The sequence below is a fragment of the Vigna unguiculata genome, chromosome 9 (genome assembly GCF_037176805.1).
Source record: "Vigna unguiculata cultivar grain cowpea cultivar isolate G323 ecotype 2 chromosome 9, ASM3717680v1, whole genome shotgun sequence".
Lineage (NCBI taxonomy): Eukaryota > Viridiplantae > Streptophyta > Magnoliopsida > Fabales > Fabaceae > Vigna > Vigna unguiculata.
In genome coordinates, this window is record NC_140800.1 from 41,832,803 (window position 1) to 41,961,506 (window position 128,704).

The window sequence follows — 128,704 nt, forward strand, 5'->3', positions numbered from 1 at the left end:
TAAATTTATCTGTAAATTCATTTGATTAAAAAAGTTGTTGCCGTGTAAATTATAGTAATATAATCCAGTGTTATATATGACATTATACATACTTTAACATGTATGTAAATAAGGATAAAATCTTGACTTTGGTTGTGTGTTTTTTATCAGCTATTTAATATATCTCATTTTTAAAACTAAGTTTTAGATGATTAGGAACTGCAGGGTCTTTTTGGGCCAGGGTTAATGGGTTGGTTTAAGTCATTTGGGTCATGGAATGGGGCTTAGAGCTACTAGAACTATTTGAGCCCTGGTATGTGTAATTGCTAATTGTACCTTATATTAACAGAAGAAAACTAAAATATCTTCTTTCTCCATTGCACTCCCTGAGAGGAAGAATAAGAAGAAAGAGAACTTGTTCTGAAAATCTCATTATGAAGCTATTATTTATATTTGAAATATGCATTTTATATTATGTAGAAAAATTTGTCTATAAAACTCATCCGAGAAGAAAAAGCTAGAAAAAAAAAATGAAACATATTTGTGGAAACAATAGTTGGATTTGTGCCTCTTACTATAGTTCTCCTTCAGCCCATTATACAAACCAATTGTTTTTGCCTTCAAACAAGATCTATATTAATTAAAAGTAATATTAAATTAAAGTAAATTTTACTTTAAAAATAAATTTTATTAAAATTAGACGTAACCTCACTTCACAATTCAACGAATTTATAAACTTAAGTTAAAGAAGAAAAAGGTTACTAAAATAAATAAGTATCTGATTTCTTTTCTCTATTTTTCATTAATATGAAATAAGTATATAATGTTTGATGGGATGAAAAAAGTTGGAGCATAAAATTATATTAACGATAGATAATTATAATTAAAATAAATACGAACTGATGTGCGTGAGAAAAAAATGCATTATAATCAGAATTTCAATGTATAATGATAGCAATTGGTTATTTATCCAAACTTGCATACTAAATTAAACTTTCCACTCTGCAGATTGAAAAATCATTTTAACAATCTCTTATATAAGTTATATGTTATTTTTAATCAAAGCATATGCATAATTATATAATATACAAATATAAATGAGTATTTTTAATTAACAGAGGGAAAAAAGATCGAAAAAATTCAATGCTTACTGGGCCCAGTCATTGTGGCTTTCAGCTCGGCCCTAACTAAGCGCCTCTCAAACGTGTGAAATAAAATTGTATTTGTATAATAACTAGAATCAAATTATTTTTCTTATACTTTCTCAAAAAATTAATTTGATATAATATAAAAATATTATTTAATTTGACTTAAATCTGGAAGCAATAACAAAGCTGATTGGATTTCCCACAAGTTAAAATAAGTCATCTTAATTAAAATATAAATAAATTGTTATAGTTTAGAATAAAGTAAGTTTACTTTAAATTTCAATATAAACCACACAATGATTTCAATTTGAAAAAATATATAAAAATTCTTATAAAACAATATCATCACTGTGAGTTGCATTTGAAAATCACCATGCATTTTTAAAATAATAACATTAAGTAGGTTTGACATAGTTGAAAATTGGTAATATTTAAGTTGATTAGATATAAAGATAAATGAAACTGTAACATCCAAACCCTGACAAACACATAAAGTCACATGGCAATAGGAAAATTGCTCAGGACTTTCTTCCAAGTCCTTAGAACTTCCTCAATTATCGCTACGTACCACTCCTAATTTCAAAAACTCCCTATTATATTACCTTAAGTCCATTTTATTAGAACCTCCCTAATCATAGCTTTGTTGAATCTCTCTCATGGTTTCTGTTACCTAAATCTACTTAGGATATTTGAATAGACCGTTTCCAAGGCCATTTCAAACCCTTTTTCATTAATTTGCTTTTTAGGTGCCAAGAAAGTAGCTGCTTAATTTTGTAATTATTTTATAACTCCATAGCCTTTTTATAGATAGATTGTGACAAGTTTCATATTTATTTGTAATTGTGAGAATTTAATAATAAGTTTTATATCTTAAATTCTTAACGATCTTTATCATGTATTTATATTAAAATATATTTAGTGTCAATAATTTATTTTCTATGATTATATTGGGTATGATTATAGATTGTGATTCTGTACGATTATATGACATTAGTCTTTATATATATAAAATTTTTGACACAATTTTTATCTCAAAATCTTAAGACAATAGTTTTATAAGTTTTTATTCCTATATAGTGTTTAACTTTGTCTTTTCTATCCAATATAAAACTTTGATTCACATTTAGACTATTCTCAACATAAATACGTGTAAAAGATTGAGAGAGTTTATTATTGTAAAAACCATAATATAGAAAACATGAACCATAAAAACACAACATTAATAGGTAAAAACAAGATTATGAGGAGAGAAATGTTATTTAATGTAGAACCCAACACAATGGTTTTAGCAGTTTTGTACAGAAGCAGAAGCATGTGCTTCATCTTGACTAACTTCTGTGGGGACAAAAACAACATCTCTGGCGCATTTAAGTGTCTTGGGATAGGGTGGATAAATAACTACATCAAAATGTCAACAACCACTTTCTTAAATCTACTTCTAATGGATCATAGATTCTCTCCTTAGTTTTTATTTATGTCACGAGAATAGAAGACACACAAAAATTCAACAGTTAAAACTCTCTCTTAGGTAAGCTCCATTAATTTTTTGTTTAGCATAACCATTTGTCACGATGCGTGCTACTATTTGGAAAAAAAAATCCAAATTAAAAGAGAATTTGGTCTTGTCGTTTTCTAAAATTCTAAAATCAGTGTTGTTTCTTCTAAGAGCATGATAGAGAAAGAGATTAGAACAAATTTTGTGTGTGATACATGTTGGAGATGTTGAAGTTTTAATAAGATTAAGATTGGTTGGTAAAACGTTTGGTATAACTAGCACTCTATTATATGAGCAGATACACGTTCCTGGTGGAGAAAAAATTGGAGCATCCACATGGAAATTCCATATGACTTTTCCATTAATAGTTCTCAAATTTGGATCATGAAAAACTCAATCTACGACTTTCGATAAAAGTTGCGAACTTGTTAGAAAAATAAAATAAAATACATTTTTACAATTACATTTAAAAATAATATAATTTCTAACCATTTGGTAGTGAAAAAAATACAGAAAAAAGTGTTGAACATAAAATGCGACGAGAGGGAAATGAGTCACATCATGTCTTAATTCACTCTCACGGTTCACTCCCTTTTGTTAATTTGTTTGCTTGCTTTCCAACGAAACCGCGTCAAAAAATCACGATTCAGAAGCATTTATTATGCTTATTTTTCAGCACTGCAACAACTTGAAAAAAATTGGCAAATTTCATCTCCAGCTAATTTATGTTAATAAATGGAAAATTGTTTCAATGAGTAAATAGGTGATTAGGTATAAAATAGTTGTCAATTTCGTCTTCACTATATAGAAAAAGATGTAGACCATGAAAACTAGATATTTGCTTTAGATACAAGAAAATAATTTCGTCTGCAACAAGGTATATGCACTTGTCAACAAATTGCACTCAAAGTTAATCATAAAACATGTGCATGAATATATCTTTTTAAGGTCGTGCTAAAGTAAGTATTATTGTGTTATGACACCACAAACAACATGAATCATTCTAATTATTTAAAATTAACTATATTAAAATAAAACAATAAAGCATGAAAAATATGGGGGAATTGCATCAAAATTTACTATGAATTAAAAAAATTATAACAAGATAATTATAATATACTCTTTGAAAATATGAACAGATGAAATTGAAAGTGTTGTTCGACCAAAAAAAGTAACCTCGAAATCTACATCATTTATACATGATCAACGAGTTTTTCTGAATTTGAATTTTCTGTTAATTTTTTTTTCTATTTTTTTATTGTGTTTTCATAACACTCATTACCATTAATTTTAATGATGGTAATTTTAATGTTTTAAAATATATTAAAAAAATATTTAAAATATTAATATAATATATTTTTAATGTTCAGAATAAAAAATCAGTAAAATGGACGGTACAAAAGTAATCTTCCCTAAATATATCAGAAATTTTTTTTAAACTTAAGTGTTGACTCTACTCGATACAATTCAACGAGTTGTTTCTTAGTATTTAGGAAAACTTAAATCAAACCATGAATCACCCTAAAAACTCGATTCACAATTAAAGAACCAGTATCAATACATTAAAAAAATTATCTTAAATTTCTCAAATTATTTTTATTTCATATTTAGTTCCTATTATTATATTATTTTTCAAAATGATTTCTAAAATATTTAATATTTCTCTTTTAATTTGTTAGCTTGTACGCACATAATAAATGATATTTTTTTTATTATAAAGTGACATATGTTATCAAAATACTATATGTAATAAAAATGTTTTTTTAATGCATATCATTTCTCAACATTTAAGATTGTACGATACACATTTCAATCTAAAATGCAAAATAAGGATAAACATGAAGACTAGAACCAAAACTTAAATTGATTAAATATTCAATCTAAAGAATTTTTTTTTATATATAAAATATTCAAAACAAAATTACTCACTTAGTAAAACCTTCAAAGGTGAGACTTTATTTATTAAAACCTTTGAAACCTGAAACTTTTGTTTTTTAAGATTATAAAGGTGAGTCCGTGAGTTATTTTAATTCTTCTATTCATTGAATGTAGGATGGAAAATATTCCATATCTATAATGGAGTTGATTAAATGATTAACTTTTATAATAGTCTGTTATACTTTTCTTTATAGGCTATAGTTTAGGTTATATAGCATACGCACGCATAAAAAAATGTTTCATGTTAACCTTTTCTTTTGGTGAGAAAACTCATCTGCGTCACACCATGCCTGAATTCACCAAATGCTGTGTGCTCCCAATGAAAGACAAAAACCTCATCTGCAACGATGTTGATTGTGGGAAAAAACCTACACTGTCTTTCAATGTTGGAAGAGATTGATATCATATCTGAAAAGTTGCAGGAAAAAAAAAAAAAAAACCGTGGCAGAAACGTTCTGAAGGATGGCATGTTCATTGAGCACCATGACTCTAGCAAAACGACAGACATATGAAAGAAACGACAATTAACACAGAGGAATATGGTATATGTGCATGTATGTGTGTTTATAAGGTTAGGACCGAGAACAGAGAAAAGACACAATTGTTGAATTTATTACTAGTTCAAAAGAGAAACTCCCATGTTCTGGTCTTTACCCTAATAAGCCACGTATCTGAACCTTGTTATTTTATAGCTTAAATTGGATGGATTATATATTATATGTGTTGGCTTGCATGTGAAGCATTGTGGTTTTGTGAGGAGAAAAAGAGTTCATACATGATGAGTGTCAGAAACCTGTTAAGTTGTGTGCAACAAACCATGGGAGGTTTAGACTATTTGATGAAACAAACACAGAGAGACATTTATACTTAGAATATATATACAAATATTTAATAAAACATGCTCTCATCACCCATGTTACGTTTAGGGACCCATTTAACGCGTATGCTTGGGTCGGTCCAAACTAGTTTTTATATATTTCACTTTCTTGACCTTTTGTGCAAATCAATTTCACCATAGCTGTAAACCAAAAATAAAAGATAGAGACATGATGGATGGAGATATTTTTACAAAGCTCCTAATCTTGTGTTTTTGTTTTGTCTTGACCACTATTGTTTTTTCATTTCCTTTAGCTTAGAAAGAAACAAAAAGCAGAACTTTACCATTGTTTTATTCAGATAATAATAATAACAAGGTGTTTTTCCGTTAGTAGTTTAGCGCATGGAACATTTTAGTTCATTGAACCATGCAGTTTTTTGTTTGTAAAACACATAAAAAAGAATTTCTCCTCTATCTCACGAGACATATACAAAACCAATGTTGTTGAGGATTCCTTTTACACTCAGGTCTTTGTGACATGATCAATAGTAAGGAAATTTCATCGAGTCATTTGATATGTTAATGTTAGGGTAATTATTATTTTCCAAGAATTTATCTTAAACCGATGTGTCCCAGCTTGAAATCGACCCGATTATAAAATATGCAAAGACAGTATCATATCATACTGATTCAGGAATGGGTATGCAGTGGTAAACAGTGTTTATCCATGTTTGCACTGTAGCACTGTGGATCAGAGCAACAAATAATTGCAACACATGATCGATTGATCATTATCTTGGTCGCCAAATTGTCGAGACCAAGTTCTAAAATCTGATAAAATTGAATAAGGCAATTGGTTCTTTATCTATATTTTAGAAGGATATTGTTCAGAGATCTAGTGGTTCAAACCTTACAAACCGGTCATTATCTACAAATTGCTCCCTGCAGATCAGTTTTCACATGAGCAGAATCTCAGGACAGTGATCTCCAACATTAGATTTTCCGGACATCAAACAGGATTATAAACCATACATTAACAAATATATATATAATATGAAACAACAGTACGCATGTTAGAGTGAACAACATGTGAATGGTTTTATGAAACACTAATTCAATAATCATGACTAGCAAATTGCAATACAGCAAAGTTATAGCTGATAGGTAAAGAAAAAGAAAGTTAGACCTCAAAATCCCCTTGTGGGACCCCTCTTTGCTTAAATTGGTGCAAATTGTTTGGAGAAAGTGCCACACATATAGAACAAGCCCAACTACAAAAACCCAACCTTTCTTCCTTCTCCTCCCCCCATTTGGTACCACAATTCTCTCACAACATTTTCACTAACTCTTTCCTAAGAAAATTCATTTTTTTTCCCTAACATGGCTAGATCACAACAGCGATACCGAGGTGTCCGACAAAGGCATTGGGGCTCTTGGGTCTCTGAAATTCGACACCCCATATTGTAAGTGTCCCTTTTGTTTTCCCTCCCGTGCACCAAGAACTACTCTCTTGGACCATGATGAATAATCAACGTTCAGTGTCTGTTAAAAAGTGTTTATATTTAGCATCTGACAGTAGTATCTCGAACATGTTTGATTTAAACTTGTTTCCTATGTACAGGAAAACTAGGATATGGCTCGGAACGTTTGAAACTGCTGAGGATGCAGCCCGAGCCTACGATGAAGCAGCAAGGCTAATGTGTGGCACAAGGGCAAGAACAAATTTCCCTTACAACCCAAATGCATCTCAGTCATCATCCTCGAAGCTTCTATCAGCAACTTTAACTGCAAAACTGCATAGGTGCTACATGGCTTCTTTGCAAATCACAAGGCCATCATCACTACCCGAGCCTCAGAGAGTGGCTTCACCAAATGCCATCACCTCTACAAGTAACGAAACTAAAACAATGTTGCCACAGAAGAGAGCACAGGAGGAGCAAGAAGTGGAGGAGAATTGGGTTCTGAAGAAGGTTAAGGTGGAAAGGACTCAGCAGTTCAAGCCTCTTGAAGAGGACCACATCGAACAAATGATAGAGGAGTTGCTGCATTATGGCACTATTGAGCTTTGCTCTGTGATTCCCCACCACAGACTCTTTTAAGCATTCTGCAGGCTTTTTTTATCATTGTTAGTTCACATTCTTATTCTGCTAATTTAACTAATTCCCTTGAACAATTTCAGTTTCTGTTCTTACCATTATTATTATTATTATTATTATTATTATTATTATTATTATTATTATTATTATTATTATCAAGTGGTTTAGGTTGTAGACTAGACTAGAACATATCTTCCAAGTGACTCTTTGGACAATGCTGTATGTATAGCCGGCCAATCATGTTGAAATTGTGTCTTTGTTTTTGTTTCAGTCTCAATTTGCATTTAGTTGCTGAAGCAGTATCTTGTCTGAAATGTAAGAGGGTTTGGCAAAACAGCATGACTTTTTAGACAACTTGCTTGACCAATCCTTTATTTCAAACATTGCAGTTTTATGCACTGTCATTGCTCTTAATTCTGACACAAGTATTTGAAAATCAAATGTTCCTATGAATTTAATTCAAATAAAATAAACTATTAGCAATAAAAATAGCAGATTTCACCCTCCACTGTCTCTTTCATAATCTCTTTCGTGTTTATGAAGTCCGTGTTAGAGAAATAGGAATCACTCTTTGACTGTTAACTTGCCTGAACATACTTATCGAAAACTAATAAAGAAATACTTTTAAACTATTTAAAGTGAAAATGAATAGATTTATCATATCAGACATTTTATGTTTGTATCACATAATAATAGATCATTTACCCAATTAAAGTAGTGAAACAAATAGTTTTTATCCGTGAAACTTGTTTTATTAGGATTTTATTGTGTAATGGGTAGGTTAAATTTATCTGTGGAACTCATGAGATTGAACGTGTTTAAATGAACAGGTTAAAATTTATTAAAATAAATAAATAAAATTGCGTACAAGCCATAAACCACTCTTTTAAGTGCTTGGCATTTTTCTTTTAATTTTCAATTGTGCATTGTAAGCCATTTTTGTGGTTTAATTTGACATAATCGAATTAAATATTGACTGAAGCAACCTCGTAATTGACTGAAAATATATGCATTTGTACTACCCTCAAGGGTTAGTTTTAGTTGACCATTTTGAAAGGTAACGTAAGTCTTTTATTTGTACTATTAAAGAGTTGAGGCTATTTTTGATTAATTTTTATCCATTATCGTAAATTATGAACTAAATAATCCATTATAACAAATTTATTACTTTATACAAATCCATTTAGCAAAGGGAGACAACATTGAGAAGCCAAGCACAAGATATTGAATTTTTTTTTCCGATGTTATGTGCGTGAAACAACGTAGTTTTGACCTGCTGTGGGAAATATATGATGCTGTTGCAGTGTTGGATGGAATTTGGAAAATAAAAAACATCTTTTTACTTTGTTGGCCTGTGTTGCTTTTAGAAAGAATGGACACTGAATAAAATTTAGTGGATGTTCTAATGATTTGTGCAAGGCCCCATTTGTGTCTGAAAGTGCTTTCAAGGTTCATTTTTGAAGCTCCTTTAATCTTGTTATTATTTGCAGAAACTCATTGCATCTTCATGAAGAATTTCATAGTCATTTGAAGTTTGGCATATCAATAATTACTTATTCATTCCAATTTGCCAATGCAACACGTCAATAATATAACTGGGTTCTAAAATTACCATGTTTCATAGAGATTGAAATGTAAAAGCAGAGCACTCTGTTTCCTGATAAAATTGTTTACACAGAGAAATAGAAGAATATAAAGTTTTCCCCTTTTGGTTAAAAGCTTAAAAAAGTCTTGGGAAAATTAATGAACATGTCTGTGTTCCAGTTGTTGTTGTTGTTGTGCTGCAGTTAAAGGAATTCAGTGTCCTAACAAGACTCTTTGAAAGTGATCAAACTCAGGGATGAAAATGATAGTGATACCAAAGTCACTGAATCAATTTAGTGATCCTGAAAATTTGTACATTGGTGAGGGATTTTACATATTTATGTATTTCCTTTTGGGAATACATCTTTTTCATGTCACATCTCCTGCAACTGCTTTTAGCAGCATAAGATTTGTTAGATATCCTCATGTTAGCTAAAGCTTAATCAACTTTAGTTTAGCAGAACACAATAATTAGATAATGTCACTAATGAAAGTCTAATCTTTGCAATAATCATGTTTTAATGTTATTGCTCAAAAAGTTGTTTTGAGTGGTAGAATTTGAGAGTATTTTTTATGATCTTTCGGGTTAATGGAGGTTTTTCTTCATTTATGCATATAACTGATAATTTTCACTGTTATGGATGTTAATTTATTCTAGCATAACTGGTGTAGTCTGTTTCAAGCACTTAGTTTAAATTCTATATTTATTCCTCAGAATTCCTACATTAAGGTTTCAGATGTTGAAGATGACTTGAAGATGAATATATGGGAGGTTTGTGAATTTTAGTGTCCTATATCTATCACTGAAACTTCATGATTGTTCCCCTGTTTTGGCATTGATTTTGTTCCCCACAACCATCAAATAACAAAGTTGTTTTAGCCTCATTATTTTGTTTTACTTTTGAATCAATAAAGTTGGTTTAATCACGTGCTATATCTTAGTGAGTTTTTCATTATTAACAATTTGAATCTTGTGACACAGAGAGGCACTTTAAGATTCATGCGACCCTCCACTCCACATTCCTCATCTTATCCGTACACATGCAATTCCAACAATACTAAACTGGGGTCATATTTATTCTTCATCAGATAAAAATAGGAAGAAACAAATGGTAAAATGCTTTACCTTTATGGCATAGCACCATCCGAAAACTCATGCCGGTGAGTCGAGTCATAATCGTGATATTTTGACTATTACATTTTTAAATAGAAAGAATTATATTTTGACTAATCCAACACAACTTTTATGCAGATACAGCTAACTATATTTGCATACATTAGTTAGTCTTGATTTCATGAATATATAGAATTCACCACCATGTTGGTCAGTATTTTGGCTTGAAACTCATGGGAAGAAGACTAGAGATTGAAGTTCGAGGGAATTATGAATGTCTGTCCACAAGAAGCATACTCATTATGAATAAAAAATCTGGTATTGCCCTTTTATCCCATTTCCTTTTGCCCCCACTTGACAATGCTGATATCATCTGCAATGACAATATCAAAGTTAAACCTAGTGGGACTTAATCAGTTTTTTTTTTTTTTTTTCTGGTGGCACAAACCTAGTTAGATTTTTTTTCTTTCTGGATTCATAGTTAAAATTAATACAGTACTTCTTGATGATTCAATTGAGCCGGAAACAATGGAAACAATGTCATGGTAGGCATTCCATAGAGTGGGAAATAGTGTGCTTGATGAAAGAAAGTTAGGTGAAGGAGTCAAAGGTGTGATTTTCCTGAGAAAAAAAGCGGTCAAGATGAATCATGGCATATATACAGAATCTGTGTTAGAAAATGTTGTGTGAGATAATCATACAAGATTATTTTGATTTTGTAAGTGGTGTATTATTTATTTTGTTGGTGCCTTGGATCAAGTGAATGATGCATAAATCCAAAAGGGATAGACGTTTTGTCAGAAACCAAAGAAAAAAAAGGAAAAGGTTGGTTGCCTACTCTGCTAAAAAGCCATAGTACTTTCCACAAACAGTTTCAGAGCATGGCAAGTTTTTCTTCACTTTGCTGAGTGAAAGATGATGTTTTAGGATTAGCAATAGATGTCAAAAATTTCTGATACATGTCTTTCCCTTTCCTTTCACAAGGTCAGATGCATGTGCAATGCACACACACACTCTGATCCACATGCTCCTTAAACCACCCTCTCACCAAACACACAACTTCATTTGGGTCCATTCACATGCATGGATTACTTTTACAATATTTTTGAGAAATAGGTGAAAGAGAAGTGTTTTATGAAGAAATATTGCAAAAGTATGGAATATTTCATGATTTAAAAAATGATAACTTGCCATCCATAATGTAAAAGTATTAATTATTATCTATTATTACTTAACAATGTAGAGCTCTGAATAGTGGAATATAATTAAAGACACATACAATGATGTGAATGTGAGTTTGAGTAAACCCTAAACAAACTTTTGAGCTACCCATGTAAAATAATACCTATTCTAACTGCGTAGGGTGATGACAGTGACACATGTTCAACATCATTTTGAAATAACCATTGGACTATTATTATTTTTCTTTTTTGCTTAATTATTGGAATACTATTTAGTGACTGTAGTTAACGAGTACTTGAGTAAAATCTATGAGTTGTTATAGCTATAGATAGATAAAATCATAGTCATTCATTATATGTTAGGTGTGGCAGTGAAATACTTCATATAAATTATTCTTCAAGTCTTTCAATTATTTTTCAAATTTTAATTAGATCTTTGCATTTATTTTTAAATTGGATTTTTTCGTTCTTAAGTTGTTGTAACAAAAAAAATTCAATTCGGAGTTAATTATGTTGGTTTGTAACAAGATTCCTGTATTAAGATGGAACATCGAGACAGCTATAAAAAAAATTATTTGTTAAATAGATCTGCATAAGATAAAAGTGTCGTTTATTAAACCTAATTAAGAACCTGGAAGTGATGGTAGTTAGTGCAAACGTTACAATAGAAGACTCAGAAACTAAATAAATTTATGTGATTTTCTTTAGTGGCGGTTTGACGGAAGAATCCAGTTAAAAATTCAAATCAAGTTTAAGAACATAATTAAAAATAATTCAAGAATCTAATTAAATAATCTAGGATCATAACATTTGAAAAAAAAAAAGAAGTAAGATGATAGTTTGACAAATAATTATGCTGTAACTTATATGGGCTTAAGATTTTGGGCCCAAATCATTATGCTGCTCGGCCCTGACAAGGAAAAACTAACTCACCCAGTTAATTGGCCTGAATCAGGGAAATCCCTTAGTTATATAGCCATTTGTAATTTTTCTTCTGCATGGGATTTCCTTAAAAGAGTTAAAATATATTTTTAAATTATAGATACTCATCAAATTTATATACAACATTTGTTTAAAATAAACTATGTACTTTCTGTTGCAAAAAAAAAGTAATTTTTAAAATCAAACAAACTATTATATAATCGGTTATATCTCATAGTGTTATTTCTCTTATATTATATCGGTTTTAATTTAACCGAAATAAAATATATTTTCAGTATTAAAATTTAATCATCTTGTTCTATTTAATATTTATTGTGATTAAACTGATCTAATATTTTAATTTTATATCTCTATTTCGAAGCATTAGACGCATAGTTGGTCCTACCTCTTAATGTGTGGGATTTTGGGTTGCAAAAATTCAAGAAAGAAAGTTGGAACATTTATTAGTGTCATTTAATAATCTCTTTAACTGATTTTTTTTTTTTTTTACTTTCTAGAGAAACCAGATTTAGAACGTAATTAAATTGATGTTTTAATTTAGTTTTTTTAAATAAAAAAAAAAGATAGTGAAAACCCGATAAGGCCCTTGGTCTTGTTCTGAATCCTTCCACCAGTATGCATGCATGAGGTATGCAATTATTTAATATCTTTTACACGTGAATTAGAGGAGCGTATAGACCCGGTTCGATATTTCACACGCGTGGTCAATTAATTAGGTCAAACAAAATACTCTCTTCAATACCATCTTTATTTTATCAACTATTCCAATCACTCATGCGTTTACTTTGACTATTGGTCTTCCTTTATACTTCCTCCTTTTCTTATTATTTATCAATTTTATTTTTTACTTCACATCATCTTCCTCTCCCTGTTCTTTTCTTGAAACCAAATCTTTTTAATAATAATCAAAATTATACTAAACATAATTAAAGTATTAAATAACATCAAATTTTAAGATGTCATTGTAGATTATGTTTAACATTCATTGACCAGTATATTTCAAGGATTTTTCTAGTAGAGGACTTATTAATTGCTCTGATAGTGATCGAAGTTTTGAATGTGTAAGTGGATTTTGTTTATGCACTATATATGTAGAGAGAGACATATTAGAATTGAAAAAAAAAACGACTTGTATGAAAGGTTTCAAATTTTTAGAAAACTTTTCAATTTCAAATTGGAAGGCCATATTATATAGTAACGATTCAGTTGAACATTCATGTGTTTTTCAGTTTTTCAACTATACTCGTGCATGAATTAAGACTAGGAAATTTATTTTCAGAAATTTGTAACCTAGATTGTTTACACAGTCTAAACGATGGCTTTGTTTTTAGACGTGGGATTGAGATTTAACTTCTGTGCTCGAGGATTTTAATCGTGATTTTGGGGGCATCATTAAACATGAGTTTACATACATACATAGAAGTATGATTTTGTCCATTTTGAAATAGGTATACTCTACTTGAACAGTGTTCATTTCATGAAAATCAGTTTTTAGATAAATCTAAATTACTTAACTTCAATGCTTTTTAGAAAAAAAATATTTTGAAAAAAATTAATATTATCCAAAATAAAAGCCCACACACGCATTATACAAACTATATATCATGTATACCATTAGTAGTGACAGATTCTGACCATAATTTTGTAGGGAGTCAAAATAATATATTTAAAATTTATATATTTAACATTACTATCACTAACTCAATAAAAATAAATACATAATTTAGTATAACTATAACTATAAAAGAAAGTACACATATCTTGTTCATCATTTTTTCATATTTTTAACCATATCAAATAATGCAATCATAACTAAATTTTTCTGATTTTTTTTTTTCAATATAAATAACTATATTATTTGCAAAATATTCATTTTCCATTTTACTAATGTGCACATATCGATCGAAGAGTCATGTATTTTATTTCATTGTTATGTGATGAGCAACAATATTGTCTTGTTTTGATCTTTATTTTTCTTTTATCAATTTTAAAAAAATGAATTTATTCTTTTGTTTTTCATTAATATACGTATTTAAAAAAGACTGGAAAATAATTTATCATAATCTAATAAAAAATTGAAAGACATAATTACTAAAAATTATTATGATAATCAAGCTCACTTCAAAATTGTCTATCAAATATCACATAATAAATTATTTACTCTTCTATATTCATAAAAAATAATATACAAAATGTCATGAGATAAAAAAAAATAGTGCAAAATATTAAACAAGTATTTCATTATCAGGTGAGACAAGAGAAAATTGTTTTTTTTTCCTTTAAGAATGGAAGAAAAGAGGTAAGAATTAGAGATGAGTACAACATATGAAAAACTCGAGGATGAGAAAATAAAATAAAAATTATCTTAATATTTTTTTGTTGTTATTATATTTGATTTTATGTTTTACTATTTATTAACATTAAATATAGTACTTTATAAAAAAAATAAAAAATACCTAATTTAATTTTTTTTAATTTTTTAATATACTACTACTTAATTTAAAAAATACATATAGTTTTAAAAAATATAAAAAATATACATAATTTTAAAATTTTGAAATACATAATTTTGAAAAAAATTAAAAAAAAAATTGAAAAAATTGGGAGGGGGCCGTGCCCCGCCAATCCCTTCAAAGCTCCGTCCCTTAATTTGAGTGATTTTAAGTTATATATTTTGTTTTTGTTTTCTATTTCATAAATTTCTCTTAATGCATTAATGAATTATCTTAATTATTTTTTACTCTTTTTTTTTAATTTCAAGTTAAAATATTTAAAAAAAATCCTGATTAAAATTATACTCAAGTCTAATTTATAAAGGTACATCTGTTTTTAGTTTTTGTAAATAGAGTAATGCTGGCTTTCAATTCCTAAAAAATACTCATAACTCGGGTTTCCTTTTTTTTTCGATCTTTATTTTTCGTTTGATTAAATTTGTTTTTTTTAATATATATATATATATATATATATATATATATGTATATATATATATATATATATATATATATATTATCTATAATTTTTAAGTAAAAAGTAAATTATAGAAGAAAATTTTGAGCATTTTTCTCTTAACATATGATTGTCATAAAAGAAGTTGGTTTTGAGTAAGTAATTTGTTTTAATAGTCACAGATCATTAACCTTTGAAATAATATAAACCTTTACAAGATAAAACTAAAAATGTAAGAAGTTGTTTTGAATAAATAATTTCTCTTAATAGTCACATATTGGTTATTAACCTTTGAAACATCATAAACATTTACAAAATAAAACAAAAAACGTTAAAGTAGAAGAAACAATATTCTTGAAAATAATATTAATAACAGATTATTTTATTGTTTATGACAAATTATACTCTTATCTTATTGTAATAGAAAGTCATTCTTTTAGCTAGTAAAATATAATATGTATTATATATGAAGGTAATTTTGTTGTTTTAAATAAAAAAAAAAAGTTATTTTTACATCTCATCTTTTTTCCTTTCACAAATTTTAACATCCCTAAATAATAAAAAAGAGTAAATTAAATTATTTAATTAAAATATAAATTAGATAATTGATTATAAAATTAATAAAATTAGTTGTAAGGTAATGATAAAAAATTAACCGGATATCAATTTATCAGTGCTATGTGGAATCTTATTCACACACACACACACATATATATATATATATATATAAAACATAAGCATTGAACAAGAAACACTTAAAACACAAGCAAACTATACACTTATAATTGACAAAACATAATAAATATGCAATATGCGTTTATAATTTATAATTATACAAACTTATTTCACCAGGTTTGTTGCCAACATTGCTTCCAAACACATACCACGTCACCACATTAACATCTGGTGCCAATACTGCTATTTAGCTATTATTAATTATTAAAGGAGATTTTTTTTGTCATGGCATTTGTTTTCTTATGTCTTAAATAATTTTTATATTTTCTACATTAAATAAATCAATAACATAATTGAAAAAATGTATTATTATTTTATAATTTGAAAACTAACATAAAAATATATATTATATTAAAATGGATAATTAAAACAAAAAATGGGAGCCAAATTGCGGCTAAACCTAACGTTGTTAGTAAGAAATGAACCAGCTGTCTCAGAAGACAGCCTTAATGAGCATGTCGTGGCTAATGAAGAATGTTTTGTATCTAGTGTGCGCTCATCTAAGTTCAAAGTAATATATTTTATTCCAATGATACCTAATATTTGTTGAGACCAATATCTTAAATTTTATATCACATTACCATACTGATAAATATGTTTTAGAAAACCTAACTTTTAAACTTATGATTTTAATTATAATTTTTTGTTATTGAAAATACCTTAAACATTCATACACTTTTTCATTTTGTTTGGACACAAATTGTGCTAGCAAAAGGATAAGTCATGGATCCATCCTGTCGCACAAAGGATAAGCATCAATTATAATATCTTTCAATTGATTTTGACTTTTTTTTGAAAATAATAAAAATAATAATATGTTTTTACTTATTATAATTTAGAACCAACATGTTTATACAATATGTAGACATTTGTTACTTTTGAGTTTTAAATCACAATGTTCTTGTTGATGAGAGGACAAGACAGTGAAAAGTGAATAAAGATTTGTGTTATCATGTAAGTTTGAAAGGAACCTGAAATATGGTGAAAAGAAATAGATAAAAGAATATATATATATATATATATATATATATATATATATATATATATATATATATATATATATATATATATATATACTAACACAATGTTATCGAAACTAAAATTATATTTATTAAAAATAAAGTGAAATATATCAGAACAGATGAAAAAATAATTATTGATAAATAAAGAAGAAGAAAAAAAACAGAAATAGTCGAATTTATAAAAAATTGTAAAAGTAACTATTAATTTTTAAAAATTTAATAAATTATTATATTTAAAAGGTAAAATTGGTATTTTGAAATATGGACACGAAAAAGAAATCCCTTTTATATATTGTTATATATATATATATATATATATATATATATATATTGGACTTTAAAAACAAATTAAAATATTTTAAAACATCCTATCTACATATTATAATACATTTAATAAGTTTCATATCATTTAAAAATTGAGATCAAACACAATTTATATATGGGTTAAATATATTTTTGGTTATTTAACTTTTAATGAATTTTGGAATTAGTCTATTTCGAAACTTTGGATCAATTTAGTCTTTCATCTTTCGAAATACGTAAATTTAATTTTTTTAATCAAATTTTGTTAAGTTTATTTGACATTTCAAGCACGTTTCATAATAATATTTGATTTAATATTAAAGTAAAATTGTATTAAACAGTATAAATAACTTAATACAATTCTGAAATCTGAAATACGTAAGAAATATTAAATAAATTTAAGAAAATTTGATTAAAAAAATAAATTTAAATATTTAAAAAAATAAAAGATTAAATTAATTCAAAATTTTAAAATGAAATAATTTCAAAATTAAGTGAGGACGTAACCGTGATCATGTTGCGACGAAGATTTGGTAAGCATTTAGATGGGCTAGACATTTATGAGACGCGGATTTGAAAATAGAAAGTAGCAGCATTGACGTACACCTGTGTTTGTTCCACCACTGATTGAGGAACTGAGTCACATTTAATATAGAAGATGCCTTTCTTCTTCCTATATCTACCTGTACACTCACGTTCACACAATCCCTGAGAACCACACTTTGCTTCCAAATTTCTCACTCTAGTCATCAAATACATTCACAATTTAAATCACTCTAACTTTACTTTTCTCTAAACATATATAGATTTAGAAAAATTGAAACTGTTAAAAGTGCCAAAGTTTTATACTGTAACAATCTCGATAATCATTCAATAATAGTCAAACTGAATATTCTGCCTTGTTCCAAAATAACTTCAAGATGACTTGCAAACACTTCTCATTAAATGCATTGAAAGAGCTTCCTTCTAATTGGTTTAAGTGTTTCATGCTTTTGTGTAAGTGATACAAAATAAAATATCAACCAACTTATATTCAGGGAAGGAGTAAAAGGTAAATTACTTTTGAAATTAAAATAGAACTCTTTATTTCTTCTAAATCAACAGTACAAAAAACCATTCAATACTTGCACAGTAACTTACGACCAAACTATGAATTACTGTAGTCAAAATTTTCAAAGAAAGGTTGAAATTTTGTAGCACATCCTCGTAATTGAAAATGTACATGAGCAGGTACATGCATACATACGGGTACATAACTTTAGGTATACTTCTATTTTGTCATTAAAAAATCAAGGATGAATTTCCCTCAACAGGGTCATGCAACACGAACTTGGGTTTTGTATTTTAGTTTCGAGAAAAATGTGGGAAATAGAATTTTGTTGGTCCAATCCAAATTGCTATTTCCAAAGACGATAGAGAAGAAGAGGAAGAAGAAACTGGTAGGGTTGAGTCAAGTTAAGCCCCTCTCTCTTTTTATTAATTCTATCACTATATCATCATCATCATCACCATCTTCAACATACATGCAACCAAACCAATGCATAAATAAAACCATCCTCTTTCCTCTTCTGCCATCACCCAAACCTCAAAAGAACCAAAATCAACCAAACTATCACAAATCCCAATAACAAACAATGTCATCGTCCCCTTTTCCCTCCTGCTTCCGCCCCTCCCCCACCACCGATCTTCCCCCTCCTCCGCCGCCCCCGCCGCCGCACTCCGCAATCTCAAACGTCACAATCTACCACACAGACACGGGTCCCGTGTCCCTCACGTGGTCACGCTCCGTAGTGGGTCGCTCGCTCCACATTCAACTCCACCGCCAATCTTTCGATTCCATCTCCTATCAGCTCCACATACGACCCTTCGTCTTCTGGAAAAAGCACGGCGTGAAGAAGATAGCCCCTGACACAGTCCTCTTCTGGAACCTTGCCAAAGCCAAATTCGGGTCGAACCCGGAACCCGTTTCGGGTTTCTACGTTGCCCTTGTGGTTAACAGCCACATGAGCCTCCTCCTTGGCGACGCCGCCAGAGACGCGTATTCGAAGTCCCGGGCCCACCAACCGGCCACGCCGCAACTGCTCCTCCTCAAGAAAGAGCACGTCTTCGCCGACCGCGTCTACTCCACGCGCGCAACGTTCGGCGGCCGGGCGCGTGAGATTCAGATCGATTGCGGTTTCAGGGACCACTCCAAACTCTCGTTCAGCGTGGACGGAGAGAAGGTGCTGCAGATTAAGCGCCTGAAGTGGAAGTTTCGCGGCAATGAGCGCGTGGTAGTCGACGGCGTGCACGTGCAAATCTCGTGGGACCTTTACAACTGGCTCTTCGACAAGAACAACGCCGACGCGCACGCCATTTTCATGTTCAAGTTCGAGGACGAGGAGGAGGAAGCGGTGGCTGATAGGAACTTGACGGGATTGTGGAATTTGGGGGTTTGTGAATGGGGCAAGACCTGGTCTTCTTCCTCGGTTTCTTCTTCTGGTGGGTCCTTCGGCGCAAGCTCCTCTGTTTTGGAATGGTCGAGTGTGGAGGAGAATGAATTGGTCGTTCCCGTTGGGTTTTCTTTGCTCGTTTACGCTTGGAAACGCTGAAGAACTGAAATTGGTACTGTTGGAATTTTGGATTGCATTTTCTTCTGTTACTAACTGAATTAGAATTCAGATTACATCATTCATGTCTGATATTTCCCCCACTAACCCATTTGTTTCGTGGACATACATACTTAAATACATACATAAAGCTTGAATAAGCTCAATTAGAATGTATAAGCACGTCAGAATCTGTCAACAGATTCCAATTTCATGATGGACCTCACCAATGAAGTAGATTCAGCATCTCTGTTGTGAATTGGGGATTCTTTTGTTTTTTCTTTCTGGTTTTATGTGGAACTTGTTGCCATGTAATGTAAATTCTTTCTGTAACTCACCAGCCCAGAATCAAATTGATTCAGTCCGGCTCCATTGAACGAATTGCTTTCAGATTGTTGTCAATTCAAAACCCTCTCAATCCCAGAAATTTAGCTAATTCAACAATTAGTCCAGTTCGTAATTTTTGATTCAGTGTAAATCCAAAAAATTTGGTTTTGATTCTTTAATCTGTGAGACTAAATTGGTTTCTTTTCTGTTTCACACGTTAGCCACAATGTATTGAATCAAACAATTTGGTCTTAGGATTGATTAAAGGTAGTTTTCCCATGTGGGTGTGGTTAGTAGCAGCTGTGTTTTGATTGGAATTGTAGTAGTCGTGGTGTGCATTCCAAGTGTTAGACCAAATGACATGTGAGGTAGGACCTGTTCTTTTTTGGTTTTTGATGCATTCGCTAACATGGCAGGTGAGGTTGTAGGTGGTGTGGTAGTAGTAGTAGCCCTTGTGTGACCGAGACAAACCATCAAGTTGGTTGACCTAGTCCACCCAGAATCAATTATTCCATTCAATTGAATGGTTAAACATTTGTTGAAAACTCAACCTAATCCAACGCCCCTTTGCTTTTAACTTTCCCACCAGAAAAGAGTTTCACCCAAGAAATGAAAAAGCACTTAAATTCAGAAACAGAACCCTGTAGATTGGAAACTACAGAAGAATTGCGTTGGAAGAATCAGTTGACAGTTGCGTTGGCTAACGGGCGTGTCCTTCGTGGTGTGGACCACATGAATTTGTTTTTGGGATGATGATTCTTGTTCTGTTAGTCTTGTGAACACGAAACAAAACAAAACAAATGGTTGTCTGCCAGCGATTTTGGTTGAAACTGAACCTTTTTACTTGGTCAATAATCACCAGTTTATATGAATTTCATTTGGCTACGTGGTCTATTTATTAATTAAAACAAGAAATTAAACTTTTTTTAATTGGACAATCAAATTGGGAGCATGTCGACCAATCTCTTGTGTACATGTAACCTATTTTTTCAACTTTACTGCATAACTCTGCTGTCTAGAAAGTCTGCATTTTTTTTTTCTGACATAGCGTTCTCTTTCAAAAGCAAACCATCTGAATTGAAGTACAATAAGATATTAGAGATAGATATCTCTTTCAATAACAATTGAAATCATGCTTCACCACATAGGGAGACGTTAGCCCCTTTCACTTGTTTACAATCTCTTATCTTTTTATAATATTTTATATTTCACATGTAATTACATGTTTCAATTTGATTAATATTCTATGGTTCAGTGTACTTCTAATCTACCAGGGTTAAAGTGGGTTTGTTCTCATTACAAAATTTTTAATTAACTCATTAAAATAATACCTTTAGTATGAGTTGAAGGTCAAAGTTGAAAAAGTTTGGATTAAAGGTACAGTTGAGTGACCGGAAATTATATCAGTTGGTTTGTGTTAAAATTTGAATTGAGTTAGTGTGTGTAAAAAATTGTACTGAGTTGGTTAAGGCTAAGAGTTAAAACGAGTTGCATAAGACTAAAGTTTGAGATAAGTCAACTTAGATAGAAGGTCAAGTGAAATTGGTTCAAGATGAAGAGTTGAGACGAGTTGATTTAAGAAAAAAAGGTTGAAACAAGTCAACACCAATTGAAGGTTGAGATGGATTGACACGAGACTAAAGTCGAAATGAGTTGTTTTAACCAAAGGTTGAGAGGAATTGATTTAGGTCGAAGGTTGAGCTCAGCCGAAAAAATCAAATGTTGAGTCAAGCCAACTGCAATCGATAAAATCGAATGTTGAGCTAAACTGACCACAACTAAAAAATCGAATTGAGTTAATCAAAACTAAAAAGTCAAGTTGAATTATCTCAAACCTAATCCAACCTTATCAATCTTCATTTGAGACCGATTTAATGTATCAACTAATAAATTGACGATAACTTATAAAACTTTTATTATTATTTGGCTGTGTGAGCTTTTTGTTACATAAATATTTTAGTCCTATAAACTCTTTTAATTTTCGCCCATGTAAACAAGTACTAAAAGCTATATTAACTGGGAAAAATTGATTATGTCTAGAATTATGTTATATTTTTAACTTTTAGCAATAACTTTTTATAAACTATATTTACAAATTTGAATTGGTTAGTATAGCCCAGATAACTGATTGTGCACGTCATATATGTATGTGTATAATAATAATAATAATAATAATAATAATAATAATATATAATATATAATATATAATATATAACAGTTGTCTGGAAAACAGATAATATGGATATGGATATGAATGGATCATTTAATCATACATATGTAAGCCAACAGTGTTGCTATCCAGACAAGGTACCTTTGTAAGTGTCAAGAGATTGAAATTGATGCATATGCACTGTCTTCGGGTATACCAAAAATTGAGAATTTATTATTGTTTGATTATTTTCCATTCATTACTTAATTCTGTTTCCAAGCATTTGTTAGAAAAAAAGAAAAAAAAACTACAGCGGAAATATTTCATAATTTTCTTAAAAATGTATTAAGAATTCAAATAGCAAGTTTTAAGGTACAACTCAGCAAAAATATTACTCAAATTTTGATGATAAATTTAACTCTGATGCTCTCAGGAAACACTTACATCTGTACTTGATGTGCAATCCCTTTTTAGTACATTAATATAACTAAAATCATCAAATTGAACATTATTATAATACTACGTTTCTATTCATCAATCATGAGACTGCTTAAGAAAATGTATTTCTTTACCAAAAAGTATTTATAATGCATAAAATTATAATAAAAATGTTCATTATGAAAAAAAGTTAATTTATGTTTGTCTATATTATAATTTAAGAATGTTACAACTCTAATAAATATATGATAATCATCCTTATGATGGTTGATATTTTGAAACAAAGATAATTGTAATACTTGTATCATAGATAGACATGTGCATGATGCGTTAATCCATTATCATGATTTCACAACGTATCAAGCAAAAGTTAATTATTTGTTTGTCTATAAACTCAATCACTCAAAAAATCTTCTTCTTTTTTCTCGTTGTGACAAAACTAAAGCTATTATCGATTTTTTTTTCTTTCTAAATGTGTATATTTTTCTGAAAATATATTACAAATGTTCAGTAAATTTCAAGATAACCATTATAAAAGTTAATAAGTTGTAATACATTTTTATTCATAATTAAATGACAATATAAAAAGGCTCATGTACTATCAATTAATTTTTTTTATCATGCCAAACAACTTAAAAATCAATGTTGTTATGAACTTTAAAATATTTATTCATAGGAAATAATATAAGTAGTTTAATGTTTTATCTAAACTGATTGATTTAGATTATTTTTTTCATAATTTATGTTCCTAAACTATAATTTTTATCATAAGTTTAATGTGATTTTTCATGTTTTATATTATTTTAATTTTAATCTTTTTAATAAATTTTTATGTAATGTCAAATAATCGATAAATTTTAAGATGTTACGATAGTTGGAATGTCAAAATTCACATAAATGTCTAACATAACCTTCCTTGTTTAAAACTTTAACATATTTATTATAAAAAAAAAAACTAATTTATATACAAGTGATTTAATTTGTGATTAATTTATACTATATAAAACATTGTAAACGTTTGTAGAATGTATACCATATAAATATAGTTCATTCGACATGATTTACCTATAATTCAAAGTGGTATTAAGATGCAATTAGTGAACACAAATTAATATCACTTGTGCGCCAATATTAACATTATTGAAAAAATGATTATCCTTGGTTGAGAGTAAAATAGTTGTCTTCAATAAAATCTAAAATAGTTTAAAGGATTTGCTTTATGAGTTGTAAAGTTTGAAACGTCAACTAGTTAATCTTGTGGAAAGTAGTTAAAGAGTAACACCACAGCTTTTATATTGTTGTTTGCCACCAAATGCAAATAGTTGATACTTTTCACTTGCGCTCAAGTTTAGAAATTAGGAAATAAGGAACGCACCATATATAAAGTCAAAATATGAGCCATTTCATTTGGATTTTCAACCATAAAGTTTCATACCTAGTCATCAATTTCATGTTTTAGTACACCCTCTTTATTTACTAATATTTCTCGTAAGTTCTGCGTAATATAAAAAAAGATAATGATATTTTGATCCACTTCTTTAACTCATTCTTAATCTACCACTTCAATCATCCTTAGATTATCACATTACACAACTAAAAAAGAAAAAAAAAAACAAAATAGATAGTATAAAAGTATTTGGAATAGCACGTTAAAAGTAAATAAAAAAGTAGATTAAAATATCATTATCCTTTAAAAAAAGTGTGATACAAGATCCTTTTTAAGTTATCATAGCAAAGGTAATTTTTTTAATCATGTTATTCGGCATTTCTCTTTTTTTTGTTAGTGTGATGCAAAATTAAACTACTTGTTTGTTAAAAACAATATATTTAGTATTTATTTATATTTATGCATTGTTTTTAGGATAACAAGTATTATTTGAACTTGTGTCGATTTTAATGAAAAATATTAACTTGTCATCTAAAATATTTTTTTATTAATTAATCTAATATATTTAAATTTACTAATACATTTCATCATTTTACTATCTTTATAACTATTTGACATTTACTAAATACTACTTGATACTTTTATTGAATATTTTTATAATTATATATGTTTTTTTTTATTTGACATTTTAAAAAAATAAAAAAATATGATTTTTTTACATGAAATTTAATAATATCATATTTTTCTGCATTTTTCATTTATTTTTTGCAAAAGTTATTTAAAACAGTAAATATATCCGTTGTCGGACGATGAAGACGTGGATGACACAAAAATTTAAATGCCATCGCTAATTGTCTGTTTAAGGATATAATTAACTTTGACTTGCTTTACACTTATCCAACACGTAATACTTTGATTTTAATATTGTGATATGTGAATGTCAACAAGTACATGCAGCACGAAATGGAAGAAAGTCTCAAGTGCGAGATAAGATCTTACTGGCCTAAAAACTCGTATATTTTCAAGATTTTTTTTTTATATATATATATAACAAGTTATAAGAGAAAAAAAGAAAAATTATACAATAAAATTTGTGTAAATTAATTTTAATTAAGTCTTTATAAAAAGAGATAATTATTTTTTATGAGAATATTAGGTGTGCGCTAATGTTTTTCTTAAAGCCAAAAGTGTTGTCTTAAGGTTATTAATGGCATAAAATGAAAAGTCAACATAACAAGTAACCAAAAACTGGAATTATGTGTTTCATATTCCCTAGTGTGTGAGAATATGGAGAATAAAGTTACATGAAACTTAACCACGTAAAAAACAAAACAAAAAAACACGGTTTTTCTTCGTATAAATGGTCACGTGGGGCTATATCCCCGAACTAACTCTAACTGAATAATATCTCATAGGAAAAATCAAAGACAAAAACATGTGAAGCTCAACAATAACTGTATAGCAGACGCTTAAATAACAAGTGATCAAAATGTTTTCGGTCACGGGATAAGGATCTTATTATGCATTCAAACACGTACAACACACGCTCTTTCTAACTTATAATTAAAAGGTTCATCATGAACCTTTTCATTTTATTATTTTATATTCTTGTCGGGTTGGATATAATTAATATTTCTTTCTGATTTTTCTCATTTTTTTTTCTTTCCTTTACGTTCCGAAAACTATGTTCAAAATGTAAAATAAAAACAAACTAGGTAAATATGTTGAGAAGACAGAACAAGAGGAAATGAGCATGAAGATTCTTCTTTTACATTAGAGAATCAAGAATGCAAAAACCCTCCTTTGAATAATTTCCAAAAGGGGAAGATTGCTTTCCAGAAAAAGAAAATCCGGAATTGTTTATTGTGTTTCGAAAAATAATTTCCAAAAGTGATAGGGTGCTGGAAGAAATATGGTGGGGTGCTGGAAGTATAGAGATTAAAACATCACAGTACATGAATATGCAAAGCCCAAACCTTTGGGCCCACTTGTGAGATTACCGTATGAATGTTTTCTGTAAGCACAACTCTAATGTATTGTTGCAATCAAATTTCAGTGTAAAAGTTTATCGGGTGTTAAAATGTCATGATCTTATTATATTGAGAAATGATATTTGGATATCTCATTCACTTGATAATCCAATTTTAGGATAAAATGATCATCAAAAACATAAAGTTTTATATCTGTAAAGGAAAAGAGACGATGAAAGGTAAAATAATGAATTTAAAGTGAGAGTAAAAATTTATTAAGTGCCAAAATATTATGGTGAATATTTTATTTGAGAATGAAACTCCATTTCCATCCTCTAAATTTAGAAGTAGTGATAATTTATTTGTGGTCTGAATTTCGGATAAACCATTTTTTAGTACGATTAAGAATTAAAAATGTATGATAAGATTAAACAAAGCTATATATATACACATTATATAATTCTATCTAAAACTGATTTTGAAACGAAGCAATCCTTGAAATAATTTATGTTCTGATATTTTTATCTTAAAAGCAAGTTCAGTGTAAAACTCTCTAAATTTACCGAGCAGAAGCTGTTTTCTTTATCAGTAAAAAAATCAAGATTTGAAAGAAAAATGAATATTACCAAACAATACTTAAACATGTGGCATCTTTATAAAAATTACATTTGATCACATGTAATAAAGTATAGCAAACATGAGAATATTGATTACATGGGACAAAAATGCATTACAACATACAGATACAGATAACTGAGAAATTGCTGAACTTTTGACAAAGATATGTTAACGAAGGATATCTGAGAAAAGTGAAGAAACTACGAGTCACAAAAATTCTTTCAGATTTTGGTTTTCCTTTAATATGCTTTGTTTGCAAAACCGGACTAAGCCAATGGAATAATGATTTGTGGAAGTTATCAAAAAATGCAGAAACAGAAGAACTTTCCATTCACTAAGAATGAAACGATTCTACAACGAACAGAGACAAAACAAAGCAACCATTCAGCTATTTGGAACATCGATATACATCAGAACAGAAAGATTGAGCAAATAAACAACTTTCTTCCTTGCTCATCTTGGGTGAAAGGTTTACTACTTCACTGTTAAGGTTGAGGCTGGAGCAGCATTAAGCAAAGATGTAGATCCTGGAAGACAATGTCTTTGGCTACTACTTTTAATTGCCGAACGTCGAGACAATGAAGGATTTGAAGAACCCTCGTACCTGCAAGATTGACTTCTTATTTTCCTCTTTTCTCCCTCCTGAACTCTCTCTGATGTAGGTTGTTGAACCTTTGTGTCATTTAGGCCAGGGGGAAGAACACAGTTGCAAAGAAGACCTACACATAAAGGATTAGGAATGCTTAATACTAGTTTTACTAACTCTAATTTTGATTACAATAAACTGCTTCTCGATTTTCTCCCAAGAAAACATAGAAGTAGTTTTCACATCTAACCAAAGCTTCTACTAAGAACTCCGATTCTAATTAGAAGACAACAAACACCAAGAGCAAGTGAACAAGTTCTGTCCTTTTTTTCCTAAAGAATATCACTCTAAACTAAACAAAAAAAACCAACACCAATAGCTAAAAGCCGAACACAACATTCAACTATGATAACGTCAACGTAGGTGCCATAGGAGTTTTCACTGGCGACATGTGAGAAATCAACAGATACAAACTACAAAAGATAATAAGTTAATAAAGCAGAAGAATAGGATGAATCCACTATTCCTTACCGAGTCTAGCAAGGCGATTGACCCATCGAGGGATCGACTTTCCCGTTAACTTGAGGCAAACATCGTTGCAGAAGTGGTTGCAGTTTTTGGAGATGAGATGATAGGTGTTGCCAGAGTACTCCTGAGACAGTTTCTCCATGAACGCGCGAACATCTTTCTCACCCAGATCTGTTGTTCCGATGAAAATCGACTTTCTGAAAGTGAACCCGGGACAGTGTTTCGGTTGCACTTCGAAAATCCCCGTTGTGTCATGCTCATGCGCACCAAAACCGTACTCAACCCCGTGAACTAAATGTAAAAGAATACTTTATTATCAACTAACAAAGAAAAAACAGGTACTGTTGCACACCCAAATAACAGAATAATGAGCAATGATAGTTCACAAACAAACCATAACGTTGTACCAAAAACCCGAATGTTCAGTTCAGTCCGAGAAAGGGTGTAAATTGAAGAGTACCATGATTCGGGTTTGGTGAAATGAAAGAAAAAAAATAAAAAAAGATGAGAGAAAAGAGAGGGAATCGGTTAAAGGGTTACCTTGAACCCCAGAATGGTAGACACCAAGGCCAAGCCAATAGGCATAGCCATTGATTGGGGTGAGATCATAGACGTTGAGGTGAACCGGGACGGTGCCGGGCTTGTTCTTGCGTGGCCCTGACACAAGCTTACGCAGCATTGTTGTGTGTGTTGTTGATTGTTTGTATGTTAGTGAAATGGGTGTCTGAAATAACAGTGAAATGAAAAGAAAGCGTTTTTGAGAGTGGAAGATAGAGAGAATAATTTGTGACTGATCCTTTTAGTTAGGAAGAAGAAAAGTAAAGAAAGGGAAGAAGAACAGAAAGAAGAAGAAGATAAAGAATCTCTATGAGTGCGGCTCTGGCATCTATCGGCGGCCGAAAGTTCTTTTTGCTTCACCCACCTTTCACTTTTTTTTATTTCTAATAATAATAATATTGTAGTAATTATGATCGTCCTACCTAGTGCTTATATTATTATGTCTCTCTACGTGCTGGTGTAGGTTGAGTAGGATTGAACGCGTTGAATTCTTGATAATAAAAGAATATGTTAAATTAGGTTTTTGTTTTTTCAAATTTTATTGAACAAACATTTATCGGGCGGTAATTTGTAAAAAAAAAATTATATGTTATTAGTTCTTAAAATTAGGGATTATCAATGAATGATCACCTAAAATTAAATGAACTAATTTGGGTTACTATAGCAAATGAACCAATAGATATTGTTAAAACTTATTTTGACGAAATTTTTTATATTAATTAAATATGAATAATATTTAATTTTTTAATTGGATATGTATATATTGTCTTTAACTCTATACTCCATCCCAATACTTATCCTTATCTTCATCCATTTAATATATTAAAGTAATGATAGTTTATTAGGTAATGTTTTCAAAAATAAATCAGAACAGAATAAAATATCAATTAATATATTAATTAGTGAATAAATAATTTCTCAAAATTGAATACTTCAATATAAGATAATAAGAAATCTGTTTAGTTTTAAAAAGCAATATCTTAAAATATACTAACAAAATTCTCTGAAGAGAGAAAAATTCTGACCTTACACAGATATATTTCTGGAAATAAGATAAGGAATGAATTATTTAGATAAATATAAATAAAAAAACAGCACATTACAAAATTTTAAGTGCATGTTTAATTTAGCACTCTATTCAAAGTCCAAAGAACTTACTCTTAGGAGTTTCCATTTTCCAGATATGAACAAATACAGAGCTCAAAACATCGGACCAAACACATATATAATGTTAATTTGTTTGAGGAAAGCAAAACATCAATTTGACCGAGTTTAACATTCACCCCTCACTTTTTCAAAGTGTTTCTTCAACAAGTAATAATTACCTGACAAAGTGTATGTAAAGCCTGCTGAGTAAAATACAAGCACTTTTCTTATTTCATTACATGGATTTAATTTAATTTAATTTAATCCTTACGTATATCTATATTTTTAGTATAATATATAAAATTACCATGGATTATAGTTCACTAATGGAATATAGTATCATTTTACATATTAAAAGAAAAACTCTGTCTTTATTTTCATTCCTACCAAATGGAAACGAAATATGTTTTAAGTAATTATTTTTGTGGTCGAAGAAAATAAGTCTGTGGTTTTTAAAATTGACTGTGTTGCTTGTACTGTGTGTTGGGGTTTTGCAGGGAGTGGTGGCGCATGCGGCAATATTTGTAAGAAAGTTGAGGAAAAATTGAAAAGACAATGAACTTGTTCCCTTATTCTTATACAAATCCTTTTGAATTGTGTTCAAAATCATTTCCCAAGTAACTTCTTTATTCCATTTTTCTAATCCCTATATGCATCTCTTCACTCCACTCTTCTTTCTTAACCTCGGAAACACCAAATCGCACATTTCGATGTTAAATGGTACACTTAGGATTACGACGCTCCACTACACATACTCATGCCAGACCTATTCCAAATACATTTTTTATAAGTTTTATTATATTGTATTTTATATCTTTTAACTTTTACCTCAATACAAAAGTTTTGGAAAATTAATTAAAGATACAGAGTCTTCAAATTTATGTTATGTCACTGTATATTAATACAAAGATTTTATAATAATAAATTATTAGTTACATTTTGGGGATCATAATCTAAATTGAAGTCTTTCATAATTACTAAGTTAATGATGGAAAGCACACTATCTCCTGTCATATAATGGAGCACTGACATGAGATATTGAAGTATTCAGCTTTGTTGGTAGGGTGGAATTATCATTACCATAGGTCACACGCCATTAACCCACCGATATTTAATGATACTATCATTTTTAATATATAGTTTTTTAATTTCACTTGCCACTTCTTTAATAATTATTTACAATTATTTTGAGTAGAGTATCAAAATTATTGGTAACTCGTCTCTTCATAGTCTGTCAAAAATAGATTGATCCGTTACAATAAAATGGATTGGAGATCGCAACCTGTATTTATTTCAGGACAAATCGACGGATTGACCTATTATTTTCTTTTTACTTTTAAATTTTTTTCTTTTAACTTTTTAAAATTTTTGGTTTATATATATATATATATATATATATATATTTGTTTATATAGTATATAATTTTTTTAATTAGTTTTAATTTTTAAACATACAAAAAAAAAAAAAAGTTGGCGGGTGAAGACGAGTTTGGCTTTGGGTCGCCAGTATGACGAGTTAGACGAGTTGGACCGTCTTTAGTCCGTCAGTTTGACAGGCTAGATAAACTAAACCACGATAAGTTAGCGGATTGAAAACTCTAACCCAGCCTACTTTTTATTTTACAGGCTGACGAACAGGCCCGACAGGTCTGACCCGTTTTGACATATCTAAATTTAAAGCATTTATCATAAAGTTGATGTTAAGTGAAAAAAAAAAATCTCAGTAAAAATGTCGATACACGTTGATAAAAAATATACTATGTTTATTCTTTTAGAATTTTATGACTAAATTATACTAATAGTTCCTCCTATGCTATGTTTTATTTAATTCTCGTATTTGTGTTTATAAAAATCATTTAACTGATTTTTATTTTTAAAATATATAAAATTGTCATTTTAGCAATCTAACTTCCTTTTTTTCTCTTTATATATATATAGTATTTGATTTCACATTAAAACAAAAATGTATTAAACAGTATAAATAACTCAAATACAATTTTGAAATACGTATGAAATATCAAATAAACCTAATAAATTTTGATTAAAAAAACTAAATCCATATACTTCGAAATATGAATGACTAAATTGATCCAAAATTTTGAAATTTACTAATTCTAAAATTCACTAAAAAATTATAGGACCAAAACATATTTAACTCTAAATTTAATGACAACCTTTTTCACATTTTCAACAAATCTTAACTAATCTGATTAAATAAATGTAGGTTATTAGCCCCTTTTATCCGAATGTAGATAGAAACAAAAATAATAATAAAAACAACTTCATTACCCAAAACTTCTAATATATATAATCAAAAGCTTCTAACTACACAAGAGGCATGTTTATATTGTAACATTCCTATATTTTAATTTGATTCAATCATATAAAATATACAACTTCCTTAAATTCAAAAAAGGAAAAAATAGACAATTAGTTGGAGGAGAAATACTAACTTACTTAAATCAAAGATTTTTACATACTTTCAATTATCTCTTAAGCAGTCCAGTGTGATCATAATCATCGTAAAGTATTAGTCCATAATTTTAAATAGAGTATAAAGAATTTAAATTTTAGAAATATTTAAATTAAAAAAATACATAATTTTAAATGTAACAATAAATTAAAAACAAACTTTTTAATTATTCACTTAACTTATACTCTATTATCTATCTTAAATAAACTAAACCTTACAACTTTAACAAATTCAAATGTATCGATTTCGAATATTTTTACTAATTATATTAATATTTCACTTTTATTAATTTATATTATTAGTTTGAAAGATATATGAATGAGATGGTAATACATCTAGAAATTTTTTAAAGTAGCTTAAAAAAATAGACTGTTTGTTAAAATGCTGAATTAGGCAAGGTTTTTTTTTCTTAGTGTTATAAAAAAGTTGCTTTTTATAAAACTGATTTAAATCATATTCTTACATTCTTTATTCGTATATTGATGAAGTGCATGCTTAGTTTCATAAAAAAAACCAAAGCAAAATATGTTAGTTTGGCTTTAAAATTAAGATATTTGATAAATAAAATAAATTTCAACGAAAAAATCAAGTGGAGTTTGAAGTTGGTTTTAATTCATCCACAATTGATACTAAACTTTTAGGCGATATATTTTACTTACTTTATTCTCACACTTAAATCCTCATATCTCATTTATATTGCACTTTATATTTAGTTTTTATACCTTTAAATTCAAATACCTCTTTTTTTATGTATGGCTTGTGGATTTTATTTAAACAGTATTAATATTTTACACATATTTTTTTCTTATTTTATTCCTTAACATTAATTTTCTTTTTATATTTGTCTATTTTAAAATATGTATTAATATATATCCACTAGCTACTTACAATGGGAAAAAAACAGCATCGTTCATTGATTTTAACAAAAGTATATTGAAATTTATTATCCATCATAAAGTTGATGCGATTTAGGGTCATCAATGGAATAACAAAAGTAAAATGGTTATTTTTGAAAATTCACGGGGGTGTAAGAAGAAATCGATTGGGTGCAGGAAACAATTGCCATTTAGGTGAATCTGATAAAAAAATGGGGCCTTCTCTCTGCACCTCCAAGAAATCTCCTGTACCCCCAAAATTTACGTTTCTGCCCTTATTTAATAATCTGTGAGAATGGGTGAAAATGGGTACGGACGCAGTAAATTTCATTTACTGCCTGAACGTCCCTGCACCCCCAAAACGCGTTCCTATTTTATATTCTGTCTCTTCTCCATCATTTTCATTCGTGCTTCTTCAGTCCTTCATTCTCTGCAGTGGTCCCTCTCATTCGTGCTTCTTCAATCCTTCATTCTCTGCAGTGGTCCCTCGTGTGTTCGTTCGTTCATTCTGTCTGTGGTGGTTTGTATTGTATGACTTTGATTTATGTTTTTTTAAGTAATCCTGATTTGTTTATTCTGTCTTAGCATTTGATTATTGTTTTGTTTATTCTGTCACTGAGTTGATTATTATTGTGATTGAAGGTTGATAAGTTCTTGTGAGTAACTGTGTTAGCTCCTCCAAGTGGTATTTCCGTCCAGGTTAGGCTTCATACCACCATAAGTTTGTAAATGGAATTTGTCTGAAGGGATGGTTTGGAATTAAAAATGTATGGGAAACGGAATACAGAATCCGTTTCAGAACTGTATGAAACGGATTCTGTATTCCGTTTCATAAACATTATGATTTTCGTGTATGTATCATGGTAAAATTGAATAACTTATTTCGTTGCTCCTTATTTGTATGGATGTTTTGTCCAACACACCAAACACTTGAACATGAAACGGGTTTTGAAAAAAAAATAAAAATTAAACGTGAAACGGATTACACAATCCGTTTCAAAAAAAATTAAAATAAATAAATAAAGAAACGGATTTCAAAATCCGTTTTCTAAAAAAAAAAAAAGTGAAACGGATTACACAATCCGTTTCAAGAAAAAAAATATATATATATATAAAAAGTGAAACGGATTACACAATCCGTTTCAAAAAAAAAAAAAAGAAACGGATTCGTTTTCTAAAAAAAAAAAATGTGAAACGGATTACACAATCCGTTTCAAAAAAAAAAAAAAGGAAAACGGATTCCACAATCTGTTTCCTAAAAAAAAAAAAAAAACGGGAAACGGATTCCACAATCCGTTTCCTAAAAAAAAATTGAAAAATCGGCAATCCGTTTCCTTGAAAAAAATTAAAACACTGCAACCCTTCCTCTCTAACGCACACCACTCATCAACACGTTGCAGATTTAACAAAAGGCTACATGTAAAAACCTACACTGTCTAATATACACATGCATTCATACACTGTCTAATATTAAAAAACAAAAAACGAGTATGACTTACCTGCAAAAATTGAGAAGCCGCGGGAAAGGATCAAAGCTGGTGGCCGACGGTGGGGAGAAGAATGGTGTGTGGAGGAGAAAAGGAGAAAAGGAGAAAAGGATGGCGTGGCGGCGAGAATGGTTTGTGGGAGAAGAAGGAGAATGAGTCGGTGCAGTGGGGCGGGAGAAGGATGCTTTGTGGGGGTGCAGTGGGGGAGAATGATGATTTGTGGGGAGGCTAGGTCAAATATTCCATGGTGCAGTGCAGCGTGCAGAGACAGAGAATCTGCTTTTTATTGGGGTGCGGGTAGAGGGGTTTTGGGGGTGCAGTATGGTGAGGGGTGTGAGGGGTGCAGGGTATTTGGGGGTGCGCGGTCATTGACAAAACACACACAGTAAATTTTTTTTTAACCAGGGGCAACGTTGAAAATAAAATAGGTTTTGGGGATACATGAGACATTATTGGAGGTGCAGGGAGAAGCCCTTAAAAAAATTACTTAAAGTTTTGTTCCTTACCCAAAGAGGAAAACGGATCAAGAACAATCAATGTTATGGGCTGCAAAGCCCATTCATAGCCTGAACTTGTATTGAGTGGGCCAGTCACTACTTTATATCACCAAATTGCTAACTCCACCATCCAACTTCAATCTTCTATCCGGTAAGTTACAGAAGACTTGCTTCCCAGTTCCACCAAGCTTCTTTTAACTTTATTCAGCAATTACTACCAAAGGAATCGATACTTTCTTTCTTTTCTGTCATATTTATCCCATTTTTTATTGAAGAAAAAAAAGTTATAGGACCTTTTACTAAAATAGCTTTGTGTAGTCGTGGTGAGTGGATATATGTATTTTGTAAAAAAAAAGTGTTATATAAATAGAAAATACTGGCAATGAATGGTAGATACTATATACACAGCTCTTGACATTAAAACCTGTTGTATTTATTTACATCAAAGGAAAAATAGTTTCATCAATAGAATAAATGAAAAAAGAAGAAGAGAGTTTTATCAAGAGAAAAAAAAGGCCTATAAGAAGACATTACAATTATAAAACTTAAAAAGAATAATTAATTATTAACAACTATGATCATTTAAGGAGTATAAAATCTATCTTTCCGCTATCAAAATATATTACTCAATCTAAAGACATCACAAAAATTATTGAAAAATATCATTAAAACCATTGATCAAAAGAAACTCACCAAAAAAACATAGAAGTCACATGCAAGTCAAGATTACTCACATACGCAAAAATTAACACTAAATTAAAAAAAATGTAAAAAATCAACTTAATTAATTTAAGAAATTGCTCGAACATGAGTAAAGAATTTGTTACAAGAATCACCATTATGATATTCAAAAATATAATCTTAAGAATAAAAAATCTAGAAAGATTTTAAGAAAAAAGTTTTTTAAAAATTATACGTTTATAAATAATATCGTTTATGAAATTTTTATTTATGTTTAAACTTTTTAATATTAAAATAATCAAGTATTATTATTTCACACATTTTATCAATCATAAAATACTATTTTTTTTCTAGTTCTTACATATTACATATAATTCACTATATTTTAATATTTCATTAAAATTTGCCTATTTCTTCAATATTCAAACATATATAATCATAAATAAATAAATAACAAAGGCTATAAATAAATTTATGTATTTACTCAATTTTTTTATTTTGATTTTTATTAATTTTTCCACTTTATATTTTTTGTTATTCAATCCACTGACAAATGAAACATATTTTTTAAATGATATATATATATATATATATATATATATTTTAAATATAATATTTAATTCAACAATTTAAAATTTTGAAATCCATTTTATAAATTTAATTTTACTCACGTTTAATATATAGAGGATTTTCATTTATCTCTGATCATTTACTTAATCCTGAACTCTCTTCCTCACCTTTGATGTGAGAAATCTTTAAATCTCATTATTTTAAGTTTATGTAACTTAATCTGAAACTCTTAATTAAAGAGTTAAATCCCACTCATTTTTAAACAAAGCTAATGCACCATTCTCATTATTTTCTACATCAATTAAAATTTTCATTTTCATCTTGAATTCTCAACTAGACTTAAATTTCACTCGTTTTCATTTATAAATATAATGTTCAAATTTCAATCCTGTCTGACTATAACTTCGCTTTTATCTGAAATTCCTAAATCTAACCCTCCATTCTCACTATAAATTTAACTTTATCTCAAATAACTATATATATATAACTATATATATATATATATATATATATATATATATATATATATATATATATATATATATATATATATATATATATATATAAGTAAGTGTGATTTGAATGTTACATTTATGTCTTTCTTGTAGTATCAAATTTCTAGATTAACGCACGAATGCTTACAATAAAAAACATCAATGAGTAAAGGAGTCATGTGTTTCTAAAAATAATAAATGTATTATTTATAACATATCTTTATTTTCTTCTATCTGTCTAGAAATGTTCAGTTTGTCAGAATTTTCATTGGAAAAGTTATATTATATCTGACCGATGGAAATTAATATATCAACTGTAAAGATTGTGAAAATTAATAAATCAACCGAAGAAGCCCAAATAAAAAAAGCATAGTGACATTTTGGTACGAGTGGAAGTAATTTATGTCTAACTTGTTATTGTTCGATGTAAATTTTATTTTACCAGATCAAAGGTTCTCTTCCTTATTTTTTATTGTATGGAAACATCGAAAACGCTCTTACAAGTTAAAGTTTGGTTTATGGTGAGAAACGGTGGTGGTTTGAGAATTCATTTATGTATAATTATAGATTTTGCTTCACCGTTGATGTTTGTTTGCTATTTTTTATATTTTTATTTGTCAACGTGATTGTTTATTGGAAAACTCAGTCATAACTTTACATGAATGTTCATTTGTTTTGTTTGTAATAGTAAAAAGGTTTGCGTTTTCTGGAATTTCATAGACATTTAAAATTAAAATCGAACATCGGTCCTCACATTGATTTCCTACCACCAATAAAAAATCTATAATAAAATGAGTATTTCTACACTTGTTTCAGTTTAAGGTGTTGTGTATCTAAGGAATGATTTTTTATAAATTTCAAAAAGAGTTGGTGAACACAAAAGTCAGACGTAAGACAAAGTCACTTGGAGAAAAGATTGAGTTAAACAAGTTCAAGGAGTTTAGATTCTAAGGGTACTGAATACCTTCCTTGAACATGTACAACTCAGTCTTCTTCTCATATGATCAACCTCTATCCTATGTTTGACTTATTTGTTTATGAACTATTCTTCTACTTTTATCAAAATCCTACACTTGATATACATCATGTTAAACTGCAATAAGCTAAAAAAAATGTTCATTTCACGACAACTTCTTTAATTGGTGACAGTTTTTTCTTATGTAGACTTAATAGTGTGTCCGACGTAAATTAATGCATTTAATATTATAAAATAAACGTTGTGTATTACAAAAGATTTGAGCGTTGCTGGAGCCAAGATTTTCACTGTTGCAGTTTCGTTTTGTTGCAAGGATCTTTGTTTTTGTTTGGTTTTATTTGTAATGAAGACTTTCGTTTCATGTATTATCCAAGCACGTTGCACTTAAACTTTTGACGGTTGTTGAGCGTTACTTCTCTCCACCCGAACCATGGGATTTCATTCATCACCATCATTCATTCACATTTATAAACAGGTGGCCTAGTAGTGCTCTTCTAAAACTCAATTTTTCAACATTCTCCTGACTTTTTTTTTTTTCTATTTCTCTTCTTTTGTTAGTCTAGGTTATAATGTTATTATTTAAATAGTATTTTCTTGTCAGTTTGTTGAGATTTTTGAAAAATTCAAAATTTTGTTGTTGTATCCTTAAGAATTTGTACAATATATTACGGATAAATCTATATATATATATAACGAATAAAAACGCTGCCTTTTGTTTATGATTTGTTAATTATAGTAATGTTTACGGTAAAACACTAATAGGTGTGACAAATTTATGTATTGTGTTTTTCTTCTGAAATAAATGTACGCGCTTTGCAATTATGTCAACTAAGACAGACTCTCATAAAAGATATAAAATAACTGACTTTAACTGTTTTGGTATTTGTTATTTCATCTATTTTAGCTCATGTTTTGTTTAGTAATATTGCAAGAAAGAAAAAAGATGGATTTTCATGCCTAGTAATCAATCAAGCAAAATTAAGTAGTAGTAGATTTGGCGGGGTCCATCAAGAAACCAGTGAAAAAGTAGCTGATATTATATCTGTAAGGTTTGTTTGCAATTGTAAGATGGAAATAGGACAATTGAGTTTCTATGAGCTCTAAAAAGAAAATAATAAAATTGTAATACCTTAAACAAGGGTGTACATTTTTTATTCCTTCAAAAAACACACCAAGTTAACATGAAAAAAGTACTTAAAAGATTGATGTCTTGAATATATACTAAACTTATATTTTAGTATAAAAAATATATGCATTATTTTTTTTTAGATAAATGCTATTACATCTTGTTTATAGAAGCTGGACTGCGTTAATTAAAAAAAATGTTTGTAAGCAACTGTTTATTCTGACTGTGAATTGATATGATAATTTTATAATTAGGAAATAAAGAAGTGTAAGAATGAAATAATACTATATATTCTAACCTAATAGATATACACACTGAAAATTAAATTTAAAAGCTTAAATAAAACAGTTGAAAACTTAGAATATTCATTTAAGTTTCTTATATAAACTGATAAGATGCATTATAGTTCTAGTAACCAAGACAATTTATTGGGTGGGTTCAGTGTCACTAGGTTGACTTATTGTTAAATTATTAATTAAATATTAAGACAGTCAAATCTTTGCAAGATTTGAGATTACTTGATGATTGTGACCTTGTAGATTCACTGGCATATAGGACAAGTTTCTTCCAACATACTAAAACTTAAGTAATATATAACAAGTAGAATGCCTTGTTCCATATATGGACAAACACCTACCTAGTAATGGTTCATAATTATGTAATATCTATGTTTGTAATGGTATTCAATTAAGTTCAAACAAAGATGTTTGTTAGTGTAGAAATAATTATAGTGTAAAAATAATTTATTAGCTTGCTTCTGTTGATAGTATTTAGTTTCAAATATCAGAAATAAGAAGAGTGCACTAAATCTTTTGAACAAATATGAAAAAGTTGCAGAAATTTTTTATATATATGCAGTTATACTTAAATATACAATAACTATTTACAATATAATTATTATATTAAATATATAATTCATTATATTATAAATATTTTATTAATATTTATATATACTCATATTACATATAATTCACTGTAATTTTAATATTTCATTAACATTTACTTATTTCTATCATAAAATAAATAAATAAAATCATAATTACATAAAACAACATTGACTACACATAAATATACTTATTTAATTAATTATTTTTATTGATTTAAATAAATTTATTTATTCCACTTCTCTAATTTTTCATTATTCAATCTCGGATAAATGAAACATATCTTTATCGATGATATATATGTATATACACTTTTCCTTCGCTTTTAATCCATGTATACGTGTACTTCTCTTCTTGAATTTCTAAACTAGCGCCACAGACGCTTACGTAGAACATTTTATCGATGAGAGAAAAGGCACACGATTCTAAAAATAATAAATGTACCATTTATAACGCATCTTTATTTTCTTCGATCAGTCCAGAAATGTGTTCAGTTTGTCAGAATTCTCATTCGAGATCGATAAATCAACTGCGAAGACGGTGGGAATTGACTTCTTGCTCACATCAATTCAGATATTTGATTGATTTCAATTTGAGAATGACTTTACCACAGCGGTTTTGATTTTCAAGTTGAAACCAACCGTAGCAGATTCTAGCATACATCTGAGAAGAAACTGCCTATTATTCAAATTAAAACACAGAATTAAACCTACTAACCTCTAACAAACATGAAAGAACTTGATCCTCTCATGAACAAATTTACAACACTACCTTATTGGAAGCTGTTAAACAATAAATTTGACGAAACATTAACCTAGTGATTAAGTACTAACTCCCATGATGCTTAGAGCTTTAGGGACAAGTCAAGGTGCTTCTTCTTCTCTTGACCAGTCTTCAAACCAGTGTTTTCACCAGCCAGATGTTCACTTTTTTCTTCATTACCAGCTGAATTGTTGAGTTCTAATCTGCCACCGTTGTTGTCTCGTGATGTTTTGCGACAACTTTCCACAGTTAACCTCCCTATCGCAGGTTGTTGAGTAATAAGGGGTCGTGGCCAGCCACGAGGATGTCCAAAAGCATTGAATGAGAAATGAGGAGGAGGAGGAGGAACAAGGAGAGGAGGAGGCCTGTGAATCATGCAGTGAGTCCGAATTCCAAATGGTTTGTTACCACAAACCGCATGGAGAGGCAGAGAAGGCACAGTGTGATAGTGAGGAAGGTGAGGAAGGTGATTGTGGAGGAAGGGAATTCCATAAGCTGTTCCTGGGGCGGCCACCATGGATGATACTGCTCTGTGACTTTTCTTCGCTATGGACCTTTCTCTCTTGTGAGCATTTTGGTGTCCACCGAGTGCCTGTGAACTGTAGAACTTCCTCTGACAGTAGTTGCAAGAGAAGACCCTTGGCTCATGAGGGTTTTCCGACGACAAATCCATGTCCAGACAAGTGATGAGATTCAGCGCTGGAGTGCACCCAGAAGCAGAATCATCACCAGGGACATTTAGATCCAGCAAAGTATCTTTTTTTCCCTCTTGAATCACTGCAGCAGAAAGGCGATCACAGAAGGGAGCCTGGTGGCTCCGTGTTTCCATTGTAGGTCACTTTATAAAATTCTAGTATGATGATTCTTGACACCTAGCTTTAAATGGACAAAAGGAGTGTACGCTCAAACCTTATTCCTATTTTTCTTTTTTTCTTTTTCCTTTTATCATTTACTGCCACAGGTAAGTAAGTGTATGAGTTTTATAGTTTTTAAATAGGTGAGCATGAGATTAGTGGGTTAATTAGATTTTGATGATGAATGTAGAGAGTTAATCGAAAAGAAAAGATAGAGAAGAGTAGACAGTATTTTTGACTTTTATTGAAAATCCATGAGTGACAGTGTCACCACCCATGTGGCCTGCTGTATAGACTGAGACTCATGCAAATGTGTATTTGCATTGTACTTTTAGAAGGTGGCCCACACATGCAAAAGGCTTTTTGGTTTGGGTTGAAGTACTAAAGGTAAAAAAGATGGAAATGTGCATGAGATGAGGTGGAGGGTTTGGAGCCTCACCCTTTTGAGCATGTTGTTTTGTGAAGTCTGAGGTCTGTGTCATATGGTGATGTAAAGACACAAAGGGTGGCATCATTGTTGGTGTTGGAGAGCAGCATTAAGGTACAACATTTGTAGTTGGCCCTTGGGTGTAGCAAGGATCAGGAGAAGATTATTATGCCATCACGCGCGGCTTCAAAAGTAAAGCTAATAATGTCACATAGGACACACACCCAAACATTGTCAATGAGACCAAACTCATCACCAAACAAACTTCCCTTCGTACTTGAAAGTCCATCAATCGGGCCAACATGTCCCCACTTCTTGTTAAACTGTCCCTTTGCATCTCTCCTTTCCTTCACTTTGGCTTTTTCTGCTTCCTCGCTTGTTCTGGTTTCTGGATAGACACTTAAAAGGCCCACTCTATGTGTGACGTAACGTATCTGTATGAAATTTTTAAACCAAACAAAATCAGTGCGCTCATCACAACCTCTTGCTTCTTTAAGGAGCCATACATGAAGATATGATTGGAGATTCAAACCCGTAATCATCATTAGCCACTGTTAATCCTTTAAATTTACTTTTTATTCACATATACCTTCGTTGTTCAATACCTACTATCATTTTTATTCACATATAGAGTACACCAATATTATAATTACAGTTAAAATCACGGTTACTTCTTAAGATAGGTTACATCAATGCAACATATAAGCATATATGAAACTTAATATTTCGAATCCTCACATTTTTTTTTAAAGATAAAATCAACAGACCACTGATTCAAAATAAACAAATAGTCTAATCTGGACTTCTTCGTCCTTGTTCCCGTATTCATCCAATAGAATCTAAAAGATAAAGTTAAGAAAATCTGAACTTGATTTACAAAAATGGTGATTTATAAACTAAACCAATAACGAAAGACCTATAATAATAGACAGAAATCTACTCAACTCAGATTTCACAACCAAACAGAAAACTCTATGCGTGTGAACTTCATTAAAAGGTATCAAATCTTTATATTAGAAAAAGAAAAGTAACTCAAAACACAAAACTTACGTGGATCAAGTTAAGTTGTGACTTCTAATAAAAAAAGAGATGAAACAAGTTTCAAAATGTAGAGAATATTAAAAAGTTTTAATAAATAACATTGTTTTGTAAATAAAATTGAAGAGTCAACATTCTAATTCATATATTACAGTAACTTCAAAGCACGGTAATGTAGAATGTGAACAAAAAATATTCGAAGAACTGAATTAGAATCTAAGAGAAAAAATGGAAGAGATTGAATGACAGTGTCAGTTTTTTTCAAAGAAGAAAAAAACATTTAAAAGGAAAAGTGAAAGAAGAAGACGAAGAAGGAATAAGGATAATAAATGGGCCAAGGCCCAAAGGATTTTTATAAATAGCAATGTTTAAATTTGTTTAGCTTGGATAAAAAAATGTATTCGAGAATGAGATGTTGTGGTTTTCGCCATAGAAGTTTGGATTTTGAAAAATGAGTTTTACGAGAATGAGAAGTGATTTTTGAAAGGTGATTATGAAAGTCATAACCCCACTTGAAAGAATGATGATGAATGAGTTTGGGAATAGTAAGTGATGATTATGATTGGAGAAACCATTTCTATGATTCCATTTTGCTATATCGTTAATAAATGCATAGAACCAAATCTCTTTTACAGATTTCTCTGTCTCTCGTCAAAACCAAACTGTTAAAAGCATCCCAAAAAGAATATCACAATGTTCCAATCCATTTCAAAGTACTCCAAAGAAAAAAACTTTAACGCTACTTTCTTTCTCGCTCGACACAAACACACGTAGATGATGACAAAATGTCACGACAAATCAAAACACGGCGTGGTCTTAATGGTCACCTACTCGAGTTATATAGTAAATCCTATAAGATGGTCGTGTTCACAATTTTCACCAATGATATCGTGTGCTTTTTTTTTTTTCTTCTTTTAAAACGTGCTTTTTTCTTACCTAATTTATTCTCTCTTCTCATTCAGGCATGGAAAAGTGATTCCTGAAGAGCCCTGTTTGTTTTGGCAATGGTGTGGATGGATTTTATTAAAGCAAGTTGATAAACAGAAGAGTCAAATTACTTGTGGATAAAGGCAAAAGCCAAAGGTTTTAACTAAACGACAAATCATTATCTCAACTATATCCATCATCATATTTAGTTTTGGTTTAGAATCAAATCATAGTTTGAGGTTCTAATATGTATATAAATGTTTCAAAATATAAATAAATATCTAATTCTGTTTAAAATTATACATTCTATTGCATTGATCAAGTTAAATAATATTAACATTTACTTATATTAAACATATTATAGTTTTCTAATACAACATTGGTGAGGACTCAATAAATAATATATATATATATATATATATATATATATATATATATATATATATATATATATATATATATATATATACACACACACATACATATATAAGTAACATTTCTCTTAATTATTTCATTCACATGCAAACATATTTTTTTAATACTTTATTATTATCTAAAATGGTTTGTATATAAAATATGGCTAAATATTTTTATTTATTATTCTGTTAACATTTATGTATTTACAAATAGAAATTAGTTTTGAAATTATTAAAATAATTACCTCACTATTTTATTTTCTAAATAATTATTTATTCAAATTTAATTATTTTGAAACTAAAATATTTATCTATCTAAAAAGATAAATGGACAATCGTTTTCAATGTGTTTTCACTAATTACGAATTTGTTTGAAAAAATAGGTGCATTAATAAATAAAGGAGGTGTATATAACAATTATCTTATTTAACCATCATTAGTAGTAGGTTTCTAAATATCAAGCATGGGCCTAAACAGATTTCTCCCACCATGAAATTTAACTGATACCGCCGAACGCTGAAAAGGTTTAATTACAATATATTCTTAGAGTGTAGTTTTAATATATTATTAGTTTATATTTTAAACATAACTTTTTAAAACTATTACAACGGATAATGATTTTATTACCATGATAATAGATAAAGAAGATTCTTCACTTCAATTACACATTTCACATTTGTGTTTTATCTTTAATTATATTTTAAAATAAAATAAATTGTCCAAATACTAAAAATGGCTACACATTTATAACTTTAACTTATAACAAATCACCTACAACTTCATATAACTATCCACTATTTTTAAATTTTGTATTTAATCATTATTCGTAATATTTTTCAAATATATGAAAGTTCAATGTAAAAGTCTCTAATTGGATGATGATGTAAAAATAATAATTACACTACCTCAGCACTTTAAATAAATTTAAGCATTAATATACAGTTACATATCTAAGGGTTTACTTTTCATTATTTATTTTTTATTGTTTGTGTTTTCAATCACGCTCTTGGATTTGTAGTGGGCTATGTAATTGGGTTTATTTGGTTGGGTCGTCCCCTTTCCACTGTTCATTGGTTATTATCTGTATTTTCAACAGGTTAATTTCTGATTGGATCTAACTTTATTCATTTATTTTGTGTATTGTTTTTGGGCCTTTTGTCTATAATTTTCTTTGACTTTAAATTTGTTTGGGTTAATGAAATTTGTGAGATCAATAATAACTGTTGTCTGTGTTATTTCCACACTCAATGACTCGGTAAAAATAATATAAACAAAAAATAATCAGAAAACTAAAATAGAAAATAAGAATCATACTAGTCATGATATTTTTTATTTAAAAAAGGGAATAACCATGTTACAGCAAGGTATTGACACCTTCTCTGGCAATACTAACAAAGTGTTTACATAAATGGGTTGATTTTTTCTTTTTAATATGAAAAAGCAAAAAAAAAGTAAGATATTATTATAAAAGTAAAGAGTTAATTATTAAGTGCATAGATAACTTAGGTGATTGTTTATTATGAAAAGTTTTACAATTTTTTTCAGAAAAATTATAATTTTTGTCAAAAAAATTATACAATAAAAAAATTATATTGTATGATTTACTAATATAGTAATTTAAAAAAACAATTCTATTCTATTATGGAAAAATAAAAAATTATTCAAAATAATTGTATTTTAAGTTCTTGATAAATTTAAAATTTTTTTATTGACTATCGATAAATTTTTATGGTTTATTGACTACTCAACAAATTTATTTTTTTCAATTGAGTCTCCGCTATTAACTTTTTATGTTAATTTGGTGTGTGGTTATTAAGTAATTGACATAATTATTATTTTGTCATACCATTTTATTATTTCAAACTTTTATAATTTATGATTTTATAACTTTATTATTTTAACTTAAAGTTGTATAATTATAAAATTATGATACAGAAAAAGTTAACGACAAATACCTAAATGAAAAAGTTAAATTTATTAAGTATTTAATATACAACAAAAATTTATGTAGGACTCAATTAAAAATTTTTACAAATTCAGAACATAATTAAATCTAAAATCAAATACATATTTGGGGATGTTGTAGCTATAAGTAAGGTGGGTATTAATTAATGTTGTTATGGTTTGATTATCGAAGATGAGATCATTTTTGGTTTTGGTTACATGAATTGTGGCACACAAGAGACCAGATTGCATAAACATTAATTTAAGGAAGTTAGTATATGGTGTACATTATTCTCTTCGAATTCATCCAACAACACACAAAAACAAAAAATAAAGAATTTGACATTGGCAAGAGGAAGCCATGTGGCTTTTAAAAGCAAAGAATCCCAAGATTTTGTGGGAACAATGAATATCAAAGTTTTATATATTATATAAGTTAGAGGGTATGATGCAGTGTTAAAACCCTTTTCAATATTAGTGGACAGCCAGTTATGCTTTTTTTCTATTCATTAATTAATTCATAACGATCATCAAGATCTTTCAACATCTCATTAGAGAAGCCAACTAGGACAAAACTTACTTTCATTTCAATTTTTCTTTCTTGTCCACTCTTCTACATGTTTTTGCCAGCTTGTTCCGATCTAAGCTTTTCTTGATCAATATTAATGTGTTTTCTAAGATAATTTATCAGATAAATTCAACAACAATGATATTCAAAATTTGAGTATCGAGATTTATGGATAATGTTTATTCAGTTTGATATTTAGACTCACACTTTTATTTTTAATAATCTTTTTTCTTAAATGTGAGTCTTTTAACATTTGAAATGAGTCGGTCATAATAAGAACTAATGACTCTGGTACCATTGATGAATTTTGAATTTTCACTCTATATAGATTTAGACTCAGTTGAATTTTTAACACATGTCTCATTCATTAAGCCACCCTTAAACAAGATTTCGAAATCGAGTATATTATATTACAAATAATATAATATCAACTTGTTTCTGTAGAACCGGTCGGACACTTTTTCAAACACTTCAACCTTTAAATTACTTGTCTTTCATTCTTCAATGAGGCAGTCTCCTATTCATCCAAATTGCTCAAGGTGTACCTGCATAAAACATTCTCATACTTAAGTCAATATTGGTGTGACTATCGACCGTATTAAATGTTGTAATCGTATAACTCAACTACCTTACACGGGTCTTTTATTTATAATACTCACTATGATCTTTTACTTACCACAACCTAATCACAATCTAATCATACCTTAATGTTGTTATTTAGTTGATCCAAAATCTATTTTCACTAAGCCACATTTAGACTGGTTAAACATGCCAATTTAACAAAAAAAATTTGACAGACCAGATATCTTAATACACTCTAACATCACCAATTAGTTGGTCAAATATTTATGATCGTTTCACCGACAAGTTCATACTATACACAACTTAAGTATGATTAAGAGTTTTCAATGGAAAGATGTAACCAAAGCTTCCAAGCAAATTTAATTTGGATCACTAGCTAAGATAATCTCATCTTGGTTTGTGAATGCCCTCCTACTTCTAAGATTCAATGTTACGTGTTGTTGTGTGTGTTTTTTTATCGGTGGAAAGTAATATATGGTTCTGTTTGTAATTGGGATGGGTTAATTATGAATCTATATGTATCTGTATAAAGCATAGATAAGAAAGGTTTTTTGTGCAGACGAAGGGGCAAAGACAAGGATGGAGAAAGTGGAGTGGGCATTAGCAAAAGATGATTAGTAAACTAGTAATAATTAAATACTAACCTTGTTTGCATTAGGCTATGAATATGATGTTTTATCATTATACCTTTCTTCTCTTTATAACTAGTGATTGTCTACGTGTTTTGGTCCGAGTTATGTCCGTGTTGGCTTTTATGGTGTACTCGCACAAAACTTTGGTGTTTTGCACGTGAATATATGTAATATTAAATTATACCTAAAATACGAAATTGCTCCAATTATGAGTGGAACACATTTTTTTAACATCAATTTCTTCAAATTAAGTTTCTGTATAATTTTATTACATTTTATTTGGACATTTTGCTCTTGTACATGTTTATGAGTTTTTTTCTTTTTCTTTATATTTACATTTCAAATTTTCAAAATATATTCACGAGTTCTTATTCTACCACACTTTTTAAGAAAAATCTTGCATAAGTCAGGTTTTATTTCATTTGTAACAAATTTTCAAACTCTCACATTTTTTTTTTTTTCATTTTGTACTCTTTTTGAGAGAATCATTATATTTTCAAGAGTTCTAAATATCTTTATGTTTTAGATGGGTGAGGGTAAATTGTTTTAAAACAAATGATAATTAATTACTAAATTGTAATTCATGGTCTAAGTAAATAAATAACAGTAGTTATAAACGTACAACTAATAAACAAATAAACGTACAATGATAAAAATATATTAAAATAAATCATGAAATAAAATCTATAATAATACTTTTAAATATATAACAGTAATGAAATAATAAATAATAAAATTTACTCATTTAACATATAAATAGTACTCCACAACAATAAAATCTTTAAAAAAATAATGTAAAATGTAAAATAGGACTTATAAACCTCAGCTTTGAATCACGTAAATTGTTCATTACGCTGAACTCACTTATGCAGACTAAGAATTGCATGCCAATTTCAATCAGACTCATTATCATGTCTATTAAATATGATATTTTATACTTCTCAATTAATTCAGCAACTAACCGTACAAAATATTTTTAATTCAATTGAATTGAATTACAAACTCTATATTACATACTGATTTTTAGATTAAATTGAATTTAAAATTCATTTAATATCATAATCATCTAAAATTTATTAATATTTATTGTTTGTTGGATTTATTTGAATGAAAGAATATCTATAATGTATAATCAATGAGTGAGAGAGTCAAAAGTATAATTTGTATAAATTAATCAAGGGACACATCTACTGATGTAGCTAGTTTATGGAAATTCTGTTATCGATCTTCAGTTAAAAAAGTATATTATTAATATGGTATTGGATAAAAAATCCAGTTTTTTGATTAAAATGTATCTGGTATAGAAAATTTCATTAAAAATACTCGGTTAGATTCTTCCAAAATAAATCATATGTTAAGTGGAGATAATTACATATATTCCAAAAATAAAATAGTTTAGTCGATATATATTAGCTATCTTTTTCACGATAAATAATTCATCCTGGCATAATTTTTATTGCTTTTTTATGTTTTTTTTAGAAATAATGAAGAAGAATTGACTGTGAACTCTCATTCGAATTCGAATTCTTATTTTTGTTTAGAGTTATTCTTATTTTTATGATATATTACAAAAATAAGTTGAAAATTACAAGAAATGAGTAATATTAATATAAATTTATAGTGAAAAGCCAAAAGGTCTGGATCAATTAAAGACAGTTTCTATCCTACCACCGTCCACTGTCCAATGAATGAGAAAATATATTCTGATTGGATTCGGTTCTCTTCCCAGCGCGTGCGGAAGACGCGCATGTTTTTCTCACAAATCTTAAGATTTGGCTTCACTACAAGATTGTGATTAAGACCATTGCAATAATTATATTTAAGGAAAATGAGTACTGTTTATAAAGAACTTCTAAGGGAATCATTCTAAAATTTTAGAGATAAATAAAAAACCTATACAATATATATAAAAAAATAATGTAAGAGAAAACATTAAGATTTGAAGTCAAATTCTTTTAGACTCTTTCAATAAATTTTGATGAGTTGGTATATGAGTTTTGAGTAAAAGCCAATTTAGTAAAATATGATAATTTATGACTTATAGATAATAAATTGATAGAGGCCAAGCTTGTTAAATTGAAAAAGTAAAAAGAGCTAATTAAACTAAAAAAGCTTGAGATTAACATAAAAAAGTGGAGCATGTTTAATAACATAAATTAATGATATATTTAGGTCTACACAAGTTTGGATTGTGAATAGGAACACACAATAATAGTCTCACTATCTCTCTCTCAATCACTTTCTTCTTCCACTGTTGCACGCTGACACCCACATAAGCACAAAAAGACACCAACTTTTTCGCTCCTTCCTTGCATTTATTGTTCTTTTCAATTATTCATTCACATTGTCCTCACAAATTACTATTTATTCCCCACCAAAAAAAAGTCTTTTTTTTTTTTCAATTGTTTTCGCTGTGTCTTCTGTTTCATAGCTTCTTTCTGGGTTTTGGTTTCTGAACCACGACCACAGAAGTGGTATTTGTGAAGTTTGGAAAAGAAAATGACTGTGGAGAAGAGAATGAGTGATTCCGGCGAAGAGTTTCCCGTCGGAATGCGTGTGCTCGCCGTCGATGATGACCCCATCTGCCTCATGGTTTTGGAAAACCTTCTCCGGAAATGTCAATATCATGGTTTGAATCTTCTACTGTTGCTTTTACTTACTCTTATTCATGATTTAGGGTTTTGGTTTGTGCTTTGTTCTTTCTTTTAGATTTTTGTGTTCTGTTTCAGATTCTTTTGTTCATGGTAGCTTAATATGGATATACTTTTACTAATGAAATATTTATAGAGAATACTACAGTGAACTCCAACTTTCTTAATTGTTGCAGACGAAGCTTCTGTTATAGGCTATAGGCTACATTTTTTTTTTATTGCTTGTTATGCCTTGATTTCGATACAGGATCTGATTGTTTCTCTGGATGAGTATTTTGTAGCGTGTTTGGCTTCATATTTGGGACATGATTTTCTAGGTCTTGTGTGTGATTTTAGAAGCTAATAATTGTAGCTTCCCCACCCTAAACTTGATTTTCTGAAGCTAACAGTTATAGGCTTATAGCTTCCGCATCCCGAACGTGATTCTTCCATCTTTAACAAATTTCCAAATATGGACTTGGATGAACATTAATTTTGTAACTGTCTATCCTTTGGATGTGTGTGCAATGTGCCTCTTTACTCGTTCAGAATGATATTTATCTTGGTTATGGATGGGGTTGCAGTAACTACGACAAATCAAGCAATAACAGCGTTGGCGCTTTTGAGAGAACACAAAGACAAGTTTGACCTGGTAATCAGTGATGTGCATATGCCAGACATGGATGGATTTAAGCTGCTTGAGCTAGTGGGACTCGAGATGGACCTTCCTGTCATAAGTGAGTGAGAGGATCTTGTATGCTTATATCTGATCTTGGTACCTAATTATCACCATTTCTTCATTTTGACTATCATTATTTCACCATTTCTGACTTGATTAACAATTATTGATATAGTTATTAATCAAGTTAGAAATTTAATGTGATGTACTTAGATGTCAAATAATGAGTTTTCTAACTTCTTTTCCTTTTGAAAAAGATATTCATCTGTACTATGTTTTGTATAGATAGTCCAGTCCTGCAATAGATTTTTTTAAGTTTCGTAGTTGGTTTTTGATAAATGTGAAAAGGTGATGTGTCAATAATGTTATTTAGGAAGGCTGTTTGAGTTATTTGCGCAGCTTTAATGATTATTTGGTCAACCTTTGGTGTTATAAAATGTTTTATTTCAGTGTTGTCTGCAAATGGTGATACGAAGCTGGTGATGAAAGGGATTTCTCATGGAGCTTGTGATTATCTGCTGAAACCCGTGAGAATGGAGGAGCTCAAGAACATCTGGCAGCATGTAATCAGAAGGAAGAAGTTTGACTCAAAAGAGAAGAACAAAACAAGCAACTTAGACAAACCCACTTCTGATAGTGGCAATGGACATGGATTGTCAGGAGCTGTAAATTCAGATCAAAATGAGAAGCTGACTAAGAAACGGAAGGATCAAGATGAAGATGAAGATGAGGAGCAGGAGAATGATCATGACAATGACGACCCGTCAACCCAGAAGAAACCTCGGGTGGTTTGGTCTGTGGAGCTGCACCGCAAGTTTGTTGCTGCTGTTAATCAGCTAGGCATTGACAGTATGTTCTTCACTCTTTTACAGGATAAAACAGCTGCTATAACTTCTATCAAATTCTTCATGAGCTTGCTTATTCAAATTGTTCTCAATATTTTTGTTATTTTCAAGATGCTTTTTGATATCTGGTTAGATTTTAGCATCATCAATTTAATGGTCAGAACATGTATATGTTCTTAATTATTCTGAAGACTTTCTCAACACTCTTCCTTATTTTAAGTGACACAAGGTCACAATTATTCAAATTTTATGCCATGCAATGTACTTTTCCCTTACTAGTATGAATTTGGGCTTCATGATATTGTTGTTTTGCTGGCAGAGGCTGTACCTAAAAAAATTCTTGATTTGATGAACGTTGAAAAGCTTACAAGGGAGAATGTGGCGAGCCATCTCCAGGCATTTTTCTAGTCCTTTGTGTTTTAATTTACTGTAACATAACTTTTCATTCACTGAATGTTTATTATTTATGAAATGGCTGCAGAAGTATAGGCTTTATCTGAAGAGAATTAGTTGCGTGGCTAACCAACAGGCTAACATGGTAGCGGCCTTAGGGGGTGCAGATCCATCTTATCTGAGAATGAGTTCTGTGAATGGGGTTGGACATTTACAAACATTGAGTGGTTCTGGGCAGCTTCATAACAATGGTTTTAGATCCTTTCCACCTGGTGGGATAATTAATAGGTTGAACACTCCTGCTGGTTTGAATGTGCACGGATTTCCTTCTGGAGTTCTTCAGTTGAGTCAGTCACAAAATTTAAACAACACTAATGATCATCTGAAGTTCCGGTCAGCCATCACTCCTGTTAATCAGAATGGTGTTCAGGGAATGCCATTGTCTGTTCAGAACAATAAGAGTCTCATTTCTGTTCAAAATTTGACCTCTGTTTTTAATGCCAAAACAAATTTTCCCATCTCAAATAAACTCCCAGATCCAAGACCAAAAATAACATCTGTCTCTCGCACTTCAGATGTAGGTATCTCAAACAATGCCTTGATGTTGGAACCATGCCCTCAAGGCACACAAGGGAGTGTAAGGATTGAAACTTTATCTTCTTCAGTGGCCTCTCAACATTCAGAATTTTCTTTGCCTTTGCTGGATCAAGGTAGGTATAATGATAGTTGGACAAGTGCGGTGCAGCCACCTGTGATCCAGACAAACTCTTACCCTCCTAGTGAATGTTTTAAACCGACAAATATACCACCTCCAGATAACATGGCTACTATACCCCTGCAAGGTGGGAATCTGACTGGTTCATCCATCACTTCACTGTCCAGGCAATCCCATGATTCAATGACAGATATGCATTCTGAAGGATTGACTTTAACTAACAGACCTGGGAATATAAGCAGTAATGTGCCATTTCAAGGGTGGGATGACCGTAATCACGATGCTACTCATCATTCAAATAATATGTTTGCATCAATAAACTCACTGACTGCAGTCAATGGTGCTACTGTTCCAACGGGCCATGCAGCAGCAAACTCAGCCACACAGAGAAATTTGGACTTTAACTTTTGTGATCCCTTACAAATGAAGCATGACGGGTTTGTGGAATTAACTGAAGAGATCTCATCCAAACAACATCAGGCGAATATCCTGAACCAGCAGAAGTCTCAACATAGTCATTTCTCTAATAATCTTGGTTCATTGGAAGATTTGGTCAGTTCAATGATGAAACAGGTAATATCATTTATGGTTATACAGAGTTTTTCCAAAAAGGTTTCTGTATTTTTTTTAATCATGTTGATTACACGAAGTGCTCTCATGCTTAACTGCTTTAAAGTTACTATTTAAAAATCTGTCTGTTTCGTAGGTTTCATTTAGATGCAATCACTGCATAATATATGCGAATCTTTTGATTAAGCTGATACCATCCCCACCAATCATAATTTTCACTCCTTTGTCACATACTTTCTGTATGTCATTCTCCTTTGATTATATAATGTTTAAGCACTGTTATACTTGTCCTGCACACTGCAAAGGAGTTGAACAGTTACATTATAAGCATTTGGTGAAATTCTGCTTTTCCCGCATGATAAAATTTATGGGCCATATATTTCGTTGGTGTTCATTGTGGTAAATCTGCCAAATAAGAGCAACTACCTTCATCCTTTTAACTTTCATATTGGCTAAATCCATCTTATTTGTCTATCCTGGATTGGTTAAATAACTTGTCTAGAGAGTATTATATCCGGTTATTTTAGCATTTATGATCTAGTATTCTAGTATTTATTGATTATGCAGCTGTTTTATCTTGTATCTGTCTTCAATATTTCCCTCCCATACTCATTCAGTGCCCATGTTCATGCCATGCAGGAGAAAGACAGGCTGAAGTTATTGGATGAAAACCTCATTTGCGATAATTACCCTGGTGGGTTATCTATGTGATAGAAGATCTTCCAGCACATAGCAACATGTGTCTCCATGTTGATGAGTTTTATAGTTCTCATTGTGTTTAACCACTTTTGTCTTCCTGTAGTTTACTGTAGAGTTTAGCTTCTCCAGGTTACTCTGTACTGAGCAAAGTTCTGTAGGTTCTAAGTGCTTTCTAATTTTATACACATGCATTGTTGTCCCAGTCTGGGTCCAGCATTGCGTTATCAAGTTATTAATCACTTTGTTTGATCTCCGTTGACATGTTGGCCTGCAAATTGGACCTTAATCTTCACTCACAGTCATGCTTGCAGTGAGAAGAGAGACTCGGGCCAGGTGGAACTCAGTAGACAAATGGGTACCCACCTGAACCCTGAGTTTTTCTCACACCTTTCTAGAGTGATCAGGTAATGCAACTTTGTTAAATGTAAGTGATTACGATGATGAATGACAATAAACACGATCCTCCCTTGGAAATGTTGTCTTAACCAAAATTATGCATTTAGTTTTATTTACTGACATTGCAGTATATACAAATCTTGTGACGCATGCACGAGGAAACTTATCTAATATTTGATTCGTTTGAAGTAAGATTATTTCATAAATCGGAATGCATAGTTATAAGCTTTTAGCTGTGAAGTTACTGATATAGTAATAGTTTTGTAATTCATGATGTGTGAATATGCTTAGTACAGTTTGGATTATCAATAACTACATATTTTGATATCTAAAATAGACCATTACTGATAAAGGAATCGAATCTCTTTTTCTGGATAAAGCTAAACAGAAATGCTTTTCTGCGTTGCAGTATTCTCGAGACCCATCACAGACCAAGTTTACGAAACTTTTAATTCACCTTTACGTGAAAAGGTTAAAAAAGTGATGAAAAGGATAAAATTACTTACACCCACGATTTCAATTTTATGCCAACCGTCACGTCAATGCATCTGCAATGAGAATAATTCGGTGAGGCATGGACTGTGGAATAGTTTGGTTTTAATCCATTTTTAGTTTTTGTTAGTGCAAAATAGTTAAATATATTTTTTATAAAAACTTGTCAAGTAAAGAAAATATTATATAAAGACCCTTGTTCTATTTTTTTTATTGTCATTATCACAATTTCCATTCACGTATTCATAAGTAAAGCACAATGTCATTTAAAATTGTACAATAATTTGTTATTATAAAACTACTATAAGTACAACTAAACTAGAAAACAACTCGTCAACAATTACATTTATTAATTGCTAATTAATCAAGATACATAACATCATATTTAAATATAATAAGTGGTTTGAATACCATGATTGGAGTGAGCCCAGGGTTACATTTATATAAAATTAACTTTGAATAATTAAAAATAAGATTTTTTTTTTAATGATACCGTAAAATTGTGCTTATACTTCGACTTATAACTAACCTTTGCTGACATAAACCTGTTAAAATTAAATTTCATAAAATATATAAACTAAGAACACATCTTTCTTTGTTTTAAAATCTTTAACACTATGTAACTATGCCAGTGGAATGACCTTTCTTTTTCCCACAACTGAAATCATAAAGAAATTTGGTTAGCTTTTAGTTCTGCACTTACCCTTGCTTTCTGGGGAAGGCCCTTTATTATACCCCTTATTTGCTTTCGGATAAAACCAATAATCTGAGCAAGGTACACAATCAGCATTTCATTGATGAAGATACAGGACTAAATGACGCAGTGGAATTAATTTTAGCATTAAGGTTTCAGTATAGCCTATGATATGTATGAATGGAAATTAAAAAGTCATCGATAGAAGAAGCAATTTATTAGTAACTAAAAAGGATTTGCAGCCAGTAATAGCAATCACCCTTTCCCTTCTGCGAAAGAAAGTGTGTGGGATAAAAAATATGGGCAGACACTTTGGAATCTGCCAGTTTTGCATCCAAATCCATGGACTCAAAAATTGAAGCCACAAAGTTCTGGCTTCTTTGAGAAGTGACATGCAGAAGCTTTTAGCAGAGAATGGCATCAACATCAACCACATTGGTCCAGCTCATGCACACATGGTTCACCACCCATACAACAGAACACCATCACTCTGGGGCCTACTTTTTCTTTACTTGTTTATGCTCTGCAGTCAAGGAAGAGCTGTGGTGAAATCGGGGAAGAAAAAGAATATTCTTCATTTAATATTTAGTTTGATGAAGACTGTGATGGAAAAATTTAAAATTTAACTGCATGCAAAGCCTTGCTCATTTGTCAATTTTATTTTCGACTCAATTATAAAATCTCCAAAAAATGCGTCGTCCTCTTGTATAGCCGGTCTCAATTCAATTAATCCTCTTCCATACTGAAATAGGCGTTCAGAGAAAAATGGCAACTCATAAATATAAGAATTAAACTTGGTTCAGGGAAATTTCTCAGTTCTTTGCTCACTCTGAAATAGAATGAAGGGTAACGTGCCGTGTAGTATACAATTTGATCATACTCTTCAACTCCTTTAAATATAAATTCGTCTAAACAACAATACGTAGAAAAAGAAGAACAATTTCTAACCGAGTTAGTGGCAAGGGATTTAACCACTACCGCTATATGTTATAGTGACTTTTGTTTATAATTCACTTCATTTCTAATGACTAGATTACACGGTACAATACATATCTTTCTACTTTTGCATTTAACCATCATCCATTACAATGCCCCAGCATCCTATTTCTCTGGGTTATCATTCTACTGAGCATCAGTCATAGTTTCATCCATTATAGTATTACTTTTCTCTTTGTCCGGAAGAGTCTGTATTTCATTCGTATCTTTTACCAGGCTTGAGCAGCTTTCTTTTATAGGTTCAGATTCTATTATCATATCTTTACTCTCATTGTTTGCGGAGTCTTGAGGGGTTGGCAGTGATTTGGCGCCCAAAATCTCGCTCTGCGACATAACCTCTGATTTGTTCTCTGAATTTGACATTGGAATATCCGCAGCAGATTGTTCTTCTGTGGGTGTTAGAATTCTGTTGATGTCTTTGCAAATGGTTTCTAGTGGTGAGAAATTCTTCCCTACATGAAGCTCTGCTGGTTCTCTTGCCAAAGAAGTTTGAACTTGCACATCCATGGGGTTTTCCTCGACTATCTTGCACATCTGCCAACACAGGAAATATTATTGATATAATATAGACCACCACTTCTTTAATTGAATGAAAGCGATCTTCGTGAAGCGCAGGTCACGGTACTTTTACCTCATTGTAAAGACGAACTAACTCCAATCGATTAGGATCACTATCACAAGCAGCCGAAATTTCTTCTGTAGCTGCAGAAAATGGCAGCACTACAAATAAGTGTTCTGGTCTTTCTTTCCCCCTTCTCAGTTGGGTATGCAGATAGCTTTTGTATATGGTAGAAAACATCAAAGGGGAAAAACAGGAAAGGGAAAAAACACAATAAAAAAATAACAGAAATACTGACCACATCGGTAAAACACCTGGAGAGATTATTTCATATTCTGAGGGCATTATTCACATTTGTTTAATATTAAATCTGACAACATATTAGATTTCGGAGCCTCGTGTCATATTTTAATTTTCTAGGAGAACTACTCGAGTAATCGATATTTACCCTCCGTTATCTGATGCAGACTAGGTAAGTGATTGTCTAATATAGACAAAATGTATCCAATGAAAAGAACATAGAATTATACCTATAGTTTCTACTTGCGGTAGCTGATCAATCATTTGGGTGTCAGTTTCCACTAATTTAGGAGCCTTGGGTTCACTTTTAAGTTCGTCATTTGATTTTGGATCGCCCTGCAAATAAAGTTCATTACGAAGAACGTAAGACCACAAGCAAGCCGAGAAAACAATTTCAGATACAATCATGGATTCTGTATTGATTTGTAATGCTGTAAAAGATGTGCCACTGGCAATAATTGAAAACCAAAGCAAACAAAAAGTTCCAACAAGAAAATGAATGATTTAACAGGAATGGGAAAATGAGAAGATACTTCAGCAGCAAATATTAACATCTAAAATGTTTTAAAATACCAGTAACCTTTTCGCCTTGTTGCTAATCACGGAGACAACTCTCTTATTACGGTCTTCCATTATATGTTACTAATAATTTAAAAAATACAAAAAGGAGAGTATATACACAAGGATCACTAACAGTCATCATTAATAATGTAATGTATGCCCAGCTTTTTCAGCCATAACAACGATCAATAATGCCAAGAAAATAAGTTCCCAGGTATCTAAAGTTGGGTACGTATAGAAAGGGCATTCCTCCCCTCGTGAATTTTCTAATGAGTTATTTCTTTCATTATCTTCCATAGCCCATTAAAAAAATTCTGCCATGTTTGTTATGTTTCATCTCTTATCCTAGGTATATAGCTAAATTCTAGCACTCTCAAACTACTAGTTCATTCGATTGGAAGAACCTATGGAAACTTTAATTAAAAAAACAAAGCATCTATGATCAATTTATGATTATTTAAGGCAATTATTTAAGAGAATTTAACACCATGACACTTACAAAGTACTCTTTCTGGTACTCAGCATTAAGCCCTTTTTCCAAAAGAAGAACCCTCTTTTTTATAAACTCAACCTGTCTTCTCTGCATGTCTCTAAAATGATATAATATGGAGGAGTCTTGATATAATTGTGCTTGATTCCTGGCATCACCAGAACCCTGCGCACCATCGGCTGGTATATCACTTCCACCATTTTCTCTAGATTGATTGTTGGGTACTTCGGCATTTGTCAAATTTGCACCATTTTGTGGCTGAGAACCAACTTGTCCTGGAACTGGTAAGTTTATAAAGGGAAGATTCAACTCCTGACAGATGACCTCCTGAATTTTCAGATCCTTGTCATCAACAATAGCTTGCCACCTTCCATAACCATGCCTTAGGTAGAAAGAATTGTTTAAGGAATACATCAGCAAAAAATAACCCATGCAAATTATAAGTAGAAAACTTTGAAATACCAAAGCCTATAACCACAAATCAAGTCAAACATAGCAAAGCAGATAGAAAAATGAACATGAGTTTTTTTTTTATAATTAAACCCACAAATATTTAATGGCTAATATCACAGAAGATAGGAGTATTAAAATATATACTTTAAAACAGAACGCAACAAAACCAAATCATGCTCCTCCTTCCATATCTTCGCTCCCTTCAAACCTGGATAGCGTAATAAGATGTCATCTGAAAACAATGGAGTTTGAGGATGTTGTGACGCAAACTTCACCTGTCATTCCACATCCCCAGAGTAAAAAGACACATCAGCTAGAGGGCATTTAAGTTCAAAAACACAATTAACCCCACCGCAGTCAAAAAATTAAATAAAAAAAATGAATGAACCCTGAAAGAGGGAGATGAGTTTATTGATTCAATGTCTTAGATTATCATTATTATCAGAATCAACAAAAAAGAAAGTGCGACATTATTATAAAAGAAACTATGCTTTTCCCTAAATGAAAGTCTATAACCATTTTTAAATAGGTGAACCACATGGTTCAATCATAAAGTCTACTTAACTTTGTATTGATTAAACTTTATTTTTGTATAAAAAAAACAACCATCTCACTCACAGTGACCCTTTTTATATAGTCACTTGATTAAAATCATAAATATTGAAGCATAAAGTTTCATGCTCATTATATATTTCCAAAAACACTGTACACAATGGTATCGAAGCAAATAGAGAAGTATCTAATAGTTGCACATGCATCCAGATGCTATCCCAAAACTTTAGAGTAATAGTTGAACTCATGAATAGCTTCACATGAGATGACACCAAAAGCATATTTAAAAACAAAAACACCAAAAAGATTTTGGTAAAAATATATTTAGTATGAAACAACTAACCACTCAGACTGCTAATTATGGGTTACCCACTAATCATCCTTTGCTCCTTGCAATCCAATTCAGTGGTTAATTGTCCCTAAACTGAAAATATTTCTTTTACCAAGAGTGCCTTTCTAAAAACTCTTACCGACCTACATATTGCAGAAAGACCTGGGAAATAATAATGAAAGTTCAAATACGAAAGTTCAGTCAAAACTTACCTTGTCCCTTATCAAGAGCAGGACTGCAATCCTTACAAGTACATCTTGGATTCGTAGTCCATCTTTTGGTACACCATCTGCAGGAAAATTATAAGTAAAAAAAGGAAAAATATTGGAAAATGCTAAGATAATAAACAAAGAAAAAGGGGATGGGGTTGATGCAAAAGAAGGAAATATAATGATAGCAATTAAGATCTATCACCTGTGAATGTAGAGGACTCGGTTATATCTTCAGAGATATGAGACAAGAAAAGGGTTCCATAACTGAAATAAAAAAATAATATATATATATATATATATATATATATATATATATATATATATATATATATATATATATATATATATTTATATCAATTCATTCACAAAGACCGACTTTAGGTTATCAATAAATTTTAAAAATCCATGCCATATCCATACCATATATAGATAATTACCACATCAAAAATGGAAGGACACAAGGAAAAAAAGTGAAAAATCTAACAGACCACTACAAGGCAACGAACATATTATCATGCAGGATTTCACAAAGGGATAATACTATTCTTTTTCATAGGCCAAAAGTTTTGGAAGTAACAAAATGCAACCAAAATAAAAAGGAAAGACAAACCAATGCAACGTCTTCACACACACTACCCAAATGAAGAGACAAGCAATCAATAATATATAGGTATGTCAGAAGATTGAACTTAGTAAGTACTAATTCCCATTCTGAACCTAATTTTGCGTCAAAATAGTTAGGAATGCATTAGCACAGCTACAGAGCTGTGACATCAAATCCACCCCTCTTTTGCCAAGTAAAAAAGAAAGTGACCATAAAATAAAAACTTCTGATTGTCTAAAACATCCCAAATATGGCATTAGTACAAAGAAAATTGATGTTATTACTCTTTAATTTCTTCGTAAGTCTTCTGTTTCATGCGGGAAGTAAACTCCTTCCAATCAAAATCACCAACCCCAAACCTGCAATACACACAGAGGGTGAGATAAACTATAGATATGTTCAAGTCATGAGAAACCCTTCTTCAACTCAACATATAAAGACTACATGTAGAGGAAGTAACCTCATCAAAATTTGAACAAATGCAGCCCTCTGATTTTGATTAAAACCAAGGACTCTGAATGCTTTTCCTTCACCTTCCATCAGAGGAAGAGGCTCTGTGCTATCTGCTGTTAATAAATTAAATATTGACATCACAAACAGATAATCTAGGCCCATCATATCAAAACAAAAACTTAAAAAATGACACATACTGCGAGCTTTTTTCTTATAAGGCCTTCTAGCAGTAGTAGTTCCAGTCCCAGTGGAATTTGAATCCCCATCAGTAAGTTCTGCTTCATAATTATCATCTTCACCATCAGAGCTAACATCTTCCAGACCAGCAAGGTCATCCTCCTCCACAGAAACCATCTGGGAAATCAGGGAACAATAGACACTACCTTAACAAAAGCAAGCTTAAAAAAGGATAAGGACAATGTAATACTCGCATCTCATAAGGAGTGTAATTTACTCAAACAATGGCATAAATAGTAGGATTAGATACCAGCTTCCGATTACGCTTCCCTTTTCCCAAGGCATTAAACTCCTCAACTTTATGCTCTTGATACTTGTCTCTTAACAACTCCTCCCAGTAATGTGTTCTCTCCGAACTGTTTACATTCTCTAATGCTCTTTTTTGGGCGGCAGCCTCCTCTGCTGCAGCTTCAGCCTCATCAACATACTCAAAATTTGCAACCTAAATTGTGGAATCCACTCGGTCAATCAAAAAACACAGAACCCAAAGAGAAAAACTGAATGAAAAGAAAAACGGTAATTAAATTTCATGTAGCAATTCGTTGTAACAAAGGCAAGATTGATGTTGACATAGCAAGAAAATGTAATGGAGGCAGAGTGCTCCATCATCTATCAATAACTGCAAGCACTTCTGTCAAAAAATCTCCTAATATCAAAGAAAGAACCCATACTTTAAGAAACCATTAGAATAGCATCACATCAATGGCCGCAAATTCTGGATCTGGCCATAAAATCCTTTCAAAACAAAAAAATTAATAACGAAAAAACTCGGAGGCAGCAGTGAATCTTCCAATCCAGTTCTACTTGCCAAATCAAATATTCTTTTGATTAATTTATAGGAGTCTCTAATTTCATACATTTTTGTTACCATCAAATCAAATGATAAATAACAGTAGAAACCAAGGGCATCTCTCAATTCACTATAAACCAAAGTTAAAAAAACAAAGTTAATAAGCATTTAGAGAACAAACATGTATGTGAAAGATAATGACAGTCAACCTTAAAAGCTTTCAGAAATCCATCTTCTTCCTCATCATCCAAAGTGGCCTCTTCATCTCCAACTTGATCACGATCCAGCAATCTGTTGTTAAGAAAATATACAAGAAATAAATTTCTCAAGCATATTCCTATTTTCACGTTTGAGGAAAAAAATGCTAGTTTACCTATCAATAGCAGCAGCATCATAATGGATTTGGCGGGATTTGCCAGCTTCGTCATTCTCATCTGCAAATAACTCCTTTGATCCATATCTTATAATGTCATCCAATTCTTCCTACGCAAAATGGATAAGCAAAGCTACCATCAAATCCTTTATTATGTTTTAACTTGATATGGATCAAATTTTTGATTTGTTGTTTCATTTGATGCTTAAACTCCTAATGCACGTTAGTCCATAAAATTTTAGGAAATTTCAATCCCTTGAACAAAATGTCATGTATCATGTATGAACTCAATAAATATTGACAAACAAATACAGATTTGCGAGTTGTACATAATCAGTAATTTTCCAAATGAAAATGGGGGTACAAAAAGAGATCAACATTGGACCATGTACAAAGTTGTATACAGTGTTCTCAATTTTAAATATATGAACTTTGTATACAAAAATAAGCTTTTTTATTGAGGATTTTAGTGCATTCAAACATGTATAATTCCTGATATCCACAGGAACTAACTTCGGGTATGCACAGAGAAATGAGTACTTTGATGATGTTCCTTTATCACTTCTTTTATCATCTTTTTCAGGAATATATGCCTTATCCAGTTCTAGTACTTTTCCTTTCCAACAGGAATACTTATATAGGTCCTAAATCACAACCACACTGCATATTACAGGTTTTTTCCGCCATAGGAACCTCAATCAAGAAAAAAATGTAACCAACAATCCTAAAGAAAGCTTTAACCACTCGCATTATAGCTTTGGGCTTGAAGCATGGATGATTCACAAATCCACCTACCTTGAGCTAAAATTCAACTAAATCAAAAGTAGGGTGTCAAGGATCTAATTCATCTTTAGCATAATGTGAGGTAAGGAGCAGAAGGAGATTTGGATAGTAAAGTACTGTAAAAATCTTACAAGTGCGGCAAGGAATGTGGGAAAAGCAGGTAATTGATTATGAGGGGAGGGAGGTACGGTAGGTTGGTAAACGATTCTGTTTATGTGGAATTCTCTTTTCTTTCTGCATGTTCAGTCTTTATCTCTGCTGAGGAGCTTAGAACCCCCCCCCCTCCAGTTTTCTACAATTTCAGAGTTCCTATCTCCTACCTTACTTGATTCAGTTAGAATAAAATGATTTTATGTGCATATTCCAGTACAACTGCATAGAAGTATACAAACAAATTAACACTATTGTGACCAGAAGGTAAAATAAACAAGTGACAGTGGCTACGGATAATGACAACAAGTTCGCATGCATGAATAGGAAAAAATTGATATTTCGGTCTTCAATGCTCAATTATTTGTCAATATCCATTTTCCACATGTTGCCTGCACTTCATAGCAATACTAAAACAAGCAAAGAAAAGCAAGAAGCAACTAACCTAACATAAGTCATGCTGCCTTAATAACGAGACTGCTAACTGTTAACACTTTTACAACACCTAGGTTGATATTTAGTTACCTGGTTGATATTTTGAGCCTTTAGCCTCCCCACAACTAGGTGTTCTAAAACCATTTTCTTCTTGGTCATCTGCATCATCCTCTCTTCAATAGTTCCTCGTGTTATAAGCCTATAAATTAACACCTAGAAAGCCAAAACCATTTTAGCATTTAAAAGCAACAAAAATAATCAACACTATACGCCAATGGAAAAACCTCAAACCTTGTTAGTTTGTCCGAGTCTGTGAGCTCTAGCCATAGCTTGTAAATCAGCATGAGGATTCCAATCACTACATAAGAACGTTTCCAACAATGAAAAATTGGATTTATTACACCAAAATAGAAGATTAATCTTTCAGCATCATACAGATTGTCCGCACACAACAAAAAACAAAGACTATGATGAGGACCCCCTGTTGTTTAACTCAGCCAAGAGGTCGCAGAGCATTCCCCATACTATTGTACATATCCATTATATGGAAGCGGGCAAATGCGTATACTGATTGTGCAGAACATTTTATCCAAGCATTCTGGAGGTGCCCATGAATTGATCTAAAAAATGCCAATTTATGCGCTAGAACTAGTGCAAATTTATTTAAACTAGGGGATGTTGTTTAAGAATGAAAACAAGTGATCATATATACATGATACAGTTTTATAAAGCTTGTCTTCAGAAGCTATTGAATTTGGGCTTTTTTGATGGGGTGTTTTATTACTTTATAATCATCGTAAAGTTTAAACACATCATTTAATTAAAAAGCACATTAAAAGAAATACATAAACACAAATAGGTCTTAAAATAGCCACCAGCTCTATTTAGATCGTTTCTAAAAGAATTACTGGAACAAGCAATGCAAGAATTTTGAACTCCCTTTCAGTATAAATCACACATCCGTATCGAATCATAAAACATCAAATTGCATCTATCCTCGTATCTTTGAACAGGAGAAAGCAGAACATATAAACAAAATTCCTCAGGAAGTGTTCACTAAAAATTATGCTTCTTCTGTTTGGACCTCATTTATAGGTAGTCTCCACAAACTTATCTGATGGCATCTTTCCGAAAACACTAAAAAATATTGAATGAGAAATTAAAGGCAACCCAACCAACATTATATGTCAAATATAGAAAAGCAAGACAACATGATCAAGAGGTTGCTGTCTCAGATGGCAACTAACTTTCAATAACCATATATGAATTCGCCATGCTTACAAGCTGACAAACCCAAAGCACTTCAACCTTTTCACACTCAAGTAAGCTATTACCAGTCTAATAGTGTTAAAAAGTAGAGCTTAAGATTAACTCCATCACAATGCACATGTATAACCAATACAGATGTCATTCCCAAAAACAATGAATAAAATAAACACAAAAAAATAGCAAGAAAGTGAAAGATAATGAGCACATGACACACAATGGATCTCGACAATGAATGGCCAGCCACCAATACAGCTATTTTCATTCACTTTTGCCAGTAGAAAACGTAAACATAATGAAAATAGGAGTAGTGGTTGTGAAAAGTGAAGATATAGTTTATGTTTTAACCAAAAAGTACAAAAACCTCCAGACAATAATTTAAAGAAAACAAAAAGAATCACAGAAATTTAAAGGCTCACCTATCATATATAATAACCGTGTCAGCAGTTGCAAGGTTTATCCCCAATCCCCCAGCTCTAGTAGAAAGAAGAAAGCAAAATCTTGAAGAATTTTTGGCATTAAATCGATCTATCCGAACTTGTCTTTCAGCTCCACCAACCTTGCCATCAATCCTCTCATACTGCCAATTCTAGTTTTATTTTTTTCAAGGAAAAGAAAAACAAGCTGACATTATGCTGAAAGAAATCAACGTTAGAAAAAATTATGTTGATAAGACAATAACCTCTTAATACCTTGTAAGTACAGTAATCTTCAAGCAAGTCCAGCATGTGCTGAAATTGGGAATATATAAGGACTCTATGTCCTTGCTCTTTAAGTTTGACCATCATCTTGTCCAGCAATTGCAGCTTCCCTGACGATTCCAACAGCTGTCTGTCAAGCAGAATCAAAAGGAAAATCAATAAGAACATTAATTAAATCCAAGTATAGTACAAACTATACCAAAATAATGCCTTCCAACATGATAACATAATTTCACTTTGGTTACAAATTATAACAGGCAAAAGCTACTAATTTCAATAGTAAAGAAACAAGATTTAGCCCAAGATAAGCAGAGAACCCAGTATTTCTGATCAATAACCACAATAAAAGTCTAAAACAATGAGATTAGAGCTTACTTGTATGCTTCTTTTGCATCATCAATATCTGGTTCCACTCCTTCTAACATGTAAGGATGACAACAAAGCTTCCGCAATTCCATAACAACATTGATAAGAGAAATCTGATTCAGAAATAGATATAAAAAACAAACACCAATACCATTAAGATGTATTGTCCTTTACTTATGAAGCTAAGATTAGTGATAAACAAAATAGTCAGTTCATCAAAGCATCAATCTTGCCTGAGCACCACCACGACGAGTTAATATCTGATAATTACGGGTCAAAATTGCCTTATAATATTCTTTCTGTTTGCTGCTCAACTCAATACGTAGAATAAGTTCCTTTTTAGGAGGTAATTCCTTCATGACATCTTTCTTCACTCCTGCAGGGACATTAAAAATTTGAACTCAGAACATGGTAATCCACGTTTCTATAAACAACTTATCACCAACTTAGTTATTTATATGACAAGATATCTGAGAGCTCTCTTGAAATTTCCATTAATGCAAAAATTAAAACCACCACATCAAATTTATCGGATTCTACAGTATCCCTCTGCACTTCAATTTAGAGGCCTAGCATTAGACCAAACAATATTAATATCCTTCAGCAATCAAACATCAATCTCTGACTAAAAGTAAATTCAATAGATTAATTGACCAATTTCAATATGTATCATTCCAACAACTGCTATTACTTTAACAACAACCAGTTACTTTTCTTCAGGTTGAGAGATAGATAAACGTCCTATATGAATAAAAAGATCAACAACTTCTACAAGTATCCTACCACTTCACTTTCCAGAATGATTGCAGAGACCAAAAGTTATACAACAACAGGATTACTTCAGATTGCAGATTGAGAAAGGAGGATAAACATCAACTCATTTACTTAATATTGACTGATAAGCTTGATGCAATACAAGCTCCTGAATATTAAACAAAATTCTAGGATGTTCTTTAAGAGAAACTTCTTGACACCAAAGATCTGGTAAATTTGACGTATTACAAAGACGTATCACAAAACATTACTGTTTATTGTTTTAAAGAAACATGTTACAACAACATAAAATTAGTACAAGAAGAAATACATACTTCGCAAGAGATGTGGAGCCAACATTTTATGAAGCCTTGAAATCTGCTCCTCTTGATTGATATCCCTAAACTCTTCCTGGAACTCCTCTAAACTTCCAAACTACCAATATTAAAAAATAAAGTCTGTAAGATACTAAATTTTCATCAGCCGATTCAATAACTTAATTCACGGTTTATCTTATAGAACATTCCTCATACTAACCTTCCCAGCGTCAAGGAAATGCATAAGCATAAAAAGCTCATCCAAGTTGTTCTGAGAGGCATCAGACAAACTAACATTAGTACATTTAGACTTCCAACAGATATGTTACCACACTTCAAATCTATAACGTCCATTAAAAGGTAAAAAGCATACCAGACAAGTAGAGTTCACAACCCAGTAATTAAACAGAAATTAATATATTAAAAAAGATTGCATGACTGTTGCTGTAAACACAGATACAATATATAAACTTAGTAAAGCCTCACAAAAAGCATAGGCAGTATAATCTGACTTTAGGTATTCCTTCAAAAACTGATTGACTTATTTTACAGAGGTTGAGCTCTTATTTGTGGTAAAATATACTTTTCGGTTGACTTATCTACCTGTTGACAAATAAAAGGTGTGATGCAATGTGCCCCAGAAGGTGAGAAAGCTCAATCTACTAGTAAACGAAAAAAAAAAAAAAAGAGCAGAGAACATGAGAGGAGACAATGCTATGAGCACAACCTACTAGTAGAATACTTAATAGAGACAAGGGAACCGTCTCTAGGCCAAGCTAGCTTTGTGAGAGGAGACACGGCACTGGGTAGAGAAAGATGCTGAAGTAACTGTAAACGTGAAGATTAGGGCCAACGATATGTTGCTATTTTTAATTTCTGACTAGAGGAAGTGATGAGACGAATTATTTTCACTTTCGAAACTTGTAAAAAGAAACTGACCCTAGTATCAAGATTTTCAAAATGGGCAGGTACAACCTCAACCAATCTGGTCGGAAGTGGACATGTGTAATTGCATCTGTGCAATTGCAACTACAATGATAATAGAACAATATAACAACATTATCTCTTCAAAATAACGTATCACAACCATTGGTCTATACAAAACATATATTGAAGAGGCAATTTCCATGTTAAGGAAACAAAAATATTACGCTGTTTGATTCTACAATCAAGGAATCTCAAGTTGAATATATTAAAAACCTAAATTTTTTTAAGGGAAATATATGTGTAATTTGAAATTCAACAAGCGTCCAACAATTTCAAAACCCACGTACAGTACAAGGAGCTTAGTATTAGCCAAAAACCGAAACACAATTTTCCAAACAAAATCCAGCCATCAGACACAAAAAACAAGAAAAGAAAAAACATGATTCAATAATCAATAATGGAATGTTAGGGCATAATCCCACAATAAACCATGATGAAAAATTACAATGAACCTGAAGAGGAGTTCCGGTCAAGAGAACACGATGCCTGCTAGAATATTGCTTCAGTGAGGAAAATAATTTAGAATCCTTATTTTTCAGACGGTGACCTTCATCGACTATCTGCATTCGCATATATATGTCAGGTTATCAGTATTGCGAAGAAACTAGAAAGATCACAGTAAGTAACAGGCATGTCAAATAGAATCATACCATGCACTCCCATTTTATAGGTTTGAGTGATGTTGTGTCAAAGTTGATCATCTCATACGATGTCAAAAGAACATCAAACTTAATCCTCTCTTGCTTGTTTTCACTAATTAGCTGACCAGATTTCTTTTTCTTGATCTTCTTTTGTTTCTTTGGAAAGTAAAATTCATACTCTCTTATTACACTACGAGCTTGGGCAGATCCAACATACATTAGCTGCACAAACAAACATAATTAAAAGAGTAACTACCTAAATCACATATTATAGAGAATATACCCGTACACATACCACATTCATATGAGGTGCCCATGTTGCGAATTCACGTTCCCAATTTCGCAGAGTTGAAAGTGGAGCAACCACCAGATGTGGGTAGACACCCTCTTCAAAAAGGGATGCCAGGAAAGCAATACTTTGTATGGTTTTTCCTGCAGGTGAAAAACTCGGTTATCATGGTGCAATCATATACTTCTCCAGAAATTCCAAATCAAGGTCAAAGGGGGTGAGTACAACCAATTAAAGAAGGGAAAGGATCCAAAAGGGTCGGTTGATCAATGCACTTTGATTGAAAGGTTCAGCTATTATGTACCACTAAAAGCCCTCATTGTTATAAACCCAAAGCATAGAAAGAAATGAGAAAACACTTTTAACAACAATAACAGGAAAAAATCTACCCTCCAAGGGTTACCCCTGCTACAACCAAACCACTCTATTTTATTCTTTATTCCTTCACATGTAAACCTTCCAAACTTGATTTTGCGCTGAGGCATGTGCCTAAACTTATTGAGGATTGTAGCATGCCATTGCTTAAAGAACGGTGTAAAATTCCCTCGCCCAGACATTTAATAACCAAAAATTAAAATGGCAAAAATAGACAGGGAAAAAGAAAGAGACTACATACCAAGCCCCATTTCATCAGCAAGTATAACATGAGTCTGCTTGGACCAAGAGAATCGTAAGAAGTTCAAGCCTTCAAGCTGATATGGGTGCAATGTACCTTCATTAAGGTGAAAAAAAAGAAAGAACATGTAATCTAGACCATTGAATTAAGAAAAACATTCCAGAAGGATAAATAACTTAAAATAACATACCACCTGAGAGAAACTCAGGGCTGTGTTCATAATGTTGAAATTCTTTCTGCTGTTTCTTCAATTCAGTATCATCTTTAACACTCTGTTTATGTTTACTAGAAGAAAATTTACTGGATCTAGACCGAAATCTATTGAATCTTTCTATTTCTGGCTGAAATGCAGAAATATCTGACTCAAACTCCCAATAACACTCATCATATGGAAGTTCCTTCCACTTCACAAGGTATTCTCTCTCATCATCATCACCCCTGTACCATTTAAACCACAAGGTCAAGAAAAACATGCAAGCATCAACATTTCTGGAGGCAGAAATACAGTTAAGATTAAGGAAACTATTAAGACACTGGGTTAGCAGTGTCATCATTCTCTCATAAGCTATTATAAAATATGATGATGCCAATTATTTTTTTAGGGGGGTGGGGCAGTAAAATATAAAGAGAAGTGCAAAAGAAAAGGAGGTGGTAGAAAAATACAATTGAACACTTCCTCCAAAAAAGATACCAAAAGAAATCACTTTCAGCTGATACTATATTATTTTCCATTGCTTGACTAGAATAGAATCCCGTATGATTCATCACTAATAAAAGAGGGGAAGAATTAAAGAAACACTGAGAGCAAAACGAAGGTTCAAAATTACTGCTAGAAAATATTAACCTTCAAAATCACACACACATGCACATAATACACACAACCAAAGTCAAGAATGATAATTTGAATCTGCCCTCACATAAGTCAGGCAACACACCTACATCATTAGAATTCCTGTTAAACTTTTTAATTGTCACCAAAAATACCTGCAAGAAAGTATCCGGTCAACTGTAGTCCATTCAGGTCGAATGGCAACAAAGTCATCATCAGAAGTATTGATAGATGCCATTTTCTGATGGAAGTTGTTCACCTTTGTCTTTAGACGAGGATGAGTCTTAAATGCCTTCAAAAACTCTTTCTCCGGCACCCTAAAGAAGAAATAAATAAATATATGCAGCAGGTAAAGAGATAATACACAAAAATAACAAAATGTTAAAAAGAAAACAAAAGGTTAAAAGGTGGCTTCAAAAGAAAAATAACTTGCATAACAATACTGGAAATAAAAAGTTGAAGTCAACACATAAATAGATAGAACAAGAATGAGGAATGAAAGTAACCCATAATAATAAGCATGCAGAAGGTTTACTGGACATATGAAAAATTGTAACACAGTGAAGGATGAGTTCCTACAAATTTACCATGTGCAGTGCAGATATGATAGGCCTTTCCACTTAACAAGGTATTGTTTAACAAAAATTTGTTTTGACCCTAATTTTGTGGCATCATTGTCAGCAGCAGTAGTAGGTCGCATCTCACAATCTAATATCTTGTCAATATCATTAAGTGGGCTAACCTGCAAAACATATATACACACATAGATAAGTATTGCTCTATCAGTAAGAAGAAATCTACTGCAACTGTCACCAAATATAAACACTTACACATTCAGGGCATCTCCAGTTGTCTGGAAGGGGTCCTTTAAGGGGTGGAAGTAAACACCTAGGATGGTAAGCATAAGTGCAAGTTTCACAACTCACAAGATTTTCATTTTCACCGCAGGCTTGACATAAATCCTCTTTCTGTGGAGAAGAAGTGAAAAATAAAAACAGGGGAGGATAATGCATGAAAAACATTTACTTTTGTAAAACAATAAATCCAAATCTGCAATGAAGCAAACTAAATTAAAATGTTAAATACAAAACATTTACAGATAGACGTCAACTGGTATTACTAACATGAATAATAACATACATTCTTAATGTATAATAACATAAACCTTTCACTATTTTATCACTGAATAGCAGAACTTTGTTAGATAATAGAAAAAGAGAAATACAAGAGAAGAGACTGGTAAACTTAATAGATAAACCAAATGAATGAAAAAAAACAAGAAAAGAAACAACAAAACGTATCAAGTAAACAATGGTTGCAAATCTCTCCTAATATCCAACAAAAAGAAGTTTAAATTCTTAAATAGCCACAATCAATTGTTTACAAAGAAGCTAAGAAGACAACTCCCTGTTATTTGTCAGAATGGGTTAAATCTATGTTGAGAAAATAAGCTATATTAGTGTAGTCAGCAGCATCTCTAACATTCTGAAGCAAGAACCTAAAAGGAACGAACCATTTGGCAGGTTGTGGAGCTGCCCCTTCAATGAAGCAAATGCCTCCAAGACTCATAATAGAGTTCAGTTTGATAGAGAGAAATTGTAACTGAATTATTATTCTGATAAGTCAGATACAAGAGGAAAGTTATCTTTATATATAGACAGACCTTAGGGGACAAAGTGTACAGATAACAGTACTACAGAAAAGGGAAAGCCTGTACATGTATCTCTAATTCTACACCTCTATTCAAGTGAGTTGTGCCTTTAGCACCTTACTTAATAACTGAAAATAAAATCGAAAGACTGCCATCTAGCTTGCTAAATGTGATTTAGCTGGTAAAATGGTCAGAATAATACAAAAAGTAGTAATAATAACTAATGGTCATTCTTTGGATCTCTTAGTTACACCCCACGCGGGCTTAGAAGAACTGTAATTTGAACATTTTTAAATCATCAAGAACTTCTCAAATTAGACACAATTCTAATACAAGGTAACAGCACAGACAAGTATATGAGTTGCTTTTGTTACAGTTAACTATTGCCTATCAGTCACCACCCAAAGCATTGAGCAGTGCAGTGAACTATATAGAAAAACAGCTCAAATGAAATCATTAAAGCAAAAAGAAACATACCGCATCAGTTCTCACTATTCTCTCCAACTTTTCCTGTGTTGTCCCGGATTTTCTTGGCAAAAAATCAGCATCGTCATCTGACTCGTCAAGATTATAAATTGGCCTGCGATCTGATCTTACGCGTAGCCTCTCCACCAAACTACTCATGTTCCGCCAAAATAATTGAAATCCTGAAGTAAACAAAAAGAAAGAATTATGGGTAGATTCTATCAACAAAACCTTCGGTCAATTTTTCATAATGAACCAAGAATCAGCTAAGGAGGAAAATTCAATTGAGAAATTTCAAATGAAGTTAGTGCTATCCAAGACCAATTGGCGATCTGGATTTGAGAATCCTTTTAGATTCTTCATTGATAGAATGGTAAGAATTTGGGAAAGAGGGATTTCTGGACAATGGAAAGGAATGGAAAGATCGAAAAGTTGAAAGAAGAAAGAATATTTTGGTTCAACGTGTAGAATAGCAGAGCATTTAATCCAGACAAATATAGAACCAAAATAGATGGTTTTATATGTCTTATCAGTTCTTACTCCAAAATTGAGACCGATTATTCAAATAGGTGGGGTAAATTAATGAGCCCGAATATTATAAAACTAAACAAAAACTTTTCGTAATTATTATTGCTCTTGCCGACGTCCGTCTGATTGGTTACCGATTTGGTGTCTAGCAAGAGCAAAAAGATTCTATCTCTCCTCAGTGTTTTTGTATCCCCCTTATATGTCAGCTCTCAGGACTATAGGCCTAAAAATCCGGTTACGTGGCGAGATGGCTCCGCTTTATGAGGGATAACTTACCGTTATGGCATCTTCACCCGCCACCTCCGCTTTATGGGGGATAACTTACCGTTGTATTACCTCATCTGTTGATTGATATTAATGGGCCTCTAACGCCGTGCTTAATGGGCTTCATGATCGGACGTAGCTCGGGCGCGCCTGGACACTACAATTATTTATGTTCAAAACAAAAAATGACAGTAGGCCAATCAAAGGGGAAAGGAGATGTTTGAATAAACATAATTCCCTTTTTTCAAGGTCTTGTAATTTTAGAGGATAGGAGAACATGAATGTTTTAATATGTTCTATCAACACATTGAAAAGATTAAACTATATATCATTGAGGAAGTAGGTCAACATTTTTTGTTGGCAAATAGGGGTTTCCAAATGCATGTTCAAGAACATATTACTTCTTGGATTGTAATTGAAAAATGGGTTTACAATCAGAACCAAAGGGTCAAAATCCCAGATTCCTCAAGTTGAAGGATAAAAGTATTATCCTTTAACATATTTTCTTGCCCAAAGAATGATTTACCCACATAATGCCAACCAAAGAATGATTTACCCACATAATGCCAACAAAGTTATTGCTTGAAAATATACATAAGCCAAATAAATGTAAATGTCGGCAAATGCCATAAATGCTGCTTCATGACAGATACATCTGAGATAAATTTAAAAGCAATTACCTAAAGCTTGCAGATATAAAATTATTTTAGTCCTTAGACATACAATAAGTGGGTTGGGATTTATTTAAACTAGGGGAAACCTGGATCATTGTTTTCTGTTTCCAGGAGATGTACAAATTATTTTGCACGAGTAGTACTCCAGAAAGCTCCAGAACCCATCCAAAGGAAAGAGAGAGACTCAGGTGGGTTCATGTTTTAATAGTTGAAACATCAACTCCGACACATTGTTTATCAAAGCTTACGATTTAGTACATATTAAGTAAAAAAAAAAAAAAAAACATTCATTGAAAAATTAAATATTAAGTATAGGCACGTTCACAATACCAACAAACAGATTTCTGTAACTATTTATGTTCCTTACTAACACGATTGTGGTTCAATTGCTCTAAAAAAATTGACTGAAGTCACTGAATGAATTTGAAGGAAAACAGTATGAAAAACCATTTGCGATATCTGTTGGAACGAAGAAAGTAAACATATCATTAATTCATCACTTCTATATCTAAATTAGCAACTAGTTCAAGTCACTCCCCGGCGTAGTCAGTCTACATGAGAAGTTTGTTTAAACCAAAAACAACAACGAACATTGCAAATACAACTACAAAACTGTACAAATAAGACAGCATCGTACTAAAAATGTGCGCAAAATTCCGCACACAATTCGCCACTGAAACGAACAAAGTAAAGGAGAAAAACGGCACTATATAGTTAATTCGTGGCGAACATGCAAGGTATTCCCTGCGAACACTTCCGATTTACGAAAGCAAAACAGAAACCCTAGATGGGTCAAAACCCGTCCACCATTTCCGGAAATGGCTACTAGCTGGATTCACAAGATAATCGGTGATTTTCGGAACTTACAGTGACCGAAGTGAAGTGTGAAATGAAAATTGACAGCGAGAAATACCGTAGATTGCGATATTTTCCGGCGATCTGGAAAAAGGAGTTTCGGAATTTCGCGGGAACCGAAACCTGGGAGCGGAGAAAAGAAAAGAAGAGAAAAAACAAAAATGAATAAATGGAAATAAATAAAAATAAAAAAAAAGAGGCGGTGAAGGGAGAACAGGAATGGTAGACTCACCAGGACAGTGACGAGATTTAACAGCCAAGCGGAACCTGTTTATATCGAAAATTTGGAAAAACAACTAAACAAGCTCTGAAATTTTAAGGGTAATTAATATCATAAGGAATATTAAAAAAAGTTGGTAGACGAAAGCACACTTGCAATTTTTTCCCCAAATAAAAAAATAAATACGAAATTAAGCAATGATATTTTAAGAGGGCAAAATTACAATCCTTGCACCTAAGTTTTATTTTTTGTCATTTCTGAACCTGTTAGAATTTGATAATGGGATTCTAATAAAAATATGTAAAATACAATTTAACAGAATTTAAGCATAATACAATAAAATGCTTTTTACTCTATCATTTTACTACATATTAGTGTTGCTGTAAATTTGTTTAGTTTACAATAATTAATTTTAAAATATAAAAATAACAATATAAATGCACAAAAATTAAACGTGTTTAAATATATAGAAAAATTAGCTTTTGAAAAAAAAAAAGTTATGATAATCGATATAAGTGAGTATGAGTGAATATGAAAATGTGATTGTAGTTCTTCATAAAATATTGAGTATTTATAGGTTTAGTCCTGTAAATTATGTTATAAAATAGATAAATAAAAAATTCACCACATTTATGATAATCAATATGATAATAACATCGTATATCATTTAATTAGATTAACGGTGCATTTTGTTAATATATAGTATAAAAGAATATTTATGATATAACCAAACTATCAATTTGACCATATATTTTGTTAATATACATTAAATGCATCAATAGATATATTTGTTAATATTTTTTAGTCACTTTAGGCTAATAATGTTAAATGGGCCTTGTTAGACCAAGCTCTTTAGTATATTTGTTGATTTGGGTATTATACAAGTTTTCCCAAACTCAAAAGTTGAATTGGTAGGTGGAGTGAACTTGTTGCCATTACAACTGACCATAAGGACAATTTGTAGTTGGCTTTATGTTTGTAGGTGGACAAGTTGTTTGGTCCGATTGTAGTTTGTTATTTTTTACTATGTTAAACTCTGGTTGTCTTTAACTAAATAGTACGTGTAAAAACTTTATTTTCTTTTCATAATTCGTAATGATGAACCAATCAATGATTAAGAAATTTCTATTGCTTTTTGTAAATGTTGTATGTACGACTTATGCATGTATGATTTATGCACATATACGACTTATGTGCATGTATGATTTATAATTCATGTGCGAGTTGTCGTGAAATTCTGTTACTCATACAAAGTTGCTCATATTGGAAGGAAATTTTTATTCATTTCCATTTTGTCAAGTTTTGGGTTAAGGGTCTTGTCTTGGGCTCGTATCACCTACATGTTTTCACGAGCTTGAGATCAAATTATTTGTAAGTTTATGTGGTATTGCATGTGAAGTTTATTGTTTTGTTTGATTTGATTTTGGATGCCAATGATAGGCCATCTATTGTTGGAGGACTCAAATATTCAACATCTTTGTTAGAAAAATTATATAAGTGTCCTCTAATGCTTTTGGTTTTGTAATGTTTACTCCTGTAAACTAATTTGTTACTGTTATGTATGCCAATATAATATGTAACATTGTTGCAATTTGTTTATTCCTTTTGTTATAAATTTTTTAAAACAAGTTCATAGTTGAATACAAGTAAAGTTCTTAAGGGTGTTTTCTAAGTAGAATCATTATCAGACATTTCGAGTTAGATTTATCGAGTTTTGTTAAACTTCTTCTAGACTAGGTATACTTTTTGTAATACTCGTATGTTATAACATCGCGCTACTATTGAGGTATTTTTTTCATGTCATTGGTCTCTTCTTGAAAGTCGTCATGTGGAACTTGCTTTTGAGTGCATTATTTTACGAAAATAGATCAATACATAATTTACCTGTGTCAGATTTAAGCTATTTTCATGATTTTTTTTATCATGCAAAATAAAGGTTACCCTCATATTCTTCATGCTTATAGACTAATGATTTGACAAAACATTCTATTAAGCTATTATCGATGGAAATCATCTAGTTTGACCTTATCCGGTATAATTGTCGATAATATATTTGATCATTATCATGTTTTAAGATTTTTCCTATTTCTCAATTTATAATTATTTTGTTACTACTTTTGAATTATAAATGTAAGTTTTTGGTGGTATAAATTGTTGGTTTAAAGTTATCATAAATTAATTAAATTATTTTTGATTAATTGTGAATACATCAAATATACGTGACGTTGTTGTTTTATATTTTAAATCTACATTTATAAAATTTTTAACTATTTAGTCAAAGCTCTATAATAGTCTTTAACGTATCTATATTTTATTTTCACGAAGTTCATATTTAACCTCTTTTGTTCTCTCTATACATAACATGTTACAAATCCTTAAAAAACCTATAAATCACATATTATTACCATTAAAATCTGAATATATTATCAAACACTATTTAAGTAAAACATATGCAAGTGTAGTACGCAATTTGTTTTTATTTTAACAACAAAAAAATAACCAATTGTTTTAGATATTGTTACTTTCCAATTTAATAATTTTTCAATTTTGTTGAATTAGTTAGCCAATTTAAAATAGTCTTATCTGAATCTGAGCACTCTTATCAAACAATATTCAAAAAGATTGTGAGAACAAATTAAAAAAGTATCGAGATTAAGGACATATGAAAACATATCACACGGTTGTTCTGCGGTGACTAATGTTAACCTTCTATGTTATTGTCACTACACTAATGACTTTTACTTCTTAATAAGTATTAAGTATGTTTTGTTTTTATAGTTATTATATTTGATTTGGCGTGATCATTGAAACTTTTAATGATTCAATTCCCATTCATTTTATATCTAAATAATTGGATTAAATTTTCGATTCAAATCTATTTTTTTTAAAAAGTAGATTAGATTTTTTTAAAATTCATATCCAAATATTTGGATCAAGTTTAAATTCAAATTTAAATATTTTGGATCAAGTTCAAAATCCAAAATATATCTTTTATAAAATAAATTTAAATTGATTTTTTTTAAACTTGTGTTCATAGGATTGACACCATAAAATTTAATAGATTTTTGTCGGGGTCAACGAAACCAAATTTCAACATGAGACGGATTCGACTGACTTTTGGTCAGGACCAACAGAATTTTGGTCGAGTTTGACTTAGTCAAATTCGACCAAATTTTGATTGGAGTCGACTCGACCAAATTCGAAAAATTTTGATCGGACTACGTGACCAAATTTGGGCCAATTTCCTCACTCATACGTATAGTTTTATTATTTTTATTTTATTTCCGATACTTATATTATAATCTCGTTATATGAAGATTGTATCCTTAAAAGCTATACGAATAAACTGAATTACGAGGATAAACTTGTCAAAGACTATTTAGACTAAATGGCCCTTCATTTCTTGAAATAAAAAGACATTATTACTCTAACTCTCGATGCCAAAACAACAAAAACATATCATTAAAACATTAAATAAACTATTAACTTAAACACTTGTTATTATTTTAGTTCCTGCATACATATTTATATGTAGTTTTTAAATATTTTATATAAAAAAAAATTAATACGATACGGTGATAACATTTATAAATTTTAGTACTTAAAACAATCTTTTATTTTATTTTTTGTAAATGTTAGTTGATTATCAATTTCGTAATAATTAGTGTACTATGAGTGGAATTAGGATAAGGAAATGAATTGAATTCATCATATTAATAAATATATTTGAATCTCTTTTTTTATACATCTTTTATTTAAAATTTGAACGATCCTTTATGAGTAATGATATATGTATACCTTGATTTTATTTATATTTATTACACACTTGATATTTTTTTCTATATTTCTTTTCAAATTACATCATATAACTTATAAGTCTATAATTTATGTTCTTTGTTTAAGTGTATATTAAGTGTTAATGCATTTTGTTTATGTCCATAAGTCATTTGTCATCTTCTATAATTTATTTCATACTTTATATAAGTTTATCTAGAAATAGGTTGAATGTGAATTGGAACACGGTCTTCTTTTATTTAGTTCTAAAAATTCGTACATTTCTATTTCAAATGACGGTATATATTACATTTATAGGGACAGTTTTTTTTCTTTTTTTACTTTATTTTGAAATTAACATATAAAATATGTTTTTATCTTTATTGTATTTAAAAAAGAAAAAACGAGTTAACCAGCCAATTCCATAAAAAATTTGAAACTCTTCAACATCCTTCATCTAGATAACAAATAAAGCGTAAGCGGGATTGGTGTATTTTACTGGGATGGAGTATGTTACTATTGTTACCCTCTAAATTGAAGCACTTAACAATTATATATTAGCAATTGGTGAAATAGTTATTTTTATGCAAAGGATAATTGATTTATATTATGTTCGGTTATGCATAATAGCATATACTACACATATATAATATCAAACTTTGTGTATTCATGGAGTGCCAATCTATTTTGAAGATCGTTGAATTAATTTAAACAACGTCCCATAATTAGAAATGTCAACAGATCGAGTAGGGTGTGAAAAGTAACTTTATACCCTATCTATTAGGTATTCGAGTATCTGTTATGCGGATACCCGCATATCTTTTTTATATTTACGGCTATCCACGGGTATACCCGGGTATTTACAAAAGAAAAATGTAATATTTAATAACATATTTTAACCATAAATTCAATTAAAAATACAATATATAACATTTATAAATTTCAAACAAAATGCAAATAACCTATTTAAATAATGTTGAACAATAATTTACAAAGAAATGTATATTTTTTAAAACCAAATGACAAAAAGTAACCAATTCAAAATTATGTTAATGTTTTAATCATGTTTTTTTTTAATTTAAAATAGAGTATAACGAGTACGGTTATTATGATACCCGTATCCATCCTGTTAACATACGGGTATAAAAAATACCCGTACCCGTTACCCGCAGATATCCATTTATAATATTTATTTTTTACCCGTTGTGAATTTTATCCGCAAATACCCACATTGTACTGATTTTTTTGACATCTTTGACCATAATCCATTGAAGCTATTGAGAATGTGTATGGGACATCCAGGTCCTTCATCCCATCAAATGACCAAAATATGTAGAATTTTCTTGCTTCCAATGAGTATAAATCAAATTTGATTGTAACCAGCACACTAAGAAGCATTAAAAATTCAAAAAATATATAGGTACTTATTTTGTCTAAATCATGGTTTTAGAACATTCCCGACTCACCCTCATTGTTAGACGTTTTCTATTAAGTACTGAGTAACATCTTCCATTACAAGTTAAACACATACACTGCAATCAACACTCGTTGCTTAATGAATGAGGTGCATATGTTTTACTGATGAAACATAAAGATGTGTGGATTTTTGTATGAAACCTATTTAAGAAACCAAAGGTAGATGTTGGATTGAAGAGATGAATGTTTATGTAAGTGCTTAAATTGAAAAGACTGAAAACGAATGAAGTGTACCAATAAGGTCCATTCTCAACCCAAAACAAGAGAAGATCATATTAGTTGCTTTACATAGGATCGCCCAAACATGCTACTACACGTTGAATTGGATGGCATTTTTTTTCTATTTCCGAAGACTTTAATTTTAGAACAATCCAAAATTGAAAACTACGGATAGTAAGAAAGAGTGTCACATAACATTTTTATATCAATATTTTTCACAATTCAAATTTGATGGGTCCACAGGACCTGCAGGGAAACCTATTCAAATCAAAATAGCATCAGTTGTCAGCAGTAAAACGATGGCAATTTAAAAAACACTACGCGAAATAAATACTATCATTTAAAAGAACCATCAAAATTTGAGGTAAACTGCCCCTGTGCCATCTCTTCATTGCTGTGAGACTGCAAATTACGAAAGCAAAGCAATCAATACCTCTCATGAGTGAAAATGTGAAATCATCATATGATCGGTGGCATGTTATCGAAAAGCGTGTTCGTGCATCGCAAAGAATACATCCCCAAGAGAAATAATGAAAAGCACCAAGGCCATCTCATCCATCACATCTTGGTACGACTGTCTTCAAAAATCAATTTATGAATCGCGTGCAATGCTTCGACCCCGTTGCGAATCCGTCGTCGATTAGAAGCCAATCGCATCACGCCATAATTGCAAACATATAACACATAGGACATAACTCAATTTGCACAACAATGCCAACAAAACCTTGGACCATTCTGAAAGAAGATCCCTCGTGATGCATTGCACCCAGTCAACCAGAACAATTCCAAACATGACTTCCGTTCGAACAGACAATAATTGGGTAAGCAATATCAGTTTTTCAGAGATCAGAGAATGAGGTAATGAGTAGAGAGCACAATTAGAAAAATACAAATAGCAGCAAAGTAAAGGAATCATCATAAATTATTTATTGAAATTTGAAGCACTAAACTGAAGTGATGATTTACAAAGAACTCAAGCTAACAAAACCAGCTACGGTTTGAGTTACAGTTCAAGCAAGGATGATGAAAATGTTACAAGTAAACAACAACCATTTTTGGCAGAAGTGTACACAAGTAAAAAGACTCACACTTAGACGTACTCTACAACCAATTATATCCATTTCTTCTTTCTTTCTTTTTTCTCTTTCAATTAGTCTGTCCATTCTCAACACCTAAACCATACAAGACACCAGCATATTTCTCCGTTGAGCCACTGAAGAATGTATCCCTCAACTTTCTAAATGTACAAGAAGTGAGTAAACTGTCAGACCCAGCCTGATGGCACACACCAACCCTTTCCACCTCCAACAACTCTGCAAGCTTGTTCAACCCACCATGGAGGCTGTTGCAGAACTTCATCAGATGCTTGATATCATAGACCATCGGAAAATACATCTTGATCAAATCGAAGAACCCAGCCTGCGTATCTGGCAAGCTTCGGCATGTCAACAGCTTAAGGAGGTAACCAAAATCGTAGCCGCTGTGAAAGGTAACCCAATGAACAGCGTCGTTCAGCACGATTCCAGAGGACATGAGAAGCTCCCCAAACCGGTTCACGTCGATTCCCTTCTCGCTGTTCTTCTTGAAATCGATCCCGCACTGGCGCAACAACTCGATCGAATCGCTCGCGAAGATGTCTTCGCTGATGTTGAACTCGCGAAAGTTGAATTGCCAGATGCAGGGACTCTCGCTCCCGCAGGTAGGGAGGTTCCCGTTCTCGTCGGAGAAGGTGAGACCTAATTGGATCAGCTTCAGCATGTCCACGTTGTCCTTCAACGTTTGGTAGTTGTAGTCGTTGATGTTCTTGAAATTCCCCACCGGACGGAGTACCACGCCGGGGAACTCGGTATCCATCGCCACATAGTTATACTCGTCCACGATTTCACGGATCAACGCAAACTCCTCCTCGAGGTTATCGTTCCAAACCTCCCTGATTTGAACCGAATCGCCTTTCGGTATAATCGACATTTCCTATGATCGAATCCGAGGGACAAAATCACAACAGGAATCAAACCCCCCAGATCTGGCAAGAAAAAAAGCGGAAACAGTTCAGATCTAAAAGCCTAACAAATTCGAGACAAACAACTTCAATATTTAAAAAAAACGACGAACAAATCCACAAATCTAAGGGCGGCCATACCTGAAGAGGATTTGAGTGACAATAGAATTTGGAATTGGAGATCCGCGAGCGAGATTCAAGTAGATCTGAAAGAAAGAGAAGAGTATAAGATCCGTTAGAGAAGGAGGAGTGATTGTGAGTGATGGTAAGATGTTAGGAGTTTACTAGGGTTGAAGTAGGAACCCTAGAAATGGAAGTAGTTGAGAAGTGAGGAATCTAACCTTGTTATGGATGAATCGAAGGTGAAGGCGGTGCGATCTGTGCGAAGAAGTGGGAGATTTGAGCTCGGAGGAAGGGGAGGGTGAGGTCAACGAAGGGGATTGGCTGCGAAGAAGGGGAAGAGACAGGAAGTTGGGGGCGAGGGTTGAGACCTGATTTGTACTGGGTAAAGGGCGTGGGGTCGTTTTGATTAGCAACAACAACACGGGAGGTGTCGTTTACAACTGAGCTCTAGCAATGTGAAACGCGACATTATGTTAGCAGTCGTTAACATCTGTCCACAACCAAATCACCGACTTTCATTATTTTATTACTTATTCAATTTTTTCCTCTTATTTTTACATATCTATCAAAAAATTTGCAAAATTGGAGCATTTTATTTCAATTATTCGTCGACAAAGTTAAAATTCATTTATTTTTTATTTTAAATATTTTATTTATATCACAATAATAGATTTATGACCTCTCATGATTACTCTTAGTGAAATACATATTGCTTAGTAAATTCAATCATTTATTAGGATTGTTACTTGATCTATGTTGAAATAAAAACTTAAATCAAAATGAAACTTAATTAACTTCATTTACATTTTTTATTCCATTAAGAAATAACTAAATTTCTTAAATTATTTTAAAATTTTAATGAAAATATTCCTCAAATATAAATTTTAAAATACTTAAACATAATAATATTAAATAAATTTAAATTAGTTTAAATTTACATATATTTTAATTATGTTTCTTATATTCAAGTTAGAAAAACTACAAATATTATATATATATATATATATATATATATATATATATATATATATATATATACGGTTAATTTACGGTAGAAAAACATTATTATAATTAATTTGAGTGTTGTGGAATAATATTATGCACTATAATAATTACATAAAAAACATAAATTACCTTTTTATTATTAGAGCTTCGTTAAAAGATTGTATGGATACTATTATTATAGATTTGTTCAGACATACTCATTTTAATTTACTTACAAGAATTTCGTGTTTAACTCTAAAAAAAAGCATCGTTTCACGATGGAATTATTCTTCATTTGATTGTGATATATACATGAAATAAGGACAAAAACTAATAAATTTTGAATTCGCCCTAAAGTATTTTAACATTATTAGCCTCAATACATAAACAACCATGTTCTAGTTTCAAACGGGTAAAGTTATTAAGAAAATAAATAGAGAAGATTATTTGACAAAATAGTTTGGCAACAAACTCGTATGTAGTTTCGATATTTTTAATTTTGTGATAAAAAAAACGTGAAACAACTTAATCAATTATTTAAATTGAAGTTGTTAAAGAGACAGAAATATTTGTTTTTGGTAGTAAAAAATTAATTAAAATATTGTAATTATTTTTATATTAAATTGTCTATAACTTAATTGATATATATATATATATATATATATATATATATATATATATATATATATATATATATATATATATATATATATATATATATATATATATATATATATATATATATATATATATATATATATATATATATATATATATATACTTTTTAGTAATGAATACATATTGTAAGATCTTTTTTCTATTTAAACTTTATCTTAAAGAAGGGATTGGGCCTAACCTTTTCAAGGGTCCGAGTTCAACCCACTTTGTATCCTCTAGATCCCTCAGAATCACTTACTTCTCATTCTGTTACTTTTTACAGAAAACAGTTTTTCCCTCCTTATAGTGCTGCAAGAACTCTGTTAGGGCACCAACTTTTGCTCCTTGAGCCAGTGATCGTCTTTGTCCGGAGCTGTCTGCTCCCTGTAAGTTACATTAAAACCCCATTTTCTTTATGCTTGTCTTTGTTTCTAAATTATGGTCTCACTTAGTCTTTGTCAAGGTCTCATTTTCATACTTGTACGTCCTTCTTTTTCAGCTTCTTAAGCTACTGTTACTATTGTGTTGTAGTGAGCCTTGTTAGAGCTTTCTTACACCGCAGTCCTCTTATTCTAGGTAAGGGAAATTGGGTTTCACATTTTAAAGTTATTTTGCTGGTTCCTGTTTCGTTTGGCTAAGTTTTATTAAGGTAATGGGATCTGCACATTGTATTCACATGATTTCTTATTTTATGTGATTAGTGTTGTATGGAATATGAGACAAAATTGAGGAAAACATTAATTTTTGGTGTATTTCCAAGTTAAGGTTCAAATATTCATGAAAGTGTGATATTTGACGTTATTTTTTATATTTTAGAAGCGTCGGGTGGTCGCTGGGCGACTATGTCTTCTTTTTTTTTATATGCGCAGTTTTAGTAAAATTGACTTCCCGTTAGATTGAGCTCAAATTTGAGACATTTTGTTCATAACATGTTATTTTGTGGTTTGACCGGTTGGATCGTCGATTAGATGTCTGTAGTTTGAGAAATGTGTCACGCATTACTGCAGTGATGTTGGTTTTGTGATAATAAATTGTTTTATGAATTTTGGTGGAAGAATTATGGTTGTGTGTTGTGTTTGATTGTATGGAATTGCAGGTACTTAAATGTTGACACTCACTTATTTGGGATGAATACTATTTTGTGATATATGTATGTCATGGTATGCATTTATAAAGTATGAGATTAAATGAAATATTGTTGTGTTGAGTATGAAATGGAAAACATGACTTGTTTGGTTGGTGGTGGATTGGCATGAGACTTTAATGATTGAGATGACATGTGGAAATTGTTGGTAAAAGAGTTTTAAGGGAAACTTTTGGTGATGGTGGTTAGTGTATACCTTATGAAAAATGTTTAGATAAAAGAAAGTATCATGAACTCTAATAATCATTCACGCGCTCACATAGAGCATAATGATTTATGTGGTGAGAGTGCAGGAGGTCCAAGACATTAGAGGATTAATCGTGTGTGTGTTTGGGTGATAACCCCTTGCGTTTAGACTCTGCAGAGTTTAAAACCACCATAGGCGCATACTTCCTTTAGAATTCTATATCAAGAGTATAATCCAGATAATTGAGTCAGAGGGTCCTGCATTTGTTTGTTATCACATGAATTGGGTGCTTATTACTTTGTATGTTTATAACCTGATTTAACATTTACTTGCTTAATAACATGTTGAAAAATATTTTTACTATATCTTACCCCTTCTCTTTGTGTTTGTTTTCTTCTTTGACTTTTCCTTTTTGTGATGATCACCAAATCTTTGGTGTGAGCATATGTGGAGACTCTTGTGATCGTGATGTTGGCAGGAAGGTTGCAGTGTAGTTAGGTTTCTTGGATCCTTTATTGCTCATTGTTGAGCCTTTCTTCTTCTTGTGTACTGTTATTTTGTAATTTATTCCTCTGTGAGCAAATTTTTCAAATAATTTGGGATAACTGAAAAATGTTAATTCTAAATATACTTTGTGTTGGTGCCCTATTTTATACTATAAACATGCATAGATCTATTTATTTGAATTATTCAACTAAATTAGGACATTACACCTATGATTTCAAAAAGTGTGTTCTATAATTTAATTGATAATTATTTCAGGGTTAAAAAATAACATAATTAATTATTTAAAATAGTATTAAATACAACATATATATATATATATATATATATATATATATATATATATATATATATATATATATATATATATATATATATATATATATATATATGTGTGTGTGTGATCTATGTAACGACCTGCTTTGTAAAACAAACATATAATTTATAAGAATAAATATATAAGCATATAATATAATATGTATTTAGGGTGAGTAAAACAAAATCAAACTTCTAAACTATAATTAATATTTCACTAATTAACTAGGATGATCAATATCGAGATATAAGGTTAATTTAATAAAAAAATTTAGAAGGGATCACGAAAGAGATAACCAGAGACATTTCAATTCATCAACGACAATTATTTATTTTCTAGATGGACTTCATTAACTTGTTTTTTTTTTTTTTTCATTTCAATTTTTTTTCCATAATTGTAGATACATTCATGCTCGTTTCAATTTTATTTATTCGTATCTCGTGTGTATTTTCATTTTTCTGTTATATTTGTTCAAATATTTTATTATTTTGTTTTCTTACCATTTTCTAAACATGATCCTTCAATAACTCATATAAGAAGTTGTGGAGCTTTGTTGTCTTATAGGGGAAGGCTTTGGCCCACCCATTTTTTTATACATGTAAATTAATATATAAATAAAAGTTTGTTTGTTTTTTCGGTTTAGTATATTTTGATGCACAAAGTTAATATATGAATTGTGTGTCAATGATGCACAAAGTTAAGCATGAGACAATGTTATTCTTACTTGAAAATTTGATTATTTTATTCTTAATTGATTTATAAATCATATCAAGAGAAGAATTTGTCATAATCAATAATCAACCAATTATGTTTATGGGAAGTGAGATAAAAGTTTGTTTTAAGAAGTGAAATATATCCCAAGATACAACTTTGCAAATTTTCAATATTACTTTTTTTCATGCACAATTTTAGTTTCACCAAATGATAAATTATTTTTTGAAACAATTTCTACTTATAAGTTATTTGGAAAACGTTATCTTGTTACACTAATGTATTTAATATTTAGCCACATTTTAAGTGGTGTTTTTCTAACTCACGTTATTGTCGATTCATTCCTACATTTTTTGAATAAAATTTTCTGTTAATCTTTTGCATAAATGAATTGTTCAGTTTTACGAAGACAAAATTTCAGATTAAATGAACAAATAACTGTTATGATAATTTCAATCGATTTTGTTATTAACCTAACTGGTTAGGTCTTAATCTATTACATTATTAGCCGCCTAATTTATTAGTTCGTCAATTTTTCCAATTCATTTAAAATTTTTACACCATTAATTAATAGTAAATTATGTTGAATTATGAATCCAAAAAATATTATAAGAAGCATAAACAATCGATATAATTGAATTATCCCAATATTAAAAGCAGTTCCTACTAATATAATAATAGTATGCAGAAGCGTATCTAATCAGTAATTAAGGACAATATAGATAAATAATGATATCTGATATTCCAAATCAAATCAATGAAAGACTAAAATTAGTTTACATGTGAGATAATATTGTTCTCTTTCTGGTAGGATTTTCTAGAAGGTATCTTACAAATGTGTTTTTACATCGTCTCATAAAACTGACTAATGGGATATAATTTTATATCCTTACCAGCAGAGACCAGGGATCTCTCAACAAGTTCCTGAATACTTAAGTCCATCACAGATCGTTCATTGAACAATCCAACCCATCACGGATCATTCATCAGAAACCGAATATATATTATCCATAAATTAATAACAATTGTGCAATATAATTGATATTTACAAATAATTTAATTTATTAATTAATGTTAATCCACAATAATAATAGAGAATAATAATTTTATATAATAAAATTATATAAAATACAACAATAATTATACACATGGTTAAATAACACTTAGACATATAAAAAACAACAACTTTATCTTTTTTGACGTAATAACAACATCAAATAAATATTTCTCAATAATTTTCTGAACGTATACTTTTAATTGTTATATTGTTTAACAAATATTAAAAAAATATTCAATGGTAGAAATTCAAGGTAAATAAAATATTGAAATCTATTTTTCCATTGGTGATTGAACTTCAACTTAACAAAAACAAGATATTTACGTGAAGGGAAAATCAAGGATTAAAATTTTCATAAATAACATTGAAGATAAACGTATAATTGAAAGTCCAATTTTTTATCGAAAGAGATCAAATTAAAAATGCAAAAGGATGAAATGGAATTTATCTTTGAATTATATCAAAAGTTTGTCTCACTACATGATTAAAATTTCGAATGTTTCACTGGGGGAACCATAAAATTTAGAGTTTGTGTAACATAATTGAGATTCAATTCCTTTTTCATTATCCTTCACTTTCTATTTATTCCAAACAAAATATTAATGTTTTTTTATATTAGTATTTAACTTTCATTCTGTATTTTATGTCCTCTAAAAGTGTAATTGTTTATTATCGAAATAAAATTTCAACTTTAAATGAAAAAAACAACCCTAAAAGCATGTTAAACAACCAATAATCTGTAACATTATTTTATGAAACATATTTACCCATATATAAACTAAACCAATAGTTTATATAAACATCTTTTAAAACGTTGCCGTTGTATCACATTTGCTAATAAGGTTCACATGAATTTAAACCTTTCATTTAAGTTAACACATTTCACATTGTAATAAATGCTCTTTCTGGCTTACAAACAAATATAGATTAACTATTTTTTTTTTAAACTTAAAAAAAAATCTTAAAACATTTTACAGTATATATATTTTTTTTCTCGAACAATAAATGGTATAACTACTCGTGTACTGACTTGGGCAGCCTCTATTGACTCACGTGATTTTTTTTAAACGTTTGCCAAATTTAAATTAAAAAGGTGATTTCAAATCTAAACATGTGAATCCAATGTTAAAGGCGATGAAAATACTTGTAAAAAACCATAATTTACTTCGCCTAAACTCATTTAATTAATATTAATTGTACAAAACCAAAGCAATCTAAAATTAAATTTATAAACTAAAGATTAGTGCAACTATTGGCTATCCTTGTGTGATTTCCTAAGAGAATATATACAAACAAGAATTTTACTGTATATGAAATTATTAATTTAAACAATTACATTTGGAATATGTTGATAGCAATAATGTTTATTAGAGTGGGTCTGTATGATGGAGGATGGCGAGGGTGAAGTGAAGCGAATGAGCATGAATAATAATTGAATATGAAGTTATTTCTCAACTCCCATCCACGTCACCTTCATCATTCACCCATACCATGCATGGTCAAAAATGGCAGCTCAATATTCCAATGCGTATGCCATTTCCATGCCATGTCACCGCCGTCACACATCCACGTTCTTTCACGAACGCCCTAAACGACTGACAGATTCTACAAGTACGATGTTTTACCATTTTCATCGTCTGTTTGTCAGCATGTTGAAATTTCCATGATTTTTTCACGGGGAATAGCTTTAGGTTGCGTTTGGATCGAAGATCCAGTCTATGTTTGTTTGGTTCGAAGAGTTTGTTTTTGCCATAAATTGATGTAAAGATTATTTTGAATTGATTTTTAGACATAAAATTAATATGTGTTTGGTTTCCAAAATTAATTAAAAAGTAAAAAAGTTATGTTGAATGAAAAATAATTATTTTTGTTTTCTGTGTTTGAAATCATTCTTCAATGTTGAATTATACATAAACGTATCAAGAAGAGTGAAAATGAGTGATTTTATAAAAATAAAGAAAAAAATTTGAAAATATAATTGTTTTAGATTATGGGAAAATATGAGAAATGAAGACAAATAAGAATAACAAGTCTCATCAAAGTTTTTAAGCAATGGTTTGATTTGATATATTAAAATAATTTTAATTGTTAGGTTATAATTTTACTTTTATGTTTAAAAAGTAATTTAAAATAAATAACAAAAAGTGTAAATTATATTAAAATAAAATAATTTTAATTAATGAAATCATAATTAAATAAAATTAGATTAGTTGAAATTAAAGTGAAACAAATTGTGGATTATTGATTTAAATGAAATAAAAGGGTTAAGTACGATTTTAGTTATTGAATTACGCAAAATTAAAATTTGTTTATTTTTTAAAATTTGATATATTATGATTTTAAACTTTAAAAATTATGAATATAGTATTTTTAACTCAATTATATTAAATTTTTTTATATGTCAACCACATTTTTTACTAACATATTATTTAATTATATTATTTGACTTGTTCCGTTTCAATGTTTGATGGGGAATACATTTGACACATTAAACAAATTTAACTTAATTAGGGTTAAAAATACTACATTAATTAATTTTTAAAGTTTGAAGACCAAAATGTATTAAAATTCCAAATATGAACGAATTGAATTGATGAGATTATTTGAAATTTATATATATATATATATATATATATATATATATATATATATATATATATATATATATATATATATATATATATATATATTTGTGTAGGGTTAATTTAAATAAAAATGGGATCCTCAAACATCTAGTTTTAACTCTCTCATCCACACACTTGTGATTATGAATGACAAAAATAGTCTTGTTCACGGGTATCTACTAATAAATTTCACAATGGATTGCTGGTACTCGTAAGTATTTGTTACCTTCATATAACGAATATTTTAATATTCGTTTATAAATGGGTCATTTGGGAATATTACACTACTCGTACACGAGGAGGATATCCGTTACCCGCACAAAATTAAAATTATTATTTTATTTTATTTTATTAAGTTAAATTTAATTAAAATTAAATTAAATTTTAATATATATATATATATATATATAGTTTATTTATATTTTATTTTTAAACTTTTTAAATTTTGATATCCACAAGTATTTTTTAAATAAGTATTTGGCAAGTAATGTATTGAATGTTTTTGTTGTGGATCGGGTTACAGGTAGACATTTCATGTTCGACCTAATCCATTGTCATCCCTAATTGTGACCTTCATCATCAACCTCTTAACTGTCGATGCATTCGATATTGTTTTCAAATCTACATATATCTATTGAAAATCGATTATTGTTAAATATATAAGGAGTAGAGTAAGTTTTTCACTCACATGTACACGTGAGAAATAAACAATGTGAAAAAAAAAAGCACTCAAATGCACCAACAAAAATCAATTATATGTGACAAAAGAGTGAGGTAAATTAACTATCCACCATCATATAACTTATTTTCTTCACAAAAAAAATGATTATTACCTCGTCTTCCCAACAATTTGTACAAAAATGATTTCCCTCATGGTTACCTTACCAAATCACACTCCTTGTATTTGATTTCAACAACACCAATTTCATACAATTAACATTATCAATATAAATGCAACAATTTAATCGCATTTGTCACAGGTATTTAATGGTCAATTCAAAATTTCACCTACATCCATGGTTAAGAAGCGAAATAATTTTCATTGTGTGCATCCAATGTACGGTAAGAATATCTGTCATAATTCCTTACATGGTGCAACTCTGTATGCACTACGAAAAGAGTTGCACCATGAAGTGAGGTGAAAAAAGAGTAAAAAAAAAAAACGAATGTAAATGAAGAACAATTGTGTAATCTCACATTTGCTGAGACATCTTTTTGTTTTATTTTCTCACCGCTAACAGATACCTTTATTCACTCACTCTCTTATTTCCATGTTTGCAAATATACTTAAATAGATTTACATGTACAATAAACTAGTAACCCATAACTTTACTAAATCATAGAGCGAAATCACCTATCTTTGTAATTTGAGTATCATTACTTTATCAAATCATATTTATGAGTAGACAAATAGATAAAATATATAATTGGTCAATTAAAGTTGAGTTTTTGGATAATTGAATTACTCCTTACTAATTAAGAACTTTTATTTGCCCTATGATATTTCGTTAGGCTCAACTTCTATTAGCGTTGTCCAATTTTTTCAGAAAACCCTTTTTTGTCCGGTGCAGTATGAAGATGTGCTTGAAAGAAAAAAAACATGCAACGTTAGTAACGTTTTATTTTTCCAATATACTAGTACGCTTGTCTTTTTAGTTTTGGAAAACGTGAAGTTCGGCTTGACAGGGATATGGTTCACTGAATACGTAAACCAAGGATGTCCACAAACGTGAACCAAAAATGTCCATAAACGTAAGCTAAGAATGTCCATAAACTGCTCGACAGAATGTGATTCATTGAATAGCTACGAGGCCAAAACTGTTACTGCGTACTTAGTATTGAAATACGCGATGGTGTTGTTTTCTACAACAACGAATTGAAATTTCTTGACGAATGTCGTATTTAAATTTTACTCGTCTTTCTTGGAAATAAAATTTACACGTTGAAACCAAAGAACTTGATATGTATTCAAAAATTTTACAAGATAAGGAAGGAGTTTTAACAACAATATCAATTTTACAAAGACACAGCATGGGATAATTTTTTCACTTAAACAAATTCACACTTTTCTTTTTCTTCTAATTTTAGTAAATTAGACAATTGAGTTTGAAATTATGTTTTTTTAAACACATCGAGGTTTATTAAAAAGCTATGAAAAGATCACACATTTAAGTTACGTAATATATAATATTTAAAGAATTAAATATTTTAATAGTAAATTATAATTGATTATTTGATAATTTTAAAAATGAAAACAGGGATGAGAAAAATATAACAAAATACCTAGAATTAAAATCAAGTGCTTTCATAGCTCAGTTGGTTAGAGCACCCGTTTAGTAAGCGGGAGGTCTTGAGTTCGACTCTCAATGAAAGCAAATTTATAAATTAAATATTTTTTGACTTTATACTGGACGGTCTTGAGTTCAATACCTAGCCAAAACATTTTGTTTTTTCATTATTGACTTTTCTCAGTCTTTTTTAACACTTCACTGATTAAAAAACCCGTTTCATTCACTCAATTTGTTAAAAGAGTTTTCGTATTATTTTAAATTATTAATTTTTTTTTATGCTTATGTTTTTGAATTTGCTTTAAATATTCTTACAAGTCTATGTTATTAATCATATTTAATATAATCTCAATATTGAAAATATTTTAAGAAGTACTTATGTTTTTCAAAAAAAATTAAATAACTATATTTATATCATTTATTATAAGTGACATTTAAGTATAAGTAATACAAAATGTTATTTATTTTCTACTTTTTTCAAAATAGTCAAAAATTCAGAATAATTTTGAATAGAAAACTGAATTCGTTGTTTATTATTATTATTATTATTATTATTATTATTATTATTATTAGCAATACATTTAAATTTTTAGGTATTTTTTTACTAAAAACATGTAACTTTAGAATAAATTTGTATATGGTATATATATATATATATATATATATATATATAAAAGCTGTTTCAAAAATAAAAATAAAAATCTAAGCTGTATTTTTTTTTTACTTTCTCATTAAATAAAAGATAAAAGAAACACACTTTCCAACTTGCTAAAATCAAATTGACTGAGAATAATGGAAAGCGTTATGTTGAACTTTAGTTAAATATCTTAATTTTAAAGTTTGAAATACTTATCTAAAACCTTCTCTGTAAGGATGTGTGTTTTTTTTATTTATTGTGATAATAATAAATATATTTAATATGGAATTTTTAATATATATAAAAAATGAAAGTAGGAGGAGCTAATAAAATGTAAGAGAATTTAGTCTTGTTTTTAAATTTAGAAACAATAAGAAAAAGAAAATGAAAATAAAGAAAATCAAGGTAAGGAAGTAGAACATTCTACTGTGTTCGTTTCCCAAGTTTTTTTCTCAAATAAGCTTGTCTCTAGTTGCCTGGTAGTGTAAACCGCAGTGTAACGCGACTCAGGCCAAATAATCTTCACTCTCGCCGTCAATGGCTACCAGACGAACTCCAACGCTAGCCAAATCGCTTTTGGCCGCCGTAACTGCTTCTAGAACCTGTCGCTCCCGGTCCGCACGACGACTCTTCTCCGCGATCACTCGTGCTTCAGAGAATTCTCCGAATGTCCTTTCTCGGTCTCAGATTGTCGACGCACTTGCAGCCTACAATGTCGCCTCCGCCAAATTCCTCTCCCTCTCTTTCACCCGCAGCTTCCACGCCACTAATCCCTCTCTCCGCTCTGCTGCAAGCTCTCAGGTGTCACAATTCGTTTCACACTCTTTCGTTACTTCAATTATACCATATTTAGGTCGCGAATTTGGTCCTTTTTGTCGAGCATTGGTTAAGTCAGGATTGATGATCGAGGAAGTTGAATTGTAGGGCGAATATGTATTCTGTTCTTAATTATTTAGCAAACTGTATGATTTGATTCTGATCATGATAAACTAAGCTTCTCTGTAAACACTTAAAAGGAGAAGAGAATAGTTAAGTAAAATGAATTGTGTGTCTGTGACGAGTTAAAATTAACTCACGCGCTTTACTTTCATAGAAACTCTTTCGGTTAACTACTGTAGAAGATTAGTTGCATAAGTTTATTTTAGCTCTTGCTGGACGTTGGTCTGATTTTTTCCTTTTTCGGTTTGTTAATATCGCTTTTTATCCTGTTTGGCTGCTGAACATTGTATCAACATAACAATTCTTTAGACTCTGTTGCTGGAGAATACAATTGGAAATTGATGAGCAAGTCTGTGTGTCTCCCTTCCTGGTTTATTGATGTGTTAGTTTGTTATATGTCAGGTGGCGCAGACTGAGTTCACAGATATGGCATGGGAGGGGATTCTCGGTGCTGTTGATGCGGCTCGGGTTAGTAAACAGCAAATTGTGGAGTCTGAGCACTTAATGAAAGCCCTTTTGGAGCAAAAGGATGGCTTGGCACGAAGGGTATTTACTAAGGCAGGATTGGACAACACGTCTGTTCTACAGGCTACTGAGGATTTTATAGCGAAGCAACCTAAGGTGTGTCTGCTGGTGATATAGATAATAGATTTGTGTTGGTATTTTTTGGCAAATTCTGACCTGTTGCTTTATTTGGCAGGTTACTGGCGACACTACTGGACCTGTTATAGGCTCACATCTTAGCTCCCTTTTGGAAAATTCACGAAAGTACAAGAAAGAAATGGGGGATGAGTATGTGTCTGTAGAGCATCTTTTGCTTGCATTTCATTCAGATAAGAGGTTCGGGCAGCAGTTGTTTAAGAATCTTCAGCTTAGCGAGAGGACTTTGAAGGATGCAGTACAAGCTGTTCGTGGAAGTCAAAGAGTGACTGATCAAAGTACAAATCTATCTTTTAATGTTTCTATTTTTCCAGAAAGATAGGTGCACGTGATTGGTTCCATCTTGTTACTAATTACAATAAAGTTGAAAACTGTTATAATTTAGAAATGAACATGGAATCAAATTGTAGCAGAAGTATAATAATATTAAGTTTGCTGGGATGACTAAGAAAAAGGGAGGATGTTGATTATTTATGATTCTCATAAGCAAGAGCATAAAAGAACGAATAACTTAAGTAGCGAGTTATAATTTGTTGTCATATTTGATTTGTAAGAAGCCTGTTGTTTCAACTGGTTTATGTGTCATATTTTATAATTTTCTAAGTTAAGCCTTGTTTTTACGTTGTTTTGTTATGTTTGGTTTACTCTGTTATATTCTCTTGTTGCTGTTCTGTTTGTCAGATCTATCTTACGTTATTTTCTTATTTGGAAATAACTGTGTGTAGATCCGGAGGGAAAATATGAGGCATTGGATAAGTATGGAAACGATCTGACTGAACTTGCTAGGCGTGGGAAACTTGATCCTGTCATAGGTCGAGATGATGAGATTCGACGCTGTATCCAGATATTATCAAGGAGAACAAAAAACAATCCGGTTATTATTGGTGAACCCGGTGTGGGCAAAACTGCAATTGCTGAAGGGTTTGTCTTACATAATGTTATAGCAATTATTTTGAAATGCGTTATACACAATATAACTGCTTGTTTTACTTTTTTACCTTATACTTTGAGCATATTTTTCCTTTTCGCATTATTTTAGTTTTTCATTATCTTTAAGTTAATGTTGAGTTAGGTTATTGACATGCTTCTCCTATTTGCGAGAACAAAATTTATCATGAGCACTTTGAATTCTTGGTTTATACATATATATATATATATATATATATATATATATGTATATATATATATATGTATATATGTATATATATGTATATATGTATATATATATATACATATATACATATATATACATATATACATATATATATATATATATATATATATATATATATATATATATATATATATATATATATATATAGGCCACTTCTCTTTCATATAAGTAGCTACGTTCCTTGTCATCGTCTATATATATCTTGTTTTTTTGCCTGTATGATTATCACTTCGCTCTAACCTTTCCCAATGGGTTGAAGTGTTCACTGTTTTGTCTGAAGGTTTGCAAAACCCTATAGTCTTTGGTCTCTGAGCCTCTTTATAACACATGCTTGCAGTTTCTTTCTTCATTGGAGTTTAGTCAAGGTTTTGAATCAAGGCTAAAATCCTTAAACATGAAACAAGTACTGATTTTTCTGATATATACATATTTCGTTTGATTGCCATGAGCTCTGTAAATTGTCTGTATATATGCTGATTAAGTTGAACAATTTTTTGAAGATGTGCCTTTTTAACTAACTGCTTCAATTTCCAATGATATTGAGGACGTGAAACAATTGAAATATGATGGGGAACTGAGATCCAAGTGGGTTAGGAATGATCTATTGGAGGCCATTCTTATTAGGAGCATACGTGATACAAGTTAACTTGTCTTCAATTTGTTATTTTTCATCATTCTGTATTAGAAACTTCATGATGGCAATTATTCATGGAAAATAGCTGACGGTAGTGAACAGGTATTTTTTAGAATTAAATGTAATTTGGAAAGTATGCTATTATTTGTAGTTTGTGGGTAGAGAATATTCTCTGACTCTGAGGCAGCAAGTGCATTGCTGTATTATGTGTGGTTTTCATCTTCATTTTTGATTTCATTAGTTTACCAATTGGTGTTGATCAATGTAATGTAAATAATTGTCATGTTGTAGTTTCTTATATAAAACTAGTGCAGAATTACTAAAACAAGTTATTTCATCAATGGATCCTTTGATGAAATATGTGTTATATTTAAAGTGGCAGTAGCTTATATTTTTTTTTTTTGTACTGGACCAAGTATTCCCTTTGTTATCTTACCTGTAGTTTTTTTATTGTACCTAAACCGTTTTATTATTTTGCAGATTAGCTCAACGTATTGTGCGTGGTGATGTTCCTGAGCCATTGATGAACAGAAAGGTTGAGCTCCTATTGTTTTTCTTTTGATTATAAGCTTATAAAATGAGTTGAGTTTTTCTTTTTTTTTGTAAATTTTTATGTAGTGTCAAGTCTCGGTGCGGGCTGATTATATTAAAGCTTCTGAAAAAGGTCTAATCAAGCTCTTAACACCTCAGTGTCGTAGTTTCCTGATACCCTGAAAATGATATTTCTTACAACTATAAGGTCCATTTTATTCCTCTAGCCTTTTCGTTTCAAGACTTATCACAAAGCTTAGATACTTCCAAATTTGTAGAAGTCTCCTCCTACCTCAAATACAGAGAAAGAGATAAAGTTCTTTTTGCTATTCTAAAATACAAAGCATGCTTCTTTCCTACTGTTGAAGTTATGAGATTTTTTGGTATTAGGGATGAAATTGAGAATAGAGTCTTTTAATATTATTATTTTAATTTAAGAATTATGACGTGTTAATGTTATTATATGACTACAAACATAGAGTTAACCTTATTTTTACTATCCATAGTCCTAACTAAAAGGAAACAAATTATGAGATATGTAAACAGGAAACTAATCCTAAAGGATAATTGAAATATGCCAAGATATGATCAAAAGATAATTTTAGGATATTTTTATACGTTATAATATTAACACTATGGGCTAAATACTTGAAATGGTGGGCAAAATATCATTTGAGAATGGTGTCACTTTAATCAGTTGTCTTAAAAATATTAATTTTTCCTATTTGAGACTCTGGATGTTTCCTTGACCATTTCTCAAGCTTTATAGTTGTCTCCATGAACAGTCATGACATAGAACTTGTAATTGGAACACCTTATGAATTGTGTCACTTTCTTGTTCATATTTTCTTTTTTAACTTTTCTCTGAAATGTAAAATTGGTATGAGGTGCAGCTTGCTGCTGTAAAGCTCTTCATAATCTGCTATATTTTGTGGTCCAATGGCCTTCATATTACACTTTTGCTTCACATTTCGTAGGGAGTCTTGGCAGGCAATGCAGTGCTGTAATTTTTGTTGTTTAAATTTGTACTAAAATTTGCTTTTATTCTTTTTTGGTTTATAGTTGATCTCCCTTGACATGGGTTCATTGCTTGCTGGGGCCAAGTATCGAGGAGATTTTGAAGAAAGGTTGAAAGCTGTCCTGAAGGAAGTTACAGCATCAAATGGGCAAATAATTTTGTTTATTGATGAAATTCATACTGTTGTAGGTGCAGGTTGGTACCTTATTCTTGTTGCCCAAGCCTTACAAGTTATAATATTGACATTAAAAATATTGTGTATTTTTATTTGTTAGAGATGCAATATATACCATTAACATGCCATGACCTAGTAACTCAAATCTTTAGGATAGTTGGTTCATTACATGGTGCCATAGCCTCTTTAGCCTAGTGGTTCAGAGTTTGATCTTTAGGATAGTTGGTTCATTACATGTGCATTCTCTGTGCTTTTTTAAGCTGAAAAGGCTCCTGTATGAGAGAGTGTCTTCGACATGTCATATTAAACCAATTTTATGCTTCCACTTAACTTAGGCTTTTGAGACATTAGGTTCGGGACACTATTTATTAGAACCCACCTCCCCTATGCCTAAAAATCAGGAATATTTGTTATCAATTCTTGGTTCTAATCTATTAACGAACAAAATAATTGATTGCTGCAGTGAAAGCAGCTTAATCTGAATATAATTTCTGCAGAATTGGGGGCAGGGAAATTGCTGATAGTAGAGTGATGGAAGAAAGTAAAGGAATATTAATCTATAGTCATACTGTCTCTAGCGGACCGTTTAACTGGTTGGAAGCTTTAATTAAGTTTTTGCATGACTTTGATTATATGCTTTCTTAGCTAGATCGGAGTAACATTCTGATACATATAATAGTAATACGGTATTCTTTTGGTCAATGGTTCCCTAACTAACAGGGGCTACAAGTGGTGCAATGGATGCCGGGAACTTGTTGAAGCCAATGCTTGGAAGAGGTGAACTTAGATGTATAGGAGCAACTACATTGAATGAATATAGAAAATATATAGAAAAGGATCCTGCACTTGAGCGAAGATTTCAGCAAGTGTTTTGCAGTCAACCATCTGTTGAAGATACAATATCCATTCTCCGTGGGTTGCGTGAACGCTATGAATTGCATCATGGAGTCAAAATATCAGATAGTGCACTTGTTTCAGCTGCAGTTCTTGCAGATCGATACATTACAGAGCGCTTTTTACCTGACAAAGGTAAGATGTGACATTAGCTCATATATGATGGGTTGATTCCTTTGTAATAATTTATTTTAGGGTTACTTGCAGAAGTTTGGTCTTACCTAGAACAGCAAAAAGTTAGTTTTGAAAAGAAAAAGCATTCCCTCTCTCTCTTATAAGTCTTTAGATTGTTAATAGCTTGGAATTTTTTTTCTCTTTTAGCCATTGATCTTGTTGATGAAGCTGCTGCGAAACTGAAGATGGAGATAACCTCTAAGCCTACCGAATTGGATGAGATAGACAGGGCAATATTGAAATTGGAGATGGAAAAGCTCTCTTTGAAAAATGACACTGACAAGGCATCTAAAGAAAGATTAAGTAAGCTCGAAAATGATTTGAGTGTACTTAAACAGAAGCAAAAAGAACTAGCAGAGCAATGGGACAATGAAAAAGTTTTTATGACACGAATAAGGTCAATCAAAGAAGAGGTAATGTTTAGTTTGTATATAGTCAGTCACAGTTCCCGCCCTCCCCTGGAAAAGAATTCTGCACCTTACATTTTGTAAACATTTGCAGATTGATAGAGTCAACCTAGAGATGGAAGCTGCTGAACGTGATTATGACTTGAACCGCGCTGCTGAGCTCAAGTATGGAACTTTGATGTCCCTTCAGCGCCAATTAGAAGAAGCTGAAAAGAACCTTACCGAGTTCCGGCAGTCTGGAAAATCTTTGCTTCGAGAAGAGGTCACTGATCTTGATATTACTGAGATTGTTAGCAAATGGACAGGTATACCATTATCAAACCTCCAACAAACAGAAAGAGAAAAATTAGTCTTGCTGGAACAGGTTCTTCACAAGAGAGTGGTTGGTCAAGATATGGCAGTCAAATCTGTGGCTGATGCAATTCGCCGTTCAAGGGCTGGATTGTCTGATCCAAACCGGCCAATTGCAAGCTTCATGTTCATGGGTCCAACTGGTGTTGGCAAAACTGAACTTGCCAAGGCTTTGGCTGGTTACTTGTTTAACACTGAAAATGCTCTTGTTAGAATTGATATGAGTGAGTACATGGAGAAACATGCTGTTTCACGATTAGTTGGAGCCCCTCCTGGTTATGTTGGTTATGAAGAAGGCGGTCAGCTGACTGAAGTGGTCCGGAGAAGACCCTACTCTGTGGTCCTATTTGATGAAATAGAGAAGGCACATCACGATGTCTTCAACATATTGTTACAGTTGTTGGATGATGGAAGAATTACTGATTCCCAAGGAAGGACTGTTAGCTTCACGAATTGTGTTGTGATTATGACTTCAAACATTGGCTCACATTATATACTTGAAACTCTTCGTAGCACACAAGATGATAAAACTGCAGTCTATGATCAGATGAAGAGACAAGTTGTTGAGTTGGCTAGGCAAACATTTCGTCCAGAGTTCATGAATCGCATTGACGAATATATTGTGTTCCAGCCTCTGGATTCTGAACAGATAAGCAAAATAGTGGAGCTCCAGGTAATTGATATGTTTTTATTAACTTAATCCCTTTAAACTTAATTTGATTTTTTCCATTTCCTCCGTAAATTGCTGCTCTTTTAATCAAAATTATAATGGTATTGAAGTTTCTTTAGATTGCTCTTTTGGTTTGATTTCCATTCTGAATAAACCATCGATTTGACTTCTCAAGCATTACCTTCTCTTCTAAATATTGAAATCTATCAGCTAGAAGGTAATACTTTAGGAACCAAATTGAAGGTATATAATGCTATTCTGATTGCCGGGGCGGCATGCTAATGTACGTTTTCTTACCTTGTATAGATGGAACGAGTGAAAAACAGGCTTAAGCAAAAGAAAATTGATCTTCATTACACAGAAGAAGCTGTTAAACATCTTGGTGTACTGGGTTTTGATCCAAATTTTGGTGCAAGACCAGTTAAAAGAGTGATACAACAGTTAGTTGAAAATGAAATTGCTATGGGAGTTCTAAGGGGAGATTTCAAAGAAGAGGACTCAATCATTGTGGATGCTGATGTGACTGCATCAGCCAAAGAACGCTCTATGAATAGACTGCTTATTAAGAAGTTGGACAGCCCTGTTGCGGATGCCATGGTTGTCAATCACTAATTTTGACGCTGCAAAGCTTTCACATAGGTAAATGGTAGTTCACACCTCTATTTTTTTTTTTAAACTCCGAAGGACATTGTGTTTTCTTATGTTTTCCTTTTTATGTGTAATTATTGTCATAAGAATATTCTGTTTTAGAAGATTTGTTGATTATGGTTTCACTCTAGATTGAATAGGTCACTAAATATCCCGAATTTTAAAAAAAAAATCTAATTATATTTAACTGCAATTATACTTTTAGTCTATTGGTACAACTAAATTCACTAAATATGTTCAATATAGAAGCCTATAGTTATATTTGATCGTATTGTTATTTTGTCCTTTTCTTCACTCATTGATGATATTAAGAAATAATGGTAAATTAAGATGAAATAACAGATACTTTTAAATAAATTAAAATAACAGTTATTTGTATTAGAAAGAACGAAAAATAATTGTTAAGGAGTTAGTAAATATTTCGTGTATTAAAAGAGAAAAAATGTTAAAAATTATAAAAGAATATGAATTATATGTTGTTTTGCAATTTTTGTTTTTTTGTATCAAACTTCCTTGATCACGAGTGAAATAGATCATTCATTCTATATATGTAAAGTTGTTTTTTCATCATTAGCTTTGCACATGATCTATATTTTTGACATGCCTTTGTCGTTGTAGGATGTGCAATCAACCGCACTCATTGAGTATATTTATTTAGAGTAAATTACTATTATGTATTTAAGATGGCTTCTTCGATTGTGACAATTACATTACTTGTAGTCTTACAAGGCATGTTGGACCTCGATGATGGTGGTATTTTGAGAACAATGAAAATATGGAAATCTTAAGAATTTGAGAATCGTGATATTGAGAACTGTGTGAATTTAAAAATCTTAGAGAAATTGAGTTTGAAAAATTGAGAACTTTAAGAGATTGAAAACTTTGAGTAAATGAGAACCGTGAGAAGTTGAGAACTGTGAAAAATTGATAATCTTAAAAGATTGAAAAATGTGAGAAATTGAGAATTATGAAAATTTGAGAACTGTGTGAAATTGAGAACTTTGATAAATTGACAACCGTGAGAAACTAAGAATCATGAGAAATTGAGAACCATGGAAAATTGAGAACTGTAAGAAATTGAAAAACTTAAGAAATTGAGAACTGTGAAAAACTTGAGAAATTGAGAATTGTGTGGAATAGAAAATTGTTTGAAATTAAGTACCATAAGAAATTGAGAACCGTGAGAAATTGGGAATCGAGATAAATTGAGACCTAAGAGAAATTGAGAAATGTGAGAAATTAAGAATCGTGAGAAATTATGAGTCGTGAGACATTGAGAACTGAGAGAAATTAAGATTCATAAGAAATTGAGAACCGTGAGAAATTGATAAATGTGAGAAATTGAGAGATATGTGAGAAATTGAGAAATTGATAATCGTGAGAAATTGAGAAATGTGATAAATTGAGAATCATGAGAAATTATGAGTCGTGAGACATTAAGAACCGTGAGAAATTGAGAGATACGTGAGAAATTGAGAATCGTGAGAAATTGAGTATCGTGAGAAATTAAGTACGGTAAGAAATTGAGAAATGTGAGAAATTGAGAATTGAGAGAATTTGAGAATCGTGAGAAATTGAGAACTGTGACAAATTGAGAACTGAGATGATTTGAGTATCATGAGAAATTAAGAACCATGAGTAATTGAATACCTTGATAAATTGAGTACTGTGAAAAATTTAGATCCTTGAAAAATGGAGAATCATGAGAAATTGAGATCTGTCAAAATTGAAAACCGTTAAAAATTGAGAACCATGAGGAATTGAGAACTGTTATAAATTGTGAATCATGAGAAATTGAAAAATGTGAAAAATTGAGAACCGAGAGAAATTGAAATGAATGACAACTGGAGTACCATGAGAAATCAAGAACCATGAAAAATTGAGAATCGTAAAAAATTGAGTATCGTGAGAAATTGAGAATTGTGAGAAATTGAAAAATGTGAGAAATTGAGAACCGTGAGAAAATTGAAAGAAATTGAGAAGTGTGAGAAATTAAATACCATGAGAAATTGAGAAATATGAGAAATTGATAACCATGAGAAATTGAGAGATACGTGAAAATTGAGAAATATGAGAAATTGAGAAATGTGATAAATTGAGAGATACGTGAAAAATTGAGAAATATGAGAAATTGAGAATGTGAGAGAAATTGAGAACTGTGAAAAATTGAGAGATATGTGAGAAGTTGAGAAATGTGAGAAATTGAGTAACGTGAGAAATTAAGTATTGTGAGTAATTGAGAAATGTGAAAAATTGAGAACTGTGAGAAATTAAGAATCGTCAGAAATTTTGAACTGTGAGAAAATGAGTACCGTGAGAAATTAAGAATCGTGAGAAATTAAGTACCTTGAAAAATTGAGATCCGAGATGATTTGAGTACCATGAGAAATTAAGAATCATGAGAAATTAAGAACCGTGCGAAATCGAGATCCTTAAAAATTGAGAAGCATGAGAAGTTGAGAACCGTGAAAAACTGAAATCAATGACAATTTGAGTACCATGAGAAATTGGAAAATGTGAAAAATTGAGAACTGAGAAAAATTGAAATGAATGACAATTTGAGAGATGTGATAAATTGAAAATCATGAGAAATTAAGAACTGTGAGAAATTAAGTATCATGAAAAATTGAGAACCGTGAGAAATTGAGATTCGTGAGAAATTGAGATTCATGATAATTTGAGTACCATGAGAAATTGAGAATGGTGAAAAATTAAATACTATGAGAAATTGATTTCTGTGAGAATTTGAGAACCTTAAAAAATGTGAGAATCGAAAGAAGGTGAACAATTTTGAGCCATGAAAAATTTATAACCTTGAGAAATTGAGAATCGTGAGAAATTGAGGAATCATGAGAAATTAAAAACCTTGAGAAATTGATAATCATGAGAGGTTAAAAATGGTGAAGAATCGATAACCGTCAGAAGTTGAGAACAGAAAGAAATTGAGTATATTGAAAAATTGAAATTGTGAATCTTTAGAAATTAAGAACCTTGATTACATAAATAGATCAGTAATTAGGATTAAGGTGGATTGGCATGTGATTAGGTAGGTCCTAGTTACAAGCTCAGAAAAAACTATAAATGAGTCAAAATTGTGATTTTTGAAACTTCATCTCACATTAATTACAATATTTATTTCTTTTATCGATTAATTTTGTACTGACTTTAACATTAGAACATTTTTTCATGTATCTAGGTTGACTGTAAATTTTTTTAAGTGAACTTTCAACATACACCTGAAAGAGGTTGACACGGATATTTTCATGTATCTAGGTTGACTGTAAATTTTTTTAAGTGAACTTTCAACATACACCTGAAAGATGTTGAGACAGATATTTTCATGTATCTAGGTTGACCATAAATTTTTTTAAGTGAACTTTCAACATACACCTGAAAGAGATTGAGACGGATATTTTCATGTATCTAGGTTGACTGTAAATTTTTTTAAGTAAACTTTCAACATACACCTGAAAGAGGTCAGGTTGAGACGGATATTATATAACCATTTTTATATTATCATTATTAATGTATGCAAAATTTATATACTTGCCGGCAATAATCGGATCATTCACCGAAAGTTATTACAATCAAGAAGATTCTTCAAAATCTACTCACCATTACGGTTATAAAGTAAATTGATAGCCCTTGTGTACGAAAGTGAATTCTCGTGACATGTGATTGCTAGTTTAATAAATGGACTCACTGAATGGGTCTTATTGACTTAAGCGAAAGACCGAAAATAAATTGTAATAGATACTTTATTTTAATGGAATTTGTAAATAAAGATTAATACTTAAATAAAATGTGAACACTTATATAACATTTGTTTAAATAGATAAATTGATTAAAATGTTTCTCTAATTTAATTTCTTTAATATGAATTATATACATGAACTTCTTTAATTTGAATTATACACATGAACTGTTATACTTCAACTTACAATTTTTTAACCAACCGGTTCAAAATTAAAATAAAAAGTTATTGATTAATAATATAAATTACAACTAAACTTGTATACATGATATGACTATGAGTATTGCTTTTAGTCTATATAAGTGCAAATTTTGAAAAAACCAGAATATATTTTGATTTAAAATTAAAATAATGAATTTTCAAAAATAAATAAGAAAATACATAGAGTGGGTGGATGGAGTTGGGTGGGTTAACTGTCAAAAGCCCAAATCTTTTTAATCTCTGAATCCTCATTCACTGTTCCTTCACGTTGAAAACACACACTACCCTTCTTTAGTGTAATCTCTCTGCCTTTGCCCCTCCTTCGCCGTATTCTGCTTTAGCAAACATCTTTGCTCTACTGAAACGAAACGAAACCATCGCTCAAACCTTCTTTTCCTATGGAATTGTGGTGTTCTTGTTCAAATTCTTATGTTGTGTAGTGAGATTTACCTGCATATGGAAAATTGAGGAGACAATAAAAGAATATTGAGACAAGAAAAGAAATTAAGGCGATGCTTGAAATGACTCACTAACTTGAAGATGGAAGATTTATGAAGAACGAAAGGTTCTTGAACACCCTTTTTCTGCTCACGCCTCTATGTCGTCAAAATTAATACCTTCAAGACAATATCATCATAAAATAAAGACGAGAAACAAAGAAAAAAGAGAGACAATAAACATTTGCACACAGTACTATGACTATGAACAACGTACAAACAGAAAACCCAACACATGATCCCTGTTATTTATAATTCTTTTCCGGAAACCTAATAGCGATCGGAAAAAGTAAAAGGATACCCCAATCAACAATGCTTCTCTCACGTTCCTCTGCCACATATTTAACTATCTGAGAAAGTAAGTGAAAAAAGGTCATCGGGTTTCAGAAGCACGTTTAATGACCTGAAAAAGAATTTCCCTTGAAATTTTTAGCACAACACGAGGAAGCTCCACAAAAAACTTCGTTTCAAAAAACTATTAATATCTTAACAAATCAATTAAAAAAAAAAAGAAACACTTTGGGATAAGAGCATAGGTATTAAATTAATAAAGCATCAAAATTCAAAGGAATCGAACAGTGCACTGCCGAATCAAATACCACCTGTATGGAAACTCGATCTTCTCTCCCTCCCGCCAAACCTCACGTGCCTCAGACATGAACTCTTATGATATACAGAATTAAAGCCTCCATCAATAGGGTTAATTTTGTGTAGTGTCAAATACAATGCGGAAAGTATTGCATGACAATAATATGTCAGCTTCCTTAGCTCAATTGCTCAACGACAAAGCTCATGAATGGCTTATAAAATGAGCAAACTTGAGAAGATTAAGCATGTTGGCCCTTGGTAAACTTCCAATGGTTTTCTTTAACATTTTCTTAATTTTCGAGGGAAGTGAAGTTTCAACTCAGAGCAGACTCCAACCAGCTTTCTTTCCCATTGAACACCTCTCTTTCATTGTCCTTCTCACATTTTCTGCTTCTTCCCACCTCCCAATGGAGCTATACAAATTGGCCAACATAACATAGTAGCCGTCATTTTCTGGTTCAGAGTCAATAGCATGAGTTGCAATACTTATTCCCATCTCTACTTGATTGTAAGTTTTACAATGACCTAACAAAGCTCCCCAGACACCGCTGTCTGGAGAAATAGGCATAGATAGGACCATAGCCTTTGCTTCCTGCAGATTACCTGATCTTCCCAAAAGATCTATCATACAAGTGTAGTGCTTTAAATTGGGACTCAAAGAATAACTCAGCATTCTCGCGAACACGTACTTTCCTTCTTCAGCAAGTCCTGCATGGGCACATGCTGAGAGAAGAGAGAGGAAGGTAATTTCATTGGGCATAACGTTTGATTCCTCCATACTTCGGAATATCTCCAAAGCAGATTCTGCATATCCATTCATTCCATAGCCTGAAATCATTGCATTCCAGCAAATTTCATCCTTCTCCATCATAGAGTCAAATACCATTCTTGACTTTTGCAGCTGACCACATTTAGCATACATATCAACCAGCGCTGTGCCAAGAGGTAAATTGACTCTAAAACCACTTTCTTTTATGTAGCGGTGAACTCTTTCTCCTTTCTCTAGAGATGCAATGTGGGAACATGCAGAAAGCACTACCACAAGTGTGGCTGTATTGGGCTGCAGTCCTTCTCTAACCATTTTATCAAATAAATCTACAGCATCTTCATGCTGCTTGATGTGAACATGAGACGAAATCAAAGTGTTCCACGACACAACATCCCTCTGCGACCTGTTAAATATTCTCGATGCATAGGTCATCCTACCACATTTTCCATAAATCTCTATGAGCGAGTTGGTGACTGCGATGTTAGCATCCAAAAAACCCTTTATCGCGTTGCAATGAATCGACCTTCCCAAATTAACTGCTCCCAACTGAGCACACGAGGCAATAGCTGAAACTACTCCAATTGAATCAGAACGAATACCAACACATTGCATCTCCCTGAAGAGCTCAACACACTTCACGCCCTCCCCCATTCTATCATACCCAAAAACCATAAAGTTCCAGCACTCTTCGCTCCCGCGACACATTGGGAAAATCCTCTCTGCCAAACTCATCATTCCAAACTTGCAGTACATAAATAACAGCAAATCATTAACTTCCTCAGCATCCACGTACTGTCTCCTTATAATCACTCCGTGAAACGCTTTCCCTTGAGACACATCCATGGAATTACCAAACCCCGAAAGCATGCAGCCAATAACAATCCCATCTGGACGTATTTCGTTTTCCTGCATTTCTCTATACAACTTCACACACTCCCCCATCATCCCAAACCTCGCACAAACCCCGATGATGGACGTCCAAGACAAGAGATCTTTGTGAATCACCTCGCAAAATGCTCGATACGCTTCTCGAGGGAACCCACATTTGGAATACATAGCCAAAACGGAAGACTGTAGAAAAGAAGCAACCCCGTCTTTGATAACCACACCATGCAAGCAAGCGCCTTCTCTCGCAGCCCCGAGATTCCCACACGCGAGAAACCCACCCTCCCACGTTCTAACGTTGGGCTTTTGAGTATCCTCACCAACCTCATGCATGTCACGGAGACACTTCAAACCCTTCTCCGGCTCCCCATTCTGCACGTGGCCGATAATAAGCGCAGTCCAAGCAGCCACATCCCGAACAGGAATTTCATCAAACACCTTGCATGCAAGGTCCATTTCACCACAGCGCGAGTAGAACGACACGAAGGAGGCGGAGGAAGAATGGAAGAGGCCGGTTTTGAAGGCGAGGGCGTGGAGCGAGGCGCCGTGGGGGAGGAGCGAGAGGTGCGCAGAGGCGGAGACAACGATGGGGAGAGTGAAGTGGTTGGGAGAGAGGTTGGAGGCGCGTGTCATGTGTGAGAAGAGGGTGAGAGCGTGGGGGAAGAGGGAACGGGAGAAGAGGGATTTGAGGAAGGAGTTGTAGACGAAGTTGTCTTTGGAGGGAAGAGAGTGGAAGAGGGTGGAACAGGAAACGTGGTCGTTTTGGAGAGAGTCGTAGAGAGAGATGAGCTTTGCAGCAATGAAGAGGTTGGTTGAGTGGCCGCACGTCACCGTGAGCGCGTGGAGGCGGCGGAGGGATTCCACGGTTTTGACGTGGTTGGCGAGCACGATGAGTTCCCCTGCATCATACACGTTGAACCTGCGTATCAACATTGCTATTCACCTCCTAAAGGTTTTCGTATGCACCATGCACTCAACCATTATCAACTTCCAAACAATTAACGTGCATGCTTTACCTCTATCGGCTTCATAGAAAAACAACAAACGTCGTTGTATAGTATTATCAGGTGGCCATACTTTTTTTCTTGTCGGACATGTAACAAACTCGATTTACCATTTTACAGACATGTTTTCATTAATTTATACCGCTACTCCAACATATATAACATGTGTTAAATTAATATTACAATATTTGTGATTTCAGAAAATTAAAGTGAAACCAATAATGCAATTAAATTTATGAGAATCAGCTTCAAAGATTAAGTGCTTGTTGTAGGGAGACAATTCAAGATAATTGTGGGACAAACAAACTTGACGATTCGAGTATTTGTCCCATCTCCACATAAATTAAATATTTGTTTGTAGAATAATACCATAATCTAATAATCTATTAGTGGATGTGATATGCCTCGAGTCGAGTGTACTATGAGTGATGATTCAGATATATCTTTTAGTTATATTACTGAGAATAAATAGGTTGATTAGTCAAATTTGACAGTACACAAATTATTAATTTCGAATTAAAAGGGAAAATCCTTGAATAAAAATGGCAAGGGATTCCATGAAAAGGATCATCTAAATTCCTAGTTTTATAATTTAGCTAATTATCGGATTTTGTTTGCAGGTATTTTGCAATTAAAAGTAGTTTTATAATTTGTTAAGATCAAATAATAGGCAAACTAATATCTTGTATTAACTAAGTAGTTGAGGTAAAAACAATATTTAAGAATTTAGACCAACTCTTGTGCCCTCAATAGTAGGGGTAGCAAAACTGGCAAGCCCGTCCCGTTTTGGCCCGGTCTGCCTGTGGCCTACTAAAAAGGGATCAGATTGGGCTAGTCTGCTACCAATAAACGGGTTGGATATTGTAACATGTTCGTTTTAGGACGGGATGACGGGTCGGCGGACTGACCCACGGGCTGGCCTGTCTTTTTTATTTATTTTTTTTTAACTTTTTGTAAATTTTTTTTATAAATCTATTATATATATATATATATATATAAATTTATTTATATAATATAAAAATATTATTTTTTTAATTATTTTTAATTTTAAACATAAAAAAAAAATAAAAAAACGGGTTGGCGGGCTGACCTATTTTGGCCCGTTAAACTGGCGGATTAGGCAGGCCGGATTACAGTGAGTTGGTGGGCTGAAAATTTCAATCCGGCCTGCCTTTTTTTGACGGATTGGCGAACTTGACCCATTTTAACATCCCTACTCAATAGAGTGAAGTTGAACTTTTGTAATTTATATAAATCAAAATCAATCCTTGTATAACCAAGTAGTGAAATTGGATTTAGGTTACTTGTATAAATCAAGATGAATCCACTAAGAAGACTTTAATAGAGTTTAAATGTGATCGGGTAAAAATGGGTTAGTTCATTGGTTTAAATTTGATTCAATTGAAAAAAAAAAAAAACAGTTTTAATCACCATGTGGTGGACCAAGCCAATATTCAAGTTTTTTACTTACATGAAAATGATGGATTGAGTTGATTTATTTTAAACTCGATCCAGAGTGAATCAACATCTAAGATTTGAATTGTTTCACTTTGTCACCTATAATTGGTTGATCTTATAATATTTAAATATTAATAAATAAGGAAGAATAATAGTATATATATATATATATATATATTACTAAAAATTATACAAAAATATATTAAGATAAATGTGTTATATAAATATTATTTATCGGAATACTTTTAATAACGTAACAAAATGACTATCAATTCAAATAGACAAATCAATGGTGGTAATAACTACCATACTATATAGATCATAACAAATATGCGGAAAAAAATTAAAATTCTATATTGATTCATGTTGCATTAATTGAATAATAGATAAACATGTGACCTATTTATAAAATTCATTTACTGTTCTTTAATCGTAGTTGCTGAATAGTACACGCAGAGTATGTTTGCAGTTTCTTTAATCACAGTTTCTGAAATACTGTTTAACACATATAACAGAAAATTGTCGTCGTATAGAAAGATAATTCTAATTTTATATATAAATTTAAAGAACAAAATATATTTAAACAATCTTTTTCAGCAATGCCATTTGTAAAACGAATTAGTATTGTTGAGTGTGTGAAGAGACGAATAAATATGAGAGTGGAAAAGTAAGTAATCACGGATGAGCTATATGTCCCTCTGGTAACATAGCTACAATTTTAGTGTTTTTTTTTTATGGTGAAATTGTTTTGTAGTTGGCTGGAGTAGGTGAAACTAATATCACTTAATCATTTTCCAACACCATAATCAACTTAATAACCATGATGAAAAACCTTTATGTTTTTAATCAAATTCAAATATCTGCATCCTACTCAACACATAAAAAGAAATTAACTCTTTTAGTAATGTTTCTGTCGATGCAACTACAACATACACGTGACAGTATAAATAATATTATCCACTAGTCTCTGTCACTCATTCTCTTCAGCTTTTGAATTATTGTGGTGAATGCTTCCTCACTCGTGTTAATAATTACTATAGTCTTAGGATTTATCCTCTTTTTTTTTTTATCAGTATTTGCCTGATTGGTATACTGTTTATTTGATATTGATGTATATTAATGAGTGAATTCTGATATCATTGTCAACTCGTTTAATTGATTTTAATAATATAAAAGAGTATATTAATTAATAAATACAAATAAATCTACACAACAAATACAAATGTTAAAAAAAAATACTAAACATTAGATAAAATATGATAAAAATTAAAAATAATTGAATGGTTTATACTCTTTTATGCTTGTTTAAAGGATTGAATATATATTCTGGTACTCTTAATAAGTCTTATACCGTATGTGATTTAAGGTTAAATGCAATTTAAATATTTTTTTTATTCTATTATCTGAGACGTCTTTTAAGAACAAAATTGTGACGGAACTCCACATTTCAACACAGATAATACTTCAGAAATATAATAATTGACCTTAAACTTTAAACTCTAAACCTTAACAATATTATTATATGATGACTCGGTGTAATTAGTGATCCATAGATCTTTAAAGATATAAATAAAAAAGACAGTAAAAAAGAGCAAAAAGAATATTATTTTTTTATATATTTGTGATTACTGATTGAAATTGAAAGAAAGTTGTGTATAATTCATTAAATAATTAAGAAGTTAAACCCTAAAAAATTATATTACCCGATAAATCTAAGAAAAATAATAAATAGTTTATTTTAAAAATTGTGTTAGTATAATTGTACGTCTCTATAATACAGAAAAAAAAAATGCCTTCAACGTTCTTAACAGATTCTATTTAATTTTTCTTTTTGTTTAAAGCAATGTAGTTTTTTAACCGATGTTTTATCTTTTGGTATACAGAAACATTTATTGATTTTTCTGGCTTCATAACATTTTTTTTCACTGCAATTTTCAACTGTTAGAAATTTTTGTGGGATTGATTAGTAATCCAATTGAGAATTTTCATGCTCTTTTTAGTAAGTCAATCGCAAAGGAAATACCCGTTATTTATTTTTATGCTTACTCGTTCAAATTTGAAATCGACATATATATATGAAGTGAACCTTTAAGAAAACTGTGATTTATAATTAACTTATAAACAATAACAAATAATGTATTCAAAAGTTATTACAACTCACGTCACTGATATTTTTTTTTTCACGCTAATAACTTGTAATATTAATTTGTAAAGAATATGATTTAATAACATTAATTTAACAACGGATTTTATCATTATCGAAAAATTTTAGCCGTGGATAATATCAATTTTTCTTACACAAGATAAATTAAAAAACAAATGACTACATTTAACTTACATCCAAACTCTAATTTATTTAATTATATATATATATATATATATATATATATATATATATATATATATATATATATATATATATATATATATATATATATATATATATATGGTAACATGTGACTTATGTGCTTCAGTTTTAGATTTTAAATGAAGTGTGATAATTATATTTTAGTTCATGCCGAAATTAGTAAAAATGGGTAATAATTAAAAACAACTTTGACTTTGGGACTATACTAGAAACAAGAGTGAGCTTAGGTGTGAATTTTTCCTTTTTCTTTCACAAATCACTCCTTTGTTTCATCCTTATTCAAATCTGAATATTTATGGATCTTTGTTTTATTACCCGTGACTCGACTTTTTCATCAATATAAAGTGTCAACCTATATTTTTATTACAGTCAATCTCAACCATTTAATATTCTAAAAATGTTATACCAAACATTAAAACTTAATTAGGCTAAATATGATAACTGAGATCAATTTACCGACAGATTGGTGGAGTAATAAAAAATGAAATGAATAGAGGAGATTGATTTAATGCAAATGTTTAAATATCATATATTATAGAAATAGAGTGAGGTCCATGCACAGATTTCGAACACAAAAAAGATCTGTACGTATTTTTAATAGTGACACGTGGGTTTGGATTTTGAGACATTTTCCTGTATTTTATACTCAACCCTCATACACCTAACCTAACACCGTTTATTCCTTCAATCAAATTCACTTCTAGCTGGCAACCAGTAACACCAAACACTATCCTTAATCAAACACATCCTTTTACCATAGGATATTATATTACCATAAGAATCTGGATTAATTTCGATTACAAATTTTATTTCAGAATTAATATACATTCTTGTTCGGGTCGGTTTTAAGAAGAGATTTTACTAGGAAGATCTGAGCTTGACCACATAAGAATTTACATTACTCTTATCCCACCCAAAATCTTAAGACGATGAGTTTATGAGTCTTAATTTTTATACGGTGTTCTACTTTCTTATTTTTAGTCAATATAAAATTTAGACTCACACTTAAATTCTTTGATTATTAGAGAATAACTAATTTTAGAAATGAACCGAACATGTCCCATTCCTAATTTCGTAATTTATTTGTGTATGAATTTAACTTAAAAAATAAAAGAGGCACCAAAAAGAGAAACCTTATATGGAGTGATGAGAAAGTTGCTCTCCGATGCAGCAAAGTTGCTTCAATAGTTGCTAAAATTGAAGATATCTGTAGCAACTTTCCTTAACAACATTTTGTTCCATAGAAAGAGGTAATTGTGAGTAATTATTTGAGAAGAAATAATTTATAGAAAAGACAAAACGCAAAGAAGGTGAAGAGAGAAATATAAGGGGGTATGGGTCTCCGATTTTGTAGTTTCTTTGTCTGAAATGATTCCAGGAATGCGAAAAAGAAATGAGTGGTAACTTGGTTTCATTTGTGAAACAAGGCAACAACGTTGAAAAGCATTCTCTAACCACAGTGTCTAGTTTTGGCGCTCCCTCCAGCATCGTCACAGTTCGCAACTATAAAAACAGTCAAAGGGACACAACAACGTGCACCAGAAGGTACTATACTCTTCTTGCTTACTCACTCACTACCACACTGAAAAATAAGAGAAACAAACGAACAAAAGCCTAAAGTGAATTCTTTCTATATATTAAAAAAAATCAGGGATTCTTCACTCTTCTTTTTCTCTCTCTCTGCAATGTAGGTTGCCGGAGAATGGCAAACTGTCACCGGAATAGCGTCGGATCCATCGCTCTCGATCACCGACACACGGAGAAAAATGTCACCGCTGGCGGTCACTTCCGCGTGCTCCGCCGCTTGATCTTCGATGCCGTCAGCTGCGGCGGCACCTCCCGCTACAGGTATCGCCAGCGTGGCGGCGGCGAAGGAAACGTCGGTGACTTTAGTTCGGTGGCTAGCCATGCAGAGAAGGAGGAGAGGTCGGAGAAGAGGTCGGAGAAGCTGTCGGATCTGCTGAACGCGGCGGAGATGAAAACGGATGCGGAGGCGGAGAGGAAGGAGGAGGCATTGGCGGAGCTGAAGCGAGTGGTGAAGGAGTTGCGCGAAGAAGACCTCACGATGCGGAGAATCGCGGCGGAGAGAGTGAGGTCGCTGGCGAAGGAAGATTCCGAAGCGAGAGCGAATCTCGCAATGCTCGGAGCAATTCCTCCTCTCGTCGGAATGCTCGATTCGGAAGACGCTCATTCGCAAATCGCTTCGCTCTATGCTTTGCTCAATCTCGGAATCGGCAACGATGCGTGCGTAATTTGCGTTTTCATTCAAATTAATTCACCATGGTTTTACCCAGATATTTTATATATGTAAAATTTGATGTTAATTGAATTGTTTCAGAAATAAAGCGGCTATAGTGAAAATCGGCACTGTACACAAGATGCTGAAGCTAATTGAATTGAGTGATTCAAATTCGTCGGTGGCCGAAGCGATTGTTGCGAATTTCCTTGGATTGAGTGCTTTGGATTCGAATAAACCGATAGTTGGTTCCTCCGGTGCAATACCGTTCCTAGTTAACACCCTAAAAAAATTAGAGGCTAGTAAAACCGTATCACAATCCCAATCGCAAGTGAAGCAAGATGCTCTGCGCGCTTTGTACAATCTTTCAATATGTCAGAGCAACGTTTCGGTGATTTTGGAGACTGATTTGGTTTGGATTTTAGTGAGCACGATAGGGGACATGGAAGTGAGCGAGAGGAGTCTGGCGATTCTGAACAATTTAGTGTCGACTCCGGAGGGAAGAAAAGCGATCAGTGGTGTGAGCGATGCGATTCCGATTCTGGTGGATGTGTTGAGTTGGACAGACTCGCCAGAGTGCCAAGAGAAGGCATCGTATGTGTTGATGATTATGGCACACAAAGCTTACGGGGACAGAAGGGCCATGATCGAGGCAGGGATTGTGTCGTCGCTGCTTGAGTTGACGCTTGTCGGAACCACGTTAGCACAGAAGAGAGCCTCAAGAATATTGGAGTGTTTGAGGGTGGACAAAGGGAAACAGGTTTCAGGGAGCTACGCTGCAAACTTGAATTTGGGTGTCTCCGCTCCTATTTGTGGTGGCTCTTCTTCCTCTGAGGGTGGTGGTGGAGGAGGAAGAGGGTCCTTGGCGGAGGAGGAAGATGGAATGATGATGAGTGAGGAAAAGAAAGCGGTGAAACAGTTAGTGCAGCAAAGTCTGCAGAATAACATGATCAAAATCGTGAAGAGGGCCAACTTGCGTCAGGATTTCGTCCCATCTGCCCAAATTGCTTCACTCACTTCGAGTTCCACTTCCAAGAGCCTCCCATTTTGAAATAAACCATTTCACATTGTAGTTTCGAGAAGTTTTTAGTCTTGTAATGGTAGATTACTTATTATAAGTTATAACAGTATCAATTTCTACTTTGTGTAGCTTTTGGTTCTATCGTTTTTTGGGTATATCTGCTAAGGACACATTCTGTTTCTTTGGCGTGAGATATTTGAATTTGAGGTTTAGATGTGCTGGTTTTAGTGTAGTTTGTTGGTGCCTCCCCATCAGTGGCATGACAGAAAAAATGGAAAATCTGAGGGTTGCTTTAAGAATGCAAACTCTATGTACCAGCGTCTCTGCATTCAAATAGTCCCTTTCTGATAGCATAACACACTTTTGTCTTCCACTTGCTCAGGCTATTTGTTTTTGTTGTAATTGTAGTTAATAAATTGGATGATGGGGTGTACGTGTCTGTCATTTTCGTCTATAACATACCTAAAGGGACTGTTCACCGCCATTTTCTATTTCAGAATCTTCACTCCCTTCGTTCGCAAATTAATTCACATGTTGAGTTTCAAGAATCTCTGGATTAGCACAAACATTTGTTAAACATTTGCACTGAGATTTTGCATAAATTTTGTCCGATAAAAAATTGATAAATGACAGAGGATCCGTTTACTGTCACATGACATGGTTCACTGTAAATAAATGCTAGATGGGATTTGTTTGATCTGAAAGATGACCTGCTGCATTTTCTCAGTGCTACCAGTTACCTTTCTTGGTATTTGTTGTGGGGTCCACATTCATATGAAATAATGCTGTGTTATCTTCTACCCAGTGCTTAAATTCTGTTGAAGTTCAGTGAAAACCTTCTATTGTCAATGTAATTTCAATATAAAAAATAATTACATCAACCTTTTGATCACAGAGAGGGCCCATTTTCATTGACTTTCTTCAGATTTTAGCCTGCTCTGAACCCTAGCTTCCAAAAGCGTGCTTCTATTATTTGAGTTGCAGTGTTTTCTAGTTGGATTGCAAGAAAGACTAGAATTTGCATCCCACAAAATGATGTGATGTGACCACGAATTTCCAGTACTAACTAATAGCTAATAAATTCGTACAAGAGTACCTCAAATGTTTATGTTTTATACGACCTAATTGCATCTGTCTTTGGGTTAAATTCAAGTTTTAAAAACTTGGATTTTGGAGATTGCCATACTCTAACACTGATTTCAATTCTGATATTTTAAATCTTGAGTTTAAGTTTAATTAGCCTCTAACAATAAAATCAATCTGTGTCTAACTGAATGTTTTAAATAAACTAATTGGATAAATAATTAATTAAATTCTCAAATATGAAAAACGTTTCCAATTTAGTTTTTCAAAAAAAAATGATTTAAAATTTTTAATGTATAAAATGTACTATAAAACCATTTTCTTAGTATGTTATAATTTCAAATACAAATTTAATTCTAAATCGGAACCATGTTTTTATCAAATTATACTTTTTTTTTTCTATCAGCTTATATCAAACTATTAGGGGTGGACAAAAAATCTAATTTTCTTGATCCAATCCACTTTTGCTTCAATCCAATCCATTTAAAATCCATTTAATGGATCTGGATTTCAATCTAATCTACATTTTATATATTTTATGGATTGAATATCCATTTTATAAATCAAAATTTTTAAATATGGATAATCTAAAAAATCCAATCCAAATTTTCAATTTAAATTTTTAGTTGGGTTAGACTAAATGTTGATATGAACTATACTAAATTCAGACTAGGACGGGCCTTGCTCGACGACCTATACGGATCGGGCAGGCCCGACGACCGTAAGAGGTTGGACGACCTATAGGGATCGGGCCCAACGATCCGGAAAATTTGAGTGAGCCCGATGAACCGAACAAGGCAGGTAGGCCTGAAAATCCGAACGGGCCAAGCGGGCCCGATGACCTGAATGGCTCAAGCAAGCTCGAAGAACCGAACAAGTCAGGCAGGCCCGAAGACCCGAACAGGTCAGGCGGGCCCGATGACCCAAACGAGTCAGGCAGGCTCGAAGAATCGAACGGGTAAGGCGGGCCCGAAGACCCGAACGGGTCAGGCGGACACGAAGACCCGAAAGGGTCACGCGGACCCGAAGACCCGAACATACCAGGTAGGACCAATGACGAAAACAGGTCAGGCTGCCCAAAGACCAGAACGGGTCAGGAAGGCCCAAAGACCTGAATGAGCCCGATGACCCAGACGGGCCCGACGACCTGAACGAGCCTGAAGACCCGGATGGGGCGGACGACCTGGACGGGCCCGACAACCCGAACGAGCTCGACGACCCAAATGGGTCTATCGACCTACATGGGCCTTACGACCCGGATGAGCACGACGACACGAACGGGCCAGACGACCCGGATGGGCCGAACGATTTGGGCGATCCGGATGGACCTGACGACTCAAACGACCCAGATGGGCCCGACGACCCAGACGAGCTTGACAACCTACACGGGCCTTACGACCCCGATGGCACGACGACACGAATGGCGCATCGACCCGGATGGGTCCTACGACCCAGACGAACTCGACGTCCTGGACGGGGCCTACGACCCGGACGGGCCTGACGACCCAAACGGGCTTGACGTCCCGGACATGATCGACGACTTGGATGGGCCTGACAACTCGGACGGGCCTGACGACGTTGACATACCCGACGACCTAAACGAGCCCCACGACTCGAACGTGTATGACTACCCGATTGGGCTCGACTGTTTGGACGGGTCTGTCCGGGTCGTCTGGCCCGTCCGTGTCGTCGGGCCCATTCGGGTAGTCCGGCCCGTTCACGTCGTCGAGCTTGTTCGTGTTGTCCGTCCCGTCCGGGTTGTCCAACCCGTCTGGGTCGTCGGTCTCATCCGGGTCATTCGGGCCTTAATGACACAAGTTTTAAAAAATTCAATTTAAATTTCTTTTACAAAAAATAGATTCTGGATTTTGAACTTGATCTAAATATTTGGATTGGATTTAAATCTTGATCCAAATATTTGGATCTGGATTTTAAAAAAATTCAAACTACTTTTGCTGAAGAAATGAATTTGGGTCAAAAATCTAATCCAATTATTTGGATATAAAATGGATGTGGATTGGATCATTAAAAATCCGATCAATGCCCACTCCTACAAACTATAATATTCGTGAGCCAATTCTTATATCTTACATAATTAGAAACTAAATTAGACTTATCTAAATTGGTTAGATATTTTAATAATTTATAGCCTTGTTTCAAACCTAAAATTAGGAGTGAACATTTACTTGTAGTTAATGATAGTCAAAACTATGGAAGTTTCCCAAATTAGAAGATTCCATATATAGAATTAGCAATTGAAAATACAAGTTGGAGCAATAATTCAAAATTTGAGTTTTTTTTTTTCGGAAAAAGATATCTCATATTCATGTACATTGACTTTAAATCCCATATAATTTAAAGTACATTCATTTTAGTCAAAACAAATCTTACAACTTTAATTTTCTACATAGCTTTCTAAATATACTTAAACTTCTTAATATGTTACCATGAATTGATGAATATACAATTAACGTCAATAATTATGAGAGGTCAAGGATCGTGTGTGTTTAGTACTCCTTCGTTATTACATGTAATGTGGTCAAATTGAAACATTCATGGATTGCATTTATTTTCATAGTTTTCTATTTTTGTTTTTATTTCTATTTGTTGGAGTCCAGAAGTATGAAGACCTTTTAAGTCAAAATATTCAATGTTCTTCTTCTTTTCATTGTTTCTGCTATTTAACTTAATGATATTTTTTTATTACATAGGTTCATTGTATTTATTAATAAATATACTAGTTTAATAATAAGCTCATTAAACATACATTAACATAAGATAAATAAAATATCAATCGAGTGATAATCAATATAAGATTTCAATTCAATAAACCATTACAAATTTAAGTGTTAAGTTTATTTTTTTTTTTACATACATGAGACAAATTTGTCTAGATATTACGAAAATAAATAAGTGAAAAAAGATTAATTATGGGATAAGTAGTAAAGAATCATGACGATTTCAAAAACAAAGTTCTAAGAATTTCATATTATTTCTTCATAAATATATAAAAAATTGAAGTCATCATAACTCTTGACGACTTCACCGTTCAACAAGTAATCCTATACTGAAATCGTCATGACTTTTGATGATTTTTTTTCTAAAGATTTATAAAGAAGTCATATGTAATTTTCATGATTTTATTTTAAAATCATCACGAGTCCTAACGATTTATCCCATGACTAGTTTTTTTTTTTTTTTGACTTTCCTATTATAGAAATATTTAAACAAATTTATTTAAGATATGTAAAAAAACTAAGCTTCCCGAATATGTTGAATATCTTACTTTTCACTTCATATCCTATTCCTATTCCACCTTTATAAATCTATCTTCTCTCCTCCTCCTTGCCTCTTATTCATGATCACATATTATTATTACAAATGTTCATTATTTTGTGCGAATGTGGATTGAAAAGCAATAACAAAAGGCATAAAAAAGTGTTACCCTATGGAGTTCCGTTTGTTCTTCGTACACAGTACGTGACCACATGCACATGCATCACTTTATCATATACAATGCACAAGTTATGTAGTGGAAGTTCTGCTTTTTTTTTTCTTCTTCTTTAATTGCTTTTATACTGGAAATGGATAACCATGATTGTACACTTCTATGAGCTGTTTTCACCTTTGTTTGGGGAAAAGTATAGGAGAAAAAAATAATAATGAAACATCGATATTGTGAAAGCAAATGAGAGAACAATTAAAGTTGTAAGGAAATTGTAAGAAAATGAAAGGTGATACAATAATTAATACTTGTGAAACATTGTTTCACATGGTTTCATATTGCTCATAAATGTGTAGTAGTGACGTAGAGTTAGCAAAAAAACAAACAGTGTCTGTAAGATTTGACTCTTCATGGATCCATTCAAAACATCTCCGCATCCTTTTCACCAAACTGTATACATTTTCATATCATAAAATGTATTTCATTTTACAGAGTAACGAAACAAAAGCAAGAAAAGAAGTGAATACATATTTGATCGGTAAATCATTCCAAATTGCACCTATCGCATTCACATTTTTTTTTTCTCATAACAATTTTAAATTTTCACTATCTCAATTTTACATCTTATTAAAAATCCTCATATTACATTAAATTTTTCTTATAAATTTATTAAAAAAATTATAGAAAATAACTTTTTTCTGTTATTTGTTCTGAGAATCTTAATTAGTAGGTAATTTTTCCGTAAATAAATACTTTTTATAAAATTATAAAATTTATAAATTTTTTTGTGAAAAGTGTTATATAAAATATTTTGTAACAAAATTGACAGATATAATTTTTCTTAATAATGACATTAGTTTTTCTTTGAAAGTATACATCTGAATTGAAGAGGTATGAATGATATGTTTTTGGTTTTTATATCTATTTTGGACAGACTAGAAATTGAATTCCTTTTATACAAGACAGCACAATGGCCGAAGCCAAACTTTTCTTTATCTGTCGTAAAGACTGAAGGGAACCATCGGATACTCTTCCTTTGGCATTATACTATTTCCTTTTTTTCTCCACGAGGAGAGAGAAAAATTCGTATGTACATATATTCGCAGTAAAATCTGTATATAAGGGTAATGTGTACATGTATCTCTCAATTAGGATACTAAACTAATTTTTTTAATAGATATTTACAGGTAATATATACGAGTAGTTGATTATATGTTTGTTGATGGCATCGCTAAGAATATCATGGTATTCGATTGGCGGATATTCAATATCCGCTCATAATACATTGGTCTACACTTTTATCACTTTAATGTGGAATTTATACAAATTAAACCTATTAAATTATTTTAAATCTTCATATACCAGAACTCACCAACAGAATAAATATATCATATCACAAAATAATCGTTTCCCCATTTTCACGAGCTAATTTATCTTCGTACCATCATTCAAATTTGATATAACTCAAAATTTCTTAATTTAAAATTTAAAACCATTTATATGTTAAATCTATCATAAACTTCTAAATCTTTTGCACAAGAATAAAATTGAAGAGTTCAGATGGGAAAAATTTACAGAACGGTCAAATTTATTTATATTAAAGAAATGAACTCTGTAAACAATCCCGAGTTCCATATCACTGTTGCTAAACTGATTTTTCAGCTTATCATTCTTTTAATTGAGTGTTTTTTTTTTTGCCGATTGCACCTATTGTTAGCAAAACAGCTCAAAAGAATCGAGAGGATCCAAAACTGCACATGATCTTACACAGATCAAAATTACAATTGAACCTTTTCCTTTTCTTTTAAGGAAAATGTACATTCATTAATAATTCAAATACCGTATTTCTAGTATTTGGATCTTTCTTAACATTATCAAAAAGGAAAACGCATCCATAAATAAAGGCCCTTATTATCCGTATAATTAATAGTCTAAATCAATTGAAAAATAGATTCATTGCCACACTTTGTCCTTCATAGTCCTAACAGAGAAAATACCAATTAACATACTGCTTAACAAAACGTCGAACACATCAAGTGGTTCTTGAGAGGAAAAAGGGGCATGACTTTCTACATAATAAAGTACCTATGAAAAATATTACTACCGTTATCTCATCCTAAATACTCCCGTATATCTGCTTATGCTATCTGATTTCAGAATCAATGCCAGCCGTGTATATAGAGGTATTGATACCGATCATTCATTTGCTTTCGGTGACAGGAAGGTAGACACCTTCGGCTGCCAACCATACATTGTCAGCACGCTTTTCACGAACACCACAAACCTGATAAGAGTGGGATAAATCACAAAAATGTTAATATAATTCCAAGTATACTTATAAAAATATGATCACATTTACAAAGAACCATCACCATCCATTATCCACTGTACTGTCTAAAGACAAAGCAAACCTGAAAACTATAGCTAAGTGCCAAACTCATCTACAAAATACTTTTACTGATTTTGTTGATGCACTCTAACATGCAAGAAAAATTAAAATATGAAACTCGGTATGCAAATGAAAAACATGCTGAAAGCAGTAAGCATCTAAATATAATTGGCACATCTGTAGTTCTATATAAAATATTGTTGAAAGGAGAATATAAGATTTTCATATTCCGGGCGATTTCTCACCTCTTGCTGTCCCCCAGCAATGCGGCTGTATTTCTTATCGTGACTATGTAGATAGCCTCCGGTGTCAATATGCTGAAGGCGAATCTTCTGATCCTGCTTCCAAGTCTTCCCGCTTCCCTCTATTAATAGCCTAAGGACAATGAAACCTATATAAAGCACCTTCCAGAACATTGAGATCTAAAACATCCATTGAGGAAAAAAAGGTCTCACCTCCAATAGTCCCCAGTGTCAGATTCATTTTCTCCCCCAAAACAGCTCACCTATTTTCAATTCGAAGTTAAAGTCAGATATTCCATTACAGACAGAGTCCAAAATAGGTTATATTTGAATCAAAATCTTAAATTTCATCAGAAGTTAATTTGAATGCAAAGTACGTAAAACAGGATAATAAAAGAAATGTTTCAAAAAATGTCCTATATAATTATGTTTGGTAGTTCAAGAATTTGTGTCAATATTGCTTGCATTAGTCTATAGAAGGAGACACAGCGGTACAATGAGAGGAGATAGCTTATAGTAGTAGTTACTTGCAAGTGTGTAGATTTATAGTACCAGAACTTATCCCTGTAGATAGGGTCAGCTACATAAATGGGTAGATTAATCGGAAAATTTGGTATAATTAATATCAGTTTTTTATTTTACAAAAGGAAATAACAGTTACATCAGGGGGTTACAGTAAGTCATTTCCATTTAACGTTGGTAGCTCAATACAAAAGACAAATTTGGAGAGATATTATACCAGTTGAGACCACAATCAATATGAATTAAAGCGGAAATGTGAAGAGAATCTTTACACACAATCGTTCTTTAGGTTATGTGAATCATTCGAATGGTACTAAATACAAGGTATCAAATTAGAGAAAATAGAAGAAATGGTAGATTTATTATGGGGCAAAATATACATAAAATCCAACACAATGTCTTTCATAATAAATCGGTCTAACATTAGTTCCTCAAGCGCAGACATATTCAAATAACTATTTAACCAAATTCTAGCCATGTTATTCATGCATGTTTGGAAATAAAGTTGGACAGCTAAAAGAATATTAAAAATGAATGAACCGCCGATGAGACTTCTCGAATGAAAGATGAACAGTAAAATGAAAAGTGATGGGTTCACTGAAAGCTATGGGGAAGATAACATTAAAATTAAAGATGAAACGGAATCCGCTAGGCAGATACAAAGTGCAGACGTGATCATAAAGATCCAGGGACTAGAGCAATTGAGTTTGGGAAAAAACATATCAAAAATTCAAGTTTGATTTATTGAAGAGGGTTATTTCTAATATATTGGAGTTTGATTTACGGATAGTGATGGGGGAGGACAAGGAGGCCATTGACTGTGTACATTAACAGTAAATGTATAAATTGTAATACAGAAAAATCCTTAAATATCCTACAGTGATGATTGAAAGCCTTTTTGCGTAGACGAGGGCCTTATTACCTAGTGAGTTGAAGCAGATATAAAACAATATTTGGAGAAGAAAACTCCAATCTAAGATCTAACTAAAACACTACACACATGTGCAAAAGGAGGTGCCACGTTAGATATTCGTAGCAAGTCTTTGAAATCAAACATACATAAAAAAAAAAATAGCAATGTAGCTTACATTACAACATTAACATAGTTACAGCAATCATCAACAAATCATAAAGCAAATGCTAGTAGGCAATAACTAGAGAAAGATGCACTCACCTCGAGATTGCCTGATATCGGGGATGCATGCAAATGGCTGTGCAGCCACTTCCTTGTCCTCATGTGCTGCAATCTAATGATGGTACCACTCTTAATGGAATCACCTTGTTTAGCATTAGTTCCTGGCTGAGGTCTAACAATCTACAAGACAATGCATAAATCTAAAGTGAATACAAAAACCAACGGCTACAGAGCAAATTTAAAAAAACAAAAAAATTATAGAACACGGATCTACACTGTCATCTAATCATAAATTATCACACAATAAGAAACTGTTTACCGCTGTAATGGTTGTTTGTTAAAGTCACATTTAGGATAATTCCTAACCCAACTATTAAAAGTCACAACTAAACTCAAATCTCCAAGGAAATGCAACAATCGTGGCACTCAAGTCGTTACAAAAACATAACCTTGTTTTTTATTTATTTAAGAACACAATTCATGTAAGAAAAGATAATATGAATAAGAAAGCTACCCAGTAACTATTGGAATCGTCAACACTGGGGAAACCAGTAACCGATTGTTGTCCACTGCCAGAACCGTAGGGCACGTCATGAGAATGCAACCGAAATTTGGTCTTCTCGTGCATAAGCTTCAGCACCGTACCATATGTAATCTGAACCTGCACAATTAAAGATCAATCAGCGAAAAAGTATTTATTAATCAACATTTATTGTTACTTATCGAAAATTTGCATCGGAAAACAAAAATTGGATATCGCCAACTCTTAGCGACGAAACGGAAAACGAAAATAGAAAGTGAAACCTCGACGCCTTCGGAGGAAGCAGCGGAGGCAGAGGCAGAGGCAGCGGAAGAGGGAACAACGTCAGAGTCAAGAGTAATGAAGAGGAAGAGAGCGAGAGCAAAGAATCCGAGAGCCATGACGAAGAGCAATGCGATGAACCAGTTCTGCTGCCAGATCGGGAAATCAGATTCCGATGTGCTCCGCGACTCCCGGTAAACGATCCGGGTCGACCCGGAAGTTTGTTGCTGAGACGGTGACGAAGAAGAAGCCTTTCTTCGAGAGAGGTTCTGCGACCCTGAGGAAGCCACGGTTCGACCCGATTTACTATCCAGATCGAAAGAGAGAGGAAGAGCGCATTCACGTCCCTGCCAAATTAACCAAATTTGCTTTGCTTTGTAAATGGTCTATGCAAGGTCCCAACACGGACCGGGAAAGACACGCTAGTTTACTTTGTTCCACGCTGGAGTCTCGGAGACACGTTACTCTATGCTCTCTCGCCCAATATAAATCCAACACGTGGATTTTTAATGACGTGGATTCTTGTTACTGGTTCAAAATCTCTACGCCTATACGTTCAGGTAATATTTGGGCTGTTTCATTTTTTTCTGCTTTTCGCACCTGTTTGTTTTTAAGCTACCTCCTTTTTCTTTTTTTTCTATTTTTTTTTTCCTTTTAGTTGTTGTCACCCTTGAGTTTTATCATGAGAGAAACATAAATTAGTTTTTAGACAATAGTACGTGTCTCGGATTATATTTTGAATTTTTATTTTTTACACTTTTGTACTTTGTACATGTAAAATGTTTAAAACATATTTTAGTACTTCAATAATTACATTGTTCCCCGAATAATAATGAATATGGGCTCTGTATTAAAGATTTATAATGAAAATTGGACATGTTTGGTTTTAATTTAATATAAAATCCCTGTCGGTTTAATTTTTTACAAACAATGAGTTAGTTTTTACGAATTTTTATTAATACAAAGTTGGTTAAACTAAAAAAATAATCAAATTCAAAGTTCTAAAAGTATATTTGTTAAAAAAGAAAACAAAAAAATATTTCACATAACTCGTACTTTTAATTTATTTCGTGTTAAAAATTATAAAATTTGTTAAAATAAACAAGTAATTAATTTTAAAGTATTTCACGTATATCTTACTCTTAATTTAGATCATGTTACAAAATTATAATACTGGCGGTTTTAAATATTTATATTTAATTAAGGTTTTGTCCAACTATGATACTCATGTGACGGTACCTGGACATCATTGTTTTTAAGAGCTTGTAAATTTAAACATTTTCAAATAAGTTTTTATTAAAAAAATCATCACATGAGAGTTTAAAATATTTATAATTTTTTGATTAAATTTATTTATATCAAGCAGAGTGGTGTGATATTTGATATTTTGACATATATAAACTTTAACATTAAAAAATATAAAACTTAAATATGTTTTTAATTTTTGAAATGACATGTATACTTAAAATTTGATCATGTTTCAAAAAATAATATATTATCTCCAAATTTTATAAATAAATGATGTTAAAAAAAATTTACACATTTATATTAAAATATTTATATTTATTTATTATTAAAATCTGAAATCAAATTATATCAAAATTTGAAACATAAATAAATATTAATTTTAAATTTAAGTTTAAGTATTAAAATCACGTTTAACAAAAAATAAAATAAACAAAGATGACAATGTGAGACTTGTGTTGACA

General features: G+C 31.5%; 10 protein-coding genes, 1 non-coding gene and 1 pseudogene across 18 annotated transcripts; 6 read left to right on the plus strand and 6 right to left on the minus strand.

The window, feature by feature from the left end:
- The first annotated feature begins 6,621 nt into the window (after positions 1-6,621).
- Positions 6,622-7,743, plus strand: LOC114162811 (protein PPLZ02-like). Its single transcript, XM_028046789.2, has 2 exons — positions 6,622-6,840; positions 6,999-7,743. The coding sequence occupies exons 1-2, from the start codon at positions 6,758-6,760 to the stop codon at positions 7,474-7,476; spliced, it is 561 nt and encodes a 186-aa protein (XP_027902590.1). The 5' UTR covers positions 6,622-6,757; the 3' UTR covers positions 7,477-7,743.
- A 10,913-nt stretch (positions 7,744-18,656) lies between these two features.
- LOC114163713 (uncharacterized) lies at positions 18,657-20,290 on the plus strand. Its single transcript, XM_028048008.2, has one exon. It carries the CDS (start codon positions 18,935-18,937, stop codon positions 19,889-19,891), a length of 957 nt encoding a protein of 318 aa, XP_027903809.2. The 5' UTR covers positions 18,657-18,934; the 3' UTR covers positions 19,892-20,290.
- Positions 20,291-27,084: 6,794 nt separating this feature from the next.
- On the minus strand, positions 27,085-28,772 carry LOC114196154 (deSI-like protein At4g17486). The gene is made up of 3 exons (XM_028086705.2): positions 28,432-28,772; positions 27,895-28,182; positions 27,085-27,496 (listed from the first exon to the last, which is right to left on the minus strand). The coding sequence occupies exons 1-3, from the start codon at positions 28,568-28,570 to the stop codon at positions 27,252-27,254; spliced, it is 672 nt and encodes a 223-aa protein (XP_027942506.1). The 5' UTR covers positions 28,571-28,772; the 3' UTR covers positions 27,085-27,251.
- Positions 28,773-40,209: 11,437 nt separating this feature from the next.
- Positions 40,210-41,361, minus strand: LOC114162802 (zinc finger protein 1-like). The gene has a single exon (XM_028046776.2). The coding sequence runs from the start codon at positions 41,246-41,248 to the stop codon at positions 40,502-40,504; it is 747 nt and encodes a 248-aa protein (XP_027902577.2). The 5' UTR covers positions 41,249-41,361; the 3' UTR covers positions 40,210-40,501.
- Positions 41,362-50,077: 8,716 nt separating this feature from the next.
- Positions 50,078-54,812, plus strand: LOC114163238 (two-component response regulator ARR12). The gene is made up of 6 exons (XM_028047420.2): positions 50,078-50,436; positions 51,022-51,174; positions 51,567-51,965; positions 52,281-52,357; positions 52,443-53,642; positions 54,279-54,812. Exons 1-6 carry the CDS (start codon positions 50,307-50,309, stop codon positions 54,348-54,350), a joined length of 2,031 nt encoding a protein of 676 aa, XP_027903221.2. The 5' UTR covers positions 50,078-50,306; the 3' UTR covers positions 54,351-54,812.
- Positions 54,813-56,779: 1,967 nt separating this feature from the next.
- PKL (chromatin remodeling factor CHD3 (PICKLE)) lies at positions 56,780-75,710 on the minus strand. 2 transcript variants are annotated; one of them, XM_028048799.2, is made up of 32 exons: positions 75,634-75,709; positions 75,460-75,524; positions 73,093-73,262; positions 71,795-71,932; positions 71,552-71,706; positions 71,120-71,281; positions 70,326-70,573; positions 70,136-70,231; positions 69,526-69,662; positions 69,240-69,452; positions 69,042-69,149; positions 67,823-67,873; positions 67,621-67,720; positions 66,766-66,908; positions 66,542-66,645; positions 66,158-66,296; positions 65,885-66,054; positions 64,491-64,557; positions 64,290-64,412; positions 62,832-62,941; positions 62,668-62,749; positions 61,919-62,110; positions 61,629-61,785; positions 61,439-61,544; positions 61,263-61,337; positions 60,577-60,638; positions 60,375-60,451; positions 59,424-59,554; positions 58,836-59,208; positions 58,006-58,111; positions 57,548-57,618; positions 56,780-57,450 (listed from the first exon to the last, which is right to left on the minus strand). In XM_028048799.2, exons 3-32 carry the CDS (start codon positions 73,237-73,239, stop codon positions 57,043-57,045), a joined length of 4,251 nt encoding a protein of 1,416 aa, XP_027904600.1. In that variant the 5' UTR covers positions 73,240-73,262; positions 75,460-75,524; positions 75,634-75,709; the 3' UTR covers positions 56,780-57,042. The 2 variants fall into 2 exon arrangements, with proteins under 2 accessions (XP_027904600.1, XP_027904597.2); XM_028048796.2 differs by having other exon boundaries at positions 61,439-61,785; positions 75,634-75,710.
- Positions 75,711-81,994: 6,284 nt separating this feature from the next.
- Positions 81,995-83,650, minus strand: LOC114164146 (putative CCR4-associated factor 1 homolog 7 pseudogene; annotated as a pseudogene). Its single transcript, XR_014984733.1, has 3 exons — positions 83,431-83,650; positions 83,231-83,295; positions 81,995-83,113 (listed from the first exon to the last, which is right to left on the minus strand). The product of XR_014984733.1 is annotated as a putative CCR4-associated factor 1 homolog 7 pseudogene (transcript).
- A 10,047-nt stretch (positions 83,651-93,697) lies between these two features.
- TRNAT-AGU (transfer RNA threonine (anticodon AGU)) lies at positions 93,698-93,771 on the plus strand. The gene has a single exon. It is a non-coding gene; the product is annotated as a tRNA-Thr (tRNA).
- Positions 93,772-94,749: 978 nt separating this feature from the next.
- Positions 94,750-102,805, plus strand: CLPB4 (casein lytic proteinase B4). Its single transcript, XM_028047630.2, has 10 exons — positions 94,750-95,122; positions 95,663-95,881; positions 95,961-96,198; positions 96,646-96,841; positions 98,209-98,263; positions 99,322-99,472; positions 100,173-100,481; positions 100,668-100,933; positions 101,022-101,951; positions 102,255-102,805. The coding sequence occupies exons 1-10, from the start codon at positions 94,859-94,861 to the stop codon at positions 102,558-102,560; spliced, it is 2,934 nt and encodes a 977-aa protein (XP_027903431.2). The 5' UTR covers positions 94,750-94,858; the 3' UTR covers positions 102,561-102,805.
- Positions 102,806-106,667: 3,862 nt separating this feature from the next.
- On the minus strand, positions 106,668-110,369 carry LOC114162329 (Pentatricopeptide repeat (PPR) superfamily protein). 5 transcript variants are annotated; one of them, XM_028046181.2, is made up of 4 exons: positions 107,651-110,369; positions 107,350-107,451; positions 107,086-107,168; positions 106,668-107,001 (listed from the first exon to the last, which is right to left on the minus strand). In XM_028046181.2, the coding sequence occupies exon 1, from the start codon at positions 110,221-110,223 to the stop codon at positions 107,956-107,958; it is 2,268 nt and encodes a 755-aa protein (XP_027901982.2). In that variant the 5' UTR covers positions 110,224-110,369; the 3' UTR covers positions 106,668-107,001; positions 107,086-107,168; positions 107,350-107,451; positions 107,651-107,955. The 5 variants fall into 5 exon arrangements, with proteins under 5 accessions (XP_027901982.2, XP_027901983.2, XP_085522347.1 ...); XM_028046182.2 differs by having other exon boundaries at positions 107,082-107,168; XM_085666221.1 differs by lacking the exon at positions 107,350-107,451.
- Positions 110,370-115,344: 4,975 nt separating this feature from the next.
- On the plus strand, positions 115,345-117,750 carry LOC114195869 (U-box domain-containing protein 45-like). Of its 2 annotated transcripts, XM_028086288.2 has the most exons (3): positions 115,345-115,665; positions 115,812-116,364; positions 116,459-117,750. In XM_028086288.2, exons 2-3 carry the CDS (start codon positions 115,823-115,825, stop codon positions 117,405-117,407), a joined length of 1,491 nt encoding a protein of 496 aa, XP_027942089.1. In that variant the 5' UTR covers positions 115,345-115,665; positions 115,812-115,822; the 3' UTR covers positions 117,408-117,750. The 2 variants fall into 2 exon arrangements, with proteins under 2 accessions (XP_027942089.1, XP_027942090.1); XM_028086289.1 differs by lacking the exon at positions 115,345-115,665 and having other exon boundaries at positions 115,672-116,364.
- Positions 117,751-123,800: 6,050 nt separating this feature from the next.
- SDF2 (stromal cell-derived factor 2-like protein precursor) lies at positions 123,801-127,429 on the minus strand. The gene is made up of 6 exons (XM_028048960.2): positions 126,998-127,429; positions 126,708-126,854; positions 126,233-126,373; positions 124,750-124,799; positions 124,540-124,669; positions 123,801-124,189 (listed from the first exon to the last, which is right to left on the minus strand). The coding sequence occupies exons 1-6, from the start codon at positions 127,112-127,114 to the stop codon at positions 124,106-124,108; spliced, it is 669 nt and encodes a 222-aa protein (XP_027904761.1). The 5' UTR covers positions 127,115-127,429; the 3' UTR covers positions 123,801-124,105.
- Between the last annotated feature and the right edge of the window lie 1,275 nt (positions 127,430-128,704).

Bases quoted from the DNA above. Each gene is read 5' to 3' on its own strand.
- LOC114162329 (XM_085666221.1), bottom strand. From the start codon at position 110,223: ATGTTGATACGCAGGTTCAACGTGTATGATGCAGGGGAACTCATCGTG.
- LOC114162802 (XM_028046776.2), bottom strand. From the start codon at position 41,248: ATGGAAACACGGAGCCACCAGGCTCCCTTCTGTGATCGCCTTTCTGCT.
- LOC114162811 (XM_028046789.2), top strand. From the start codon at position 6,758: ATGGCTAGATCACAACAGCGATACCGAGGTGTCCGACAAAGGCATTGG. The intron at 6,841-6,998 runs GTAAGTGTCCCT...TCCTATGTACAG, and splicing joins GAAATTCGACACCCCATATT to GAAAACTAGGATATGGCTCG.
- LOC114163713 (XM_028048008.2), top strand. From the start codon at position 18,935: ATGTCATCGTCCCCTTTTCCCTCCTGCTTCCGCCCCTCCCCCACCACC.
- CLPB4 (XM_028047630.2), top strand. From the start codon at position 94,859: ATGGCTACCAGACGAACTCCAACGCTAGCCAAATCGCTTTTGGCCGCC. The intron at 95,882-95,960 runs GTGTGTCTGCTG...TTTATTTGGCAG, and splicing joins TTATAGCGAAGCAACCTAAG to GTTACTGGCGACACTACTGG. The intron at 101,952-102,254 runs GTAATTGATATG...TACCTTGTATAG, and splicing joins GCAAAATAGTGGAGCTCCAG to ATGGAACGAGTGAAAAACAG.
- LOC114196154 (XM_028086705.2), bottom strand. From the start codon at position 28,570: ATGCTGCGTAAGCTTGTGTCAGGGCCACGCAAGAACAAGCCCGGCACC. The intron at 28,183-28,431 runs GTAACCCTTTAA...TTTTACATTTAG, and splicing joins CTACCATTCTGGGGTTCAAG to TTCACGGGGTTGAGTACGGT. The intron at 27,497-27,894 runs GTAAGGAATAGT...CTTTATGTGTAG, and splicing joins CAATCGCCTTGCTAGACTCG to GTCTTCTTTGCAACTGTGTT.
- LOC114195869 (XM_028086288.2), top strand. From the start codon at position 115,823: ATGGCAAACTGTCACCGGAATAGCGTCGGATCCATCGCTCTCGATCAC. The intron at 116,365-116,458 runs GTGCGTAATTTG...GAATTGTTTCAG, and splicing joins CTCGGAATCGGCAACGATGC to AAATAAAGCGGCTATAGTGA.
- PKL (XM_028048796.2), bottom strand. From the start codon at position 73,239: ATGAGTAGTTTGGTGGAGAGGCTACGCGTAAGATCAGATCGCAGGCCA. The intron at 64,413-64,490 runs GTTTGAGGTTTT...TTGGCTTTCTAG, and splicing joins GACTCGGACAAACTAACAAG to GTGTTAATTTATAGGCTTAT. The intron at 62,750-62,831 runs GTAAACTAGCAT...TCTTAACAACAG, and splicing joins GATGCTGCTGCTATTGATAG to ATTGCTGGATCGTGATCAAG.
- SDF2 (XM_028048960.2), bottom strand. From the start codon at position 127,114: ATGGCTCTCGGATTCTTTGCTCTCGCTCTCTTCCTCTTCATTACTCTT. The intron at 126,855-126,997 runs GTTTCACTTTCT...TTAATTGTGCAG, and splicing joins CTTCCTCCGAAGGCGTCGAG to GTTCAGATTACATATGGTAC. The intron at 124,800-126,232 runs GTGAGTGCATCT...AATTGAAAATAG, and splicing joins CGATATCAGGCAATCTCGAG to GTGAGCTGTTTTGGGGGAGA.
- LOC114163238 (XM_028047420.2), top strand. From the start codon at position 50,307: ATGACTGTGGAGAAGAGAATGAGTGATTCCGGCGAAGAGTTTCCCGTC. The intron at 51,175-51,566 runs GTGAGTGAGAGG...GTTTTATTTCAG, and splicing joins GATGGACCTTCCTGTCATAA to TGTTGTCTGCAAATGGTGAT. The intron at 51,966-52,280 runs GTATGTTCTTCA...TTTTGCTGGCAG, and splicing joins TAATCAGCTAGGCATTGACA to AGGCTGTACCTAAAAAAATT.